The sequence below is a fragment of the Barbus barbus genome, assembly GCF_936440315.1.
Source record: "Barbus barbus genome assembly, chromosome: 33".
Classification (NCBI taxonomy): domain Eukaryota; kingdom Metazoa; phylum Chordata; class Actinopteri; order Cypriniformes; family Cyprinidae; genus Barbus; species Barbus barbus.
This window is the reverse complement of record NC_136761.1, coordinates 7,051,635-7,192,716: the sequence shown is the minus strand read 5'-3', so window position 1 is coordinate 7,192,716 and position 141,082 is coordinate 7,051,635. Positions and strand designations below refer to the sequence as shown.

General features: G+C 38.1%; 11 protein-coding genes across 35 annotated transcripts in view; 4 read left to right on the top strand and 7 right to left on the bottom strand.

Moving 5' to 3' along the window:
- LOC306853285 (C-terminal-binding protein 1-like) overlaps nt 1-13,720 on the top strand; it is a 22,617-nt gene extending 8,897 nt beyond the window's left edge. For 3 of the 4 annotated variants that reach the window (XM_079390571.1, XM_079390572.1, XM_079390573.1), the window contains 8 exons: nt 1,469-1,623; nt 1,710-1,854; nt 1,937-2,143; nt 5,211-5,425; nt 7,508-7,638; nt 7,781-7,908; nt 8,117-8,237; nt 9,733-13,322. In XM_079390571.1, coding sequence (XP_079246697.1) covers nt 1,469-1,623; nt 1,710-1,854; nt 1,937-2,143; nt 5,211-5,425; nt 7,508-7,638; nt 7,781-7,908; nt 8,117-8,237; nt 9,733-9,922 — 1,292 coding nt within the window. In that variant the 3' untranslated portion in view covers nt 9,923-13,322. Of the gene's footprint in view, nt 1-1,468; nt 1,624-1,709; nt 1,855-1,936; nt 2,144-5,210; nt 5,426-7,507; nt 7,639-7,780; nt 7,909-8,116; nt 8,238-9,732 lie in introns of all 4 variants that reach the window. The other variant, XM_079390570.1, reaches the window with a different exon arrangement.
- Nucleotides 13,721-20,596: 6,876 nt separating this feature from the next.
- LOC306853290 (spondin-2-like) lies at nt 20,597-42,147 on the top strand. The gene is made up of 6 exons (XM_079390588.1): nt 20,597-20,689; nt 26,691-26,919; nt 30,940-31,160; nt 38,326-38,517; nt 39,485-39,659; nt 40,764-42,147. Exons 2-6 carry the CDS (start codon nt 26,691-26,693, stop codon nt 40,949-40,951), a joined length of 1,005 nt encoding a protein of 334 aa, XP_079246714.1. The 5' UTR covers nt 20,597-20,689; the 3' UTR covers nt 40,952-42,147.
- Nucleotides 37,528-54,539, bottom strand: LOC306853294 (uncharacterized protein). Of its 7 annotated transcripts, none has more exons than XR_013782721.1 (8): nt 54,201-54,527; nt 53,503-53,599; nt 49,638-49,845; nt 49,149-49,247; nt 48,890-49,061; nt 46,210-46,840; nt 39,026-39,127; nt 37,528-38,071 (listed from the first exon to the last, which is right to left on the bottom strand). XR_013782721.1 is itself a non-coding variant. In XM_079390597.1 (5 exons), exons 1-4 carry the CDS (start codon nt 54,465-54,467, stop codon nt 39,043-39,045), a joined length of 657 nt encoding a protein of 218 aa, XP_079246723.1. In that variant the 5' UTR covers nt 54,468-54,511; the 3' UTR covers nt 37,528-38,071; nt 39,026-39,042. The 7 variants fall into 7 exon arrangements, 2 of the variants coding, with proteins under 2 accessions (XP_079246723.1, XP_079246722.1); XR_013782722.1 differs by having other exon boundaries at nt 48,890-48,999; XR_013782723.1 differs by lacking the exons at nt 37,528-38,071; nt 39,026-39,127 and having other exon boundaries at nt 45,866-46,840.
- A 1,613-nt stretch (nt 54,540-56,152) lies between these two features.
- On the bottom strand, nt 56,153-61,815 carry LOC306853292 (voltage-gated monoatomic cation channel TMEM109-like). 2 transcript variants are annotated; one of them, XM_079390590.1, is made up of 4 exons: nt 61,202-61,774; nt 60,539-60,598; nt 58,554-58,656; nt 56,154-56,787 (listed from the first exon to the last, which is right to left on the bottom strand). In XM_079390590.1, exons 1-4 carry the CDS (start codon nt 61,400-61,402, stop codon nt 56,429-56,431), a joined length of 723 nt encoding a protein of 240 aa, XP_079246716.1. In that variant the 5' UTR covers nt 61,403-61,774; the 3' UTR covers nt 56,154-56,428. The 2 variants fall into 2 exon arrangements, with proteins under 2 accessions (XP_079246717.1, XP_079246716.1); XM_079390591.1 differs by lacking the exon at nt 60,539-60,598 and having other exon boundaries at nt 56,153-56,787; nt 61,202-61,815.
- Nucleotides 61,816-62,821: 1,006 nt separating this feature from the next.
- On the bottom strand, nt 62,822-75,464 carry LOC306853284 (E3 ubiquitin-protein ligase BRE1A-like). 2 transcript variants are annotated; one of them, XM_079390569.1, is made up of 22 exons: nt 75,298-75,464; nt 74,813-74,976; nt 74,571-74,639; nt 73,737-73,835; nt 73,486-73,633; nt 73,032-73,217; nt 72,817-72,932; nt 72,595-72,741; nt 71,644-71,718; nt 70,996-71,115; nt 69,823-70,002; nt 69,519-69,654; nt 69,301-69,422; nt 69,065-69,221; nt 66,066-66,330; nt 65,842-65,959; nt 65,568-65,717; nt 65,272-65,484; nt 64,657-64,782; nt 64,382-64,522; nt 63,604-63,708; nt 62,822-63,517 (listed from the first exon to the last, which is right to left on the bottom strand). In XM_079390569.1, the coding sequence occupies exons 2-22, from the start codon at nt 74,972-74,974 to the stop codon at nt 63,341-63,343; spliced, it is 3,012 nt and encodes a 1,003-aa protein (XP_079246695.1). In that variant the 5' UTR covers nt 74,975-74,976; nt 75,298-75,464; the 3' UTR covers nt 62,822-63,340. The 2 variants fall into 2 exon arrangements, with proteins under 2 accessions (XP_079246695.1, XP_079246694.1); XM_079390568.1 differs by having other exon boundaries at nt 69,301-69,443; nt 75,298-75,425.
- Nucleotides 75,465-77,137: 1,673 nt separating this feature from the next.
- Nucleotides 77,138-80,917, top strand: LOC306853289 (fructose-bisphosphate aldolase B). Its single transcript, XM_079390587.1, has 9 exons — nt 77,138-77,490; nt 78,035-78,147; nt 78,390-78,601; nt 78,784-78,838; nt 79,462-79,622; nt 79,789-79,872; nt 79,959-80,133; nt 80,219-80,418; nt 80,595-80,917. The coding sequence occupies exons 2-9, from the start codon at nt 78,036-78,038 to the stop codon at nt 80,688-80,690; spliced, it is 1,095 nt and encodes a 364-aa protein (XP_079246713.1). The 5' UTR covers nt 77,138-77,490; nt 78,035; the 3' UTR covers nt 80,691-80,917.
- On the bottom strand, nt 80,637-82,596 carry LOC306853291 (L-asparaginase). Its single transcript, XM_079390589.1, has 7 exons — nt 82,504-82,596; nt 82,193-82,338; nt 82,021-82,116; nt 81,745-81,905; nt 81,588-81,671; nt 81,351-81,513; nt 80,637-81,198 (listed from the first exon to the last, which is right to left on the bottom strand). The coding sequence occupies exons 1-7, from the start codon at nt 82,508-82,510 to the stop codon at nt 81,103-81,105; spliced, it is 753 nt and encodes a 250-aa protein (XP_079246715.1). The 5' UTR covers nt 82,511-82,596; the 3' UTR covers nt 80,637-81,102.
- Nucleotides 82,597-82,990: 394 nt separating this feature from the next.
- Nucleotides 82,991-89,695, bottom strand: LOC306853288 (E3 ubiquitin-protein transferase MAEA-like). Of its 2 annotated transcripts, none has more exons than XM_079390585.1 (9): nt 89,523-89,695; nt 86,677-86,859; nt 86,385-86,588; nt 86,189-86,311; nt 85,917-85,993; nt 85,685-85,793; nt 85,403-85,536; nt 84,994-85,189; nt 82,991-84,866 (listed from the first exon to the last, which is right to left on the bottom strand). In XM_079390585.1, exons 1-9 carry the CDS (start codon nt 89,589-89,591, stop codon nt 84,771-84,773), a joined length of 1,191 nt encoding a protein of 396 aa, XP_079246711.1. In that variant the 5' UTR covers nt 89,592-89,695; the 3' UTR covers nt 82,991-84,770. The 2 variants fall into 2 exon arrangements, with proteins under 2 accessions (XP_079246711.1, XP_079246712.1); XM_079390586.1 differs by lacking the exon at nt 89,523-89,695 and adding an exon at nt 89,035-89,178 and having other exon boundaries at nt 83,205-84,866.
- Nucleotides 89,696-91,822: 2,127 nt separating this feature from the next.
- LOC306853286 (C-terminal-binding protein 1) lies at nt 91,823-115,873 on the top strand. 10 transcript variants are annotated; one of them, XM_079390583.1, is made up of 11 exons: nt 91,823-91,891; nt 91,986-92,097; nt 101,015-101,169; nt 105,722-105,866; nt 105,987-106,193; nt 107,590-107,804; nt 107,879-108,009; nt 109,055-109,182; nt 109,374-109,488; nt 112,761-112,813; nt 114,258-115,873. In XM_079390583.1, the coding sequence occupies exons 2-10, from the start codon at nt 92,094-92,096 to the stop codon at nt 112,780-112,782; spliced, it is 1,122 nt and encodes a 373-aa protein (XP_079246709.1). In that variant the 5' UTR covers nt 91,823-91,891; nt 91,986-92,093; the 3' UTR covers nt 112,783-112,813; nt 114,258-115,873. The 10 variants fall into 10 exon arrangements, with proteins under 10 accessions (XP_079246709.1, XP_079246704.1, XP_079246708.1 ...); XM_079390575.1 differs by having other exon boundaries at nt 91,853-91,891; nt 91,990-92,097; nt 114,258-115,441; XM_079390578.1 differs by lacking the exon at nt 112,761-112,813 and having other exon boundaries at nt 91,826-91,891.
- Nucleotides 115,874-116,875: 1,002 nt separating this feature from the next.
- On the bottom strand, nt 116,876-125,171 carry LOC306852910 (serine/threonine-protein phosphatase 2A 55 kDa regulatory subunit B gamma isoform-like; the record flags this gene model as incomplete). The annotated part of the gene is made up of 9 exons (XM_079390027.1): nt 116,876-117,923; nt 118,031-118,122; nt 120,830-120,999; nt 121,361-121,508; nt 122,311-122,508; nt 122,583-122,695; nt 122,788-122,929; nt 124,055-124,152; nt 125,051-125,171. 9 exons carry the CDS (start codon nt 125,169-125,171, stop codon nt 117,596-117,598), a joined length of 1,410 nt encoding a protein of 469 aa, XP_079246153.1. The 3' UTR covers nt 116,876-117,595.
- A 15,515-nt stretch (nt 125,172-140,686) lies between these two features.
- The window catches only part of LOC306853547 (uncharacterized protein), a 2,954-nt gene continuing 2,558 nt past the window's right edge, over nt 140,687-141,082 (bottom strand). For 2 of the 4 annotated variants that reach the window (XR_013782749.1, XR_013782750.1), the window contains exons 5-6: nt 141,036-141,082; nt 140,688-140,962 (exon numbers count right to left, since the gene is read on the bottom strand). The exon at nt 141,036-141,082 is cut by the window's right edge and continues 679 nt beyond it. The gene's annotated coding sequence lies outside the window, so the exon portion shown is untranslated. The other 2 variants (XM_079391044.1, XM_079391043.1) reach the window with 1 other exon arrangement.

Genomic DNA, 141,082 nt, shown 5'->3' with positions numbered 1-141,082 from the left:
ACTTCTAAATAAATACAACGACATAAGAGTGAGTAAATGAGAGAATTTTAATTATTTAAATCTTTCTATATCTGATGTATTAGACCAGAAGTGGGTAGTGATGGTTTAGTAGTAGGATGAAGACAAAGATAATTTAGCCTCCAGTCTGCTGAATGTAGGTCATTGAGTCATGTGAAGACTCCCTGCCCCCTTTCCTCGTCTCCTTCCCTCCTTCTGTCCCCTGCTCACACTTTCGTTTTTCAGTTTGAGGTGGGGGGGTTGGGGTGGACCCTGGAGTTATTAGCTGTTGTTTTGCCTCATAAGTAATGATCATAAAACAGTTTCCTGGAATTTGAGGCCACTAACATTCAAAATATTATGAAATTCTCTGTCTTTGCAATAGTTTGGCGTCAATTGATATGGCCTTTTGTTGATATAAATCATCTATTTAGTAGCAATGCTGGTAGTCTTGGTAGCCTCAATGTTTTTACAGAATAGTTGTTGAATGCAGTTTAACTGTTGGCCAGCATTGCTAAGAGGAAACTGAAAGGCCTGTAAAATCAGTCAACCGATCATACGTACCACCTAATCTGGTTTAATGAACCTTGAAGTGAGTCTTGGTTGCAGATGATGGCAGATGCATTTACATTTATGCATTTATCAGACGCTTTTATCCAAAGCGACTTACATTGTATTTACATTTTATCAGCTCTTGCTTTCCCTGGGAATCGAACCCATGACCTTGGCGTTGCTAGCGCCATGCTCTACTATTTGAGCTACAGGAAAGCAAGATGCTGCTGATGTTTATTAACCTAAGCCAAGCAGGTTTAAAATGTCTGCTTATGAGCTGGGTTTCCATCCAAAGTTGCGAGTTTAACTTTGAAATATTGCATAAAACATTTGCACCGTTTGCATCCAACAAGTCAAAGAGAACAAAATCGTAACTTCTTGGAAAACTAGCACTATATATAACTAAGAAAAGTAGGAGAAGCCACTGAATATAATGATTTTCATATATAATAAATTACTTGCGCCTCAGAGCGAGCAGACGAAACAAAATAAATGCGGTCATTGCTTTTGGAGGTGGATGCCTGTTGTTTGGGAACGCAGTCGTGTAATAGTTCTGGGAGGCAATTATACAGAAATACTTTGACAGACTTTGCTAGGCCATTTTATAATGACCATAACATTTCAGATGCTGTGGAACAAGATCGGACCGCTGGTCAGTCAAGTTATGCAATCCCATAGCGCAAAGTCACATGCGCATGGAGGAATTTACTCAGCAGATGTGTTTCCATCTCCCATTATTTGCTAAATCCACCTCAAGCAAGCGAAAAAACGTTTTTGCGAATTAAATGATTTTTATTTGAAATTTAATGGACTGCCTGTAATGAACACAATGTAGGGTGCCCAGAATTGTAGGCATTTGAACAATTTGAGTTCCCGTTACATGTAAGAAATAACTAAGGTTATTTTGGGTGTCCTGCAGGCATTCGACCACCCATCCTCAATGGCCCCATGCACCCTCGTCCTCTGGTGGCACTGCTGGATGGCCGGGACTGTACGGTGGAGATGCCCATCCTGAAGGACGTGGCCACCGTGGCCTTCTGTGATGCCCAGTCCACCCAGGAGATCCACGAGAAGGTAATGTCACAGGTTGTGGCCATATCTCAGGGCTTTATATAATGTGGTTCATAAGTTTTTAATCTGAGCATTTCATGCTGCTGCAGGTCTTAAATGAGGCTGTTGCAGCTTTGCTCTACCACACCATCACGCTCTCGCGAGACGACCTGGACAAGTTCAAAGGTCTTCGGGTCATTGTGAGGATTGGCAGTGGTTTTGACAATGTTGATATTAAAGCTGCAGCAGAGCTGGGTGAGTTTTGTTCCTGTGTTGTGAAATGATTGTTTGACTCTGTGAGTTTCAGTCAAACTGACTGGTTCTTTGTGTTAAACAGGTATAGCAGTGTGTAATGTGCCAGCCGCGTCTGTGGAGGAGACGGCAGACACCGCCATGTGTCTAATTCTGAATCTGTACCGCCGCGTCACCTGGATGCATCAGGCTCTGCGCGAGGGCACCCGTGCCTCCAGCGTGGAGCAGATCCGGGAGGTGGCCGGAGGCGCGGCACGTATTCGAGGGGAAACGTTGGGCATCATTGGACTGGGTGAGTCCTGATGCATTTTATTCAGGGCTCAAAGAATCAGTTCAGCTAAGGCGACAGCTGACAACAAATGTAACTTCTGTACCTATAACTAAAATATAAGTTGTACTGTTAAATAGGGGTGGGAATCGCAGGGTACCTCACAATACGATATAATCACGATACATGGCTCACGATAACGATAATATCACGATACAGCGATTCTGCAATAATCGATATATTGCTAGACAATCATATAATGATACATCGCCATATCTGTCTAACTATGAAAACTATATGCCTGTGAAAAGGTTAAGTGCAAGTTTTCTTTCTTTATTCAAGTCCAAACTGTTGGAAAACAGCAAAAAAAAGTTCTGTAAATCAATTTTAACCTAAGTAAATAAATAATTTTATTCTTGGACTTATTAAAAGCTTACACTTTTCTCTGTGTGTAAACCAACACATTTAACTGCTTATCAACTTTATATAAATACATTTCAAAATTTACCTTTCTCAACTTTTCCTCTCCTCTCATCATAAAAACGGAGCCCTGTATTAAAAAAGCCGTTCACATCACGTCTTTTGCGTGCTCCGGTTCGTTATTTCGAATGTAGCAAGCACACACTTCTGCGCCGCATTACGGCTCTGACAAGTTTTTGTTTCACCGTCCATGCCATAGGTGCGCACTGCCCTCAAACACTGCATAACGCGCACTTGTAATATCTGAGAGAGAGGGAGAGCATCCAGTTTTGTTCACATAAAACTGGACGCGCTTGCGGCGCTCTCTCTCACTAATATAGTGAGGGAAATCCACCTGCGATCCGAGCGGAGAGGCTACTCAAGGACTGAATATGTGCTCTGCAATAATAACATGATCGGTGCCTATGGTCCACACTGATAGCTGTTCTGGCACTTCCGGGGCAGTTTTTTTAGTTCTCGCCTCCATAAAATATAGCAGTAGAGCTAATACAGTGGCTGGAAATCTGTTTATCCTTCGGTTCCTCATGCTTCACCATCTTCATAGAAAACGCAGTTCATGGTTGCTCAGAGCGCTTCGGAAAGAAGGTGGAAAAGGCGTGGTCGTGATTTCCACGCATTTTTAGACACTGGGAGCAGGGAATTTAGAGCGCCTTATTATATTAATGAAAATATCATTATTTGACGCCAGATATCAATTGTCGTATCGCATGGAGAAGGATCACGATATATTGCCATATCGATCTATTGTCCCACCCTACTACTAAATATAAAACATGACACACTGCATCTTAATTTTAATTAAATAATAAAATTAACTAGATATTTGTTAAAAAAAAAAAAAAAAAAGACTTGAGCAAGACATAACAGGCAAAAAGGTTTTTTTTTTTTTTTCATGCACTGGTCAGTTTTGAAATTGTGAACTTTTTGGCTTTTCATAATGTGTGGTTTTTAGACTAGTTGTAATAAAATATCCAAAATGCACATTTAATTTTTTATATATATATTTAGTCTTTTTGCATCTGTAGATTGTTACAATACATATCTTTTAAAGAAAAAAAAACTTTTTTTTTTTTTTTTTTCAATGACGTTTTTCTCCTGTAAATCTCCACTTTAGTATCACTTACATCAAACTTTATAGTTTTATTCCTGTATATATTTTTATGAAGGGTTTGTTCTAGTGCTGTCAAATTGATTAATCGCATCAAAAATAAGTTTGTTTACATGATATATGTTTGTGTACTGTGTCTATTTATATGTAAATACACACACATGATATATTTAAAGGGGTCATCGGATGCAAAATTCACTTTCAGGTTGTTTGAACAAATGTGTGTTGGAAGTGTGTGCACACATCCATCCTATAATGATAAAAATCCCTATTTTAAAATCCTCTTTCTCAAATCAGGCTGTTCTGAGATTCCTGTCGGAATGACGTAGTTCTGCACAGGCCGCTCCAACGATAGTTGATTGACAAGACCGTCTTACCTTAGACCCGCCCTGAATGAGGGGAAGACAAGATGTCTCTGATTAAGCGATTGAAGCGTTTAGTTGTTGGATGTAATAATGAATAAAGCAGCCATCAGTTACTCCCGACATCTGAACCGCTGAAGATGCAGAGGATTAACGTTACTTTCACTTTGAAGTGAATGCGCTGATCCCCAATCTGCCTAAATGCGTTTATGTTCGCACGAATCATTCGTGATCCAGCTCTACAGAAGTGAGTATAAGGGTTTTTTTATGAATCTTTGCAAATCACCTTGCCTAATAATGTACTAGTTAGCCAGTTTCATGGCTAAAGTAAACCGTACTGGTCAGCAGAGCTCATTAGCATTTAAAGCAACATGGACTAAAAAACGGCTTCCTGAAAACACAGCTGATTTTGACAGGGTAAAGATGTTTTTTACTCTACCATTGAGACATTTTAACCAAAGTATGTTAGACTTTTCATTAAGACCCTAAAGAATCATATCAATTTTTGGAAAATGGGCATCCGATGACCCCTTTAAGAAGTGTGTGTGAGGTATATATGATTTATATTTTATATAATTATAAATATACACTATATTGCCAAAAGTATTGGGTCACCCCCTTCTAATGAACATGTTTGACTACTTTAGTAATTTCTATGAGTACAAATCTTAATGTTTAAGCATATAATGATATTCTACGGAATTGTGTGCTTATAATTTTGGCTCAAGGTCTGCATTTAAAGTCACACCAGAGGTGTTCAGCTGGGATCAGGACTTGGCTTTCTGCAGACCAGTCAAGTTCTTCCACACTGACTGAATCAATCATGTCTTTTTGAACCGTGTCTTATACACAGAGGCACTGTCATGTTAGAATAGAAAAGGGTCCTGTCCAAACTGTTGCTATAAAATTAGAAGCACACAATTCCCTAGAATATCATTATATGCTTAAACATTAAGATTTGTACTCCTAGAAATTACTAAAGTAGTCAAACATGTTCATTAGAAGGGGGTTTGTTTTTTCAAAATGAATCATCAGTGAGTCTTTTCTGAACCTCAATCTAATCTCAGGTTTTAACTAATTTGAGGTTAGTAATGTGGTCCAAACTGAGACTAAAATTATTTCTTATGATGGCTGTTTTTAGGACGTATTGGCCAAGCAGTTGCTCTGAGGGCAAAGGCCTTTGGGTTTGGAGTGATTTTCTATGACCCGTACCTGCCGGATGGGGTGGAGCGATCACTAGGACTCCAGCGCATGGCGACACTACAGGACCTGCTCATCCACTCGGACTGTGTGTCGCTACACTGCAGCCTAAACGAGCACAACCACCACCTCATCAACGACTTCACCATCAAACAGGTACAAACACAACACTTCTCATTAAACAGCACTGTTGGAGCTGTTCGCTTCTCTGACTGCTTTTGGTATGAACCCGGGTCTGTTTGACATCAGCGTTTGATTCATTTGCTTCATGTGAAAGCTGTTTTTTACTTGGGTTTACTCAACGGAACCGCACCATTGCTGGATTATGGTTCATGTGGACTCGCAGTTGGTATGATGACAATCCGGCCTGATTTTCAAAAGTAAACTGCCGATGCCATGTGCATTACACATTTATTTTCAAGATAAATGGAAAAAAGTTTATTCTGCACAACTACAACACGGAGAACAACACTCTGTCCTCCACAGATAAGGACTCGAAAGGGAGCAAATGGTGAAAAAGTGATGCAAACAGTGTCGTTGCTTATCTGCAGTTGCTGCTAGATAGAAAACCCACTGTAAAAAAAAGAGACCTGTGGTTTCAGGAGATCAGGGTTCCTATGCGGTTTGGAAAAGTATGGATTTTGATTTAAGTAAATTCCAGGTCTGGAAAAGTATGGGGGGAAAAAAAGAGTATGAAAAAATATTTGCATTTCCAGACTTTTGCCCCTATTTAGTTTATAATAGAAAATTCAGAATTTAATGAAAATAAATACAAGAAGTGTTTTCATGGCAGATGTTTAGTGATTCTTTAGTGATTGTCAAACAGTTCAATGTGCAGTTTTTAATTATGCAACATGCAGGTTATAAGCATTTTGGGTTTCTTCTCACAATATTTTTAGTACTGTATTACATAGCCTCAAGAACCTTTGCAAAATATAGAAACTTGTGCGCATAAGAAACCATTAAACTTGGCGTATAGGACAATGCACACTGAGCCACCTATTGTGCCATCAGCCCATTTTGTCATTGTTTCTTCGCCGCCACAGAGGATGTTAAATTGTACATTAGGCCTTGATATGAGAGGTACTACCATAAAGAGAGACACATTTTGAGCAAGGAAATCTCTATCAGTTCTTATACATCCATGCTCTTGTTTTATTCATAGTAAGATGGCTGTAATGCAGGTTATATAAAACTAGAAATTATAATGTGTAGGCGTGCAAAAAATGCTCATGCACACCTGAGTAGTTTCTTGAGGGCAGAAAAAAGTTTATTTTGTGCATCCTAAAGTGTGTGTGTGTGAGTGAGAGAAACCAAAAATGATTCAGACACAAGATATAATTTTTCATATATATTATATATATTTGTTTTTTTTTTTTTTTTTACTAGTGGGTGCAGGAGACTATCCCCCGGTTTCACAGACAAGTCTTAAGCCTAGACTAAGATGTAAATCTGAGCTCTTTCAACTGAAAGAAACTAGCAATGACTGATCTTAAAATATATCAGAGCCTTTGTTTTGTCTCAAGAAGCACACCAGTAATGTTTTTTCCAAAGCACGTTTATAAAAATGACTTAAATGTCCTAATTGAACTATGGCCTAATCCTGGCTTAGTCTAAACCCTGTCTGTGAAACCGGGCCTATTGTTAATTTATGTAAGTGAGAATAGCTAAATAAAGTAAACTCTGACATGTTATACCCAACAATTCTTCATACAGTGGACTACCAGTAAAATTTATAAAAATTTGGGACCAAAAGTTCAGACACTTTGACCTGACCATGTTTTGCTTAAGTGTTTTTTCTTTAATTGCTAATGCGACCTTTTTACACCAAAGAATGAACAAAAATAAGCATTGCTTGGTAGTTGGTTGACCTAAATTGGTATTATCTAATTGTGTACTTGGACTGAATAGCTGTTAAATTTAATTCATTCTATGTTGTCACTTTGAGAATCAATAAAAAAAACCCCGAGAAAATAAAAATATTTACAGATGACTGTACTATATACCAAATATAAAGCTGAAAATAATGCTGTATGAGGTTAGTGCTGTATTTATGTTACATATTGTCTGAAAATCTACTGAAAGTTTTGGATATTTGAGTCTGGAAAAGTATGGAATTTTGAAATGGAAAATGTATAGGAGTCCTGGGAGATTGATGTGGAAATGAACCAAGTGTGAAAACTCTAAGCGCGTTGAATTTGGCTTACTTTTAATATCTATCAATGCTTTTATTTGTAGATGCGTCAGGGTGCCTTCCTCGTGAACACGGCGCGTGGCGGTCTGGTGGATGAGAAGGCTCTGGCCCAGGCTCTGAAAGAGGGCAGAATACGGGGAGCAGCCCTGGACGTCCATGAGACAGAGCCCTTCAGGTGACACAAGTTTTCTGTTTGCTTTCATTATTATTCTGACATGTTACTGCTACAGTAATTTTCTAATCCACATTCAACAATTGGCCTGTTAAAGCCCTCACGCTTTTTTCTATCATGACACTAACTCCATTTTCTTCAACAGTTTCTCTCAGGGCCCATTGAAGGACGCCCCAAATCTTATCTGTACCCCACACACATCCTGGTACAGTGAACAGGCCTCCATTGAGGCCAGAGAGGAGGCGGCGCGGGAGGTGCGCAGGGCCATCACAGGTCAGAAAACACTGGGTGTTCATTATCAGCCTGTGCCTGCTGTGAATAAAAAGTGTCATTTTCTTAGCGTATTTGTCATTCTATGTAAGTGTTGCAAAGCATGCCAGAGTAATACAAAACATTAAAGTATTCATGTGCAGTTCTAATTAAACTGCAGCAAGTTTTTGCATAGGTACGAATGACACTGTGCTCTCTTGTGTCCATGCAGGTCGTATCCCAGACAGTCTGAAGAACTGCGTGAATAAGGAGTATTTGATGGCAGCCTCTCAGTGGCCGTCTATGGAGGCCACCACCGTTCACTCTGAACTCAACGGAGCTGCAGCCTATAGGTAACGACACCTCTATCCTACCGGCCATTAGTGCTTTTACTAGGGCTGGGAAAATAAATCAATGCATCGTGATTCTTTCTCAAGTCGATTCTGGGCTTAGTTTTGAACAGCAGATGGCACAGCATGCTGTAGAAACAGCCGTACTCTGCTTGTTTCCAAATCCTTACACTTGAACCTAAAATAATCATTCGAAAAGGTTGAAGTGAATTACAGTGGGCTGTGTTTCCATTTAAAGGGTTCGTTCACCCAAAAATGAAAATTAGCCTGTGATTTACTCTCCCTCAAAGCATCCTAGCTGTATGTCATTCAGACGAATCCAATCGGAGTTATATTTAAAATTGTCCTGGCCCCTCCAAGCCTGACAATGGGGTAAGCGGGTGCTTTTTGTCAACAGTCCATAAGACGTGAAATAAAGCGTGCGCATCCATAATAAAACGTTCCTCACACGGCTCTGGGGGAGGGGGGGGGGGTGTTGAATAAAGGCCTCCAGTAGCGAATCCATGCATTTTTGTAAGGAAAATATCCATATTTCAAACAAACACTTTTCTCTCACTTCCGGTATCTGTGGTATGCGGAAGCCATTCCGGCGGATGACGTAGGACGTCGGCATTGCGTGATTAGTGACCAACGCGGAGAGAGAGAACAAAACAAACGCCAGTCATGAATTAGAAGCACAAAACGAGGATTTGTAAGGAAAAATGGTGATTTATATAAAAGCCAAGAGGAGAATGGTTTTCCTTTGCTAAAGTTAGGACATTTTGCTTTCTTTGCTCCTATAAACAAACTCGTGAGACTAGCATATCTCAGAGGCGCACGCAACGCATACGTCCTACGTCATTCGCCCGGAACGACTACCTCATACGACAGGCACCGGAAGTGAGAGAAAAGTGTTTATTATGTTTGAAATGTGGATATTTTTCTTACAAAAACGGATGGATTCGCTACAGGAGGCCTTTATTCACCCCCTGGAGCCGTGTGAGGCACGTTTCATTACAGATGCACACACTTTTTCACGTCTTCTGGACTGTTGCCAAAAAGCACCCGCTTACTCCATTGAAAGGCTTGGAGTGGCTAGGACAATTTTTACTATAACTCCAATTGGATTTGTTTGAAAGAAGGTCACATACACCTAGGATGCTTTGAGGGTGAGTAAAACTCAGGCTAATTTTCATTTTTGGGTGAACTGAACTAACCCTTTAATCTCGTGTCATAGAAGCATTCTGAGCCGAGGTGAAATGCATGACTCAGCCGAGTGCACAAGTGCTCTTTCATCACTCTTCTTCATGAGCATTTGAGTGTACAGATAAATAGTAGATTAGAGCGCCATCTGCTGTTAAAATCTAAGCTCAGAATCGATTCCAGAGAGAATCGCGACGCATTCGGAAGATCTCAGTATCGATTTCTCTTATCGATTCTGTATCGATTTATCGTCGCAGCCCTAGCTTTTCCTGTATCTCAGCGTATTTGAGAGAGTGAAAACATGTCTCTGTCCTAGGTTCCCTGCAGGGCTGATTGGCGTAGCAGCGGGCGGGCTGCCTGGAGCCGGGGCAGGAGTGGAGGGCATTGGGGCTGGATCTCTGCCCCTGGCCCACGGCATCGCCCCGGTCTCACACCCGCCTCATACCCCCTCGCCCGGGCAGCCCTCCAAGGCCGAGGCGGACAGAGACATCCCTTCCGACCAATAGCATCCCAGCACATTCCATCTTTGCCCTGATCGATGCCCTTTCACCTCACCCGGGGGGGACTGATGCCCCTGCTTTCGACGTGACCTCGGGTCACCCCAGTCCAACAGAACACGTGTACAAACCCAGGAGTGAAACCCTGTACCCCGAACGTACCCCTCATTTCCACTCGCTGTCTCCTCTGTTGTTCACTTTGGCAGAAAGCAATAACTTCTCTCAAGGATTCAATAATTGGGTTGATACATACACTATTTCTAAGCAACAAAATCCCAGTTCCTTTGCTTTGTATCTACTCTGGACTAGTTGGAGTTTGTTTCCAAGTAGTGTTTCTTACATTTCTGTTCTTATCTGTTTTAACAGCGTGGAAATAAACGCATGGACCTTGTTTTCTTTCCTTCGTCCCCTGCCCGTCCTCTTCCTAGCATACATTTGTAAAACCTTCTCAACCTGTCCCATCTTAGCAAATGTTTGATCATCAAAACAAAGCAACAGCTGGCTAACGTCTTTGATTAAATTCAGCAGCCATCAGCAATTATTTCACAGCTGGTGTTCAATAACGGAGATCAAGGCTAATGGTTGTGGCCCGTGGCTAAGAGTAACAGTCCATGGGAAGAGCTCAGATGTTTCGCGTTCCTCTCACTCTCTCTTCATGTGGAAGGCATCTTCTAGACTTGTCCATCCTCTCTCTCTCTTTCTTTTTGTAGAAAACGAGCGAGCTTCACCCCCAGAGCTGTTGGGGGTTTGATCATGTGCTCCACTTTAGTCACAAGATTTACAGCGTCCGTAATGCCTGAGGTCTGCATAACAGTGTCATTGAAATCGCATACGTGAGATTCCATCATCTCGTGATGGCCGACTTGATTTATTTTGTGCGCTGCTTGCGAATGATGATGGGAGATTGCTCATAGGCCGCCAGCTTCATAAATGAGAATTTCAAACAAAGCCATATTCATATTGTATAGCATCTCTAATTTGAGACATATCTGCAAGATTTGACCTAAACCTACCCTCAAAAAAAACAAAAGATGCTCTTTTTACAATGTGTGCATACAACATTGACCTCCGCTTGACTCATACTGAGATCCACCATAGCTAAGCTGATAACATTGGCACCTTTTTTTGATTCGTAGCCGTTTGAAGAATATTTGCCTTGTTTTCCATATCTTCTCTCTGTCCTGGATTATCTCTTGCTGTACTTCCTCCTTGTGCCTCCTTTTTTCCGATTAGGCCTTCTCTGTGACACGGCGAGGCACGCTCGTCCACCATCAATTCCCATGAAATCACTGTGTAGCGCATCCGCCCGTCTGCCCTGTCCTTCCTCCTTCCCACAAGGCACTTAAACTCTTAACACACACTCAAACACATTTTCATACAGGCCTGACCAACTGAGCTTCATCCACCTTTTTTTGAGGAGGTCCTGGTGCTCTGGAGGCTGCAGTAGCGTTGAAGGCCAGCAGGTGGCGCCGACTCGCTTCCCCCTCAGGTTCACGGCTGATGAATTCATCCCCGCTCAGCCGACGCTTGCACAGAGAGCCTCTCGTGAAGGTTTAGTGGAAAATCAGACCTGTTGTGGGCCGCACCATCTGTCGACACACTTCCAGATACTCAGGATGGGCGAATTGAAGCAGGTCATATACCCTGAGCTTGCCATTTTCATGGGCGTCTTCTATGATATCAGCCTTCGTTTTCTCTGTTTCAGCATTTAGAGCACAGAAGATAAGGTGGAAAGAATGTAAAAGCTAGGTTAATGGAACGCTGGTTGCTTTCCGAAGAAGGTAGGAGTGTCTCGGGATAGCGTTCTGTCTGAAGAGAAAGGCCTTTCTAGTACCTCAGTAACAGATATTGAATGTATGCTCAACTTTCTCGCTTTGTACAGCTTTTTTAGATCATAGGTTCCTATTTCTGATGGGTGTGTATGCGTCTGCATGTATGTGACCGTGTGTGACTGCTTATCCAGTGCATCAGTTATTCACAAATGACAATAAATAGTTTTTTGTTGTCGTTTCGTTTCTTCCCCCAAGCATAGGATGTCTATTATATTGTTTCATTAGACGTAGTTTGAATCTCAGGCTTTAGGAAGTTCTCGATCTGTAATTTTCTGTATAAAGGAGCACAGTTTGACATCTTCATCGAGATGTATGCTAATAAACGGAGGAGGTTTGAAACTAGACGATTGAGGATGCTTTCTTGATAGCCGATGTTGTCGTAAGTGTCCCAGATCCTCATGGATTCATGCATGATAACGAGATGGTCGTACCTATCAGGCCCTTCCCCCTCGCTTCCCATTGGCCACGTTTTGATGTTGAATTTTGAGTGACGTGCAGCTTTTCCTAGACTGAAGTGATGCCCTTTATTCTCGTCAAGACTTTATAGCTGCTCTGTGAAGTTTCTCCGTACTACAGCGTTTTTCGAGTTTCTTCTAGCATTATCGTGGTGTTTCTTTGCCGTCAGCATCATCCAGCTTTGATATGAGATGTGCACTGTGTTAAAACCAAGAAATGAGACGTTTCGATCTAGTTTGTGTCATTCAGTGTTCAACATGTTGTATTGAAACATTTCAAGACGAGTCTCGTTTCATCCTTTCAGCCCCCTGCGGTCCCCTCGCTGCCTTAATGTCGTAGATTGCGGTGAATCTTTTTCCTTGACGAAACCCCCCTCACTCCCCACGACCGCTCCTCTTTCCCCCACAAACACACATGCAAGAGAGAGGAGGCTGTTTCTTTAGCCATATGTTGCTCTGTGTGCTTGATGCATATTTGTGGAGAACACAAATGGCTTTCACTTTGAGGTGTGAAATGCTCAGGCACTATGAAAGACCCTTTCAGGAGCCGCCGATGTGGTTAAATCTAGTCTGTGAAGGGAGGCTGGAGAGGACAGATATGGACTCGCAGCAGTCGGGTTCTCTCTCAGGGTTCTAATACACACACATCCTACAGCCGCCAGTTACACTCTTCCTCCATCCCAATGAAGGTCGTGTTGTAGGTCTCCAGAGCTCTCCTACACAGTCCATCTTTCAACAGTGAGTGTCCTGTGATATTTTTCCTTTCTATCGCTCTCTTCTCCTTACTTTTTGCGTATTTGTCGCACTGACACCTAACAAAAGAAGAATGAATGTTTTAATAGAACTGCGTGTAACGTTGAAGTTGGGAAATGTATTTTTACAACATGTGAACTTTTTATTCCTTTCTCTTACCTTCTTTTAGTTGTGAATTGATTTTTTTTTTCTCCCCATCACCAGACTGCAAAAAAATTAAAAACCACAAAAAAAAAAAAAAATCCTGTAACTAGGCTCTTAAGCTTTACTTTTGTTTTTGTTTACTTTTTTATTAGAAAACAATCATGTTTGTGATGGTAACCTCTGATGGTAAATTCCACAAGGTATTTTAATAAAATCCTAAAGATTAAACCCTTGGTCGCTCACTCTTTTATAACCTGAATTCAAGTTGAACTATAAAGTCAAGACATACACGACCATTCAAAAGTTTGAGAAATTAATACTTAAAGTCAATTTTATTTGGAAAGGATGCAGTAAATATATTTTTAATGTTTAAAAATGCATCTCAGTTTTCAACATTAATCAGAGATGTTTCTTGAGCAGCAGCTCGGCATATTAGACTGATTTCTGAAGGATCATGTGACGCTGAAGACTGGAGAAATGATGCTGAAAATTCAGCTTTGATCACAGGAATACGTTACGTTTGACTAGATGTTAAAATAATAAATTGTAGTAATATTTCACGGTATTACTTGTTAATATTTCTTGTTTTATTGTTAAATGCATCCCTGCTGAGCATAATACTTAATAATAAAAAATATATAAATGAAACTTTTGAATGGTAGTTTATTTTAAATGAACAGCAAGTACTTTCAAGTAAAAAAATTAAACCAATTTATCCATCAGGAATTGTTTGGATGGTGAAAAGTGATGTCATATACCAGAATAATGTGTGTGAGTTTGCTAAAACGGTGTGTAAACCTGCAGAGACTTTATGCATCTAATATTTTTGATGAAATATTACAAAGATGGGTAGTAATACACGCTGATAGAAGAATCGTACACGGTATACCAGAAACATGAATTAAGTCATGTCAGTTTGAGTTGAACTCTAACAATGTTCTGTTGCCAGGTTTATTTTAAATGTTGGTGTGAGTTTAGCCAAGCGCTCATAACACGAGTTTTCCAGACTTGCTCTTCAGGTGTTAGCGGTTTTGTTCATACAACATCTTTGGCTGTAGGGAAAAGAAAAGCACAGTTTGAGGTGATTAAAGGGAGGAAAGTATTTAGTAGTGTATTTTTAGCAGGGTTCTCCCTCAGAATGTGTCCTGATGGTTGTTTATCAGCTCATGTCCCCAGGTGCTGATGCTGCCAATCAGGTTAATGAGGTGTTCAGGGCATATACCCCCTACCTCTGCTAGCTGAAATTGTTACCAAATGTCTCTGAGGAACTCCTCCTGCCACACATTAAGTCCTGTTGTTATCTGTGAAGGACGGGAAAGCCCTTTTATGCATAAATGAGTTATGTAGTATGTTAAATAGTGTTTTTTTTTTTTAGTGTGGCGCCTGTTGTTCGTGGCATTTCAGTTTATGTTGAAAGCTGAAGTTTAGGAGTGTAGGTTAACCATAAAGGTTTGGCAGTAAACATTCTTTATGTCTTGTAAATAAAGGAAACTTGTCTAAATGGGCTGTCTTGGAAAAACAGTGTAGCTTTAAAATATATATTTATATATATATAAAAATGGCTTTCTCTGTATAGTTGAGTCAAATGGTGTTGTAAGTTTCTAGATGTTTTATGATGTTTGGATGATAAAGTCAGTAAAGTGAAGAAACAAAGAAATCGAGTTTCACTGCAGTGATTCACCATTATGTCTGAAGTCCCATAAGGATTGCGCAACAGTGATGTTTACAAAGTTGTTGAACCTTTAAAGCCTGTTGATTTAATTTAGCAAATTCCTTTGTTTTTGATGTTTATTAACCTGAAACAGTCTTTCAATTTTAAAACGGCCTTTTTATATGCATAACAAGCACCACATAGTTTCAAAGTGTCTTACCTCTTCATATTTTTCCATGTTCATCAATAAAGTTTCACATAATAAAGTGGATTTTATTACATGCTTTGAAAATGTCCAGTTATTGCACACATTTGCTAATTAAGTTGAAGGAATAGTTCACCCCAAAATAAAACTTGGTGATTATGTACTCGCCTCAGGCCGTCCAAGATATAGATTTGTTTCTTCATCTAAATAGATTTGGAGAAATTTAGCATTAAGTCACTTGCTCACCAATGGAGCCTCTGTTGTGAATGGGTGCCGTCAGAATAAAGTCCAAACAGCTGATAAAAACATCAAGGAATCATTTATGACGAGCCGTTGAAAACGCTCTTGTGTAATTTTTTCTGCATCTCATCCAACGCCTCTGTTGCTAAATCTAAAATGTCATTTTTTTTAGCCCTAATAACAGAGGCTTGAGCTGTTAATAGCAGACTTAATGCAGTTAAGACGAGAGGGCGATTACGTGTGTGTGAATTACCTGAGACTGCGTTTCTCTCAACAGTGTTTGGCAGCAGCTTCTCTACAAATAGCCGAAACTGTAAGTTTATTTGTTTTAAGAACAACCCAGTTATTACCTTGATGGTGCAGAACGACATGGCGCTTTTAAGTTGAATTATAATTAATCAAATTGTCAGAGCAGTGCTAAAACCCGTTTCTGTGCCTGCGCATGCTTCTGTGTCTGTATTGCATTTGTAAGAGAGAGTGTAGGAGAAAGAGAATCTTGCTTTGCGTACAAAATAAAACGTATTTATTAGCTTGGTCTTTGTGTGGTTTGATGTAGGCTGTGAGGACGTTTGAAATAACTGAAATCAATTGGCGAAGTGATAAGACTTGCCTAGAACTACTACTGAAAATAGCTGCACACATTAGAACATTCATCGACCAATCAGATTCAAGAATTCAACAGCTGTAGTATAAGCAAAGCCATTGGATGGCACGGCCCTACAACCTTTAGCCAAAAAAGCATAGCGGCTAATGCTGCAGTGCAGGGAAGGAGACTTAATGGATGTCAATGGCTTCACTACTTTTTTTTTTAGGAAACGGCCTATCATTTAATGAATCGACATGCACATAATCAATCATATTCAACATGTTTTACACTAAACAATATTTTGGATTAAACTATTTTTAATTTACACCAAAAAAATTCAGTTTTATAAGAGAAGTCATAAGCTTTTTGCGACAAGTGGGATTCGGTTTACGGCACGTCTCACTCATTCCTATGGTATCATTAAATGGCGATTGAGTGTCCTACAACTCTGATTGATGTCAAGGCTTTAATATGATTGGTTATCAAGGTACGTGATCCAAGTTACACTTTGTCCAATAGTAAGTAATGCAGACCCTCTCATCTCGAGGGGCGGACTTATAAAAATAAGCGAGGTAAGCATTGAACAATGTAGCCGATCACAGATATATTGGTTAATTTCTTGAATGCAATGACCAGAAGTTTTGAGTTAGAATCCACTCACCGCTCAAAATGCCGAGTTTGTGGAGTTGTGCAAAGTCGGGAATCCTCTCATTATAACAAAGTGTAGATACGATGTAAATGAGAGATTCATTGTGCAGTGAAGAGAGCTTATTAATGGAACGTCGAGAGATCGCAATGAGCTGAAGTGAGTGACAGCCTTTAGTGATTATATGAGGGAGCGCACTTCGTGTGCAATCTAGGCTGTATATTACCGTCCGTCTCAGAACAGAGATATTCACCTCAGTAAAGAAAGTATACACAAAATAAACTATGAGAGCGAGCAAAATAGGCGTAAAAGAGCACATAGTTGTGTTGGGGCCCCATCCCTGGAATTTGCTTAGGGCCCCCAAATCACTAAATCCACCCCTGCTCATCTCCCAATAGTAAGACAATCTCTGATATAATCCACAAGTAACCCTCACGACTCCAGTCCATCAATTATTGCCTTGTGAAAAGTTGCATGTTTGTAACAAACTAATCCCTGAGCTAGACATTTAAAACTGTTGCTATACTGGCCATTTTAGTAAGTTTGTTTTTCATTTCATAAGCAAATTTGCTTGTCCTCATTCATCGCAATTGCATTTTAATGGGTTACATAAAATCTTATTTCTTAAAATGACCTGAAAAAAATGCCGTTACCCATGTTTTTCCCCACATTAACCTTAATTTCAGTGGAATTTAAGTGGAAACTTCTATTCTGTGATGCAGTAAGTGTGTGTTTGAGCGTCAGTGACCCAGAGTCCGATTACAGACGAGATGCTGTATCGTATGTCTGCTCTGCACGTCCAGATGAGAAGGTGACCATGTATTATGTCTAAAACCGTTTCCCTCAGACAAGACGTAAAAGTAGGTTCCAATGTTTATGGGAGTCGCTCAGCAGAGAATGACTGTTTATGCTGCACTCTGTCCCCATGTAAATGTTTTTTCTGCAGATGATCGTTTCAGAGTCATTGCCAGTTTATTTGACATGGCTTCAACGCATCTCCACTTAATCCCACAAAATGACGTCATGCGTCCCGCGTCCCACTGACAAGTTGGCAGGGAAAAAGTGAGCTGTTGAAGTAGACAGCTGCGCTTGAAATACTGAGCTGAAAGGACCTTTTTGGATACTAAATTCATTTTATTGTGCTTAGATTAATTTACCTTGCGTCACTCTTTACCCAAAATGCCCCAAAATCAATAAAATATTTGGATTGCAAAACTTTATATTGGCTGTTTTGTAACCCCAATTATTCAAAATGAACAAGTCGATAAATACAAATAGACCTATTGAGAAATCTTAGCATACTAGTGAAATATTGGCAAATAGATCAAGTTTTAGCTGCGTTGGGAAGCACTTTGCAACAATTGTGGCAATGCTACACGCTGTTAAGTTTCTGGTACATTCTTGGTCTCATCGGCTCTTTTTCATCAGCCTGTCCATTGGAAGATTTATTAAAGGCTTTTGTTCAAGAGAGGTTCACTTTAGGGTCAGTGTGCTCAAGAGTGTATATAACACTCATTGAGACAGAAACCGATCACTTTCTGGGGTCCGATCCCATCTGCGTCAATGCAAACGAATCGCCGTTGAGTCTGGCCTCTGATGAAGTGATGACTACCTTCGCCTGACGCAGTAAACATTACCAAATTTGATGAATAGTTGCTTTTACATTGGACTTTTTCTGTAAATGCCAACCTTGGTTTATAGTGACTGGTAAAACCTCTTGGCTTTCAGCTGTATTAATGCTAGTGTCTTTTCTTGACGGGCAAATCAGTGACAAATGTCTCTTATATTGGACTGACGTGAGCTCTCACTGGGACTGACTGCTTTCTAAGCAGATAATTCCCAATGTCATTCACTTCAATGAGTGTGTTATGAAAACCATTCCTTCCTGTGCTGAGGCCTCTTGTGTGAGCGTGTGAGCTGCTGTAGATCAGCAACAAGCGACAGAAACACTCAGAACACCTTTGCAAATCCAGCGATGCTCTGGCATTGTGCTGGTAGGTTTTGCAGGGTGCTGGATGGGCTGACCTACAAGGAAACACGATGCATTAAGAGCCGGGGGTGAAAACTTTTTGAATTTGAAGATCAAGGTAAATTGTACTTCATTTGTCTTCCAGGAAACATGCAAGTATCTTCTTTCGCGTCAGAAGGGCAGTACTAAATGGAAAAATATGATATTTCAACAAAATAAGAAAAATTTGGACATCTTCATCCTGTTCAAAAGTTTTCACCCCCCGGCTCTTAATGCATCGTGTTTCCTTCAGGAGCATCAGTGAATGTTTGAACCTTTTTTAATTGTTGTGTTTGAGTCCCTCAATCATCCTCAGCGTGAAAAGGTGGATCTCAAAATCATACAGTTACTGCTGGAAAGGGTTCAAATATGCAAAAGATGCTGGAAAACTGAAGATTCTGCAGGACCTGGAGGATTTTTCTGAAGAACAGTGCTCAGTTTAACTGTTCAAAACAAACAAGGGACTCATGAACAACCATCACAAAACAAAAAAACAGTCGTAGATCATCCAGGTAACCACACACAGTATTAAGAACCAAGGGTTCCAAAACTTTTGAATGTGGTTATTTTAATAATTTCAGCTATTTTTTTGTCTTGTGGACTATATGTAAACATCTTTTATGGAAAATATCTTACTCAGGACAGTACTAAATAAAAAATAACATGCATTTTGTATGATCTCTCTTATTTCGGTAAAATTATCCACATTTTCACAGATTCTGCAAGGGGTTCCCAAACTTTCGCATGCCACTGTATAAACTGAAGTAGTGGAAGGTGTTAGATACGGTACTTCTGTCCAACGGTTGTCCTGCCAAATTCTAACTCCAGGGTACCAGTAATGTCCATGCCATTTTAGCATTTCTGTGTGTAAAAGGTTAGGATTTTGTATTTGTCAGCTTTCATATTTTGATCCACTGCAAGTCAAAGCAATGCATTAAAATATGAAGTCAATTAGAAGTCATTTTTAGGCTTATTTCCACACTGGTGCTATTGAAACAGCTCAGTTTATATGTGCATCCTGACATAGCAATAATTGTTTAACCAATGGCGTGAGTTTTGGGTGGAGCTTTCTGTTTGTCTGATCAATGACGAATGGAGGAAGTATTAGGGAAACCTGTTTAGAAACGGTTGTTTGATGGATAAAAGCACACAAATCTTGAATCATTATTTCCTTGCTATTAAGTCAGCTTTAAAATGACTTTTAAAGTGGAAAAATTTGGTCAAAAACACATTTACACACAAACTGATGATCAACTTTCAGAAGTTCATTTTTTTTTTTTTTTTTTTTTTTTTAGTTCAACTGTCATGTAATGGAGCGCAAAGGATTGTGGGATAGGCAGTGAAGAATACATCTATGCTGCCTTCAAAAATCGATTGGATGAAGGCATCTCAGTAGACAGGATGTGACACGATCACTGGTGATGCTGCCCCCCCATATATGAATAATTTATTTCCACAGTATGTGAAGCTCTGAAGGTTTTGTGTGTAATATCGACGCAGTTATATATAGTATGAATTTGTGCAATATTAAGTTTTCAGATTCTCTCTGGAAGTGTTAGGTCATACAGATACTTTATAAATACTGTGAATTTGGACATGCTCTTTTCACATATCATTTTTCGCATACTAGTAGAGAAGTATGCATATTTGAATGCATCTGATGACTGTTTTCAGACTGGTTTCCCAAACACTCCTCCTCCTTTACCATTGGTAAAACAAACAGAGAGCCCCGGCCCAAACTCACGCCATTGGCTGAGTTGTTCCTGTGTCAGTCTGGCTGCATAAACAAAGAGAAATGTTTACACATTTCAGGAGAAGCGACCTACAAATGGCTTGCTTGTATTACAAAGTTAAGCAGGGGCAGGAGAAAGTGCTTTCACATGAAACCGTTCTGTTTGTAACTGCGAGCTTAAGGGATGTCATGAAGATAATAGATATAACATTGATGAATTTCCCAGCAACATACAGAAATTCATGGCTCAAAAAATATGAGTTCATTTTTATGGTTTGAGTTATTCATATGAACACATCAACTTCCATTTACACAGTCTGTGATCTCACAGGAGAAGAAAAGAGGTAAAAGGAGAGGACAGGAAAAAGAGCTAGACTGAAAGTGTGTGTGTACCCATACATGGAGAGGTGGGGGTGGTGAATGGGAGGAGAGAGAGGAGGGGAAAGAGAGCATGAAAGTGAGGTGTCTTGATCTCTGGTGCACATCTCCACGAACCCTGTCCTGCTGTCTACCATCACAGCAAGGTAAGAGTGAGCTGTTCACGTGTGTGCGTGTGTCCTGTGCTCGTGCCGGCTGCTGTGGCAAAGGTTAAGACAAGGGTTGCTTTTCTGCTTCTCCACTTTCCTGCTGTGCCTCTTTACCACAACCTTCCCACACTCCTCTTCTGCAGGTTTGACGTCTCTTTGACGAACAATGCTGCCGTGCTTAAGTATTTTAACAAATGTGCTACTCTTAACAGTTATTTAACTATTTTCCCCCTATTCTCATTCATTTCTTACTCTAAACTCTGCCCGTGTGGTTTTTGCGACTGAAATGCAAGATTCCTGACCTCTTCCTGAAGTACGAGCTCACTGCGGCTTCATAATTGCTCTCCCTGTAAGTTTAAGCTTAAGTGGCAAAAAAGCCGCAAGCTCTTTTCTTTGGCACTTTTCTGTCTCCCCTGGTTTTATTGTGTCTCGTTCGTGCTAGGAGCAGAGATTTGCTGTCTGTTGGATGTTTGAGAAATGTGTGTCTTTTGAAACTGCGCTGAAGAGGGCAAACAGACGGAGGTTTGCTTTAGGTCAGTCTCATGCAGCATCTGCAACCACTGGCAAGTGCAGGGCAGCAGAAATGCATCCCACAATCTGCCAGAACTTTGTACAAGGTTTGATCTAATTTCACAGTCCAAGACAGAGATAATGTGGAAAACGTGGGAATTTGCATCTGCACGCGTGCAAAATATCAGCGCAGATGGGAGATCAAAATATTTATAAAGTTTTAATAGTCAGCGGATGATGTTTGGGAATGATGACTCCACTGGATAGATGAAGCATTGATTCCTCAATGCTTCACAGGGTCTCCCACGAACAAACAGATCTGTTTGTATTGAGGACGACAAACATTGAGCAATTGTAGCACGTATGCCTGATGCTTATGTTACAGTTACTTTCAAACAAAAAATCCAATAAGCCTCAGTAAAACAGCCAGATTACCTTTTCTGGTAAACGCTACATCTGCACGTCCAACAGCTTTCAACAGCTTTTTTGGGTCCCGTTCACACATCAGCACCATCCGTGCTGTTAAAACTCTGATGTCATTTGGTGGAAATGGCTTTTAAACAGCTACGCCACAAATCTGCAATCTCAAACTGTTCCAGAATCTGTTGATCAATTCCTCCTACCCAGATGGAGAAAAGCTCTTTTGTTTCAATGTTTGTACAATTTGACACTTTCTTTCTAAAATGTAATGGTTTTCATGTGGTGCGACCAACATGCATGAAAAAACAAAAGGTATAACGGGAAATGATGTCATGGAGATGACCCCTGCAGACCCTTGTGAGTGAGCCAAGGTCAATAATTCTCTTAAAATATCTGATTATTTAACCTTTTTTTATGAGAGGGAAAGATTAGTTCAGGCTGTAAATGTCATGTAAAAGACTTGATATTTATGAATAAGTAATTCATATAAAAAGGATTCAAATGTGTAAATTCACAGTTAACTGCTTATTACTCCTATTAATATAACTTTTTACCTAATGGTTACACCACATGACATGTGTAGAGTCGTTAATGTAAGACACCAGGTGAATGTGGTTGAAATCGACATAACTTCCCGAGTTGATTAATCACAGTATATTTGGACAGTTGTTTTGTTTTACAAGTTTTCTTTTAATGTTCTGTTTAAATATGCAATTGAGGCATTATCTAATTAAATATGCAGATATTTGCATACCTTTCCAGAACATAAATCACAACACTGGATAGAGGTTCAAATCTCTCATTTCATTTTGTTGATGTATTAGAGATTTTGAGAAGTCTGAAAATACTGTCAACAGCCAGAAAGAAAATTTACATGTTTTTAGAAATATTATCTTGTATAAACCCAGGCAAATTATATATTAAAAAAAAAAAAAAACTCTATAAAACCTTCAGAATATAGATGGGAATAAAGTGGTATAGTTTGGTGTGTAAGTTCTGCTGAAGTGGAGGTTACTGGCTCATTGCAGGAGAAAAAATACTAATTTTGGGAAAACTTTAAAGACATGTGTTGTAACTAAAACTGTTTATGTTGGATGTTTTCTTCCCACAAGCCTCAAAGAAGTCAAGTAATGGGGAAAAAAAGTCCAAAAATCCTAAAATTGGCCAATGCATGAAATATATTCTCTTGACTTAAATTTAAAATTTTCTTGAAAATAAGTTTCCAAAACCATCTGAAACCAACATAAAAGCATATTGTAAATACTTTTTTTTTCTTTGTTTTAAATGTCAGAGCTCCTCACTCGTAAATACTCAAACCATTAATGTAATGGGTTTTGTTCACAAATAGCATCAATATGAAACTTTTCCAGCAATGTTACGCTGGAAAAATGCCAAGGCTCATTTGCCGGCATTTCTAGTCACACACCATTCACCTCTAAAGGGAAAAATGCAGTTGGAAAAGGTTGCATGTGTGAAAGTGCTGTGACACTTCAGAGTTTCCAAAAGATGCAGAAACTTGATCTGTCAAAAAAAGCAGAAAGAGACTGTGAGTTCTGAAGAAAAGGAAAGGAACCCACAAAAGGAGTGCACGTTCAGTCCTTGCTCGTAACATTTTATCCATGTCCCATTGAACCTGCGGTCTAGCCGGCTTTAAAACAAGGAGCGTTTAGCTGCTTTCTCACTCCAGAACTATGTCCATTAGACATGAGGTCATTTCTGGTGACGCAAGACCTCTCTCCTCATGGATCCTAATATATCTGCTCATCATGAGCACTATTATAACCCAGTCCACTGCTTTTCCTCAATAACATCAGAGACACTCTCTCATATATATATGGGCTACCGGTCCAACCTAAACCTACATTAATGACTCCAAACTTTAACAGGCAAGCATAAAAATACCAGAAGCGGGGACATGGTGAGCCTGTGTCTTTGATCTGCTGGTCTGTCATATGATTGTGGCTCGTTATAAATTATGGGGATACAGTGGACGGGCCAGAGCAATAGTCTGAGCCTGCGGTGCTGAACTTCTGCCCTTTGTCACTTCGCCTCTTTATTAAGAGGCAGTGACAGACGGTGCAGATCCCAGTCTCATGCAGTCACGCTCTAAACCTTCTGCCGGGGTCTAAGCTGGTCTTGTGTAATACGCTCCACATTCAATCACAGGCTATGAGGGATGAAAATAACTCCGTCACACAACCCTGCTGTGTTATTTTAATTTAGTTGGAAATAAACGGCAAGCCTGGTTGTTGTGATAAGGGGGTCGGCTGGGATGGGACTGTGGGGTTCTTGGTAAATCTGTGCCGTGGTGATATTGAGTTCATCATGCCTTCAGCATCTGTTAATTATGTTTTATTTAAAGCATCTAAAGTGTAACGTTTTATTAAACTGGCTTTGCAGACTGTCTGGCTTTGAAGGGATATAGTTCACACAAAAATTTACTCACCCTCATGTTGTTCCACAATAAGTCTGACTAACTTTCATGAAACACACACGAGATCTTTAATGTTTACTAATTTTAATTCAGTGAATATAAAAGTGGGATGGAGGCTTTCAGGTTTACCGAATCACAAAAAAAGATCCATAAAATCTCATGTTCATGAATTCATGAATTTTAAAGTTTCCATGTTTCATAATTTTACTTTTATTACCACTTTTCTTTAACCCTTTGCCTAAAGCACCGTGTTTAAGTTCTTGTCTCTTTAAAGCCCAGCTTTCTGAAAAGCCAGTTCTGCTCTGATTGGTCAGCAGGCCCAGTATGTTGTGATGTAACAACTTTAACACGAGTCTTCATGAGCATCTGTAAACAGTATTATATGATAACTATGGCTTAGATAGAAAACCTCCATACAAGGTTTTCTCCCTCAAGGCGGAAAAAAATAAAATTAAAATAAAGAATTAAATGTCCTCAACATAATCGGTGCATGTCAAGATAGGTCACACCAGGTTCAATGTCAATGACATCCATTGTCAACTGGTTTATGCATGTCACAAGTTCGCCAAACCTGGTGCAGCACATCTTGCTCATCCGTATTGATAGTTTTGTGTCTCTTTGGAAATTAACACATTCACAGTATACAAAGAAGTGGTCAAACATGTATTTTTTTTTTTTTTTGCAGAAGCATATATACACGTTTCAAACGAAATGACCTGAGTAAATGATGATTGACTTCATTTTTGGATGACCTGTCCATTAAAAGTGAAAATGAATATTTGCTGTTAATTTACTCACGCTCAGGCCATTCAAGATATAGGTGACTTTTCTTCAGTATAACAGTAAAGAAGATTTTTAGCTGAAACCACGGTGCTTGGTGATTCATGAAACGCATGTCAATGGCTAAAGTCACTTTGAGAGTGAAAAAAGCAGATACAAAAACATAATTAATACCAGAGGCTCCTGATGATATAGGCCTTTGTTACAACAAGTACAGTCATCCAGGATAAGCAAATGTATCAATTTCATAAACTATGCAATACAGATGTAAATAATTTGCTAAAACCAAGCCACCTTCTGCACAGGCATCTTCCCTCTCTGTTGACGATGGTGTCAGATCACTGTGGAACGCCAAATGTGCCATAATTCACCCTTAACCAGACGGCTGGTGTCCAGAAAACGCCTGTTTTTATGGCGTTTTAGAGGGGTTAATTTTAATATTAGAGAGAATGCAGTTTTTTATGCCATCTTTGTCAGATGGAGTGCCGTAACTTACAGCGTGTTATGGATGGCCAAACGTTTTGGATTGCATCAATAAATGCCGATATTAATGGAACTCCTGCTGTGTAAATGCCGTAATTTATTCTGTCTGTACTACAAAACGCTGTATATTGCTGCGTTTTTTCACCTAAAATATGCTGTAAAAACAGGACACCAGGCATTTGGTTAATGGCAAATTAATGCTGTGTTCCAGTGCACACCTGCCCTTTGAACACAAGGCTTTCCAGATGTAATGGGAAAAGAATGGGGCTGAATGGGAAAGTTATCAATGGGTCTGTCCAGTAACTAATGATGAACGCGTAGTTTGCAGAAAAACATTTCAGTTGCTCACGGTGAACTGTGACTTAAAGGGACAGTTCACCCAAAAATAAATTGTCATCGTTTACACACCCACAAGATGTTCCAAACCTGCAATATTTTCTTTCTTTTGTTGAACATAAAAGAAAATACTTTGAAAAATGTGGGTAACCAAAGAGTTTCTGGTCGCCAATGACTCTGATAATATATATATATATATATATATATATATATATATATATATATATTATTTTTTTTTTTTTTTTTTTTTACGTTACTGAGGAACAGCAGCTGTTTAGTTAACCACATAAGTATCTTCTTTTGTGTTCAGAAGAAAAAAGAACTTTATGCAGGTTTAGAACAACCTAGGTACATTATGACAGAATTTTCATATTTTTAAAGTGACAGACACATCTGTACTTAAAGGTGTGTATATATATATATATATATATATATATATATATATGTTTTATAAAAAATTGGTTAGTCTGTTAATATAATATTCCATACATTATCAGAGCTTGGTAGACATATCGTCGCTAATTAATTTTGTGTTTTTCTATCCGCTTTTTGGAATCTCAAGTGACGATAGCAATTGGGTTGCATTTTATGAATCTCACCAAAGATTCAGCAATAAATAATTTTTAGTGTTCTACTAAAGAAAAAAAGTCACCTACATCTCAGATGACCTGAGAGTAAATTAATAGAAATGTTTTCATATTTGGGTGAACTATTCTCATATGCTCATAAGGGTTTCTTTGTAATATCAGTTGGTGAGTGTCTTTGAATGCACTCTTGTCGGAGCAAGCTGCAAATCTCAGATGCTTCCCTTGACGGTGGATTAAGGTGTTAGGAACCAAAGTTATGTAATTTCCTCTTGCAATACATATTTGCTGCATGAGTGGATCAGAGTTACTGTAGGACAAGAAACTGAAATGGCAATTTCTATAATTTCTACATAGCCGTTTCACTGATATTAACAATACAAAAGGAAACAAACTGTTTTCCCTCAGCTTGGGTAATGACTTTTCCTGCTCTTTTTTTTCCCTGACACAGATGATGCCATCAGAGGTCTTTGTTCCTGGTTGGCTGCAGCAGCTGCTGGTTGTGCTGCTCAGGTTTGCGCTGTCCTGCGCAGCTCCAGTGAACCTGACCAATGGGACGGAGTGCAGCGCTCGAGGACCCGCCTCTTACATCCTGGTGTTCACCGGCCACTGGAGCCCACAGACCTTCCCCAAACAGTATCCATTATTCCGACCACCTGCGCAGTGGTCCAAACTCATGGGTAAGACTCCTGATGATACGAGGTGTCGGGCTGACAAGCCAAACATAGATTGCTAGAAGCTGAACATCTTGTTCTCTGAGGTTGACCACCGGCAGTGTTTTGGGAAGGTTACTTTGGGAATGTAATAGGTTACAAATTACAAATTACCCTATCAAAATGTAATGAGTAAAGTAACTATTTCAATTACTTTATTAAAGTAACTGATTACATTTGATTATTTTTCTAATGTTTTCAACTGTTAATCATTTTAAAACACGTAAAACCAGGAAGGGTTAACCTTACAGTATCAACACTGATCACTGTCAGACTTTCAAAATCCTTCTTCACTTGAATTAAGATTATAATAATTACATTTTAATGCATTTAACATTAAAATTGCTTTGAGATCATTCTGAGGTTATATAGATTTAAAACCATAAGAATTAGTTTAGTAGCTATGATGCTGTTTTTGAAATCAAACTTTTGCATAGATATGACAGGAAACACCGGTGTAACACTTTATTTTAAGGTGTCCTTTTGCATGTTACATGTACTTACTATTATAATAACAATAAATGATGCCTAATTACATGCAAGTAACCCTAAGCATATAGTAAGCACATGTAGTTAATTAATATTACTCAGTACTTAAATATATTAAATAAAACAGTTATTGAATAAGCATGAATCCTATTCTGTGTCTTAAACTCCTGAAACATTGGTTTAGAGAGCAAACATTGGTATATTTTAGAGAGCAATCACTGCAATTTATGAAAGAAATCAATTAAGTCTGTATTTGGGTGTGTGTGAAAATAATTCAGATGCAACCCCCTTTGTAATCGTTAACATTTTTATAAGTAACTGCAATTTAATTACACATTTTTTCTCTGTAACTGATTACGGTTACATTTATTTTGTAATTAAATTACGTAATTTAGTTACATGTAACTAGTTACTTCCCAGCACTGACCGCCGGCGATGGCTCCACGTGTGTTAGAGATGAGATTGTTTAAATTTCCTCACCATATGTCAGGACGCTAAGTACTCACAGCTGGCCTGTTAACCGTGAGATTTGCCCCGACAACCCTCCAAACATACACGCAATACCTGCCACACCACGGGAGCGGGGCAGTCTAATGAGGAAAGCAGAAGGTTGAGGTTGAGGAGTAATAGCCGTTGCCAGATGACATGGGCTGCCCTGCAGGTTTGCCCTGTCCTTTAATAGTCCTTCCATAAATACACAACGCATGCAGCGGCCATCGACTTTAATGCGATCACTGTGTGCTGGCTTTTTCTGAGGACGTGCTTTTTGGGTGTCACCGATATACCAGCCATCACATGCCACCGCACGCGAGCAGCAGACGTGGACGGCCTCAGCCAAAACATTTACAACCCAGAGACCCTCAAAGTTCAGGCTGTGGATTTGGAGCGCTGAGATGATGTCTGTGCGGTTTCTCCTGCCTCCTGGATGGCTTTCCGGCCCTCTCTTTATCCATTTATCACTGTTGTATCGCAATTATGTTCAGAAACCGCACATTTTTGTATGTAATCAAAAGGTTGTGCCGTACATATGAACTCCACATATGAAGGATGAGACTATTAGGGGAAAGACGGAGATAGAGAGATAAAAGCACTGGAGACGGTTGCGGTTTGTGGTTTAGCTGATTGAGGTCAGGTCTCTTCAGTTTTTCTGTCCACATTTGGGCCAGACGTGTAGCATGGAGAGACTAGACGTGTCAGCGTGCCAAACATGCTGCCTGCCTTCCTGTCATTCTCACTTTTCTTTTTCTCTCATTCTCCTGCACTCTCGCTCCCAGCTTCGGGTCTGCCAGACCAAAATGGTTTGTAGTTATGAAGAACACAGTGGGACGTTTAAGAGAAGCTGAAATCATTTCAGAAACATCATCTTAGCTCCTTCCTCTTTCAAACCTCTGTTGTGATATCAAGAGCTAATAAGTGAATTATCAAACTAGGCACGTTTTGTATTGAAACACAAATTCTGTCTGTATTTAAAGGATTAGTTCATTTCCAGAATAAACATTTCTTTGATAATTTACTCAACCAATGTTTGAAGCCCTTTGAAGCTACACTGAAACAGCAATTTGGACCTTCAACCCGTTGGCTCCCACTGGAGAAAAATCCTGGAATGTTTTACTCAAAAACCTTACTTTCTTTTCGCCTGAAGAAAGAAAGACATGAACATCTTGGATGACATGGGGGTGAGTAAATGATCAGGAAATTTTTATTCTGGAAGTGAACTTATCCTTATGTCGTTCCAAACATGCTGTTTTCTGTGGGAACACAGAAGTAGATTATAGATGATTTTTTTTTTTAGATGGACGTGTTTGACCTTGAGTCTTTTGCAGCGTCTCTTGCACACGGAAAAACACTGCTCAAGTTAAAAGAAGTTTCTAGACCTTGCGGTTTTTCATTAGATAAAGTTCACAGAACAGTTTTTATCCATTACGCTGTTTCTATGGTTTTTCTGTTTAAACGCACTAGATGGATGTGTTTTACCATTAAGCTTGCATTGCTCATCTTTGTAGCATCTCTAGATTTTTTTATGTTCTGTTGCATTTTTGAACACAAAAACTGTGAATGGCCCCCTATGCAGCTCTTTCAGCACAGAGGCACTTTACAGACTAGTTACATTTATGCATTTACCAGACACTTCTATCCAAAGCAACTTAAAAAAGTGAACAAAAGCAATTCATCAAAAATTTGCTAAATAAAGTTGTCAAAGAAATTGAGGCAAGCATCAGTATTGCTTCTGCTTGTACCTACAGTGAGACTCGGTGTTGGGAAACTTTATAGCAACATTCTAGTAACCAATCAAACCACCTTCGCAATGGTGTAGCAACACCCATAACTGCTTCTTACAATCTCTCATATCAAGCTGGCAAGTTTTACACGGGCAAGAAAATGTAAAAATCTGAAAATGTAACTGTAGTCTGGTTACACATGTCATTCTGGTTTATGAGAGCTGTTGAACAGATTCCTATTAAAGAATAGAATGTCACTTTTGGAAAAGTAGTTTAGTCATAAGGTATGATCATATTGGCAAATGTTGTCAAAAAGGTCCATTGTCTATTGTCAATAGTGTAGCGATAGATGAAGCACAGTTCGCTCACTTTCAAACTGAGCAACTTTCTGTTGGTCAGTGCTGTGAATCTGAGCAAAAATCTGTAAGCCAACTGCACAGATTACTATCAAACTGAATGGATTTCACCCATGAAATTTCACTGAGCAACAGTAAATATGACTGCGGTTATAATGTGCTTGAATATGTATTCAGTTATGGACAGAGATGATAGTTTTTGCTACGAATCACAGAAAGGTAGATGCAAAGCAAAAGGAACCTGAAAACAGTGTTTCACCAATTTATTACTTAATGTAAGATTTAAGTTTGAAAAGCTCCCTTTGGTTGGCATGGATGTTTAGCATTTAAAAAGCCATGTGACAGTGAGTTTGCATAACAGTTCGTGATTGTGGTCTTGATGTCTGTTTGTATACTTAACTGTGATTGGTCTTTTTTCTGTGCACATATTTAACTACTACTTTTTTTTTTTTAATTGCAATTAACTGAAAATATAATGTGCTGAGTTTTCATGACAAAGGCAAAGCGGCTCTGACACGACAATTCATTGACACAGAACCCAAAATTAAAATGTAAATTTACCTAAAACCTTAACACATGAAAGTCTACTTTAATATATTGCATAACAGTCTGTCACCCCTGAACTTTAGGTGCACACTAGTAGGTCTGGTTTTTCTTACTGAAGATTTCGTTTTTAGGTGTTTATTCTCTTGGCATTTGGGGCTTCTGTACCACAGCTCGAGGTGTGTAGAACACACAGAAGGTGGCAGAGCTGTATTTGTGAAATCTGATGAGCAATAAAAATTCATGGAGTGGTAGTAATGTTCAACAGGCCAGTGCAGAACCTGCCCGAGAAATCACGAGGCCTGAAAACATGAGCAGTTTAAATGTTTTCCCTTCCCGAGTTTAGCCTTCACTCATTGGCTGCTTTTACTTCTGTGCAGCCGTGACCCATAATGAGCAGTACCGGCTGTGGCAGGAGGGTGCACTGGCGAGCGATGGCATGAAGAGCTTTGCTGAGCAGGGACTCACAGTGGATCTGGTGAAGGATGCGAAGGAGGCGAGGAAGAGGCGAGAGGTGGGGTCCATGTACCGCACAGCCGGGATCCCCTCAGGCATCGGCCACAGCTCCACAGAGCTGCTCCTGACGCCCAGAACCCCGCTGGTAAGATGAACATAGCCACTAAACAAAACGGCCCATTGTTTTATTCCCAAGTAGACTGCTGCAGTGATGATGTATTTTTGTAGGCAAACCCAGAAGTCAGCATCACCTTTAGAAAAAAAAGATTTTTCTATTGGCTGTTGGATTATTGCAGAAAATAAGCTCTAGTTTGTTTTTACACTCTTTGTTCATCAAGATAATCTTCACCAATAAACACGACTTTTATGAATTTTGAACCCTCAACACAATCAACTACACCACGGTCGCAAGACTTCAAAAACACCAAGTAAACTTCCAAAAAACTCTCTGGTCTTTCAAGGAAAAGGTTTGAGTTGGAATACTATGCGAGAGCATCACACAATGAGGCTGTGAAATTGATGAAAAAAGGCATTTAATGTCCCCAACAACCTACATTTTATTTTATACTAAGTCTAGTTCAAATCTAACATATTTACTGACATATCACTTGAGACTTATTGGTATAAAAATGTAATAAATAATTTAGAGTAGGCTACTACTTGTGCACAATGCACATTTCTTAATATTAAGCCTAAAATGTGTTTTAATATCACTATTGATGAGGATTGTATGACCGTTGAATAATATTGGTCTTTAAATCCAAGATATTTAAAGTGTAGTTCCACTTTAGCACAATCAAATATACTTCAGGATATCTTTAATTGTGCAGAAGTAGTGCTGGGGTCCAACTAAAGTACAAAAGCAGACTTCAAGTTTACTATACCAAAAATACAATTGCAGGGTGTTTTTAAGTACATAAATATGTAAATGTATTTGTAGTATACTTGGCATGAAAAAATGTATTTCATATACATTTAAGAGTATTTTTTCTCTAGGGTTAGCAACAGACTTTTTCAAGGCAAGTAAAAGCATAGAATACAATAGAATAGAATAAAACATGAAAATAACTTGAGCTTGTGTTAACCACAGACCTTATTTCAGATATTTAACCGAAAACCCATTAAAAAAACCTATTGATTTCAGGATGATTGAACTAGGTGCACTAAAATGCTTACTCGTTTCTAGGTTTTGGCCTAAAAAACCCCATTGGGTATGCCAATTCATGCATTAATGAAAGATCTTAGATGATAGAGTAAAACCGTATCAGTATAACTAAAGATTGGTTTCCTTTATCCAGTAGAAAAGTAGGTAAATCTGCTCGTCAATGATATGCTGACTTTACATTGGAATTGAAATGAAAACAGTTCTTTAGAAATAATGATTTTCTGGATGGCAAGTAAGAAGGGAAATTCCCCAAAGACATTTCCCATTCCTCGGTTTGGACTGTTTAGTTTCAGACATTTTCATTGCACAACGGTAAAGTCATCAAATTAATAGAGCATAAAACGACCTGAATAAAGACTAGGCCATGGTAAGCTTTTTCCTCCGAAGGGTCCATTTCATAGAAGAATTCATGGCAAAACGGAAGTAGCGATTAATCTTTTCGAATGTATTGTGACGTACATCCGAAAGTAATGGAGTTAACACTTTATTTTAAGGACCAGTTCTCTCTATTAACTAGCATGCAGATTACTAGCATATTGGCTGCTTTTTAGTACTTATAAAGCACACCTTATTATGCATGTTTTATGACCATATTTTAGTTCCTTAAATCCTACCTCATACCTAAACTTGACAACTACCTTACTCACCATTAAGAAGTGAGAATTGGACCTTAAAATAAAGTATGATTGATGTGGGACATGTTTCAAGTCAAGTCACCTTTATTTAGCGCTTTTAAGCGTCAAAGCACTGAACAGTATCAAATTGGAGGATAGAGTGTCAGTAATGTATAATAATAAGATTAAACATTCAATTTTCAGTTAAAGGCATTTCATTATTGAATTCAGTGATGTCATTGTCTATCTCAGTTTAGTTTAAATAGTATCTGTGAAATCAAATTGACGATAATCGCTAGAAATTAAGTGTCCCCAACTGAGCAAGCCGAGGTGAGAGTGGCAAGGAACCAAAGCTCCCTCTGTGACAGAATAGAGAAATAAACCTTCGGAGAAACCAGGCTCAGGCGGGGGGCCAGTTCTCCTCTGGACAGGATATTATTGTTTATTTATTAGTAGTATTATGTAGTTCGGTATTTTATTATATTTTTAGTTATTTGTTTTATTTGAAGTTTTATTGTATTTTAAGTTGAGGTCTTCACTGGGGATATGTCCCCGAGGCTCATCCAGGTGTCCGGCCTCCGCCGACGATCAGGGCCACATACATCATCTCCTGGTGCCGATCCACCATCTGATCCGGACACGGACTGAGAAACAGAATAGAAACAGACAAATATGGTTGTCTAATTAATGCAGCCTAACAATCCTTTAATGGATTTGAATAATAGACGTGTATTAGTGTGTTATGTGTAAGCCAGGTTAAAGAAATGTGTCTTTAATCTAGATTTAAATGACAGAGTGTGTCTGCCTCCCGAACAGTATTAGGTAGGGTTTGGGTGCTAAATAGGAAAATGATCTGCCGCCCGCAGTAGATTTTGATATTCTAGCTATTATCAAATGGCCAGAGTTTTGAGAACGCAGCGGACGTGGAGGACTATAATGTGATAAGAGCTCGCCCAGGTACTGAGGAGCTAAGCCATTCAGGGTTTCATAAGTAATTAACAAGATTTTAAAATGTTTGATGGGGAGCCAATGCAGTGTTGACAGAACCGGGCTAATATGGTCATACTTCCTGGTTCTATTAAGGACTCTAGCTGCTGCATTTTGGACCAACTGTAGTTTGTTGATCAAGCGTGCAGAACAACCACCCAGTAAAGCATTACAATAGTCTAACCTTGAGGTCATAAACGCATTAATTAATATTTCTGCATTTGACGTTGAGAGCATAGGTCGCAATTTAGATATGTTTTTGAGATGGAAAAACGCAGTTTTACAGATGCTAGAAACATGGCTTTCAAATGAAAGATTGCTATCAAACAACACACCTTCCTAACTGCTGAAGAATTGACACTCCAGGAGGTAAACATTTGTTTAAAAAAATGAAGCATATGTGCACAAATGAATTATAACATGCATTCAGAAAGTATTGCTTTAATGATACAATATACTGATATATTGCACAAAGAGAGACTTCACCAGTCTCCAAAACCACATCCAGAGTCCCAGGACCTCCAGACCACAACCCTCACTCCCTCCCTTCCGGCTCCTGTGCTGTGTTTCCTGCACCCACCAGATCTGCAGATAGGGAGAGGCTGGAACCTTCTCAGTTTCTGGAATATTTATTTTCCTTTTAGCCACAAGTCAGTTGGTTATAGGGTCTAAAGGCAGCGCTGGTGCTGCTGGTGACCTACATATATTTTTTGCCAAAGTCTGGAATGCAAAGGAGACCTATTAAAAACGGCAACTACCCTCAGATGCGCCTGGCATTCACTCCTGCTGGTACTTAACCACAGCATGGCGGGATGTCTGCTGTGGCGCTGCTGTTTTTAGATCCGCATGGCAGTGAGGTACGACTGGGAGTATGAATGTGGCCTTGGGATGAGACTGTGAGGTTTAATTTGGCTGTGTATGTGTGTGTGTGAGCGTCTGTTCACTTATTATTGATGGTCTGATTGCTTAGGCCTTAGAATTAAACATTTATAGTATTAAACACTGGTGAGTAAGTTGTTCTGCACCTTTGTGCCACAGACATGAATTATGTCTCAAGTTATGTGGTTTACTGATGAGAAATGAACTTTACTAAATGATCAGACTTAAAAATCCCATAAATGTACACTGAAGAAGCAATATAAAAATGCTGCTGCAGTTTGTTATAACCAGTGTTGGGGAAAGTTACTTTTAAATGTAATGCATTACAATATTGCGTTACTCCCTAAAAAAGTAACTAATTACTTTTTATGGAAAGTAATGCGTTACATTATTTTTGAGTTACTTTTTAAATATATGCGGGGCTTGCTTGTTTGTTTTTAATATAAAAAACTTTTTACAAATGTAAAAGCGCTTTCACAACAGAAGTGAAATGAATACGGATAAGACTGAAGGAAATGTGAATTCATGTCTGTAGAGGATGCAAGTCAAACAAATTGCATGAATATAACGCAGGAGAAGTTCAACACTATTTAGAAATAACAAAACTGAAACACAAATGTGGATCATCGAAGGTCAGTAGCAAACACTAGTTAATAAAATGGGATTAAATACATAAATTATATTTTTGCAGGTTTGTATAATGTTCTGAGTTTGCATTTGACTGTTTTGATTGATTTTGATGAATACTGAATCTGTTTTTGTGCAGGTGAGATGCGTTAATGCATGTTAATATTTAGTCTAGAACTACAGTAACATCATGTTCACATGACGCCTTTGCGTTGTGGACATGCATTGATGGTCCCAGGAAGAACCTTTAACATCCATTGAAACTCCTGATTTTTCACAACATGGCAACACGAGAGCTGTCAGTCAATACATGGGAAACAAAGTAACTGGCGTTACTTATTTGAAAAAGTAACTCGGATATTTCCTTCTAAATTAAAATGTAATGCGTCACTTTACTAGTTACTTAAAGTAATCTGATTACTTGTTACTTCTAATGCGATAACTTAAATATCCAACTTAGCTAACTTAACTAAACTTGTCATTTTAAGTAAAGCATTAACACTTGCTTTTTAAGTTGACCCAAAAGCAACTGAAAATGCTTTTTTGACATGGTTTAAAATCAGAAAACTGTAGAAACCGCATTAGCAATGTAATAAAAACACTGCACAACTCGTGTGTTCGTTAGAAAATGTAAAGTTTCAGTCTATTTCTTGTTTATCTCCTAAATAACATTTTTACCACAGGATTGTGGGTTTAAAGGCGTCTCAGTAGACAAGATGTTACACAAACACTGCATTAAACCTGCCTTGATGCCTTCTTACCTCTGTATACTGCCTGTGAAAGCAGCATTTATCATCCTTCTGTCATTTTCCAAGAAACTACCTAAATATACTGTTGGGCTACAGCTGACATTGTTTTTTAGAGATCTTAATTAAACACACTGCAGACACGGTCAAATTTCAGATTCCCGCAAATGCATGGCCAACATCCTCAAATCAACAGGAAAATAAGTAAATCAGAGACAGCAAAACGCTGCCCAAAATCAAGGTTCTTTTGCATTTAATAAGATCCAGACAGCAGCAGCGATGTGGATTTCTACAAAGAGTGAGCCATGCAAGAAACCACAGTACGTTCCAGCTGTGCATGCAGACAGACAGAGGAATATATGAGTTGTGTATTATTTTTCCTGACACACTATTCTGGCAAATCAGGGCATTGGTTTGGCAATTATGTGTTAGTGTGACTTTGTGCCCTGAAGAGAGATTGAGTTCTATTAGCACAGGGCCGGAACAGACAGCAGAGGGATGAGGCACCGCTCGCCTCACGCCAGAGAAATTTATATAGCAGGAGGTATTCCTGGAAAAGCCACAGAATGAGAAGAGACGTAGGAGAGATGTGAGGGAGAGACAAGAGTAAATCCAGTCTGGAGAAAAGTCAGCTGTAGACTGGATGTTGACAGAAGGTACCAAATATGGAGGCAAAGTGCAGACTACAAATATATCTGTTCGGCTTTTAATGTTTGGAAAGAGACAAAACTAATAAGCAGGACATTTCATAAAATCTCATTTTCTCTACATTTAATCTGAATACTGTCTGAGAAAAACAGTTTAGGTTTTTAAAGGGCTTTTGACACCATTTAACCCAGGGTTATTGCTGCTGTAAACCCTGCTTTTAAACCCAGGTAACGATACACAAAAAACAAATGGTGCTATATAGCACTAAAAGTGGTTCTTTGGCTCGTAATCATAATCACTTTTGGTGCTGTATAGTACCAAATCTTGGTGTTTCAGTGGTTCTTCAGCGGTTCTTTGGCATGACTGAGGGGCTATATAGCACCACTGCCGTACAAAGAACCTGTTAAGGTTCTTTACGAGCCAAATAACCTCTGTTGGTGCTGTTTAGCACCATTTTTGTTGAAGAAATACAATGCAATATGGCACCTCTTATAGTTATATACATGGTACCATTTGACAAAGGTGCTGTATATAACTACCAAAAGTAGTTCCCCTATGATTACGAGCCAAGAACCACTTTTAGTGCTATATAGCACCATTTTTTTCTGAGCGAGTGAGAGTTGCATGCTTAATAACCGACAGCCAAACGTGTCTCATATTCACATGCTTTGGACAGTGACCGAGACAACGAACAGTTATTTCTGCATTTGAGGGAAAAAATTCAAATGGTGACACACAGTGTGAGAAATGCAGTGAAGAGACTGTTTTATTCTCACCTTTATAGTCTGAATAGACCATTCGGGAAAAACTTGATAGTACAGTCTGAAAAAGATAATACAAGGATATACAACACTGGAGTCTTTATTTAAACAGTTCCAGCACTGCATGCGTTTAGTCTAATCAATCTCACTGACACCGCAAATATGAATGTTAAGCTTGGGTTTAGGAATATATATTGTGAAACATCAGTTTATAAATAAACAGGAATAAATTTTAACCCTTGGTAAATTATAACCCAGGGTTAACTAATTAAGGGAGGGAATAACCCCACATGGTATATAAATGATTCATTCAATCAAAGTGTGAAAAGCCCTAAAGCTCCCTTTTGACCTGGGCTAGTAAGCTACTATCCAGAACACACTAGCTGTGTTTGCACTTACATTTTGTTCATAAAATTTGAACACGTGATTTCTTTTTTTGTAGGGAGGTTTTATGTGAACTCAAGCAGACAGGATCTGTTAGGATTTATTGTATGTCTGATGAATCATCTTTGGCTGAATATCAGGCTTGTGCTGGTCCTAAAATAGGTGATGTCGCTCCATGGCTCGTTTCTCTCTGCGACTGTGTGGTGTGGCTGTTCCCTCATCCTGCTCTGACCCAAGGGCTCTTCCTGAATGAGGTCATAGTCAAAAAGGAAACGTTCATCACAATTTAGAGAAAAAAAACCAGATGGTCTAACCTAACATACACAGGAAGGAGTGGGAAAAACTGGAAATGGCAACAAAGAAAAGTTACAGATGTGAATTATGAAGCCAATTATGTTAGCAGAGCATGCTGGAAAAAGCAAGTTCATTGCCATTGGGTAAATCAGCGTTGATGAGGTCTGTGTGTGTGTGACTGATCATGTTGTGTTTTCTCTCACAGCTGTCTCTGATAGTGAAAGTGATCCCTAGTCCTGACTGGTTTGTGGGGGTGCATAGTCTGAACCTGTGTGAGGGTGGGCAATGGAAACAGGAAGTGACCTTTGACTTGCACCCATTTGATGCTGGCACAGATAGCGGCTTCACTTTCTCCTCACCAAACTTTCCAACAACACCCCCAGAAAATATCACCATGGTAAGATACGCTTCCCATGATTCAGCTATACAGGTTTGGGGTTTGTAAGATTTTTTTTTAAAAAGAAGAAATTAATGATTAATTTTATTCAGCAAGGACACAATAAATTGATCACAAGTGATTGTCAAGACATTTTTTGTGTTTAGCATATTATAATGATCATGTGACTGAAGACTGAAAATTCAGCCATGCTCACAGGAATAAATTACATTCTAAAAGAGATTAAAATAGAAAAGTATATATTACAAATATCTTACAGACTCTAAACCTTTTAATTAGAGAGTACATTATCCACAGTGAGAGACCCATTCAAATGTTGCTTGTTCACTTAAATTTATATGATTATAGAAGGTTCTGGCATTTTGACCAATGCATTTTCATGGCTTTACCTTTTGTTCATGGTGACTGGATAAGGTTCCCTAATCTAAAGTGTTACCAGTGTATTCACTATAGACATTTCCATGACTTTTAAAAGGATAGTTTACCCAAAAATAAATGTTTTACTCACCCTCGTGTTCTTTCAAGTCAATATGGAACACAAAAGGAGAAATTCTGAAGAATGTTCACACTGCTCTCTTCCATATAATGATAGAGGATGGGGGACCAGGAGCTGTCAAGCACAAAATAGACAAAAAAAGCATCATATAAACATAATACAAGCGGTCCATATGATAAGGAAGAAAAGTCATTATTCAGCCAAAGTCATTGTAGGTTGGACATTCCGCTATAAAGAACTAACTTTGTGTTTTAAGTAATAACATGGGTTTCCAAAAGTAAAGTAAATGATGAATTATAATTTTATAATTTCCCAGACATTTACAGGTTTTCCATGACCATGGGAGTCCTGATTCAGGAAATGGTTTACATATGAATTTCATATATTTTACATTTAGAAATCAATGTCTTACATTTTGGCAGATGCAAATCACCACTCTGCTGCATCAATATCTGTTTTATTCTCATTCAGATCACCTCTCAGAAGCCAAACCACCCGGCAAATTCCTTCTATTACCCTCGGCTAACCGAACTCCCGCCTCTGGCCACCATTTGGGTGAAGCGACAGGGCCGCACACACGTCCGTCAACAGAACCGAGTGTCTAATCACATCCTGCCTGACACAAACAAACCCAACAGATTCTCAGGTAGGATCTGCATACATGTTTTACTCATTCAATCGCAAAGCATTCTCTCTTGATCGTAATCCTCAATTTTCATTTGGCTGGTAAATCCAAAAAAGCAGTGTTACATGCTTCTTGGTTTCTTTGGCATTGTGCACGATTTCACACGTTGCACTGTTTTTTTGAGGAAAGTAAACAGTTGGTACTTGATGAACCCTAATGCACACCACATGTGGTAAACACTTTTTATTGCTTCCACAAAAATTTAAGCATGTGTTGTTCCACTAACTTGCAGTTCTTTGCATTTATTACTACAATTTCCAGGACACGTTGCTAGTATCACACATAAATTTGGACTTTCAAACTGAATGCAAAGGAGTCATTCTATAATTTAGAGTACATTAAATATAGATGCATTTAAAAATATATATATAAACAATATGCTTTCATCTATTGGTTTTAGTTTATATATTTTATAAGTGTAACTTATCTGCTAGTTGCTATCTTAGATTAACCTCAAATTTGAATATTTATTTAAATTACAATCATAAAAAATATTGCAAACCATAACTATAGTTGACAGGCAATTAATATACTCCTTGACAACAGGTCATTTGAGATAAAATGTAGAAAAAAATGAAAAGGGCATTCCCCATAAATATTTCAACATGAGTAAAATGAAATATTTGAAAGAAAACGAAATCTCAACTCTTTCTAAGGTTTAGACTAGAAATAAATGTAAAACAGATACAATAGACTTTAACATTTTTATTTATTATTTTAAACTCCATTCAAAACTGAAAAACCGGGAGCAATGAGTTCGATTGTAGTATAAATTCTCTTAATGGATAAAATATTAATATATTTTATTTTAAAATATAATTATCAATGGACATGAACTGTATACTCTAAATTCTAAAATGACCCACTAACCTACTAAAAAATACACATTTGTTCAATTATTTGGGATATCTGAGCCACTCGGCCTTACAGTCCAAGTACTCCAGTGGTCTGTTTTTCGTTAATTGACCAAGCATAAACATGCACATAAACATAATCTTTTGACAGATTGCTTCCAGACAGCTTTTTTGGCTAGCAATCCCCTCATGACTATTGTATGTGTTGCAGAAACGCCGCTGGACTGCGAGGTGTCGATGTGGTCGTCCTGGGGCCTGTGTCTAAGGCCGTGCTCTCGGGGCGGCCTGCGCCATCGTACCCGTTACATCCTGCTCAAACCCGCCAACAGCGGCACGCCGTGCCCCGAGCTGGAGGAGCAGGAAGAGTGCACGCCGCACAACTGCCTGGCGTATCAGTGATGCTGGTCACACCGCTGGCATAGACACTTTGACGCTGTCCAAGCGGAGAGCCGAGTTTATCCTCATGCCAATGCTGAGTCACTGCCGCAGAATGTGGGAGAGCCGCCCGGCTGGACGTCCAGTGAGCTGCATTGGCTCCTCTCCTGACTGGAAAAGAACGGCTCGTATTCTGTTAGAGACTTTGATTATGGGTGCTGTATTCGCAGTAATCTCAGTGTATCTTTGCGTAATGGCACACTATTTTGCCAATATAGATTTGTGGAATAGAAGACTTGACTACATGAATTAGCATAAACCCTTCCACTTGATCTCACAACAATAGCAACTGTTTTGAGTTGGGTTTGAGTGATTTGACACATGGTGCGGTAGTTGGCTGTAGAGGTCAACTAGTAGTCCATTAGTAGTAAAGCAACACTTGAAGACACCCTAGCTCCTGTCTCATACAGGCCTAATTATGTCCAAAATGCAGTATGCATACAGTTTACAATATTATCTTGTGAGGAATCACACAAAACTAACTGTCATATGTCATTTATCAAATAAGGGTCCGTTTAGATTGCCGGTCTTTTTTTTTGTTTTTTTTGAAAGGGTCAATTATGCTTGGCAATTTGATCAAAAATACAGTAAAAACACTAATATTGTTTTATTTGAATAGCCTATATTCTGAAATGTAATTTATTCCTGATACAAATATTTTCAGCATAATTGTTGTCACATGATGCTTCAGAAATCATAATAATATGCTGATTTGCTGCTCAAGAAACATTACTTATCAATATCGGACACAGTTGTGCTGCTTAATGTTTTTGATTCTCTAGCATTCATTTTAAATAGAAATGTATTGTAATATTATAAATGTCCCTATTGTCACTTTTTATCAGTGTAATGCATCCTTGCTTAAAGAATTAATTAGTTTTCTTATTTACCCCAACCTTTTAATTATAATGCTTTCCACAAAAATATTAAGCAACACAACAGTTTTCAGTAATGATGCTGAAAATTCAGCTTTTCCGTCACAGGAATAATTTACATTTTATAATATTTCACAATATTACTGCTTTGATTGTCTTATTGATTAAATAAATGCAAAATAGAGAGCAAAATACTTCTAAAAATCATAATTCCAGACTTTTGACCAGTAGTGAATATGTTGTATTTTATGTTTCTTCTAATAATAAACAATGAAATTCTCTATTAAATCATCTCCTCCTCATTTAGATTTTTTGGTAGGATTTTACAATCTTATTAGTAGTAATAAATGACCTGAAACATCCTGCTGGATAACATGAATAATCTGGTTTTGTTAACTTCATACAGCTAAACTTTTCACTGTTATGCTGATCATATAATGTGGTACTAAATGAGAAATGAATGGCAAATAGGAGCGTTTTATCCAGTGCTGAACTCGAATTCAGGTTCTATAATTAGATCTATGTCCCACGTTTACACTGTGTGGTTGATTTCCCTTCAGGTGATGTACTAAATAAAAAGGGTTATAATAATATCACATGGCACATAGATTAATAATCTATTCAGAGACAACTCACAGCTGGTGCGGATGAGAACACAAACTCGTTTAAAAACATTAGCTGCTCTTATAAACACGATTGATGATCGACCATGAACTTTGCCAGAGTGACAATAGTTTCAAGAACGAAGGCACCTTATAAACCAGTGCCCAGCTGTTCACATCCAGTTCAGTTCTGTCGATGGTGCTGCTTAGAAATACAAATTAATCTGCTGAAATTGTTTGGTTCTGTACAGTAAACAAACTGTCTAAATGGTGCTATATGGTGTAAACTTTATTGCCAGCATCCCCTTGTAATTATTTAGGCCTTTTCTGTGACGCAGATGACCATTTAGTCCTATGGTTATGAGGAACAGCAGGAAATGCCCCCTCAAAATCCAGACTGAATTTAATATTTTGTATTATTTTAACGTTAGGGAAAAATTTAATTCAAGTATATTTCGCAGGATGTTTTGGGCCAAAGAACCAGCCTGTAAAGTAGGTATTTTCTGAAGTTGAGAAACATTAATTTTCATGATGAAAGCGATGTCTTGCGCCCTCATGTGGCTGTGAGAAAACAACCACTTCTCTCCCTCCACAAATCCACCAAAGCTCAGGGTGAGCAGGTGCAGCAGAGGAGGAGGAGCAGGACACTGATGCAAACCACTGGAATACTTCCAGGCTAGCCTCAAGTCTTTCAAAGGACAACAGACAATAATGAGGAAATCAGTTCAAGTTGGTGAGCTTGATTTGAAAGAAGCATATCAGGTGGCTCTTAGAATTGCTCGGTGTAAAAAAGCAGCAAATAGCAGATTGTCTAATATTGCCTGCTGATGTGCAAAACAATGTTTGGGAATGACGACCAGTGTTGGGGAAAGTTACTTTTAAAAGTAATGCGTTACATAATTGCGCTACTTAGTTACTTTTTATGGAACGTAGTGTTGTTACTTTTGCGTTACTTTTTAAATATGAGCAGGGCTTGATTGTTTTTAATTCAAGTTCTACTTCTAGCAAATGTAAAAGCCCTTTCAGACCAAAAAGTGTAATGAATAAACCTCAGGCTGAAGGAAAAGTAAATTCACATCTGTACAGTAGAACGCAGGAGAAGAAGGTTCAACACTCTTCAGCAATAAAAAAAAACAATGAAGCACAATTGTTAGTTTATCTAAAGTCATTTTTGCTTATTAGTATGGTTGAACTGGATCATCAAAGGTCAGCAGCAAAGACAATGGTTTTAATTATTGCAGGTTTGTGTCATATTCTGAGTTCTGAATGAATTTAATTCATTTTGATTAATACTAAATTTGTTTTGTTTTTTGTGACTGGGATGAATTAATGCACATTCACATTTAGTCTAGAACTACAGTAACATGTTCACACACAACGCCTCTGTACTTCCGATTTCTCCCAATATGCGGACAGGAGACTTGCCAGTAAATAAATGGGAAAACAAAGTAACTGGCGTTACTTTTTTGAAGAAGTAAAAAGTAATGTTACTTGAAAAAAGTAATCTGATTACGTAACTCGCATTACTTGTAATTCGTTACCCCCAACACTGATGAAAAAACTGAAGCTAGAGGCCTTTGCATTACAGCTGGATGAGGCTACAGATGTCTCAAAGGATGCGCAGCTTTTGGCATTTGTACGCTTTGCAGATGGAAATGAAGCTTTGCAGCTGCTAATTTTATTAAGAGGAGTGCTTTGCAAACGCGCCTGCTCGCTTCTCTGTGTGCTGCAGCGGGAGAACAACACACAAGGATGCTGCTCGATCATTCTGAGGTGCGTTGGCTTTCTCGTGGATCAGGATTGTCGCGTGTGTTTGAGTTCTGCGCATCTATTCACATGTTTTTACTTAAACATTGCACAGAGCTGGCTGCAAAGTTCAGTGACAATACATGGCTCATCTATGCAGGGCCACAATGCACATGCCATTCAGCTTTAAGACAAGATAGATGGTTTACGGAAGAAAATGAAAAGATGGAGAGAACGAGTCAAGGAGGGAATTTGTTCCATGTTTCCATCTGTGGATGACCTGGGTGATTCTGCAGCGCTTTCGCCTCAAGTAACAGATTCAATTAGAGGCACTCGAGGGGAAGTTTGGAAAGTACTTTTCTGAAGCTGAGTCCTAGCGAAAGGACAAGACATGGATAGTTTCCATTTAAAGACAATGCATCGGATGGATCAAATTTGACAGTGACAGAGCAAGATCAACTGATTGATTTAAGCACTGACAGTACATAGAGAAACATATACGAGACAACCCCTCTCGTCCAGTTCTGGATCCTGCCAGAAACTTCCCTCAACTGGCAATAAAGGCCACGATGAGCATTTTGCCTTTTGCCACAACCAATCTTTGTGAAAGTGCATTCCCCTCCCTCTCCTACCTGAAAAGCAAATATCGTGCAAAACTGCAGCCTGAGTCTGACATGCTTCTCTGCCTAGCAACATCGATATCCCCCAGAATAGAGACAGCCTTTGTGTAATTCACCAGGGTCAGTCATCTCATTTTTAAAGGTCAGGTACTCTAAATATAATTACCCACCTGACAGTAAAATTAAAGTTGAAGTTCATGTAATTGTATGATAGTCCATACCTCAGCCTTGTAAGTAGGCTCTGCTCTCTCTGTCATTTCATTTACAAGATCTTAGATTCATGTACAACAGAGTACAGATATTTCAATAGACAGAGCGAGCTAAACCCTTATTTGAGAAACTACTTCCATCTGACCATCATAAAAGCAATCTTTCTTCTAACCTGACCATACCAGTCCAGTTCCTCTAGAGGAGACTTTGATAGTCATGGCCAATCAAGGCTGCCGTTTACCATGATAACCAACCGTTATCCATACAGGAGCGATATAATAGTCTGCATCAAGCCCGGCTTCTCAGATGTAAGAAAGTCATTACAACAAAGAACAACAATTGCCATTCTTAACCCTTCGCCGGCGATACGAACTCGGTTTTTTTAAGATAAGTACAAAAGACACTAAAAATGCTCTGTTGATTTTGGTCACACAAATAAGTGTTATACATCAATCGAAACTGTTAAGTGTCTACTATTTTTTGAGTACACTCACGATTACAACAAAACTTTGTGGTTTTGGGGAAAAAAGAAAACAAACAGGGTGCGCTGTCTGTCTTCTTCTCCGCGATATATTTATAGTAACGCGTCACTAAAATTAAGTGTAACTCAGCAAATACTCAACACAGAAACATGAGAGTTATATCTATAGAAAGCCTAAAGTGTCTGCTTTCAACTGAAGTAAGTGTTGTCGAAAACAAACGTTCTGTGATAAAGTAATCAGTATGAAACCGACACGATGTTCAGTCTGTCCAGTCTAACTCATTATTTCTAATGTGATCCCGCCCCCTCGTGTTCACATGTAAATAACCACGTGACACGTGTTAATCATGCAAAACAGAGAAAACAGCAGCTTTATAAATAATGGCCTTATGGATAATGCAGGAATCTCTCAGTTTCGAAAGCATGTGTGAAGTTGAAGGAAATAATCAGAAATTTCTCTCATTTTTCTGCATAGAATGCTGCCGTTTTATTCCTGGTTGCCTAAAGAGCGACCCGGAGCAGAGGGTTCATCTGGAGGAGATGCTCTCCCATGACTGGTTCAAGTTAAGTCTAAGACAAGCTAAAATTATTTGTTTGTTTGTCTTTTTGGTTTGATCAGAATTCCTGCAGCAACTGTTATATAGTCAATCCATATACACTACACAGATGTCAAGATGTATTTTTATACCTTATTTAGTATTTGTGTGTAATTTGTATAATTTCTAATTGTGTTTCAGGTCCTGTAGGTTGTGCGAAGATGGTCAGTCTTGTGTCTGGAGGACAGCTCCATCTCTCCAGCTTTAGCGTCTTGTGGGGCTGGCAGGCCTCAGTTGTATCTGATCCAAAGGTTCCTGCCACAGGCAAATGGGTCGCAAAGAAATCAGGGCCGCTTCAGAAAACAATGTGAATGCTGCCCTAAATGCTGCTGCTCCAAAACCTGCTGAGGTCAGAGTCACAGGCACCACAGAAGTCACTCCACAGGGTACCTTTCCAGAGCTTCTTGTCCCGGCCTGAAGGTTCCTGCTGCTGTTGCACCCCCAGAAGAGGTTTCTGACATGACTGACAGCCGTCCTGTCCAATACAAAGGTTCCTCTCATGATGGGACAGAACAGCAAAGAAGTTCCAGTCAAGGTCATCCCAGTGTTTGCGGTCGTAGCCTCAGCCAGAGCTGGTGTTCAAAGCTGCTTCAGTCCCAGAGCTCCTCTCTCAACCTCCCTGCTCCCAGAGGATCCTGCTAAAGCCGCTCTGGTCCAAGAGGATCCTCTCACAGCCCCAGTGTTTCCTTTCACTGCTGTGATTCCTCCATAAGCACATCACACCTGTGAGCCACAATAAAAAAAGATTGTGAAAATTCACAAAAATGTGTTAAGAAAATCTGGAAATAATAACCATTCCTATGTTTTAGTTCTAGAGAGATTAAGCCTCTCATTTTAGCAATTCTTTATCACTTTGAATGTTGACTTGAATAATTAACTCTCCAAATAAGTATGACCAGGTAAGTAATATCTCAAATAGGCGTTACACAATGCTTTAAGTCCAGCTTGTCAGTATGTTCAGCAGTATACCTTAATCAGTTGAGAGAAGGTCTGCCTCCCCCTAATTATCATCGGCACCCTTCACCAGACTCCCGTCAGTGACAGCAGTGGGTGTGAGGCACAGTTGCCAAGTCTGCGTATTATATGCGACTTTGGGCTTCTTTTTTTCGTAAAGTTGCGGGAAAAAAATCCCTGGTCGTGGGTTGCGGTTTTTTGGGCTTATTTGATGAATAAAAACGTTTCAAAACATCCCACTCTCTGGTTTTTCCACAAATCGCACCCTGGTTGTAGCAAAGACTAGAATACCCAAGACGTGTCACTCATATAAGTTTTGAAAGGGGAAAATATGACCTCCGTGAAGTTGGCACCCCATAAAAATAAATAATCACCAAAACTATGCCATTTGTTTGTGCTGGTCTGTGCTGGTTCGGTGTTCGAGATATTAAACATTCTTTTTTTGACCGTGTGACATCACTCTCCACCCCATGCCGTCCAAATCGCTCCAAACCAGCGCAGTTCGTGGAGAGTGACGTCACTGCCCATAATTGTTTTTGTTATTTCTAAGAAGGGGAAATATATTTGACGTTCATTTCAACAGCACAAATCAGCACAAATGAATGACACCAGTTTTGTGCGATTTAGACGAACTGGGGTGGAGAGTGACGTCACAGCTCCCAAAAATATTTTGTTATATCTAAGGAAGGAAAATAGATACCGTGTTTGTTTTAACGGCACAAACCCAGCACAAACGAACTGCGCTGGTTTGGAGCGATTTGGACGGCATGGGGTGGAGAGTGACGTCACACGGTCAAAAAAAGAATGTTTAATATCTCGAACACCGAACCAGCACAAACGCTCGTTTTTGCGGCACAAATCAGTACAAACGTAGCACAAACGAATGACATAGTTTTAGTGATTATTTATTTTTATGGGGTACCAACTTCACGGAGGTGAAAATATGGCCGCTCTATCGAACGAAGCCCCACCTTCTGAGCAAAAGAGCCAATCGTTAATCGATAAAGTCAGCGCATCACTGCAGCTGCACCTAGGACTGCGCATGCGCACTGGCTGGTCTCGCCTGAGAAATAAGCATTTTATAACGTTGTTTGAGCAAAATACACAACATTTATGATGCAATTGTTATCAGATTTCATTGGTGACTTCAAATATGAAATTTAATCGTAAGCTTGTCGACCAGTTTTGAAGAATTTGATGTTTCCCAATTCAAAGAGATAGGAGCTGCACTTGCATGCCCGAGAGGCGTTTCAAAGATGGCTGCGAGTGACATGACTTGCCTTAAAGAGACTTTGGTTGTAGGAGGTTAGTTAGGTAGGTTTGTGATAAAAGTGCAGAATAAGTGTCATGTTATTAACCAGGCTATAAATGACACAGCAGAGTAGGACTGAAGATAGTTAAAACTGTATGACTGCAAAACCATAATTAAAAATTTAAACATTTGAAATACATTGTGTGTTATTACATTACACAACATTTATATTAGAGTAAATTAGCAACACTACAGAGTAAGATATGCCGCAGCAAACGGGATGAGGAGGAGAAGAATTATAGTTGTTATTTACGGTTGAACCACTGATGTCACATGGACTATTTTAATCGAGGTCCATGCTAAGTTTCTGGGTCTGGGATCATTTCTGTTGTGTTGCTGTCTATGGAGGGTAAGAATACTCTCTAATGAACTATCCCTTTAAGCAAGATTGTCACATTGTACAACATTTTAATCCAATGTTTGCAGACATTTCAGAATGCATACATTTTGGTTTGTATGACTAAATGAAACTGAAAGTCATTATTTTTCACGCAAAATTCACAAACCTGTTGAATCAGCTCTCATGTCACCATCCAAGACAACAGCATTTCCAGAATGCCTTTGCCCTCTCCAACATTGTATTTTGTTCAGACCTCCAGTGGCACAAGTCTGTTGGCTGGATAAAGACCTTTTGATGATTAAAAAATGTCCTGGGACAAATACATTCCAGACAGAGAGCTGACAGGAGATGGAAGATATCACATAAAATTAGCAGAAATAACTTTAAAAATTCCCATTTATAGATCATTTTAACAACAGACAAACCTTGTGGATCTGTATGCAAGATGCTCCACTGAAGGCTACTGCCGCCGACAAATGCAGATTTCCAGCTGGTGTATTTCAGATGAATGGCTGGCTGTTCCACTGTGTTTTGTGGAGGCAGTGTGAACAGACCTATGCAAAATTTAAACAATAAAATCTTTATGGACAACATCAAATAAATGATAAAAAAAAAAGTGTTTGTACCAATTTGTCAGTGCTACATTCATCATCACCTGTGCGATAGATACAAATGTCCCATTTACAAATGTGTCAACTGCACAGGTTTGGTACAATGTTGGACATTTCTGAAATAGCTGTAGCAAATTGTCTTCATATACCATGTATTTCCTGGCTTTGTAGAGCGGTTGGTAAACCCTGGACAAACAGATAATAGCTTGCCAAGTCTAATGAGGGATCTTTTTTGATAATCTCCGACCTCCCCTAGAAGCCCTGACATCTACCCTGTGTATACATATGTAAAACGAGACTTACTTTTCACTGCCTTCTTGAGTGGTATCAGACTCATAGGTGACATTTGACAATTGCTTTGAGGTGCATGTTGAGCTGTCATTGATTGTGGTGTCTTCAATTTGTTGCCTTTTAATTGGTGTTGATCTGAAACACGGAGGTTCAAGACTTGTGCCAACGCTCTCGGAACAAGAGATGCCAACAGAGTGTCCAAAAGGCTTCACTTGAATCGCTAAAATTTAACACGCATATGACAATCAAACCCATGAAACAACACAAGAAAACCATTCCCAGCTAATGTAATTAAAGGGGTGGCTGATTGTGATTTCACTTTTTTAACGTTAGTTAGTGTGTAATGTTGCTGTTTGAGCATAAACCATATCTGCAAATTTACGACACTAAAAGTTCAATGCAAACAGAGATATTGTCTTTTAAAATTGTCAGTTTAAAGGGTTTGTTCACCCCAAAATGAAAATTATGTCATTAATTACTCACCCTCATGTCGTTCCAGGGCTCGCAAAATTTCTAAATCCCTGGTAGCCCTTCAGGCAGGTACTCCTCAGATCTTGGCAGCCCGAAAATTAATTTAACTAGCCCAAATAAAATAAAGACTATAAATGTCAAAAACATTTTGAATACACAAATATCAGCGAATATCAAGGAAAGAGTTTTGTTTTACTATTTACAAGGTATCTGCAGAATTCTTAAAAATCTATTTAAGGCAATTTGAAAAATTATTTCTTAGACAGTTTTAAATACATTAAATGGTATAAGGCCTTAAACTCTTCAGTTTAGTTGTATCAAATTTAAGGACCCGTGGGAGCAATGTTCCCTCTCATTCTTTTTCTTGCTGAGCAAAACTTCTCTATTGGGCGGACACTTCGGGCACCTGAGCAAAAGCATTCTTTATACCAGACCTGTACAGCATGCACACAAGAAGTGTGTAACTTTTAACTTTAATGTGTTATTTATATTTGATTTGATCCTTGATGTAACTAAATGATGTACATTTTAGGTTAAAGAGAAAACATGTTTACTGTACAATACACTGCAGTTTGGATCAATAAAGTTTTTTAAAGAAGTTTCTTATGCTCATCAAGGCTGTATCTATTTGATAAAAAATACTGAATATTATTTCACAAAATAATATTGTGAAATATTGCAATTTAAAATAAATGTTTTGTATTTTAATATACTTTAAAATGTAATTAATTCCTGTGAAGCAAAGCAGTATTTTCAGAGTCACATGATCCTTTAGGAGTCATTATAATACGCTGATTTATAATCAATGTTGGAAACAGTTGTACTGCTTTTTTATTTTATTTATTATACTGTATTTTTTGGGACCTGTGATATTTAAAAAAAATAAAAAGTTAAAAAGAACAGCTTTAGTCAAAATAGAGATTTTGTTACAATATAAACCATTCAAAAGTTTGGGGTCAGACATTTTTATTACTTTAATACTACTTTAAAAAAGTTCAAAGAAAGTTAAATAAACTTTATTCAGCAAGGATGTGTTAAATGGATAAAATAGATAGTAAAGACTTCTATTGTTAGAAAATATTTCTCTTTTGAATAAATGCTGTTCTTTTAAACTTTTTATTAATCAAAGAATCAAAGAAAAAAGATTCACAGGTTCCAGAAAAATATTGATCAGCAGAACAGTTTGAACACTGATAATAAATCAGCATATTATTATGATTTCTGAAGGATCATGGGACACTGAAGACTGGAGTAATGATGCTGAAATTCAGCTTTGATCACAGGAATAAATGCTATTTTAAAGTATAGGTATTAAAATAGGAAACCAATATTAGAAATTGCAATAATATTTCACTATATCACAGTTTTTTCAGTATTTTTGAAATGAATACAGCCTTGATGAGCAAGAGACTCAAAGTCAAAGACTCAAAAATAAGGTCAATTATTTATCAGGTTTATAATATAGCCCTTCGCTACGAGAATACTGGTGACATCACAAACCTTGAAAATTACATTAAACCTGCCCCCAGGAACATGCAACAAAGGGGGCAAGGCCATGTTGCACTGCTTTAGAGAAGAAGAGTTGTTGCCTTGCCGTCAAAACTAGGGGTGCACGAAAAATTATATTCATACATGAATCGCGATTCGGTCTTCTAACGATTCTAATGGATTCACAAGTTTCAAAATCAATGTTCTAAATCAGTGCTTCTTAATCCCGTTCCTCACGTCCCCCTGCTCCGCATCGCTCTCTCGCACCCGATTCAGATCAGCTCTATCAATGAACTGTGTTCCACACGTATACTTTGTCTAGACAGAGATTTTTTTCACACAAGAAGCGTTGAACATGGACGCACACGCGGTTGCCATGGTAGCGAGCAATACTTGCTGGAAAACACTTCTTGCTGTTTCAAAAATACTACACCGCATTCATGTATTCTGCTGTATTAAAGCTTTAATCAGGATAAAACCGTATATTAGAAGTTAACATAAGCAGTAGCATTTACAAATAACAATGTATCAAAGTATGAGACAATAACAAAACAAAAAAAAACATACAGCCATTCTTTACAATATAACGCCGGAGCGCCACGGTTGTGGATAGGCTTGCTGCGATAGACGGTGCTGGCAGTGATACCGGTGTTAAGCCGCAACACCGGTTACGCCACTTGCCCTCACAGTCATTTAGATTTTTTTATATATAGTAATAAAAATAATTTAGTCCAGTTAGAGAACAGACACTACAATTAAAACTGAACGCGGCTGCTCAATGCATCACACCGAATGAATGACAGTCGCGCATCACAGATCAGATTTCATTTATCACCTGAGGAGAGAGAGTCGAGCTGACTGACAAGAGTGAGGTGAAAAAGACAAGACGATGGCGGAAGAGTTTCAAAACTAAATGTAAAAGCGCCTGTTTTAAAAATATTTGGATTTTGATAAGCCTGCTGACCTGCTATTTATCGAAGATGATATTGGATTTTTTAACATTCGTTTCTCATTTATTTGGATCCACGGTATTTGCTGATTTTTAAATTTAAACACTGTGATTTTTTCCCCATTATTTTACATCAAGGTGTATGCAGTCCTCCAAACTTCCTTAATCGTTTTGCTAATAAACGTTCTTCGTTATAATTAGGTGTTTCTTTTGTATACCTATTTCAAATTTATAAGTTATTTTATATTAGGTATATAGCATGGTGTATTTTTATTCGTTTTGTTAAGTTATACGTTGTAGCTATTTTGTTGTTGTTGCTTGAATTGAATTCAAGGATTGAATTCAAGCAATTGATGCCGAATTGCCGCTAATTCAAAAGTGAAAGTAAAATGCGCACGGTGCTTTTACAAGCTATTTAAGCAAAGGAAAGTGGGAAAATTCAAACAAACTAAAAACAAGCAACTGCTTGATGCCGAATTGCCGCTAATTTGAAAGTGAAAGTAAAACACGCGCGGAGCTTTTACAAGTTATTTAAAACCGAAGGAAAGCGAGAAAAAGTAATTATTGTTATACATTGTGACAAAAATAACACCGTATTGATGTGCACATGCCCAGTAGCACCATACGTATCCCTTCTAGCCTTAACCTTCTAGCCTTAACCGAGCACCACTGAGGTGAGGGCCGTGATGTTTCTGGACTGCACTAGGCGTTTGAGCCAATCACAACACACTGGCCCAGCTAACCAATCTGAGCCCATTGCGTATTTCTGAGGGAAAGGCTTCATAAAATCAGGAAATCATCAGAGCGTTTATAAGAGAATGGACAGAGAATTGTGTGAAAAATAATGCGTTTTTAAAAAAAACGAAGCATTAACACGTTACACTGTACCCCATAAACACAATCAAGCCTAGAAAAAAAAGTGTCAACCACCCCTTTAAGATAAACATAGATAGTAGACTATAACTTTACCTTTACTCCGTCTTTTCAGCTTGTGTGTTATTGTTTGGATCGACACGCTCTTCAGATATGGTGCATCACACTGACATGCCACATCTCTTGTTAGGGGCTGTATAACAAGAATTGCATCACAGTATGACATGGGTGCAATGCAAAAATATATCATTGTACAGGACTGCCAACTTTTGAATGAACCCGAGTATGAATTATTCCTAAGGGGACTGTCTTTCTTGAGACTTCTGAAGCTGAAACACTGATTGATTGATTATACATTTCCATAAGCTGTACTGTATTCTTCAACATGCCTTCTGATGTTCAATCATTTGTATGTTCATGATATAAATCCTTGAGTCTCAGCACTAGTCAAAGTGCTTTTGTGTTCACTTTTCTTTGCTGTCGTTACATAGCTTGTTGTTATTTAATGTTCTTATGTGAATTCATACCATTTTCTCAGAGTAAATGTTTTTTAAGACCACATATTAAGTTCTATTGATTTATAGCCTACATTTGATGCATGGTGTTCACTACAGTGGATAGATATGTAACTCTCACAATAAAATATATGTACAAAAGTGGCATGATTTTCAGTTGTTTAAAAATAAATATTACTTTGTGATTTAAGAATTAATGCATGAAAGGGTTCATTTATAGAATTTCTGCTGGCGGCCATGTGTTATGTTTAACAGCTGAAGAAGCGTGGTTTCACTTACCTTCAAACTTTGTGAGGAACCAACGGTGTAGACTGATGGGACAGCCGTATCTGTTAATGACAGATATTTCACAAAACCCATTTCGTGTTGTGTCCAATTCTTGAAGCATTCGCGCGTGAAGTGCTGCGAGCACAACCGCGACCTCTCTGATATCCCACCTTCCTCGAAGTGCAAAAAACCGAGCCATCGTGACCGCAACCAGGGTATTTTGGGGATTGGGAAAAGGGTTTCGGGAGAACTACAACCTAAAACGCACCTCCTCGCCATTTCTGTTTGTTAACTCACGCGGTTTTTCCTTCGCACGCACTGTCAAAGCTCTCAGGAGGGGCGTGGTTTATCCTCAAGCCCAAACCGTCCAACTGACGTCATCAGAGAAGGCAGAGGAGGTGCATTTTCAAATTTGGATACATTTTTTTGTGGATTGACTTGCACAGAAAGAGCATTCTAAAAAATAGATAGTTTAGAACACTGGCTGGTTGCTAATAAATTGATTTTGGTTTAGAATGTTTTAGAATGATTTAGAATGCTTGTTAACAAATGTAGCAAAATATGTACTTTAAAGTCTTTTTGTGACATTATTACAGTGCACTTAAGTGTGTTAAGTTTACTCTTTTTAGGTACACTTATAGGACATTTCAATTCATTAAATGTATGTTATTTTAAGATATACTTTTAAGATTTAAGTAAACTACATGAGCACATTCAGTACAGAGCACAACTATATCTAATACAGTTTGTCTAATAACAGATGAGGTTGGAGTACATTAATATACATACAGACTTTATTAAAGAATTTGCTGATTTACTATCTGAGTTAGTGCTGGCCGCAGATAAAGTCCTAATTGTTGGTGATTTTAATATCCATGTTGATAATGAAAAAGATTCGTTGGGATCAGCATTTATAGACATTCTAAACTCTATTGGTGTTAAACAACCCGAGTATGAATTATTCCTAAGGGGACTGTCTTTCTTGAGACTTCTGAAGCTGAAACACTGATTGATTGATTATACATTTCCATAAGCTGTACTGTATACTTCACGTCCGCTGCGATCTCAATACTCTGGCCATTTGATAATACCTAGAATATCAAAATCAACTGCTGGCGGGAGATCGTTTTCCTATTTAGCGCCCAAACTTTGGAACAATCTTCCTAACGCTGTTCGGGAAGCAAACACACTCTGCCAGTTTAAATCTAGATTAAAGACCCATCTCTTTAACCTGGATTACATATATACACTATTGCATTTCTATAATTCAAATCCGTTAAAGGATTGTTAGACTGCATTAATTAGGTCAACCGGAACCGGGAACACTTCTCAAAACACCTGATGTACTTGTTACATTGTTAGAAGAATGATATACGCTAATATTAGTCTGTTTCTTTCTTATTCCGAGGTCACCATAGCCACCCGGATCCAGTCCGTAGCCAGATCAGATGGTGGATCAGCACCTAGAGATGACCTCTACAGCCCTGAACATCAGCAGAGACCAGGACAACTAGATGAGCCCCAGAGACAGATCCCAGTGAAGACCCTGTCTCCTAGACGACCATCGGGACAAGACCACAGGAACCAGATGAGTCCTTTGCACAATCTGACTCTGCTTTATCTTAGACTTAAACTGCTGATTTTGTCTGGCCAGAGGAGAATGACACTATTTCGACACACTATTTCCCCGTCTAAATACTGTAAAGCTGATATAAAGCCACCCTACTTTATATCAAGCTGATGTAAAGCTGCTTTGACACAATTTGCATTGTTAAAAGTGCTATACAAAATAATAGTGACATATATGTCTAGTCCAGTCAGTGTATTTCCATACACACATATCTATGTTTCCTTAATCACTGTTTTCATCCTGTTGTTTTGTATTGTTACTGTTATTGCAAGTGTGAGCAGCTGAACTTAAATCGTGTTCATGCAATGACAGTCACAAAAAAACAGGCAACATGAAACAATCAAGGAAAACTTTAATGGTAGCACATTAAAATTCACAGAGTTGTAGGATGAAGTTTTTTCTTCTTGCTTTACATTTTATTGAAAACAATATGGGAGTAGTCTCCGTGGCCCAATGAATTATGAAATATATTCAAAACAAGAAAGAACTGGCACAATCAGATATAAATACTCCTAAGGCTGTTGTGAGTTGCATAAAACACTTCAGATGTTACCCCTGAGTCCTCATCTCCCAGTTATCATGAGTCCGTATCCTTGTTTTGAGCTGCTCGTTACTGTTTTTTCTTCTTTTCCAGGCCTTTGACTTGTCCCTCCAGTCTGCCGATTCGGCTTTCTAGATTGCCTCCTGTCCCACCGCCGCTGCTCGTAGCGACTCCAAACACAGCACAGATGAGCACTAGTAGAGTCAGTCTCATTGTAGTGATTTCAGTGGGGGCGGCGGGGTCACCGACGATCCGCACAAACAGCCACAGCACTACGACCACTTTAATCAGCCAAAACGTTCGCCTTACTAGCCCCACGGTGACTCGCAGCAGCAAGGACAGGAGCCAGTATCCAATCAGAGCCAGCAAAGCCCACTTGGTCACAGCAGACACGCCCTCGGCAGTGAAATGAGGCACTGATATCGACTCTTTGAATATGACACAGACAGAAAGAAAAAGAACAGATGTTAATTGGGTGTAGCAGTTTCTAAGGTGTTTAAAGTGGTTGCTAAAGGGAGGGGTTGGTTATTGTTTTGGGTGGTTCTTGGCTAGGGTGCAAGTCTATTGCATTTTTTGCCCCATTTTATCATCTGCTGTATAAAAATTAAAGTTAGTTCACCCAAAAATGTAAATTAGCCCATGACTTACTCACCCTCAAGGCATCTTAGGTGTTTATGACTTTCTTCTTTGAGACGAATCCAATCGGAGTTATATTAAATAAAGGTCATGGCTCTTTCAAACTTTATAAATGGCAGTAGGCGGGTGTTTTTTCTTTAAACAGTCCAAAAGAAGTGCAATAAAGCACATCCATCCATAATAAACAGTGCCTCACACGGCTCCAGGCAGTGAATAAAGGCCTCCTGTGGCGAATCCATGCTTTTTTGTAAGAAAACTATCCATATTTAAAATATTCATATTTATCCATATATATATATATATTTTAAATAACTCCAATTGGATTCGTCTGAAAGAAGAAAGTCATATACACCCAGGATGTCTTGAGGGTGAGTAAAGTGAACTAACCCTTTAAAACCTGAACAGAATGATATAGCAACATCCACACCAACAAAACGTAATGTTATGTTTATGATTAGCTTAAAATGCTCAATCTCTTTAAAGTCAAATGGGTTATGATTTGCTTTGAATATCTGTGTCTCAATTCAGAGGCTGCATCCTTCGAAGGGTGGATTCAAAGACCTGATATGTCACAGGGGCTGTCCCAATTCGAAGGCTCCTTCAAACACAACCTTGAAATGCGTCCTACAACTGATGGATCCTTCACACCCCAGACCATCCCAAGATTCACTGCACGCTGGTGATGGCAGCATTTTTTTTTTTTTTTTACAGAAAATTACACTTTAAAATGTAAGTATTGGGTTTCAACTTTTTAATGATAATGTTACCAAAAAACTAAAAAAACTAAAAATGTTGACATTTCTTACAAAGATGCCATTTTATAGATAGTTCATGCTATTTATTATGTACATAAATGGACCAAGGTGAACATATTTAGACAGGTTGTTAACCAAGACTTTAAAAAAAGTACAGTAAAATTCTCTTATGAAAATAACCATGGTTTTACTACAGAGAATACCATGGTTGTTGTAGTTAAACATTATTAACCATGGTTTTGCTACACTAACAATAGTTTAACCATGGTATTTCTAGTAAAACTGTGGTTATACAAATGATAATCAATCAACCAAAAAAACACACATGGTTACTGCACTTTTACTATAATAAAACCATGGCTAATTTTTGTAAACGTTACTACAACGATATAATTTATGTGTTGTTATTGTTAAAGCGGTGAACTTCCCTAATCTCATAGATTAAAACGATTATTAAAACTTTAGAGTTATATTTATCGTCACTGGTGTGAAGAGGCTTTTAGATTTGGGGTTTAGGATCCACTAATATACTGATGAGTGCTAGAACTGCATGTTCTGTATATGGGCCCATATGTTTCTGAGATGAAATTCTCCTAATACTGTTGTTTGGACATTCCACACATGCTAAGCCACACAGTCATTTATGTCAGCATTACGAGGCCCACAGGCTGCAGTAACAGTAAGCTTGAGCTCGGCAAAAAATGGGAACCCTTCATGTGGCTTTACACTGCATTCATATTTAAGTTAAACTTTTTTAAGATTTTAGATTTAGATCTAGACACCTAGAGACGACCTTTACTCACCGTTGACTCCTGTAGCTCTGAGAATCTCCGATACATACACAGCAATGACATTCAGTCCACTGGCAGCCCCTTCAGCAACAAACTTCAGCAACATTTCGACAAACTAAAGAAAAAAATGAAGAAAAAGAGAAGTAGATTCCAGAACCTGTCTATGTAGTGCACATTGTTTTTCTTCCAGAGGGCAGTCTTTATCTGAACTCAACTCATAGATCACTGGCCATAGCTGATCATTAACTGACTGACAGAATGACACAATGCACATCTGATTTAATTATAGCAATGTTTCGGGGTTCAAATGCCGTTGGTTGCAAAAATCGTGCTTTCATTAATGCACTAACAATGTATATCTATACAGGGCACAACACTGTAACATAACAGTTAGGTATTTAGTAAGTGGACTCACAGACAGCAAGGAAAAAATTAATAAATTATAAAATGCAATTATATGATCATACATAGCAAAAAAGTAAAAAATAAAAATAGGTATATCAGTTTTTAAAAGGGCGGAATAAACATTTCCTTTGTCTTTTGATCGAAGAAAAAGTGAAACGTTTTTTTCTAGATATTTCTGATATTTTAACAAAACTGCTTCACAATTAATATTTTTCTGAGAAATATTTTTTTTTTTTGGCAAACTGCTAATATTAGGACATTTGTACCACCCTGACATTTTTTTCCTTTATACTCCCCCCAAAAAATATAATAATTCAATTAAAAGTTATATCATAAAAGTCATTGTGTACAAATTGCACTTTTAATGTATTTTTGGAATGATTAAAAATGAGTGTCATGTTACTGACTCTAATACAATATTTGTCTCAGTTTATTACACGTTAGGCTGGTAAATCACATTTCCACTGTTGCTTTTACATTTAAAGTAGTTACACTTCAGTTTAGCCAATATCAAATTAATCATGTTGTACGGAGCCCCGCACATGACATGCAAGAAAAAATTTAATAAATCGTCCACATGATTTACTAATTCGTTCCTCGACGTGTGCACGATTTAGCAAATCGAGGGAAGGAATTAGTAAATCGTGCACATGATTTAGCCTACTATTTGTTTTCCTGCATGTCATGTGTGGGGCTCCGTAATTTTGAATAATGTTGGGTATATGCATTTCCTTGTAATAATAGTCAGTTTTAATGTGGTAGCCTACTTCATTATTCATCTCTTGATTTTTACTATAAAATCTGGGTTCTGAAGCAGAACAGTTTAGAACAGCTTAAGACAACAAAGTGGACAACTCAAATAATGGCTCAAATAACACATTATTGTATGGAACAATCAATGTAAGACGTCTGAGATGTGCATTTCACATTCCTTCCAGGATAGTGCATAAAACATGATTTTTTACATGAGTTGAAATTACTTTCTGAAAAAAAAGCATGCAAGTTACACAGAGCTATACTTGTACTGAACCTGAAACATTATTTTTAAAGAGTGAGAACATTTCAGGTGACTTGAGATCAAGATTGATTTGTGAACATTCAAATATTGTATTGTGTAAGAGCACATCACAACACAAATAGAGCTATGTGTGTGTGTGTGTGTGTGTGTGTGTGTGTGTGTGCAAGCAAAGCTGCCAGAATGACAGCTGGGCATCCAGCTTAACTTTACCACTCACAGCATGCACAGCTATCACACATACATTACTTGTGATCAAAGACTCTGAGACACCCTCTATGGAAGAAGGTCACCTTATTTGGCGACGGACGGACACAAACAAGCAGAAACAGTGTGCATGACTTCATAAAGGAAGTCAATAAGAAGATAATCACTATACAAAGCAGCATTGTTTGCCATTCTGGGCGTGAGCCACTAAGCACTTGCACACCTGTTCTGGCATTTTTCCACAGTAGCAGTTGTCGCTTTCACACAGACAGTAACACACAAGGATGAGCTTGTGCGTGTCAAAACAAGTGCACAAATCAGTCTGTGTGACTGCTCTGACATGAGCTCTGACACTTTTACTGGTTCTTACCATTGCAACAGAATAGATGTTCTCTGGGCCAAACACTGAGTCAAGGTACAACACAGCATTCTGGGTCAAAGAGAGGCGAGGGGCGGTTGGGTGAGGGGACGTGAGCAGAGGAAATTAGGCCAAAGGATGAGTGGAGGAGAGGAAAGGGTTAAAAGAGGGGCAACAAGATTAACAAGGGGCAACATGAGAGAGGGATAAAAGTGGGGAGAGAAATGTGAATAGCACATACCACAATAAGCATTCATTAGGGAATAAGAGAATTAAAGGTGCAGTAATCAGAGTATTTATAAAAGTAAACCATCATGAACGAGATCTCTTCAAAATCTCAATTGTTTCGTCTAGATGTCTTTGTTTTGCATGAAGTCTCATGCTTCTCAGATGTTTCTCCTCTAGAGTTTCAGTGTCCCAGTTCTGCAATCATGATTTCAATATCAACTCATTAGATTTTATTTATACTCAGCAAACCTTGCATTTTTGTGTTTTCCTTAGGAGAAACATCTGAGGCAAAGTTGATACTTCAATGAAAAATAATCAAGTCCTCTGTTAAATAAGCAAACTATGGAAGAGCAACCTCAATGGGATATTTGTGAACAAATATGAGCAATATATTCCTGTGGGAAGTGAAAAATGAGATAATTTCACAAATAACAACAAAATTATTACCTCAATGCAAATCTCAATCACATGGGTGCCAACAATAGACTCCACGTATTTTCTCAACCCGTCCAGAGGCTCCAGAATAACAGAGCCCAAATCATAAGAGCCTTCAGCAAACCCATGACACAAGACCGACCGAAACAGCACCAAAAACACAAAGAAAAGCAGCTTTCCCGAACTTCTCGAGGCAACGTTGTGAACAGACATCCTTAATAAGTTCAGGCTTGTCGATAAACAATAAAGCAAACAAAAACCCAACTGAACAAATACGCTGAGCTCCTCATATAGAGGCTAAAACTAAAATTAAGTTCTCAAAGACAGTCGCTTCGAGCACGCGCGCTTGCCAAGGACACTTAAAAATAGCGCCTATACTGTATATGGTATCGTGCAACAAAGCGGCAAGTCGATAAAGATAAAATAAGATACAGTTTAATTTAGAAATAATCTAAAGCAAAAAAAATTTAGCTTTTTAAAAGTCTATTTTTTGCGTTTATTGAGCGAGTATCCGAGCTTCATCCAGTTTGTGAGGATCTGTGGATGTTAAAGGTGTCTGAGGAGCTCCGGGCTGCCCAATGGAGGAAAGTTTGGAAACGGCTGTTTGACTAAAGACATAAGGTTATGCCTCCGCCTCCTGTGCTGCTGGGACGACGCCCGAGGTGCATCTGCACGCCGGGACATGTGCTTCTTACTGAGCTTCCTTTAGCAGACACACAGACTTACTGAAGACCAAACATGAGGATATACATTAACTTTAGTGAGTTAAAAGCCTATATTAAAATGCATTGCACAACATTATCACACTCACACAATTATTAGATTTGGTAACACTTAATGTTCTTATTGTTTGGGTAAGTTAGGCCTACTCTAAAAAGTAATTAATTATCTTTAACATGTAATTGGATTACTGCACTTATACTGTCTCTTAAAAAAGTAGGCCTATTGTATTGCATCTTACTACTTATACTTTTGGTAACACTATTTTACAGTGTCCTTGTTACACCTTACATGTACTTACTATTATCATAGCAATAAATCATGCATAATTCCATGCAAGCCTAATCCTAACCATATAATAAGTACATGTAGTTAATTAATATTACTCAGTACTAAAGTGTAACTTTACTTTCTAAATTCTATATCAACCTAATCTGAATAATACATGGATTGACATGTAACTGCTCTTTTAATTCATTAAAATAAATTAAATAAAAAGTAGCATAAATTATTTAAAGGGTAAGGCTAGACTTAAAAACATACATTTTAAATTTAACTTAGATTTTGTTAAATACACTATTGTTTTATATAGAATTGTTCTATTAATGCAATTAGATCAGAAGTAACTAATTAAATTGCAGAAAAATGAAGTGTAATCCCTTACTTTTTCATTACACCCAACATTGGTAATAATTAGCATGCAACTAACCCCAAGTAAAACCTAACCCCTAAGTTTGTTAATTATTAACATGTTGCAGGTTTAACCCCCACATGGGCTGATTTATAAACTATCACCATTGCATAAAATGCTTAATCTAACATAAATCCAGAAGAATATACTATAAAAAATTGTTTGAGCATCAGCTAAATAACATAGTGTCAACTTAAATAAAGCATAAAGAAACGGTTAATACATTTCAATATTTTAATGGATTTCAATAAAGCAGTTGCACAACCATCACTACAGGCAGTCAAAAAAAAGTAGACAGTACAAAAATTACAATACCAGCTGTTCAGCAAACTGAACGCAAATGAGCTACTGCCTGGTCGACTAGGCAGTTTGTTTGCAATGACAGGTCTCCCCTATGTTGGTGGGTTCACATTGGCTCTGGGTTGTAAATGTAAAGTTGAGGTGGAATGGGAGATCTGGTCGAGGCGGTATTAACTTAAAGATGTCAGCGAACATTCAGGATACTCCTGGAAGCAAGAAGCAGCATTTGTTGTGAGAAATGTTGGCTAGGACAACCCTGCGGAATGTGACCAGGTTAGTTCTGCTGGAACATCTACTGAACACTTTGGATGTTTTTGAAGAGAAAAACAAGTGGAATGTTAAACTGTTGATGTTCACCCAACGTTACAGGATGAACTCCACCCTGTGAACAATGTTGAGCAACTGGACCAAACAGATGCAGATACCGTGAATCACAAGTCTCATCCGATGTAGATGCGATGGAAATCGTTGGCACCAAATGCGGCATTGCACTTTGGGCACTTTCTCTGACGGGTGTCGTAGCGCGTCTTCACGCACTCAAAACAGAAAACGTGGAAGCACTTTGTCAAAACAGCGTCCTTTACACGTGAATTGCAGCATGGACACGTCAACCGGGCCTGTGAAACAAAACAAAAAGATCCTTCAAAAGACATGAACACAAAACTCTTTCTGTAACTCCATACAACTGGACAACATAAATGACCTTGTAGTCATTTATTTCTTCATTCAGGATCTCATCTCCATTTCGGATGTTCTCCGCAGGCTTCTTGGCCTTCTCCATCTTCCTGCGTAGTTTGGATATGTCCTCCTATGAGGTAAAAGAAGCATCAGGTTAAACAAAAATTGCACAAAATAGCCATTTTTACTCCACATTCACAAAGTATATCACGTTCTATTGACAGATGACCAACAGTATGTAGTTCAACATCATTAAACCCCTGATTAAACTGCCTTCATATTTGCTGAATCAAATCCAATATTTGCTTCTTACTAATTTTGGGGTCACTTATTACAAAATACGATACATTTTGTAACATTTTTGTCATTTGTAAGGTGAAGAGGTCTTGTATTACGCCTTAATCACCAGGAAAACTGCCACAAAGACATGATTTTTATCTTCCTTTGAGCCAGGTTCCAAGTATTTGTTCAATTCTCAGATGATTTTAATATGTATGAAGGATATGATTTATGCCTAATCTTGATTTTGACCTTTTCCCCATTCCTTTGCATATTGTAAGCATATGTAATGATACAATTGGAATACTTATTTATCATTAAAGCCAAAACATTCAACATCTGACTACTTTTTTTGATAAGTGCATTAAAGCTGATACAAACATACATTCATATAGATAGATATTAGATATCTTTGACCCTAGTATCCTCAAATTATGCAATATTAGGTCAAATCAGCATCTTTGTTTTTTTCCCTTCAAAATGCTGGGCTGTTACACATGACATGTTCATCATCATGTACGCACCTGTGCACGTCGGGCATTGAAAGACTCCTTTTCTCGAGAAATGCTGTTCTCAATCACCTCCTCTCTGACCGCACTCAACCTCTGCTGCACCCCCTCCAGCTGAGTGCGCATCTCCTCCGAGAGCAGCACCGACTCCTGCGCCTACAACAGAATTAAGACAGAGAGAATTAAGAGTTTTTTTTCAACTGCTACTTTCCCCCACATAGTATTTCTGTTATTGCAAATACACAAATTGCATATATTTGAGTTCATCTGCAACTGGTATGTGGTTGTACCTTGCGTTTATTCATCTCTAAAGCCTGTGTGCGGAGCCCCAGCTCCCTCTCCGCAGCGCTGATGGTGCCCTGCAGGAGGCGCTCTTTCTCCTCTAGCTTCCGAACCACCTGCAGCTGCGCGTCCACCTAAGAGAACGAGAAAAATCACATCTTATGTACTGTTCAGTTGCAAATGTGGAGAACAGGAACCAAAGCATATGTGGAGGATTTCAGTCTTATGCTGTATACTAAAGTTTAAGTTTGGTAAATTAGGACCTGCAAAGTCATACAGCAAAAAGATAACCGTGGATGTAAACGTCACATTTCCCTCCTGGATGAAAATCAGACATTGATATTCATTAGCAGAGCTTATATCCAAATGACAAAGTGCTGATGGAAACTATATGGAGGAAATGGTAATTACACTCATGAGGGGTAATTTAAAATAAATTAAATCTCTTTGAGAAATGTATATGCATACATGTAAAAAAAACCTTACCATTAAAAAAAAAAAAAAGAAAAACCTATGCAACTTCCCAGAACAATTGTGCAATCTGAAGATCATAAAAACAAATCACCGTAATCCAAACGATTCACTCAAAGATGACAACACCACAAAACTCCGAGCCCACCCACCTGTGTTTTGAGCGTGAGCAACTGGTCAGCGAGCTCCTCTTTCTCTTCCTTGAGGAGTTTATGGATCTGGTTGGATTTGATGCGTTCGCTCATGAGTTTGAAGTTGGCGTCATCTTTCTCTCTGAGCTGCTGCATCAGACGAATGTTCTGCTCCTGCATGTCCTCAAACGCCTGGCCAGTAACATCCATCTCGCTCAGCAAAGCATCTTCCTCCTGAGAGACAGAGAGAAAGTGACCAACTGAGAATTTTCCAGCAGAATGTTTATCATTTATTACTCAGTACATCACAGATCTACCTGCTTAGCAAGAGAGACTTTCTTATTGAGTATATCGATCTGCTCCTCCACCGAGCGGATCTTTCTCAGGGCCTCTTCATCAGCCATCTTCTTCCCTTCCCTCCTCTCCCTCTCCTCCAGCTCTCGCACCCGCTGACGGAGCTCCTCGGCCTGCACAAACACACACAATATGAGAATAAACAGTTTGTGGCTGAAATACTTCGATAAATGATTCATCCATTGATAATTTCTTCATTTAATCTGATATGTTGTGCGAGCTCTATATGGTGTCCACCTCTGACTTTGCCTTCTTCTCCGCAGCCATCAGTTGTACTTTATCTCTCTGTTCTTTCGGTGCAGAGCGGTACATATCCAACAACAGCTTCATCTCCCTCTGGGACTCTTGGGCTTTCCTGTATCATAATCACATCATTACTATCAGCTTCCTTATTGTCGTTATTAGCACTTCCCACAGTCATTTTCACCATTATAATCAACATATCAATCAGAATAACTTACTTTAGGTCCACCCGCACTATTTTCAGCTGATCCATCTCCTTGCGTTTGGGTCCTCCAATCACAGCGCAGCGTTCAGCTGCTAGGTCTTCTGATTGGCTGCTGCTGGCTTTCTCCCTCTCTTCTTTCACTGCTACGCCTCCAGTACTCCCACGAGTCACCCTCTCTCTTTCTCTCTGGTCCTTCTCTTTCTCCTTGTCCTTTTCTTTCTCCTCCTCTTTCACGATGGTCTCTGTGTCTGTACCTGGTTCAGTCTTTACTGTTACACCTGAAGACAAAATAATTATGTAAATTCTTAAAATAAAAGAAAAAGATAAATCCAACTATAACATCTCTACAATGTAAAACAATATAGCGCATGTCATTAAAGCAGCACCACACGGGGGAAAAAAAAAAAAACGGACATTGCTTATTTTTTGAAAACATAAAGGAGGATATTTTTACAGATATGAAAATATTCAGCCATTTTCTAAAGATGCCTTGAGAATGATTAGGGCAATTTTGCTAAGTAGTGCATTTGCACAGAAAATAAAAATCGTTAAATTAGTTTGTCAAAGGCATTTTCGAACCCGGGTCAATCACGTCAAAAATGACTACGGCACATTTCGCCACTGGAGCTGTTGTTACACAATTGTTTTTTGTAGTGTTGACTACCCCAATCACACGTTGGTGGGTGGAGTTAATGTAAATAGCCTCTGCCAACAAGGCAGGCTAATCGCACTTAATGTAAATAGACACTCCAGTAAATGAGGAATATATTGCAATAGAATTATATTTAATAGAAAGTAACAAATTCTGCCTGATTTTACACTGTAAAATCACAATACTAATATTTCCATCTTAATTTCTTTATTTTCAAACATTAAAACCATCAATCTTTTATTTTGGCAGTTCGAGTGATTTTTCTTCATCTTTAAAAACAATAGAAACCCATCACAGAAATTTTTAAATACCATTATAAACCATTAGCTTTTTCCAGTAAAACCATTACAAAATTCCTTTTTGTAGTGTGTTTTGGGCATTTTTCCAATAGGATTTAACATCCCACCAATAGAATCCATCACATACCAGTAGACACCATTATAGTTTCCATTAAAACCAATACAATTCCTTTAAACCATTAAACCATTAAATCCATTACATTTTCTATTGTGTTTTGGGCAGGGGTCTATTGTTTTTATTATGACATCATAGACAGCGGGAGATCTATTAAGCTGCATTCACGCACGGATCTCTTTTGAAATATAAGAAGTAATGTGGTTTGTCCTGTCCGTTTAATCCCTTAAGATATAACTGGCTGTGTTAACATTAATTTTGTGTCATAAAACCATTTTGAGACGCAAATACATTAAACCACGGAGTCGCGCACAGCCGGATGCACGAGCAGTCTTCACAAATAAATTGAAAGCAGCCTTCTGTTAGTGAGGTTCATATTTTAAACATATAAGTCCACTAAACATTCCAAACCACATAAATGATGACTTCGTAGAGCATTTGTAAGGAAAATACCGACGGGCGAGACCACAGTGCCTCACCAAACTGTAAAACTGGCAGCACATGTGAGACCATGGACCACAAAACCAGTCATAAGGGTCAATTTTTCGAAAATTGAGATATTTATTCAGCTTTCTGCTGATGTATAAAAGCTTTCCATTGTTATGATAGGACAATATTTGACCGAGATACAACTATTTGAAAATCTGGAACCTGAGGGTGCAAAAAAAAATTAAATAAATAAAAATATTGAGAAAATCACCTTTAAAGTTGCCCAAATGAAGTTCTTAGCAATGTCTATTAATAATAAAAAATTAAGGTTTGATATATTTACAGTAGGCAATTTATTAAATATCTTCATGGAACATGATCTTTACTTAATGTCCTAATGATTTTTGGTATAAAAGAAAAATCGATAATTTTGACCCATACAATGTATTTTTGGCTACTGCTACAAATATACCCCAGCGACTTCAGACTGGTTTTGTGGTCCAGGGTCACATATACAGTGGTGTGAAAAAGTTTTGGCCCCCTTCCTGATTTTTTTTATTTTATTGCATGTTTGTCACACTTTAATGTTTCAGATCATCAAACAAATTTACAGGCCCACATGGCCCTGTGTGAAAAAGTGTTTGCCCCATGAATTCAGCTGTCTACCAAAAAATCCTGAAGGACAATGTCCGGCCATCTGTTCGTGACCTCAAGCTGAAGCGAACTTGGGTTCTGCAGCAGGACAATGATCCAAAACACACCAGCAAATCCACCTCTGAATGGCTGAAGAAAAACAAAAGGAAGACTTTGGAGTGGCCTAGTCAAAGTCCTGACCTGAATCCTATTGAGATGCTGTGGCATGACCTTAAAAAGGCGGTTCATGCTCGAAAACTCTCCAATGTGGCTGAATTACAACAATTCTGCCAAGATGAGTGGGCCAAAATTCCTCCACAGCGCTGTAACAGACTCATTGCAAGTTATCACAAACACTTGATTGCAGTTGTTGCTGCTAAGGGTGGCCCAACCAGTTATTAGGTTTAGGGACAAGCACTTTTTCACACAGAGCCATGTGGGTTTGGATTTTGTTTTCCCTTCATAAAAAAAAACCCTTCATTTAAAAACTGCATGTTGTGTTTACTTGTGTTATCTTTGATTAATATTTAAATTTGTTTGATGATCTGAAACATTAAAGTGTGACAAACATGCAAAAAAATCAGCAAGGGGGCCAACACTTTTTCGCACCACTGTACCTACTAAATTAAAGCCTTTGCTATCTGACCACTGCATTAAGCCACATCAAGATATAGATTATATTTTTGACATATCGTCCAGCCCAACGTGATTACAATGGTCCACCATGTGAAAATCTTAGTTTGACAGTTTAGAAAAGTAACAAACCTCTTCTGACCAAGCTGCACTATTTGAATTACCCATATCCGTAACACAAATGGTGCAGTACAAAATGAACAATGTTAATACCTTGGCAAACACCATCAGGTAAAGTTAAGAGTGTGTACCAGTGGTGCTGGGTGTGGCGGAGCCGCTATCTGACTCGGTCTTCATAGTAACGTCACCCGTCGGGGCAGGTGTGTGTGGGGAGGCGGTCTCTTCCTTCACATCTATCTCTGTGCTGGACTGTGATTGGATAGCAGCATTACCTTTGGCAGCACGCAGCTATAAGAGAGGACAGAAACTTCAGAAACTACTTATTTTTTAACAAAACATATTAGAGTCAGTAAGTTTGTGCTCTAACCTGGTTGAGCTCTTGCTGAGCCTCTCTCAGTCTGAGTTTATATTTAACCACCTCTCCCTTCAGCTGCTGGTTATGATTCTGCAGTGTACTAATCAAATGTCTCATCTCACGGTTTATTGGGCCTGAGAAGAAACCAGAGAGTACTACAGAGTCACTCAAACAGCTGATCTGAGCAAAAAGAGACCAAAACCATTATAAAGAGAGCAAAGTAATTTTACCTGCTTGTTCATTAGCAGCTAATGTCTGCTCAAATTCGATCCTGAGCATCTCATACTCCTTGCGCACCTGTGCTAATGTGTCTTCCAACTGAATCACTTCAGTACGGACCTTACGCTGCAAGGACACCTCGTCATTCTGAAATAAACACACAGAAATGATCATCTGACTCATGCTTTAATAATAATAACATCCACAGATTGTGACCCATCACTTAAAGTGTACAACCAACCAACCTCTGTATATGAGCCTGCATCATCTAACATCACTGAATTCACTGTTTATTCACATTATCACTCCATGTACCTCCATGTGGTCCAGCTGGCGCAGGCGGGCGGTCCTGGTCGTGTTGAGTCGAGATTTGGTCTCGTCCAGCTGAGATTTCAGCACTAGTGATTCATTATAGAGCACAGAGAACTGAGACTGAAGACAGCGATACTCTGCGCTCTCTCTGGCCACCTCCTCAGCCCTGGACAACAGCTCCACCTGACAGAGACAACAATGCATGTCTTATTAGTGAATCTGAATGATTCGAACAGCATTATTCATATCAAGTGCACTACCGTTCAAACGTTTGGGGTCAGTATGATTTTTATCACCAAGAACTCTCTTACAACTACATTATTTGAGCAAATATACAATAAAAACAGTAATATTGTGAAATACTATTACATTTTAAAATAACTGTTTTCTATCCGAATACATTCTTAAACTGTAATTTATTCCGGTGATGCAAAGCTATACTTTCAGCATCATTACTCCAGTCTTCAGTGTCACATGATGCTTCAGAAATCACTCTAATATGCAGATTTGAAGAAACATTTGAAGCATTGGAGAAACTTATAAATCAATATTGAAAAAAGTTGTGCTACTTAATATCTCATTTTTTTCAGGATTCATTGATGAATAGAAAGTTCAAATGAATAGGATTTATTTGAAAATGTACAAACATTTATAATGTTACAAAATATTTCTATCACTTTTGATCAATTTAAGGCATCATTTCAAATAAATATATTCATTCTAAAAATAAATAAATAATCTCTAGGGCTGCCCCCTAATAGTCGACCAGAAGAGGCTTGGTCGACCACAATTTATTAGTCGCAGAAGAAAAATGGCACGCAGTCTGTGACGGACAGATCGTTAACGCCTAGTCTATGGTAATACAGCACATCGGGCAGGACATCCAAACGTTCGCCTATCATTCATCAGGAAGCTGCAGAAAATTTGACTGATACTAAAGTGTTTTACTCTGTTCCAGAGTGTCTGTGTCTTCAAGTGTTAGCGGATAAGGAGCTTTCTTTCAAGGACAAGATATGAAAGTGTGGGGTTTGTAATTTTCCACTCTGAAGAGCTGAACAGTTGACTGCCTCTGAACATCAGATTTAATCTGGTATTTCCTGAACAGGAGGCAATACTCACGATAAACACAAGATGGATCTAACAAGTTAATGGTGTATGTGGTCTCGAGGGCTTTACCTTCATGTTATTGTTCTCCTGGTAAACCGTCTGCAGGTCCTGCTGGAGCTTCTGGAGCTCACTGAGCCGATTCTCCGCCAGCTCCCTGTTCTCCTCCAACTCACTGTTCATCTCCTCAAACTAACGAGAGACGAGAAAGGATGGTGTATTATGCATCAATGTTAAGACATTGTATAGGTACCCTTATATGACAAGCAAAACACTTTAAACAACAAAACATTCTATAACAAAATCATTTTGCCAAGGCTCTACCAATGTCAACAATATACAGGTGCATCTCAAAAAATTAGTATACCGTGAAAAAGTTATTTATTTATTGACAGAAATTCAAGAAGGATGCACTAAATTGTTTGTAAGAGAGGACAGATGGAGGACTGTGTTTTTAATCAAATAAATGAAGGTTTGGTGAGCTTAAGAGACTTCCTTCAAAAACATAAAAAAATCTTAAAGACCCCAAACTTTTGAATGAGAGAGTACATTTTCTAAAGCTGCACTAAATGATGCACCTGCTTGAAGACTAAACAAACCCAGTGCTCAACTGAAGGATTCTACAGTGTGCAAATAGCTGTTTGCTTCACGTTAACAATGAGATTCATTCACACCAAGTGCAAATATTAACACTAAATGTGCATATGATTGGTCATTTACCTTTCTTTTGTTAATCGTGATGGTTCCACATACACTGCTTGCTTCGCCATACACCTTATAACCTTTACTGGTTACCTGTTATGATGGAAGAGCACAATATCAGATATGACACACTGTAAAACAATAAATATACTATATCTTGGGTTTACTATTACAAATAAATTCACCCTCAAGAGCATCTTAATATATCGCAGTGGCTTTTGCAAAAATCCATTGTCATTTGCTATAGATTAACTGACATTAAATTCATTCAATTAAAGTCTGTATTATCCATAACAGTAGACTAAATAGCTGTTTGGCTATTTCTTATGGTTATTATTGGCTCACATAATGCCAGCAGAAAAGGAAAGCCTGGGATGAAAGCTGACAATGATTTTTGTTCTTCGGAATAACATGCAGAAATCAATTGTGTGTATTAAAGTCATGATGTAATGGAAGTAGGCCTTTTCTTCTGTATTGAGACATATATCTGAGTGAACCAGACTCTTGGAAACACTGCTTTACATCGACCAATCGGACCAATCACCGCAGATTAGCGTCACGGCAAAGGAGGGGTTTGGAAAAATGAATCGTTGAGCGAATAAGGTAAAAATAAATGCATATTATAAGAAAATGAAAGTGTGTTTTGACCTTGCATGCATGTCAACCTGTTGTTGGGGACTCCCAAAAAAATAACCTTTCATAACCCATAATAGGGGCACTTTAACACTGATTTTAAAAGAGTCGTGAACTGAGAAACCAAAATTCCCTTGATCTTTTGAAGGCCAGCAAAAAACAGCAGGACAGAAAATAGCCTATTACTTCTAAATTATGTTTTTTGGATGTAAAATCATAAGTGGACCTCAGAGAACAGTACAAAATAAAAAGCAAAGGCAAGTCATGACCACTTTAAGATGCTAAACAGGGTCTATTATGATTTCACGTTGACTTTGCAGGGCAAAAACCACTTACTCTTTCCAGCACCTCTACAAGGTGTGCGTTGAGCCGATTCTCTCTCCGTCTGATTTTCTCCATGTCCCACTGCAGCTCCTCAATGAGAACCTGCAGCTCACTGATCCTGTTATCAGCACGATTCGCAGCACGGCCCAGAGGACGAGACTAAACACACATACATAGTGAGCACTCAATATGACACGGTTACCAGATAAACATGTCAACAAATCAACCACCAACCTCGCTGGTCATGTGACTATGCTTCTGCTGGAGGCTGTCGGTCAGCTGGCGGAGATGTTCATTCTCACTGATCAGGAGGGTGTTGAGGCGGCCAGCGACATCCCAGAGACTGCCATCTAGAGGAAGTCACAAGAATATGCACATTAGACGCTGAATGAACAGCAAGTTAAAACGTGATTCGTTTTTTAGTTTATTTGATGGATTGTTTGTCTCACCTGTTCCAGACTCCACATCTTTCTTTAGTTGGTCTACCGTGTTCTTCAGGTTCGCGTAGATTTCTACCACACGTCTGGCCTGTTTGCAGCTGGACTCCAATCGCTCCTGCAGCTCAGCGTCTATCTCTTCACTGCTGCTGCTGGCCAACATGGCAAGAAAAGAGCTTACTCCCTCCCCCTGTTGACCTGTATCAAACATTAGTATGATCATCAAGTAGCTGCATCTCAATTTGCACATTGTTAATGTTACTGCTGCTGCGATTATTATCATATATAGTTGCATTCAATTTGCACGTTACTGTACTGTTATTTTTGCACAAATAACAAAATATTCTGTTATTTTGCAAGTTAATATTGTACACTTGCACATACAGATGTACTTCTATATCTACATAGTTTATCTTTTCACTTCTGCTGCATTGTTTTATTTGATTTTTATCATGTTTGTGTGTACCTCTGTCTTTTGCTCTCTCCTGATTCGAGTCTCCATCCGGTTCTGGTGTTCCAGGTGTTAAGCTCCGCCCTTCAGGAGGTTGGCTTTCCACAGGCTCGCTCCCTGATTGGTCATAGCGACGCACAATTAACTGCACATTTTCATCGAACTGGAAGAGAAAGGTGGAATAAAAATCGAGATTAAAAATGGTTGCATTTGAGAGAAATTAAACTTCAAATTATATAGACAGTAAATAAAAAATAAAATATTACCTGGTTCCAGTATCTATTTAGAATCAACAAACTCGCATCATCTGTCGCCTGACGAGTCTCCAACCTCTCAACTCTCTCTCTCAGTTCATCCTCAATCACCTACAGCAACACAACAACAGTTTGCATGTATACATGTATTAATGTGCCCGTTTCACTGATTCCTGCAACATTTTTCAGTGGAAAATCACCCTTTGTGACCCAAATGTGACCCTGGACCACAAAACCAGTCTTGAGTGTAAATTTTTCGAAATTGAGATTTATACATCATCTGAATAAATAAGCTTTCCATTGATGTTTGGTTTGTTAGGATCGGACAATATTTGGCTGAGATATATAACTATTTGAAAATCTGGAATCCGAGGGTGCAAAATAATCAAAATATCAAGTAAATCGCCTTTAAAGTTGTCCAAATGCATATTACTAATCAAAAATTAAGTTTTGATATATTTACGGTAAGAAACTGACAAAATATCTTCATGGAACATCATCTTTACTTAATATCCTAATGATTTTTGGCATAACGATAATTTTGACCCATACAATGTATTTTTGGCTATTGCTACAAATATATTTTAAAACATAATTTATTTTTGTGATGCTACAGCTGAATTTTCAGCATCATTACTCCAGTCTTCAGTGTCATATATTCTTTCAGAAATCCTTCTAATATGCTGCTAAAGAAAGATTTCTTATTACCAATGTTAAAAAACAAACAAACAAACAGTTGTTTCAGGATTCTTTGATTAACAGAAATTTCAAAAGATTCAAAAGCATTTATTTAAAATAGAAATCTTTTGTAACACCACACATAAATATAAAGGTCTGTATCTGTACCTGTCTTTGATCGAGGGACACTCCCAACTTCTTGTTTTTGATCTGCAGAGCTTTAATATCTTGTTCTTCCTGCAAGAACGAAATACAGCGATAAGGGACCAGATTCAGAAATCAGTTTTAAGATCCACAATTCATAAATGATTGCAACACATTCATATAGCAGAGGGATTCAAACGGCTCAGGACAAAAAAAACATTGGGGCAACACAAAGAAACAGACAAAGACCCCAGAAAGCATCTCACCTGGTTGGACCCTCCTCCCAGTTTGATGACTGTTTCTACAGCAGTGCTTCCTCCAGATCCAGTGCTCATACCCTCTCCGTCCTCACCGCCCTTCTTCTTCTCTGGAGGAGCGCAGAGGGTGGCAGAGCTGCTGGGGTCACTGGGGCGCTTCTGACCTGACATCACTGTGGAACAGACACAATCACAGTCAATACACAACCACAAATCATCACAAAGGAGTATAAAGTGCCAAGACCTGAGATGTGCTACAATAAATCGCCTTTACACAGTCGATACAGAGCAGAGAAACTCCCTGAGAATCCAGAAATCAGGGACAATTCCTTAAGTTATGCTTTAAAACAGGTTTAGGTTTACATTTAGTCATTTAGCACAACATAGACCTACGAAAACACTGATATCTGACGCCTCTCCGCGCTCAAAACTCGCTGTGCGTTGTTTAATAACGCTTTAACTATGTAGGATTTGCACTTGTGTTAAATTCTTACCTAATTTTGATTTCTATTGACTGTGAAATGGTTTTGAGGATGTAGCTGTTGCGCTTCATCCAGCAGCCGAACCTCCACCGGAAACACAGCGCTGCTTCTCTTCTGCTGCCGATGCTGCCTCCGGAACTGCAGCGCCGCCCCTCGGCGGAAGGACTGATTACAGCGCTGCAACTCCGAGAAACAACACAACTTTTTTTATTGCGTTAATTTAGAGGATTAATTTAGCATGAGATATTCAAGAAAATCAGTTATTTTTGTAGCCTAAATAAATGCTGTATTCATCATCGTTCTACCCAGTACTATCAAATAATCTAAATCTAATATTTATCACAGTTTCCACAAAAAAAATTAAATAAAATTAAAAATGAAGCATAACGTATGTTCAACATCAAAACCACATATTAGAATGATTTCTGAAGGATCATGCGACACTAATGATGCTGAAAATGTAGGCCTCTATATATATTTTGGTTATGGAATAGATAAGTTTAAAATGTAACACTAGTTAAAGCATATAATTTATACAAATTATAAATAAATCTACAAATGTATTTGTTATTGTAAATAACTGAAAGAAGTGTGTTAACTGTTTACTACAGCAGCCTTTTCTTTATGTATTCATGTATGTGTGTGTGTGTGTGTGCTGGTTTGATCTACATTATGAAACCAAAAATGGCTTTACGATGTAAGAAAATCTTACTTCACTGAGACTGTCCCTGTAATTCAAACGAAATTCGAAACATTTATTGAAAATGTAAACATTATTTGGACTTTGAGCATGGATTTGATACTCTTGCCTTTGAATACAGAGTTCACGTTGTGAAACCCCCTGATTTTTGTTCTCTTGGTTCAAAGTGTCTGTGCATCAGTGCATGTCTTTGTCTTCATCATGCAGCAAGTTTATCAGTGGCCTGACTGTTCAAACCCATTCCTCAGACCACGTCTTGTCTCGCTGCCAAAATGATTTTATCGACTGCTGTTGATGTAATTCTCCCCACCAGCACTCACTTTCTGTGTTTGAGACGGATGTCAATGGGGGGGGGGGGGGTTATGCTAGAGTGAAGTAAAGCCACAACTTACACAACAGTGTTCAGTTCATCTTTTTTCCCCTGACAAAATCAATATAATACAGTATTTCTATCTGCTGAATGTAAGCTTTTCCAAGCTTTATAAAGCATGAATTGTGTGCACACAGTACAAACAAAACAAAGGATCTCAGGTGCGTAGAACAAAAATAAGAAAGTTTTTGGTCCAATAGGTAGCTGCATTTGTCCGCACACTGCATAAAAACGGACCAAAAGAGGTCTACCCAAAATCCAATTTGTTTTTCATATGCAAAAGTGACAAAGTGTTTTAAAAACAGACCAGAGAGCAGACGTTTCAGGCAGCCCATGCTTTCTTCAGTGCTTCAGTGCCCCTTTCTTCAGAGCATTGAACAAACCATATTCCAAGCTTGCCTGCTGCACTGGGGACATCACATGCAAATTATGAAAATAATTATAGGTGAAGAGTTAATTTGCAAAAACAGATAACTTCGTTTTTTTTCAAAAATCATGTTTTTCATTGTGCATTCCAATTAATCTCAATCAAACTGCAGTTGGGTTATTATGATTAGGTCAAAACTAACACAACGAAACAATAAAAACAAAAAAGTTATCTGTTTTCGCAAATAAACTGTTCATTTGATTGTTGGATTTTATATCAGCGGGGTTGAGGCATCAAAACTGAGCTGTAACTAAGCTGTTTTATGGACGGTAACTGTAATATTATTAGTAATCAGTTACACTACTAGTTACTGCAAAAAGTAATATTATTACCTGAAAATCAACTCTTATCTCACATCTCAAGTTTCCAGCCCTGTGCTCCACACTTGATTCATTGCTTTCCAAAGATTTTGATAGCCTAACTCATTTTAAATATGTGTAACACTAAGGCCAGGGATGGCTGTATTATGGACGTTTTGGAGTTAAAACCCTTCCAAAGTCCACATAAGCAGATATTCTCCCACACCCGTCCATTATCCCAGCCAATGGCGTCCCTGGAGGCAGAGCACGCCCGGTCGCATCACTTTAGTCCAGCATCTGCGCGCGGATAAATACCGACCCCCTCGAATCCCTCGGTCCCGATTCACTAAAACCCACCGAGGCCACTTCAGCTGTAGTTTATAGTGCTACTCGCCTTCAGACCAGTCAAGTAAGTATGGTTTTTAAAGTTTTAAACGTAGAACTGAATTCATAAACTGCAGATGTGTCAATGCAATGATTTAGCTAAATATTCAGGTTCTGCTCTTTAATGCAAGTTATAAATCACTGTAAGAATATTCCAAAGATTTCTTTAAAATGTCAGAACTGGCTTGGTTGTATGTTGGTTTGACAGTGCATTTGGCAAATTATCTACGGATGAATGCAGGCACTGTATTTAGCAGTTTTTATATACGTAAAGCATTTGCGAAACAAGGAGGAAATCTTTCATAAATACAGAGTGTATAAAAGACACTTAACGATATTGCACAAATGTGTGAAACGTTTTGCACATATTTGCAAGGAAAACTGCAAAATCCTTAAATTTAGCAGATGACTGAACCCTGGACTTGTTTGTTCAGTGGGAGGAGCCAGTGTGTTTCTCTGGACTAAAGTTCAACAGTCAGGGCAAATATTTACATATAGCAGTGAATAACCCAGTGATGCGAATTTTGATGCAGATTTTGCAAATAAATTTTCTTCTGCTCTTTTCCCAGCATGACACATCAGTTTCCAGCTCTCTCCACGGAGCAGAAGAAGGAGCTTGCCACCATTGCCCAGCGCATTGTGGCTACTGGAAAAGGCATTTTGGCCGCAGATGAGTCCACAGGTAAGAAAGTGTGGTGTTTTGCATGGAATAATTACCAACTATATGCATATATGAATTGATCAACAGTAAGCAATACAAATACTTAAGATGTTGCTGAATAGGTACTAATTATTTTTTAACAGTGTTGTCTTATTTTATGTCCTCTAACAGCTTTATGATTGTATTGTATTATATTGTATTTTTGAAGACGTCATGGTAAGCTTGCATTCCAGATGTTCTTAGATGTGTGTTTCATGTTTTAGGCACCATGGCAAAGCGTTTTCAGAAGATAAATGTGGAGAACAGTGAAGAGAACCGTCGCAGCTTTCGCGACATCCTCTTCTCCGTAGACAATTCAGTCTCTGAATATATTGGTGGTGTCATCTTTTTCCATGAAACACTGTACCAGAAATCAGCCCAGGGAGTTCAGTTTCCAAAAGTCATCAAGGATAAGGGCATCGTAGTTGGTATCAAGGTGAGGTTTAGGTGCACTCTTGAAGATTTTTTCTATAACATAGAATAACCCATAGATAACCAAAGCACTGCTTGAATACTGTAGAAGCCTTCTTTCTTTCTGCATACAAGCACATGGTCCTTTCCCTAGTTTTGCCACGTAATGTTATAAATAAAAGTATTGATTGTGCTTTCTGCCTGAAGGTGGACAAAGGCACAGCAGGACTGGGTGGTACAGATGGAGAGACAACCACACAGGGTACATTTTTACTTAAAGGGTTAGTTCTTCCAAAAATGAAAATTCTGTCATTAATTACTCACCCTCATGTCATTGGAAACCCGTAAGACCTTTGTTCATTTTCGGAACACAAATTAAGATATTTTTGATGAAATCTGAGTGCTCTCTGATCCTGCATATACGGCAATGTAACCAAAATGTTCCCAGACCCAGAAATGTAGCAAGGACATCGGTAAAACTGTCCATGTGACATCAGCGGCTCAACTTCAATTTTGCGAAGCTATGAGAATAATTTTTGGGGGCAAAGAAAACAAACAAAAAAACTATTCAACAATTCTTCCATTTTCTGCCATTTTGGGGAGTACTACGATGCATACGCATGTTTTCCCCTGAATGTAATCAGCATTGTCTACGTTCAGGAAAAAGTGCAGAGCTCTCAGACTTTATCAAAAATATCTTAATTTGTGTCCTGAAGATGAACAGAGGCCTTACAGGTTTGGATTGACATGGGGGTGAGTAACTGATGACAGAATTGTAATTTTTGGGTGAAATATCCCTTTAAATGCATCCTAACATGACAGTAATCTGTCCTGACTTGTATCCATTTTAAAGGAAGCTATTTTTGCTTGATCCATTTCACTCAGGATTGGACGGTCTGTCTGAACGCTGTGCCCAATACAAGAAGGATGGTTGTGACTTCGCCAAGTGGCGTTGTGTACTTAAGATCTCTGACAGCTGCCCCTCTGCTCTTGCAATTGCTGAAAACGCAAATGTTCTTGCCAGATATGCCAGCATTTGCCAACAGGTATGTCTATCAGAATGTGCCTGGTTTATGAGATTCTATTTATTTTCCATAAACAGTCTTTTATATGACTCTAAACAATTGATAGCATGCCAGTAATTTGTTTATTCTTCTTCTCAAACTGTCCACAAGATCCTTTTTTCTCATGAACTCTTCCTTTTTCCTGTAGAATGGCCTGGTGCCTATTGTAGAGCCTGAGATCCTCCCAGACGGAGATCATGATCTGCAACGGTGCCAGTATGCCACTGAGAAGGTAAGATTCTTCCCAGTATAACCAATAAAAGAAGAGCAAAGCCAAATTATCCATCAAAAATAATTGGCAACCAATTGCATCCAAAGGTCCTAGCGGCTGTGTACAAGGCTCTCTCTGACCACCATGTGTATCTGGAGGGAACTCTGCTCAAACCAAACATGGTAACCGCTGGACAGTCCTGTACCAAGAAGTACACCCCTCAGGAGGTTGCCATGGCAACAGTTACTGCTCTCAGACGCACCGTGCCAGCTGCTGTACCGGGTAAGACAGTCCTCCACTGGTCCTCAGAGGATGGTGTCCATTTGAGTGCTCTTCAAGCGTTCAACATCTCTCTTCTGGTTCTCAGGCATCTGCTTCCTCTCTGGTGGTCAAAGTGAGGAGGAGGCCTCTCTGAATCTGAACGCCATGAACCAGCTTCCTCTGCACAGACCCTGGAAGCTGAGCTTCTCTTATGGCCGTGCTCTTCAGGCCTCTGCTCTTGCTGCATGGAAGGGACAAGCAGCAAACAAGAAGGCTGCACAGGATGCCTTCGTCACACGTGCCAAGGTAATCAATGACGTTATGATTCAAGCTAAAAATACTACATGCGGGCAATCAAGTCACAACTATAGTGCAACTTTTCAAAACTTCTAAATTATATTGTGCTTTACTGTGTTGTCAGTTTATAGGCCTACTATATCAGCTGAAGCTGCATATATTGATGTTTTTTCCCCCCCCTTCAGATCAATAGTCTTGCATCAAAAGGTGAATACAAACCCTCAGGTCAGGCTGACCAAGCATCTACAAAGTCCCTCTTTACTGCCAGCTATGTCTACTAAACTCAACAACAAACGACAGCAACTTGTGCTGGACAGTACAAAATTTACATGCAAAGGATATTGAAGATGACATGACAACATGTGTGCACGTGTTAATTGTACAAATTAAATATGTTCATGCAGTTCTGCCAAGAATGACTCAACTAGACTCTGGATTAGTTTAACTTTTCATGCATATGCACCAACTTATGCTTTTCATTTTGAAATAAATGATAAAATGCCTGCTTTATTTGAGTTGATGTCTTGTGTAAACATTAGGAGGAGAGTCAGCCATTCACAGCGCTTAGACTAGCACTTTACTAAGAATTAACTTGTTTGTCAATGGATAAAACTTGAAAGTGATGTGCTTTTGTATCTGATATCAGCTGGTTCGCTTGACTAAGTCCTACACAGCAAGGTGCTAAAGGGTGAGTTACAAAGAGTAAAGTTGATTGAAGAGCACCAAAATGTCATGAAGATTTTTCTGTCTTGCTTCATCTTCTGCTGTCCTTCCCCACATATTCCTATTCTGATAGGGAAAAGAAAAACAATACATGTTACACGTTGCCAGTTATGGGTTATTAAACATTCAACGTGTTAATGCAATCAATCAGAACAATAAAAAGCAGAATATGTTTTCATAATGAACAATATGATGACAAAAATCTGCTTTTATTATACCTCTGGGGTGGCGCCATATTCAAGAAGTTTGGACACCGTGTTCTTGTCCCTCTTCTCCACTGCTGCATGCAAAGCGGTCTGTCCATTATAATCACCCTGGTTCATGTTTGCACCAGCTAAGTACCATGCTTGCAAAAGCTGACAGTCTTTAGTCAGAACCGCCCTAAATGAAAGAAGACAGTTGAATGCAAATGTCTACAACAGACTGATAAATTCATTTTAGTTAGAAACACTGACTTGATGAGTTCCATGCCAACTCGCACAGGATGTAGACTCACTGTGGCTCCTTCCACTATCAAAATCTTGATCACGTCAAAGTGCCTGACATGTAAGACAATGGTGTAAAAATAAATTATACATATTCCAATAATTAAATCTGTTCAAAATCACTTACTTGTTTCTTATGGCAAGATGCAGAGGCGTGCAACCAAAGCGGTTGATCAACTGGCATGCTGCTCCAACAGACAGTAAATATTTAACCATATCAGTTCTACCCTTTTCACAAGCTCTATGCATGACGGTGTTGCCATCATAATCTCCAGCATTTATATCCATCTGAAGAAAAGATGAGGTATTTAAAGCATGGATTAGAAATTATATAACCGGCCACATGAAAGAGTAGAAAAATAGTCAAATGCACTCTACATCTAATATGCATGATCGTTCATACTGTGACAAGAATCTCTTGCAAAGACAGCAAGTCGTTGTTGTCTATGCATCTGCAGGCGAATGAGGGCAGCAACAAGGCTGCAATTGCACTGACATCCTGGGGGAAAAAAAATCACATTTGACCACTTCAATCAATAAAATAATAATAGAGGCTGCCAAACTTGTAAGCTCACTTCAAAGGTCTTGTATTTGAGCCAGCCGAGACTGAGCACCTGGCCCACGACGCTGAGGAACTGCCGGTTTCGAGTTTTAGCACCCAGTTTGGTTAACGGGAGAAACAACGGGTCGTATGGTTCCTCTCGTTTCTCGTTTGTCTCATCTGTGAATGTACAGTTATACATCAAGGTAAGTTTAAGATTGAAAAGTACTTGAATACAATGCCATCATTACTTTTAAATACATTATAATTACAGGCTAATTTATAGGCCTGGCAAAATGGTCATATACGTTGAAATGTGAGATTTGATTGTATTTTTTTACTTACAGTACATTTTGAAGATTTTTTATGCTGTAAAGCGGTGCTGAAGTGTGATGACCGACCGTTAAAATTACCTCAAAGTTCCCGCTCCCGACGCGCTTGTTTATCTGCGCATGCGCACCAGCGAAGATGTTATTGCTTTAAAAATTATTAAATAATCTTGTATTATGAAAATAAAAGCAATAGGGGTCTAGAATTTGTTAACCTTTTTATTTTATTAGCAAAATTTCACATAAACAAAAAAATATTAATTTATCTCCAATGTTAAATTTGTTTTGTTCTGACTTTTATATAAGACTGTTAAAAAACAAAAAGTCTGTGAAATGTTTAAAATACTACGATACACTCTTCAATCCCCCTGGTGCTTTAATATCCCTATTCGTTAAAATTGAATGTGAGCTATGCTTTTATATTTTGTATTGTTATTATATTTTATATATGAATGTTACCCTTTTCTGCAAAAAAAAAAAAAAAGTTGAATATAGTAATTTTTCGAATCAATTATTTTAATTATCAGACAAGTTATCTTACAATATGCCTGTAAAACTACAACCTAGGAGGTAAAAAATATATATGTTGCACACTAGGCTACTGCTACAATATTTCATAAATAATAGTAGTGTTTCACTTTCACTTAAATGTTAATTTGTAAGAAATTAGTTTTCCTCCAGTGTAAGTTCACATGTGTGTTTCAGGCAATGACAATACATAATCAAATCAATCTTTATTGGCAATTGGACATGAACAACCCATCTACCCTACCAAAATACACATGCATGCGTAGTTTCTAAGCAAATCTTTCCACAATTACAATTAAACACATACTTGGAGAATCATTTCCAACAGGAACGGATGTTGGTGTACTTTAAAGTGAACCTATAAGACCAGAGGGCCTTTCACTCATACCTGCTGTTGATCCTGTGAAACCTGAGACTTTCTAGAGATGTGTGCATGGGGAACATTAACAAAATGTACTTTTAACAATTTCCTGCTTTGAAAATTGTGCTCAAAACGACTCTACAGATTACTTACAATGAATTTGGAAATTCTAATAATGTAAGACTTATGTAAAACTAGTCTATATATATATATATATATATATATATATATATATATATATGATAGAGCCATATTAATCCATTTTGCAGCAGAAGAAAACTCACACAAGACATTTACATCACAAAATGAGGGCATCAAGGCTGAAAAATTACAAATTTTAACAATGGAGGCCAGGAAAAAAACCAACAAAAACTCCTCCAGTCCATGTAATAAAACTGTGCGAGATTTGAATCTACCCTGAGATCCAAAACAAAAACTGCTTTAAGTTTGCTATTTAACCTTTAGTCACAAAACAGCACTAAATGCAGCATGACCTTATTAATTACAATATATGATATTGTTTATATAACACGACGTACCATTAGTAAAAAAAAAAAAATGCTCCAGATTTAGGCATATCCATCAAAATTCAATCTTGCATATTTGTCCTAAAGGGACTTTGGTCATACACAGAATGTTTTATTTGATGAATGATGCTGAAGTCCGTAGTAAGTCAGTATATTTACTGTTGAAGTGTAAACTAATGTGATTTTTTTAACACCAGCCTGACACCGCCATGTCTTTCTAAGTCTGTACATCCACAGACTTTGGATAAAGAGCAGTATTGCTATAAATGCTACAATTTTTTTTTTACATGTTGCCTCGAACTCAGGATGTCAGTCAAAAAATATCCCATTAACATAAATGCAAGTTGTCACAGATTTCACAGGTGCAAAAGCAAGGCATCGGAGAGTGTTCTCTACAACTACCTACACACAATCTATCTAAAAAATAATGACCTAAATGGGTTCCCTTGTTCAAAAAACCAACAATGAATAATTAATTGTTAACACACTACAAGGCAGAAGCTCCTTTGAGATTGATATGGAGTCGTGTTGGTTTGTTTTACACTACTGAAAAGAAACCAGTTAAATAAATGCCAAACTATCAACCCTTTTAAAAACATTAACAAAAAAGAAATCCCTCGTCACAATAGTCCGTTTAGCGACTCCATTGTGATTTTGAACAATCAGTTCAGTGAAGGTCTTGCAGGCCGGTTGAGGGCCTGAGATTCACTAGCAATCTTGCTGAGATTCAACCTGAGGGTTGAGATTCACTTGCATGGAACAAGGGCTGAAGGATTGACGCCCTTTGACAAATGGTGTCAATGTGAAATTCGCCCGGCCTACAATGGCGCCGCAACTTAACGTCCCAAAACTTAGGTGGAGCTCCCATCACATTATGTAAACCTTCTCAGCCTGGGAAAAGTTGAAAACCTCTTTGGTCCTGGGGCATACCACCTTGTCATCTTGACGAATGGACAAGAGAGACTGAAAATCAGAGGCAAGGGAATGTTAATCACTATATATACACAGGAAATATATAGAATTTCAAATGGCGTACACTAGTACACTAAAGTACTGAAGAGCAGAACACAAAACTAGCTTCAAAACTCACATTGTATCCATAAACATAGCCATTAGGCAGCATCAAGGGTGGGTTGTTCTCATTCATGACCTCGCCAGAGATTTTGCACACCAGCCTTGAGTTTGCACAATGGGCCATGGGAAGAGGTTGAGCCAATTTGTTCAGTGCCTTACTGCAGACAGGGCAGTCTGGGTTTTTGGAAGTGCCATCTTCTTTGTAACACTGCCTGTAAACTTGGAATTAAGGGTAACAACTACTCAACGACTTGATTTAAGAACCACTAACAGTCATTTAAAATAATGACCCTTGTTTCCATTGTCACTGTATGTTGAAATCGCCCAATAATAATTACTCAAAATCCTGAGTTTCATAAATGATCTGCTGGACATGCAAACTGAAAACCCTAAGGATGGTGAATGTTCTTTTGCAGAGAGGATACGGGGTTTTGATGGCAGACAGCCCTGCCTGCAGGGTAATGGTAAACACAGAGTTGTTCCCCAGCTGGTGTAATCTGTAGTTGTCATATCTGAACTGCTGGATCAGCATTTTCCAGCGAGCTGGATCCAAAAGATCCTGGGAGGAAAGACAAGAAATGTTACGGACTACTGAACTCGTACCTGCTACGATGGCATATTCAGAAACAATTAATGATCAATATCAAAACAGTTCCTTGGAGTGGTAGACACATTTCAGATAATATACAAACAGAAATGCAAATTACCTTATACGGTGAAATGTGCGTGTCTGAGGGAAACGCCAGCATGCCCATCACTTGCCGTACCTCGTCCAACTGCCCTCCTTCTGCTTGGCTGAAGTGTTTGCGTGCATGTCTAAAGCACATTCATTTTGATTTAATAACACCAACTATGGATTGTTTAACAATAAATTCAAGTAATTCAGAGAAACTTGGTATGGCAGTCATGTCATGCATTAAAAAAAAACCCATCTCATACCTTACTGCGTCCATCCGTTTGTTTTGTCGAATGAGTTCAATAAATTCCTGGATCCTTAAACTGAACTCCAAACAGCTCTGGAAACAGGGACATATTTCAACATAACTGAATAAACTTTACCTTTTAAATTGCATCGTTTTCAGGCAATGACAAAATGAAAGCCAATGAAAACCCAGACTGCAAGAAATATAACCACAACGTGGCTCCATAATGACAGTTAAAGCACAAGCACATATTTGAAAACAGCAAGTGAGAGAAACCCAGCATCTTACTTTCATTTTCCGTAAGCGAGACTTGTTATCATGGCACCAAGCCAGACAGGTAGCCGTTTCCTGACGCTCGAGAGATTCTTCAACTTCTTTTGCAGTAAGAAACATTTCTATGTTGACCAAATCCTACAAAGACAAAACAACAGATGAGAAACAGCGCAAGCATCTTACTCGCTCCACAGAAAAAGTGGAGACGCACCTCAATCCCGCTTTGTCTGGCCAGCTTGACTGCGGTGTTGTAGTAGCCACAGCGTAGTAAGTGCTCCACCATCATGCGGTCCATGCGCTTCTTCTTCCAAACATTAACACTGGCTGGCTGATCACTGCTATGTTCCTTCAGGTGCTCTATGCGCCGCTTACATAACTTGGCGCTCTCATCTTCTGCTTGGATAGACTCAGCTGCCTATCAGATACGAAACCATTTCACTCTTTAGCGTAAATGGTACAAATGCGGTAAAATTGAATCTATTCAACATGATGCCTTAGCATACCTTTCTCTTGAGGGCGCTGAGCTTCTCAACCACTCCATCCAGGAGAGAGACTACGGTATCCACCACTGGAAAGCTACTGAGCGTTTTCTCCAGCTCCGCCACCACCATAGTCACGTGACTGGTCTCCCGGTCTATATTCTTTTGAGCTGCTCGGAAGCGCTTGTTCAAGGTTTCATAAGGAACCTGTTGAGATAAACCACTGCATTTCATTAGCAGGCACAGTTTTGGTAAGCTCAGTAATATCATTCTTCATGGTGTGGGTTCACGAAGCACTTCATCCATCATTACATTCTCTCGTCAGGGAATCATTACTGATAGTTCACCCAAAAATAAAAATTCTGTCATTTACTCCCTCTCATGTCGTTTCCAAACTCCTAAGGCTTTTGTTCATCTTTCTGAAGAGACATGATCGTGTTAAATGAGCTAAATGATCAGCTATCAGACGATGTAGAAATCTCAATTTTGAAAAATTGACATTTATGACTGGTTTTGTGGTCCAGGGTCACATATGTGCATTAATCAATGTTTATATGCGAATACAAGCCTGAATCAAATCTGTTAATCATATGAAGTGATTATGACTCTTCAGAAGACTTGGCTTAAACAACTCGATTCATATGGATTACTTTTACCATATCTTTTGGTAATTTTCAGTGCATGAAAGTTCTCATTGTGTTGACTTTCAGTGGATGGACAAAAAAATGATATATTAATATTAAAAAATATCTTCTTTTGTGTTTCGAAGATGAACAAAAGTCTCGAGTCGACAAGGAATGACAAGACGGTTAGTAAATAACAGCAGAATTGTAATTTTTCTGTGTACTATACCTTTAAGTGATGAGTATAAATGAAAAAGTAACTTAAGTCACTATTTCAATATCATTCTAACACTCCATCAATTTACTGCTATGCCATTGTGCTGATATGCTGCAGTATTGTTGCCTTCTATTTGATTGTGTATTGACTATAGAGTACTGATGCATATTTCTTACAATTATTAATCACTTTTGTGATTATACTCTGTTTGGCATATTATCCTCATGAATGTCCTGTGATACAAGCGTTTAAATGTCCAGTGGATGTCCTCAGTAAGCAAATATTCTTGACAAAAAAGCTCCCAATTAGTTTTTATCTTCCACATGGCACAAGTAAATAAAGTATGACATTAGTACAGTAAGTAGTTAGTTCCAGATGTCTAACAATGGTGCACTTTGTTCTTCTTTCAGCTGTCCATTTGAGAGAAAAGGTCATAAAGGTGGACATGATCATTAGGCCAGGATGAGTGGCTGTACTGTGGAAGAGGCAGAGATGCATAAACCTTCAATCTTATCTCTCAGCATCTGCCAGTTTATTTTGATCAGGCCATCTGTCACCTTGCAACCAGGGCAGATAAGTACTATCAACATTTGCAATGCTCTATTCATGTACAGATGTTTTAGAGTAGATAAACACCCTACATCAGTCAATGCTATTATTGCGGCTTTAACCTTTGTTGGATTACAAGGTGCAACCTAATTTGGCAGCGAGAAGTGAAAGGTCCTCAATGCGAGCCAGAATGTATGCAAACGATTGAAAACAGCACTGATGCATAAATGAGCAGTCAACTAAGACAAACAAAATCATACATAATATTTCTTTCCAATTTTAAGATATTGACTTCTTTCTTTATCAAACAATTGAAGATACACTACCGCCTATACACAAATTAAACTTACAAATGTTAAAACCTGACTGTCAAAAACAAAAATGACAGCTACTCAATTTGCTTGTAGAAATAAATGCCAATTTTAATGATTTATGACTCTCTAAAATATTACAAGAACCAGTGCCTTCCAAAAAAAAAAAACTGGCCCATACATTTAAATTTTATTCATAATCCCATAATTACTTAAGATGTTGCACAAGCAGAATATAGTGACTAGTTCATATGTTTAGATCATGATGCAATGATCAAGAAGGTACTGGAAATCACTCTCAATGCTGCAAGACAAGCTCAGATGCAACATGCCCTTGACACAGCAGTGAAGACCATATATTATTGACATTCAGTGTGCGTGTACATAAACAGGCGTCGTTTTACAGGAGATGCATGAGCTAATCGGGTTACAAAGCATTCAACTCATCACCAAACAGTCAAAGCAATCGATTCACGTGAGTATTCATCCAAATCGACGCTATCAATCGGGAAAAACCTGTGACGCAGAGCACAAAGGTGCTGTATGCCAACCATTAAATAATAAGCCCCTCATCTGAGCTATAAACGTGCTAACAGCTGCCACTGATCAACACAACATGATGCAATATGATCCTAATATGGTGCATAAATCGCATGCATACCGAGGTCTGGTCACCACTCACATGTGTTTATCCAGACACACGAAAATCATGCTGTCTGGATCATCGCCTCAGACGACAGCGTCGCAATCAAACGCATAAGTTACACGATTATAAAGTAACGTTAGATGTAAATCCGACACGATTCGTGTTACTATCCGTTAAACTGCATTACTCGCTGGTTAGACTAGTGGACAAACCTGTGATGGGATAAAACAGCGCCTAATGAAATAATACTGTGGTGACAGGCATCAGACTGACTCTCATTTATAAACCCGTCCATATATAACTGTACAGCCGATGTCGACAGTTTGCGATCACCTCGGAAAGATCTGTTTGTGTGGGACTTGTTTTGCTAAGTTAGCTAGCTCCTAGAGCTAACCAGTTACCTGTCTATAAATACAGTCACATACTATCCATCTGATCGATCGCTTCTGTTAGACGGTTATATAACGCGGACGGGATCTGTTCGACTGCACGTTTAGGGTATGGTGAAGAAAGGCTTGACAGACCTTTAAAGTTGGGTATTCTTGCACCTTTAGGGCCATAGAGAGTTGAGCTGCTGTCTCCTGCACCGCCATCTTACTTTAGGAAACTGAGGAGCGTTTGTTCGTCTTCTTCTCGGCTTTGGTCCTCGTGCGGCAGTGAGGCTCGAGCGCTCGATACTGCCTCCTCGTGTAACGGTGCGGTACAGAATCGCCACAAAACTTGTTTTTGCTTGAAATTATACAATCTTTAAATTAAAAACAACTGCTAATGCAACATGTATGAAGCATTTTCGTGATTCAAATGCCCTTCATTTAATTTTTTTTTTTTTGCATATTTACCAGTTTTGGTTTGAACATTGGTCATTTGCTCCCTTTATTTATTTGTTTGTTTGCTTATATATTTATTTTTGTAAAATGGTATTTTGTGCTATCATCCACATAACATAAGTGCAATACAGTAACAGCATATAATGTATTTTATATTATTCAGGTTCTAAATCAACACGCCATGGGAAGTCCTTAATGTTTTCTTATATTGATATTGTTTATTTCTTACTCTTTAACAGTTCATCAGGCTCTTAATGATTTAATCTATGACAGAATATTTGAAGATATTTTGAAGGTCACTCATCATTAGAAGTCATTTTATACATGGCTCTCCATTCTGTACTTGCTCTTATGAAAATGTACCATAGTTCTTAAAGGGTTACTCCACCCCAAAATGAAAATTTCGTCATTAATCATTTACCCCCATGTCGTTCCAAACCTGTAATAGCCTCGTTCGTCTTCAGAACACAATTTAAGATATTTTGGATGAAAACCGGGAGACTGTCCCATTTACTGCCAAGTAAATAACACTGTCAAGGCCCAGAAAAGTATGAAAAGCATCATCAAAATAGTCCATCTGCCATCAGCGGCTCAATCTGAATGTTATGAAGAGACGAGAATGCGAGAATGGTTGTACTTGCTCATTTTGGTTATTGGGGTTACCCCCCATTTCCCGACACAACTATGCCCCTGGATACTCCACCAAAAAAATGGGAATTGTCTCTTCATTTACTCCATCTCTGTGAGTGCATATAATGCAAGGGGATAATAACTTTAAAAGCTGATGCTTCAAAATTCATGCAAAGTGATCAGGACGGTAATCTATTTGACCCCCAGTGGATCTTCTGAAGAAAAACTAGGTGTGTGTGTGAAACAAATACTATATGCTTGACTTGCTTTATATGCACTCGCAGACACGGGTTATTTTTTCTTAAAACATTTGTGTTCATCTGAAGAAAGAAGGTCATATACATATGTATCTCCCTTTAAATATCCATCTTAGCACTTTTTGGGTGCAGTATCCCTTTAAATATTTCTTATAGTGTAAGATTGTGGTCTCAGATGACCAAGTAGATGATGGCACCAAATGATTAAATGCAATAAAACTCGCCAGAAGTGTGTGTATGAACCTACTGAGCAGCTTTCAAGATAAAGCATTGGCTGTGATTTTTAAGATTTGACAGTGCTGACAAGACACACAAGTAGCCTAGTATTATAAACAGGTGTATTTGAAATTTAATATTTATTCGATCATATATAAAGTATTAAAAAAGGCCTCTAACACTAGCTTTCTCTTATCTTTTTCTATTCTTTTTATTTATGATTTAATTCGCAAATCCTTGCTACGTTTACTGCATTAGGCTAACTGAGACTTGTCATACTTGCATATTATTGCTCTTTTGTTGATTTTAATTGCTTCCACTGGCCTAAATTGTTAGTTGCTTCGGATAAAAGCGTCTGCTAAATGACTAAATGTAATGTAAATTTATAGTTCGCCCAAAATAAATTAATTTAGACCTACTCGTCCCCAAGTTTTTTCTTCTGCTGAACACAAAAGAATATGAAAAATGTGAAGAATGTATTTTCTGGTCTCTATTGATTTCTATTTTTTATAGAAGTCAATGGGACCAGTTTGATGACCCACTTCTGAAAGATATATTCTTGAGAGCACTATCCCATTAATAATGTCTTTATCAATAGAATATTATAAGCTTCAGTAAAATATAAATTTTATAAACTAATGGAGGGTGTGGGTCGTGTTTTGCCTGTCTCAAGAATCACAGATTTCAGGACGATTCGCTATTTTAGGCTATAAAAAGTAATTTTTCCCTCCCTAACCATCACCCCACATCTCGCTCACATTTCTGCTTCCTGGACCCTCCCCCACCCTTCTGCGTCCGCATGAGCAGTGAGCTTTGATATGATTGGCTCTCTAAGAAGCGTAGCCTGCGCTGATTGGCTGCCTCGCCGGTCACACGGCTCTGATTGGTCACGTTCTCGTTGCATGTTTTACCCGAATCCCGGGCACATTCAGGGACTTTAGCCTTCAAAGCGGGTGATGCAAGGTTTGTGATTGTTTTGCTTTTCTCTTTAAGCTTAGTAGAGGCCAAACCGCGCTGATAGAGCCCTGTTTTCACTTGCTCTTTTTATTTCTGTCAGGCAGATGAAGGCGCCTGTGGAGGGCTTCGGAGGGGCTGGCTTTCTTAGCTAACACACTTGCATTTAAGGGCACTTAGTTGTCAACACTGTGGCAGAATTCGGGTTACTATGAGTAAGTCACAGTCACTTGATATTATAAATTCATCCGTTATACCTGTATTTTATACCTACAAATTTTCAATTGTAATAAATTCTTAAATGTTTGGTTATGAAAAAAAATCCTCAGTATTCATGGGCAATCTGAAGTGTAGTATAAATAACCTTAATACACTTTTAGTGTTTAGGTAAAAATATCTATGCAAAATAGGAAGTGCTTTCACTGTTTTTAATCATTCTGGTATACCATACTATTTTATTAAGTCTTGTGGTGGTACAAATGATTTTTTAATTTTTTAAATTTCAAATATTCCATGAATTAAAAAAAAAAACACTATAGTTCTGGAGGAAATCTGGCATGTTTCACCAGATGTCAACTTCCTCAATGTATTGTCACCTTACCTAGTAGGTGTCTAGTTACTCTAATCTACCTTCATTGTTAGTCAGCTGTCTGATATTCATGTTCATTTACTCTGTTTACTGTAGTGTCTGTTTGGCATGTAGTTGAGCAGAACGTGGAGTGCTTTCACAGGATGCTGCTGAATGTTGTCTGTTGTTGAGAACATGGTGGACTGGAATCAAAGACTCTTAGACAGAGCACAATCTTGATTGAATCACTGCCTGTTCTCTGGTATCCACCATCTAGATTTTCCTTAGATACAATCTGATAATGGACTTTGATCTAATGATGGACTGTTAGGTCTCAGCGGGTGTTTTAGTGAAAATTTCTCCCCGTTTGCAGCCAAGTTTAATATGATGCGTTGAATTTATTTAGGGAAATGTTATCCGTGCACCCTCTTCCCTTCAAGATAGGCGATGTGAGGGAGTTCACCCATTCGCCACGCTGCAGTGTGTGTGTGTGTGTGTGTGCTGGCAGGGAGGTGTTAGCAGCAGTGTGTGTCTGAGGCAGTGTAATCTTTCTCAGGGGCATCTTTCTTATGCTCTTTGCCTCTCCCCACTTCTATTTTTCCCTCTTTCATTGTCTTTTTCAATGGGTTTTTGAGGTTTCCACCGGTTCCAGTTGTGATATTCATCATAGATTGTGTCCTCTGACAGCCTCTTTTCCCAGCTGTCCTCTTACCGTGGCTCAGAATTGATTTGACTGGTGGATGTGCGGTCTGGTGTTGAGATGGTTTTCACCTTGTTATGTCCTTGCGCTGTTTTACAAGGAGGAAATATGCCTGGTTGGTTTTAAGATATATTCCTATTAGGATTTTGCAGTAGCCAAATTGAGCAGCTCTTTATGTAAGTTAGTTCAAGACGATTTTGACTTGCTTAATCACATGAAAGGAGGCTTTAGGGAACAAGTTGTACCGCAAGTTTGTGTGGTGTGGCGAGTATTGTTATTACAGATTTGAGGGTGTGTTATAACTCGTTATTTAGCATTTTCTGTCGTCTGGTGTCTGGAATGTTATATTGAGTAATAAAACTAGTTACTTTAGGTTAAATGATTAGGTGAACGCTAGTCAAACCTGACTTTTCCATTAATCTTCCTTTTGGATCAATGCATGAGCGGCCGTTTTATGGCACAGGCGTGATTAGCCAGCTTATTCAATGTGGCCGAAGCGCTTGGATCACATACGTGACGCATACTGTGTGCTTCACTTGCCAAAACCAGCATTCCCCTGAGGTCCTGACCAGCGCTAATGAATTCACAAAGAATGGGGCTCTTCTGCTTGAGTGCCAATCCATCTGACTTCTCCACTGGAGCGCACACACGCAAGATACAGTATGTCTACAGTGTTCCCAGCCTGGCTTGTTATTCACATACTGTAGTAGAGGTCTGGCAGATAGCAGAAATGTAGTACAGTACGTCACTCAACATACAGTATGTAGCCTTCAGCCTTTAGATGTAATGTGAGTTAACCTACAAATGCTTTATGAAAACTCAGCGATTCATTAAATAAATGAGAATAGGATTTAAATGGTATGTTTTAACAGTTGATGTTAGCGATGGAAATCTTTAGGCACCTCAAGATCTGGTATGATTTTTTTTCTTATCTATTTAATGAGTTTACTGACTTTGAGTCCATTTGAAAATCATTACAAATGAATAATACATCAAAACAATTGTATGTTAAAGGGATAGTTCACCCAAATATGTCAATTCTGCCGTCATTCCAAACCTATATGCATTTCTTTCTTCGGCTGAACACAAAAGAAGATATTATGAAGAAAAACTGATGTATATCGCGATTAATCGCATCCAAAATAAAAGTTTGTTTACATAATATGTGTGTGTACTGTTTATATTTATTATACATATAAATACAAACACATGCATGTATATATTTAAGAAAATAATGTTTATATATTAAATGTTTTTATATATAATATAAATTATATGAATAAAAATATATACTGTATGTGTGTGCTTTTATATTTACATAATAAATTATGTGAACAAAACTTTTATTTTGGATGCGATTAATTGTTTGACAGCACTACCTTCATAGCATTTTTCCATAATATTTATCTAATATGTGGTTGTACACTGTGACAAACGGTAGAGATTCAGCTGTACCGTTTATTCTGCGATTTATGTGTGGTGTAATTAATAATTAATTCCCACACTGTCACGGTGCACACACGAGGGAGGAACCAGGAACACGCAGACGAGGATATAAACTCAAATAATAGTCTTTACTTAACATCAAGGCAGGGCAAGACAAGGCAAGACACAGACATCAACAGGAACACCGGGGAGTAACGAGTAGACCAGACGAAATCTAACTAAACAGACAGGACTAATATACACCGGTAAATCATAGCTAACGAGACAAACACAGCTGAACAGAATGAACTACTAATGACATGACAGGAAACAAACCAAATATGGACACAAGGGGCAGGAACACATGACACACACAACAGTTCCCTGGCACACACTGAGCAGAAAACAATTGTGCAAAATAGCCAGCTGTTTCCAGTGTAGACAGCTTTGTTGGTTTTAATGGGAGTGGTGTAGTTTTGAGGAGCTGTGCCTCACATTTCCAGAGTAATGATGATGCAATGGTTGGTTACAGTTGCCGAGCTGCTCCATGACTTGTTGCAATAGTTCAGAATTCAGCAGATCAATATGAGTGCATATATTTACAACAGCCTCCAACACCACTCATTTAGTCCGAATGTGTTACTGTTTTGGGGTCGACTAAAGTGTTTATGTAAAGCTGTTTTTTTTTTTTTTTTTTGCACAATGCCAGAATTACCCTTGAGTTGTTATGAATAATACCGTAGTATCTGAAATATGAATATTTTTAATATAGTTATTACTACATGTAAATACTGTACATTTTGAGATTGAATTTCCAATAAATAGCTATCGTGATACAGTCATTGCACGCACTCCTAAAGACTTAAGCTTGATACGTGTAAAATGAGACTAATGTTAATTCAGAAATCATACTAATATGCTGATTTGCAGCTCAAGAATCATTTCTTATTATCATCAGTGCTGAACACAATTGTGCGGCTTAATATTTGTGTATTCTTTGATAAATAGAAAGTTTATTTGAAATGGAAATTCAATTGTAATTTGAACAATTAATGTGTCCTTGTTGAATAAAAGCATTAATTTCTTAAAAAAAAAAATTTACCCTGAACTTTTGAACAGTAAGTCCCATTAACAAACATTCAAGCACCTCACTTCTGCTTTTAAGCCTCCAAAATGTCTCAGCTTTCATGGCAAGTTCACTGTAGTAAATGCAGCCTAGTTTTTGTTTGTTTTGCATCCTGCAGCATGTAGATGGTGTGAATAGATCTTAAGCTGTACTGATAGCGTAACATCCTTTGACAAATTGTATTTGAGCACATTTGCACAAGACTGGATCACGGTTTACGTGACCTGTGTCAACGGATGCTTTTAATTGTGCATCTATCTAAATGAATCAGCTGAATTAGCCAGTCACGGATGAATGCTGCAGGAGTAAAAGACACTAAACAGTTTCTGTTCTACCACTGGAAGCAAATAACTCATTAAGCCAAAGGCCAAAATGACTTGAAGACGTGAGAAAAGTAGTGAAATGGTTTCGAATTGAAATGTTCACACATTTGTGCTGACTTTGAATTAACGTTTTGTCTATTTTAACAGAGAGTGGCCTGTGTGTGCGGCCCCCCCTGTTTGTACTTATTTTTGGAGACGTCTCTGAGCTGCCCGTCAGGACTGTAGGATTCAGTAATTGGTTTTCTGAGAGCGAAATAACCCAGAACCGTCACTGTCAGAGGCGTTTAATTAACTCTCCCTCAACATGAGCATTCATCTACAGTGGGAAGTGACCAAAAAAAACACCCAGTTTGTTTGTTGCTTAATAATTTGCAGTCTTTTTAGCTGTATTTTTCTCTTTCCAGTCTATCATGAATTTTTTATAACAGGAAACGCACAGCTAGATTTCCTTCCCCCTTTTTTCTTTTGCAATTTTCCATGATCTTTTTTCTTTTTGCCCCCTCTCAGGAAACAAAAGATCAATTTTGTGAGAGCACAGGCTCCACCCCATTCCTCTTCAGTCTTTCTTGTAGCCACCTCGCACTCGTTTCTCTCTCTCTAGCTGGTTTGCTTGCTCGCTCTCCCACTCCCATAAATGCAGTGACACTTGCATTCTGTGTGTGCATGCGTGTTTGTCCGAGTGAGAGTCGAAATAGAAAGTGAGGGAGCTGGGGGGTAGAGAGGGAGTTAGAGAGAAAGAGAAAGACAAGGAGGGGTGGGAGCCAGCGTGAGCGAGTGTGTGTGCTTAACCTAGCTACTCACAGAAAAGAAGGAATAAGAAAATTGAAGTAGCCGCCATATGCTGAGGATTTTGGTGAATGCCTTGCTGAGGAGACACGCTCGTTTTTCCGGCGGATCCTAAGAGATGGGAAGCTCACATTTGCTGAACAAAGGCTTGCCATTAGGTAAACGTTTACCTTTCCTTCTGCATGGGGCCACACGTGAAAGTGTTGTACGGATATCTGCGGATATTTGAGCGTTCGCTCGGCTGTCGTACAGTATTCTGGCTTCCCCTCCCCCTCTTCCTTTCCTCCTCCCCTCCTCTCTGCTCCGCTTTTCCCTCTTTCCTATTATCTTTCATCTGAACCATTCATCCACGCACAATTGCTTGCTTTCTGCTTTCTCTCTCCCGTGCGAAGACAGCATTCGTCCGAGAGCAGGGGCTACAGACCTCTGATGGCTCGCTTTATTAACTGCATTCATTTTCTGAGCTCCAAAGATAAAAAAAAACACACACTATCCACTCTGGAAAATTTGAGGGGTTGGCAAGGACATGACTCTCTCTCTCCTATGGCCCTCCCTCACATTGTGCAGTGGAAATGTGGCTTCCAGTTCCGGCCTTGACTTACTTCCTAATTTCAGTCTCTTCGAAGGAAATTCTCATTCTAGAAGAGTCCAAAAGCAGGAATACTTAGCCGTAGGAAGATCAGGGTGTTTCAGGATTTCGTGGAAATAGTTACGGCATTCTGTTAATGGGCAACTATTTAATATCTTAAAATGAACATGTATAAGATATTTCTGATGCGATGGACCCAAAAAGTACATTTTCATTGTCATATTTTTAGGAGGAGCTCGACTAGTGAAAGTTAAAATCCCTATGAATGTCATTACAGTGTTCAAGTGACTCCCTTTCCACCTTTTTTGAAAAATCCCAAGTGCACATTTCCAGGAAATCTGGGTTGAGAACAATGCATTGGCTTTGAACGAATCACAAAAAACAAGACGCTGTGACGAGCAAAAGCGTGTCATTAAAAAACAGGTTTTGTTCTTGTCGCACGGTGAACGTGAGGCTGGGATTTGAAATTGGCTTTCATTTTCGCCAGAAGACAACAAAGGGGGGATGTCAGCTTGAATTATCGCCCGTGGGCAGTCGAGGTCTTTAGACGCCGTGTGTGACGGACCCTGTTGGTTCTTGTTGCTATGAACTAGCTAATTCAAACAGATCCAGCTCACCCTCGGGGCAGGGCAATATGAACAGAGCGCCGAGGGATTTTGACAGAACGGTGTGGTGCGAGAAACTACAATGTGTTTTTTTCCAAAGCAGGCGTCTTGATTTGCCTAGCTGTGGTCTTACATGCAAAGACGGAGCAAAACAGTGCTTTTTCTTGATTGTAGCATTTGATCCCAGAGCTGCGTGCTTGGATGCGTCTATTACATGTTGTTGGCAGTTTGTCCTAATCAGAAAAAAAGAGATAACAGTGGCTTTGTTACAAGATAACCGGATCCTGCTGGGATGGTTTAGATGTCACTAACACATAATTTACGGTTGTAAAAGTTCACCTTCATTACAAATGGAGAAAACAGCTGGTTCTGTGTGGGAACGGATGCGTGAAAGCCAGGGATCTCTTCACAGAGGTAAAGAGCTCTTGTTTGTGCATAAACATGTGTATTTTGTGTGTGTGTGTGAAAGACTATCCTGAGAGCAGGGTGGGTGGTGCTGATAGAGGTGGGTGTGTCTGTGTCTTATGGGCATGATTACACCATGTCTGCACTTGCCAGGCTGTATAGGGTAAACTTGGGAGAGGTCGCAGGTGCACATATTGTACCTTTGTTATTATATCATTAACAAATAGCTAAGTATTTTTACCTAAATATTTGCACCTGAAAGATACTGATTTAGTTTGAATGATCTAAGAGGTGTTTTTTTTTTTTTTGGGGGGGGGGGGGGGGGGGGGTATATAAAATGTAACCAAATTTAATATATACACTAGTCAACATTCGAAGTGGATCAAAACCTTTTATCAAAGTTGTGCTAAAACCTGAAACCAAATTGCATTCTTGTCGTAGGACAACTTCAAATATATATATATACAGTAGTGGATACACACACACACACATCTATATCTATATCAATCTATCTGTATGTATGTATGTGTATATATATAAATGTTTATACACACACACACACACAATTATCTATATCTATCTATCTATCTGTATGTATGTATGTGTGTATGTATGTATACACATACATACATACAGATAGATATAGATACACACACACACACACACACACTACTGTTCAAAGGATTGGGGTTAGTAAGATTTTTGAAAGAAATGAATACTTTTCAGCAAGGTTGCATTAAATTGATTAAAGTCACAGTAAGGACAATGTTATAATATAATATAATGTTAAAAATGCTGTTCTTTAGACATTTCTATTCATCTTAGAATTCTGAAAAAATGTATCACGGCTGTCATAAAAATAATAAGCAGCACAACTGTTTTCAACATGAATAATAATCAGAAATGTTTCTTGTGCAGCAAATAAGATATAGAATGATTTCTGAAGATTCATGTGACACTGAAGATAATTTGCATCACAAGAATAAATTACATTTAAAATAGCAAAATAGAAAACATTTATTTTACATTGTAATAATATTTCACAATATTACTGTTTTTACTGTATTTTTGATCAAATAAGTGTAGCTCCAGTGAACATAAGACACTTTTTTCAGATACATTACAAAAATCTTTCTGAACTTTTGAACGGTAGTTTACACATATACTTGGACTTTCCATTGACAAGTCCGTTGGTAGATGGTTTTTTATTGACGCTAGGCAGAATGCCAACTTCTGCTACTCAGCCAAGCAGCGCGCTTATCTCCAATGTCAATACAGCGCAACAGTCACTGCCCACCTTTTCTGCAGCCTTGGTTCCGGAAGTGTTTTTCCCATTCATTTTCTCAATAGTTTCTCAATAAACCAACCAGCTCTTGAGATGAATCAACATTACAAACACTGACTGAAAGCAAAAAATATGTGAAAATCAGAAACAAAGGCAAGGCTGTGTACTGAATGTTTTTGTAAGTGAATGAACTGCAGTCTCACAAAACACTGAAAATGCTGTAATTGGGGAATTCCTTATAATTTGTTATTTTTTTGTTTCTTATAAAACTAGTTAATTATTGATAATATACAATACAATATATTTAATTTTAGATTTATTCCAAAATATTTCAATATACCAATAAATACAGTAAGTAGTTTGAGAGTGCAGTCGGCTACAATACTCACAGTGATTTATGGAAGCGGGCTGCCACTGATAAGCCCTTTGAAGTGTTTTTTTTGGTAACAGCAACATATTTTGGTCTTCAGTAGGAGTTTGGCTTGAAGTTGATTAGCTTGACCAACATATATTGGGTTATCGCTATGAATTGATAATTTAAGTCTGAAAATGTTGGTAGTCTTAGATCAGTAAATGTCGAGTATCTTAAACAGCAAAGTTTGAGGCACTGACAAAAAATCAGACCCGCAGAAGAAGCCCCACAGGTGTTCTTAACTTTATTATTACACATCATCTGTGTTACATCAGCTGCGGTTACGTTAAGATCATTCATTCATTGTTTTCTCCTTTATCTGTGTATTTCATCATGAGGCCATCAGTCCTCTTACAAAGGGATTGATATCAAGAGTCTGGCTGATTATATATTTACACGCAGTCTAGTTATCGTATAAGTTATCGCAGTTGTGTTATCATATAACCATTTGGCAATATGTTACTGACTAGTAATTGACAAGTTGACATCATCAGTCTTCATAACACTCAATGAATATTTATTTGTAAGAAAGGTCTTGATATCAATTAAAATAACAGCATTAGTCCGTGTGATGTGTCTTTTATGAGTGGTTATAAAACCCACAACTGCTTTTTGTTTTACTGTAACAGCAGTTGCATAAACATTTCTAATATTGAGCAATAAATCCAGGAAACAAGTGACTGCTAATACACACTGTTGACTTTTTCTGTGTTTTCTGAGTCATTCTATAATAGCTTGGCATTCAATGTCTGTGTGTGTCCTTGAGCCAAATCTAGTATTGGGTTTCATCATTTGGAAGTAGTCTTACAATAACAGTGAATTCCCTTTACCTATGCAGACAAAATGACGTTTACAGTCAACGCTCACAAGATCAAGATGTGTAACGTGTGATTTCTGTCTCTCTGCAGGCATCAGGCCTCCCATAATGAATGGCCCCATGCACCCTCGTCCTCTGGTGGCGCTGCTGGATGGCCGGGACTGTACGGTGGAGATGCCCATCCTGAAGGACGTGGCCACCGTGGCCTTCTGTGATGCCCAGTCCACCCAGGAGATCCACGAGAAGGTATCTAGCCCTTAATGTCGCTTGCTCTTTTGCTACGGTAGCACTTTTAATTTTCGTTGTTGGGTTATTCTTGTTTTAAATTGCTTTGGATAAAGCATCGGCTAAATAAATGTAAATTTCACAGTTCAAAACGAAGCCATAAATGTTCAAATGTAACTTTCTCCACCTTTCTGTTGGCTTAACCGTGTGGGCAGAGAAAAATAACATAAACCAATAATATCTCAACCTACTTTTTCACCAATCCAGTCTAGATGAATAAAACAAATTCATGCTCATTAATTCCCACTATTTCACTAATTAATATGTCGCGCCACAGAAGTAAAATGCATTGTGAGTGCTGTTCATGTGTGTAGTGGTGTTTTTTCACCACAGGTTCATACAGATTAATATATCATGTAATATATATGTTGGAGTATGGTTCTACAATATATCATAGATCCCACTGGCTCGACATGATGGAGCCTCCTTGGCTTTGTTACATTGAAAAAGTACTTAATCTCACAGGCTAAAAAAGTAGATCGCACAATGGGCTAATATTTATGAGGATGTGAGCATTTTTCCCACAAATGAGTAGAATGATTCATTAGATGATTTCACTGGGTAGCGTGATGAAATCTCACAGCCATCCTTCCCGCTGTACTTCATGTGATTTATTTATTTCATTCTCAATCTCAGTTGCTCGCAGCTATTGATCAATCATTTTCCTTAGCATTTGTTAAAGCTAGATGGGCGGAATCAGATCTGTCATGTTCTGAGGTTTCATTGTGAAAAAACTCATTTCTCTTTGTCAGTTGTTAAGAATAATGTGTGACATGTTTCTCAGCAATGAACTTTATCTGACTCTAGTGTCATATGGTCAAAAATAAACCATACAATGGCATTTATAATCTATCGAATCTAATATATGCAGATAGAAACGTTCATTTAAAGAGGTCATATGATGTGATTTCAAGTTTTCCTTTTTCCTTTCTCTTTGGAGTGTTTGAAGCTGTTTGTGCATAGATAAGATCCCTGAAGTTGCAAAGACTACGGTCTCAAAACCAAAGAGATATTCTTTATAAAAGTTAAGACTTGACCACGCCCTCCTAAAACGGCTCATTTAAACACGCCCCCCTCAATATCTACGTCACGGTGTGGGAAGATTTGCAAAACACCACCCAAATGTTCACGCAATGAAAGAAGGTGGAACTATTATTGTCGCTGTAGTGTTGTTGCTGCCGCCGGCGCCGTGTCCTGGAGACGCTGTGTTTCATTGTGAAAGCGAAAGTACTTTGTTTGGGCTTCCAAAAGAGGACACAACTAGAAATCAGTGGTTAAGTTGTATTTACAACACTGTTCCAGAACAGTTCAACCCAAATATTAGCGTGTGTGCAGCGCATTTTACAGAGGACTATTTCCTGAACCTGGAAGAGTAGCCTACAATGCTGGCGTGCTCAAAGGCTGTTTCTATAAAGTGGGGCAATTACAACTTTGCAAGGACAGTCTGGTGCTTCTGACTCACAGCCTGTAAGTATGTTGTCATATTTAAAGAATTTGCCACTGATGATTCAAACGTGAGTTTTGAGCTGTGTACAGTGGTGCTTGTTGTTTGTCGTTTCTCCGGTCACAAATGCAGACATGGTATGAATGAATGATGATGAACAGTAAGTCATTGTAATCAGTAATTATGTCCCCACTGGATGCAACAAATACCTCGTTTATAATGGGTTTTATTGTTTTTGTGTAATCATGCCGGGACACGAATCACAATACGGTAAGGGGCGTAACATTTCCGTCTCTCGCTTGAGGTATTCGGCCAATCACAACACACTGGATAGCTGGCCAATCAGAGCACGCCTCGCTTCTCAGAACGATGAGATTAATGAAACAAAATAATGTTATTTTTAGCAACATCATATGGCCGCTTTAAAATAGTATTTCACAAAATTACTGTTTTTTATATATATATATATATATATATATAATTTTACTAGTATTTCACAGATTATTGATTGATTTATTTATTTGATTAAGTAAATGCAGCTTGGTGAGAATAAGAGACTTTCAAAAACATTTACAAATTTTATCAAGACTTTTAAACGGTAGTGTATGTTAGTACATTTTTGTTTATAGTTAGAATACATTTCATATTTATAACTATACTATTATTCATTGTTAATTCATGTTTGTTCATAAGACATTAGGTAATGTTAATTTATACAACTTCGAATGTGAAAATGTATTAGTTTATGTAGAAATGAACATTAACCTAGATTAATATATGCTGTAAAATGTTGTTCGTTGTTGCATCAAGAAATGGTAATGTATAGAACCTCATTGTAAAAATAGAAATTTCTATGTACAAATTATATGTAATAGAAAATGTAGTTAAGAATACTTTGTAATCAAGCATAGACGATTACAATTTCAGTTAGAAGAAATATATCCGGTATTATTTACTTGCAATATGCCAAATCTGAAGGATACAATACAATAAATAAATAAAATGCTAATTTTGGCTAGTAGTGGGAAAAAAGCACTATTGACCCATACAAGTGTATGTGGATCAAATACAACTGGCTGGAAAAAGAGCAAGTGCACCGTTTGATGAAAGTTGATTTTCTGCTGTCAGTATTATCTAGAGTAACTGTTTTCTTTTTCACTCTACCCATGAACCTAAATTAAACTCATTTGCTCCATTCATTCACCTGGCTACACACGAAAGACCAGCCATAGCAGGCCACCATAAATCATTCACTCTGTCTCAACACAACTCGTTTAATTCCATTTGCTCGCTCTCGATGCATTCGTGCTCGTTCAGACCGTGGCCGGGGCCTGCACATTTTTTCTGCTGATTTGTCGATTGCTGTTGGCATGTTTTGTGTGGTTCTGGGTGGCTGCCAGGTTGATTCTCAAAGAACACTCCCCAGGCCTGCACAGACAGATGGCACTCCCTTTCTGCCCCTTCCCACAAACCTACAAAGAGCCTCCGCATTTGACTGCTTTAACCGGCTGCTGTTGAATGCACAGAAACTATACAGAGAAAACAGCTTCTGATTAGATAGAAAATCAATCGTCTGTCTGGGGGAGAAATTATTAGCGGATGATAAAGTGACGAGTCTGTCTACTAAAAATGGCTGTAAAAATCTCTTTCATTCTGTTGCAGCTCATAAACAACACTGATTACGTAATGCAGTGATTCTTCTGGATGGGTGTCAAACCAAATGATGTTTTTCATCATCAACCACAGATATAATGTGATAAATCGGTTTATGCTGTGTATTACTCCAGATCTTGATGGTTTATTCGATTATGCCAAGTGTTTTCAAGTAAACCGATTAATCATCATGAACCCTTTGGTAGTGAAGTTGTTGTTTTTGGTCATCAGCAGAAAACTAAATATGCTGAGTCATATTAACAGCAGATCATGTTGAAGACTTTTAGTGTTTGTCATAATACTTTCCTCTAAAGCGTTTTCCTCTACCTCAGGATTTTCTAATCAGATTAACGATTTTAAAACATGATCCCGGAGTGCATAATTAGCTGATGATAATAAGACACATCCCCACATTCTCATTGCCAGGGTTATTATCGTTTTTATTATCGTCATTTCAGCTAGTTGCCAAAGTAACATTTCTCAGTTAGCTTACATTTGAAGTAAAATTGTTAAAACTAAAAAGTAAATATTAATAATTCTATATAGACATTGTTTAAAAAAAAAGAAAATAATAAAAATGGCAAAAAGGACAACAATATTACTATCAAAATATACATCTATCTAATTAAATCATAAATTCTTTCTGAACTGTGTGCCAATAAAAATGCAAACAGACACATAATGCAACCTATAATATACGTTTTTTTACGCCTATTACGCCTTTTTAATTTTGGGGTCAAATATAGCCTAGGCATGTTTGACGGGGTGAGAGTCGCCCATTAAATGTGTGATCAGATCTTTAAATGTGGCAGCTGAATGATCTTCATGTCTGAGTGTGTGTTTTTGAAATCTTTTGTAATGATCTCAATTCAATTGGCTTAATGTCTACTCATATGGCCGTGTAGTAGAACCTGGAATCCTGAAATTAATTTCATTGCAGCTTCCTGAAGGGTGAAATTGGTCCAGCCTGTCATGCTGTGCATATTAATACTATATTATGAAATAATAATAATGAAATAACTGTGAGCATTTGAATATTTTAATAAATATATAATAGAGAGAAAATGAATTTTAAGGACATATATTATTTATGTTGTGGCCATGAATTAGGAATTCATTACCATGACTCATGTTCCCTCATTTTAGTTAAATTGTTGTTTTAGTAAATTGTGGGCATATTGTACTAATTTGTTCTCTCCAGGGAATGGATTAGTACAACATGTTCATGATTTACTAAAACGAGGGAACTAATTACTATGTTGGGGGAACAAATTCTTAATTCAAGGCCATGATAAATATCTTTTTGTCCTCATGTCATGTGCGAGGCTCCCTGTACTTTCTCTCAGTTTAAGAGCTGTTCTACTTGTGACTGTCTTCTTTGCACAGACTGACTGTAGTTTGTGTCCACTCTCTCAGGTGTTAAATGAAGCAGTGGGTGCTCTCATGTACCACACCATCACCCTGATGAGGGAGGACCTGGAAAAGTTCAAAGCACTTCGTATAATTGTCCGCATTGGGAGCGGCTTTGATAATATCGACATAAAGTCTGCTGGAGACTTAGGTAATGGTTAAGAAGGTTTTCTATTACATCCCACACATTGCACGACTGTGTGTGTGTGTGTGTGTGTGTGTGTGTGTTTGCTGTATGAAGGGTCTGACCGTAACCTGTCTTCATCCTCAGGAATAGCAGTCTGCAACATGCCAGCAGCTTCAGTAGAGGAGACCGCAGACTCCACCATGTGTCACATCCTAAACCTGTACCGACGCACCACCTGGCTGCACCAGGCTCTCCGGGAGGGCACACGGGTCCAGAGCGTGGAACAGATCCGGGAGGTCGCGTCTGGGGCGGCCCGGATCAGAGGAGAGACACTGGGGATCATTGGCCTAGGTGTGTTGTCTCGCATAACCAGACATTTGACTCTCGACATGAAGGCTGATCCATATTCTGGCCAAGAACCGCCCACTTAGACAGAAAGAGATCCTCAGAACGAAATATAAAGTAACCAGCGGCTGTTTGTTTTGATGTCCTGTTTAGGGGTGAGTAAATCTAAATACACTGGTTCAGACAGGAAAAAATAAATAAATTTAATTCTATTTATGGAGCCACCAGTGGCTATGAAGATACTCGAGAGGAAACTATTGTGTGTAGACTATGTGTTCTGCATTTCTGTAATCATTACAGAATTCATCGCTCAGCAATAAGGATTTTGTTTCTGCTGGTCTGTGGACTTCTGCAGACACTGACATTTATATTTGTTTATTTACTTATTTATGAAGAATGAATTTTTATTTTTAGCCATGTATTTTTTTTCAGTATGTGTATATATCGATGTATATATCTTCACAATGAAAAAAAATATATATATACACAAAGAAAAAAATATATTGTTCATATAGTTTTTTTCTTCACAAAAAATATATATCAGTAAGATTTTTTTAAAGAAACACATACTTCAATTAAACAAAAGTAAATTAATTCAAGTAGAGATATCCATTAAAGAATATGTCAAACAATTCTAAAGAATATTTCAGAATTGTTTGACATATTCTTTAATGAATATATCTATTTGAATATCTATCTGTCTATCTATTGAAAAAAAATATATATATCACAGGTTCATTAAAATATTAAGAAGTACAACTGATAATAATCATTTCAACATTTATTATAATAAGAAATGTTTCTTGAGAAGCAAATCAGCATATTATTATGATTTCTGAAGGATCATGTGACACTGAAGACTGGAGTAATGATGCTGATAATTCAGCTTTGATCACAGGAAGAAATTATATTTTCAAATAGAAAACAGTTATTTTAAATTGTAATTACATTTCATAATATTATTGTTGTTACTGTATTTCAAGTGAAACAAATGCAGTCTTGTTGAGCATTCTGTCAAAAACATGAAAAAAGTCTTCCTGAGCTCAAACTATTACACAGAAGAAATAAGACTATATAAATAATACATCTATAATATAACTCAATTAATTCCTAAACACTCTTGTGCTTGAAATTCAAAACAAAACAAAACAAAACAAAGCACTAGGCTTGTAAGGACTAGTGTAATATTGGTAATAGTGTAAAATTGGGACCTTTTAAATACATTTTGTTTCCCCAGGCTGTAGGAAAAGTAACAATAACTACACACATTTTAATGAAACCTTTTTTTTTTTTGTAGAGTTGTCATTTTGTCATGGCATGACAGTGACAGCCATTGCACTGAACTAATGTAATACAAAAAAAGACTTTTCATTCATGGCTGAAGTGATATGTCTGCTCTCAGGGCGTGTTGGACAGGCGGTGGCGCTGAGGGCCAAAGCCTTCGGCTTCAACGTGATCTTCTACGACCCGTACCTGTCTGACGGGATGGAGCGAGCCCTGGGGCTGCAGAGAGTCAACACCCTACAGGACCTGCTCTTCCACAGCGACTGCGTCAGCTTACACTGCAGCCTCAACGAGCACAACCACCATCTCATCAACGACTTCACCATCAAACAGGTGATCACAAGCTCAAGAGCATGCATGCGCTGGAGCCACAACTGTGTATCATCATTACTGTCTGTTGATCACAGATGCGTCAGGGCGCCTTCCTCGTGAACACGGCGCGTGGCGGTCTGGTGGATGAGAAGGCTCTGGCCCAGGCTCTGAAAGAGGGCAGAATACGGGGAGCAGCCCTGGACGTCCATGAGACAGAGCCCTTCAGGTGAATAACAGCAACATGCGATGTTTAAGAATCGTGTTGTATTGACATATAGATGGATTGCTTGCTCCAAACCACATTTCTGTTCCACACCCTGCCTCTATCGTGTTTTTAACGTTGTTATTTGGCTTCAAACCCCATAAAACATGCGTCTGTTTGCTACGAGTATTTGCAAAGAATGCGAGCTGTTTCCCAAATGCAGTTTCAGGAGACAAGCAGCAATAAGAAATGATGCCATAAATAGTGGTTCACTTTTAAATATGAGGTTAAATTGCTCTCATACCAATTGTGAAAGCCAGTGTTATTTTAGTATTGTAGTATGTATATATATATTTATTTTTTTATCAATATTTTCTATATATTTTTTTCAGTTTTCATTGTAATTTCAGTTGAATTTCTAGTAATTTTTTTGTGCTTTTGTGATTTTTATTAGTGTTTTTTTTTTTAAAATAATACTATTTATCTTTAATTTCAGTTTTAGTTTTGTTTTACTTAATTTCAGTGCTTCAGCTTATTTTAATAATAATATTTATATATTTTTTTATTTCAGATTTATTTCAAATAACGAAAAATGTTTTAAGTAGTTTTAGATTCAGTTAACAATTAGGTCTAAAATACGATTAAATTTACAATATGTGCCGATTAATTAATCTTAATTATTCTAGGGATAAACAATATTGGATTTTTGAATTTTTTGCCGATACCGATATATTTCCTTTTGTTGAGAAACAACGTCATGTCTCTCCTGTGCAGTGATTATAAACAATGTTTTGTTTTGTTTTTTTGATTAGTTTTTGACAAAAACTTAGAATTAAATAAACAATAATGAAGTTATTTTATAATGAGAATACATTGAAAGTCTTGAAAATAACTATAAATCAACTTTTTTTATCAAATATTTAGCTATTTATTATTTTTCAGACAGATGCAGTGGTAACCTTAGCATTTTGGTTTGAAGATTTAACATTTGTAGATGATCTAAAGCTAAAGAGGTCATTCTCACCCAATGAGCGTGTCAGACTCTTATACAGCTGTATGTTTGTGTCAGTTTCAGCCAAGGTCCTCTTAAAGATGCGCCCAACCTGATCTGCACCCCTCACGCGGCGTGGTACAGCGAGCAGGCCTCCATTGAGATGCGTGAGGAGGCGGCGCGGGAGATCCGTCGGGCTATTACCGGTACGTCAGCACACAACGCTATCAGTAACACACTCTGTACTGCATTTGTCAAATGATTCGAGAGTGCTGGGTGTCTGACCTCTTTCATCAGCCGTGTGAAATCCTTGTTCTTTAATTGCAGCTCCTCAGGCTTGATTTGCTGTGATCAATGACTCAGGGTTTGCTGTAATGAAGCTGTTTTCCTCCTCCAGGTCGCATTCCAGACAGCCTCAAGAACTGCGTCAACAAAGAGTTCCTCACACAGACCACGCACTGGGCCGGCATGGACCCGGCTGTTGTTCATCCAGAACTCAATGGAGCCTACAGGTACAACAAACTACTGAATAATTCATTCATCGTAACTGAATTCATATTCATATCTGTATCCTACATTCATAACATTCGTAACTGAATGAAGGATACAGGTGGTGCTATTGTTTTGTATTTTTGTATTTTTTGTATTGTATTTTTTTTTATCAGGACTTCTAAGTAAAAGAATAATTCAGGAGCCCCTCACTGCAGAACAAATATTCAGGGGGCGGGGCTGGATTCACATCTAGGGGGTGGAGATTGGTAGGTTTAGGGGTGGAGATGGGTGGGTTTAGGGATCAGGGGGTTGAGACGGGTAGGTTTAGGGGTGGAGATGGGTGGGTTTAGGGATCAGGGGGTGGAGACGGGTAGGTTTAGGGGTGGAGATGGGTGGGTTTAGGGATCAGGGGGTGGAGACGGGTAGGTTTAGGGGTGGAGATGGGTGGGTTTAGGGATCAGGGGGTTGAGACGGGTAGGTTTAGGTATATGTAAAGTGGGAGGAGTTGGATCTGGATCCAACCTCGCCCCCTGGATCTTGTGTTCTGCAGTGAGGACCATCTCGAATAATCCACAAATGGCCATGTGAGATTACTTTTACTATGGTTAAAATCAATACTTTGGATTTCTCAATACATGTTCCTGGTCTTATTGCATGTTATTAGAAAATTCTTCTACCCTTTCTTCAATAAATGTCATAACTTGTAAAGTCTCTGAAATGCCTATGCCATGCGTGTTGGGAAAATAATTTGTTCATTTACCGATAAGGGTTCATTGCCCATTACGATATCTAGAGTGCAGAGTGGACAGTAGCCAGTATTAATTATATGTACTGTAATGTATATTAGGGGTGTAACGGTACACATATTTTTGGTATTGTTACTTTTGAAATGAAACAAAATCTCACCTTTCAAATTACGTCCATTTTTTCGGGAAATTTAAACATTAAATTGACGCTCTTTCCTGTGGCGTGACAGATCGCTGTTTTACGCCTCAAACGGCAGCGCAGAGCGCGATCATCCCTACTTCTTTACTACTAGTTTTAATGTGAAATAAACATGAATGAACATCTCACGCCTCATGTAATCGCACAAGCATTTCATTTACCTCAGGCAAGTCATCAGTGTCCACAGCTTGTTAGTTTACTAGAGAAATTAAGTCTAGAGAAGAGAATTTTGAGAAATATTAGACTCTACATTCATTATATTTATCTTTACCTGTTAGTGATGTCTTAATTATTGTGTGTTTAAATAAATCTGTTATAAAACAAGTTACGACAGCCATTGTGTAATTGAATATACAGTCAGGTCCATAAATATTGGGACATCGACACAATTCTAACATTTTTGGCTCTATACACCACCACAATGGATTTCAAATGAAACGAACAAGATGTGCTTTAACTGCAGACTGTCAGCTTTAATTTGAGGGTATTTACATCCAAATCAGGTGAACGGTGTAGGAATTACAACAGTTTGCATATGTGCCTCCCACTTGTTAAGGGACCAAAAGTAATGGGACAATTGGCTTCTCAGCTGTTCCATGGCCAGGTGTGTGTTATTCCCTCATTATCCCAATTACAATGAGCAGATAAAAGGTCCAGAGTTCATTTCAAGTGTGCTATTTGCATTTGGGATCTGTTGCTGTCAACTGTCAAGATGAGATCCAAAGAGCTGTCACTATCAGTGAAGCAAGTCATCATTAGGCTGAAAAAACAAAACAAACCCATCAGAGAGATAGCAAAAACATTAGGCGTGGCCAAAACAACTGTTTGGAACATTCTTAAAAAGAAGGAACGCACCGGTGAGCTCAGCAACACCAAAAGACCCGGAAGACCACGGAAAACAACTGTGGTGGATGACCAAAGAATTCTTTCCCTGGTGAAGAAAACACCCTTCACAACAGTTGGCCAGATCAAGAACACTCTCCAGGAGGTAGGTGTATGTGTGTCAAAGTCAACCATCAAGAGAAGACTTCACCAGAGTGAATACAGAGGGTTCACCACAAGATGTAAACCATTGGTGAGCCTCAAAAACAGGAAGGCCAGATTAGAGTTTGCCAAACGACATCTAAAAAAGCCTTCACAGTTCTGGAACAACATCCTATGGACAGATGAGACCAAGATCAACTTGTACCAGAGTGATGGGAAGAGAAGAGTATGGAGAAGGAAAGGAACTGCTCATGATCCTAAGCATACCACCTCATCAGTGAAGCATGGTGGTGGTAGTGTCATGGCGTGGGCATGTATGGCTGCCAGTGGAACTGGTTCTCTTGTATTTATTGATGATGTGACTGCTGACAAAAGCAGCAGGATGAATTCTGAAGTGTTTCGGGCAATATTATCTGCTCATATTCAGCCAAATGCTTCAGAACTCACTGGACGGCGCTTCACAGTGCAGATGGACAATGACCCAAAGCATACTGCAAAAGCAACCAAAGAGTTTTTGAAGGGAAAGAAGTGGACTGTTATGCAATGGCCAAGTCAATCACCTGACCTGAATCCGATTGAGCATGCATTTCACTTGCTGAAGACAAAACTGAAGGGAAAATGCCCCAATAATAAGCAGGAACTGAAGACGGTTGCAGTAGAGGCCTGGCAGAGCATCACCAGGGATGAAACCCAGCGTCTGGTGATGTCTATGCGTTCCAGACTTCAGGCTGTAATTGACTGCAAAGGATTTGCAACCAAGTATTAAAAAGTGAAAGTTTGATTTATGATTATTATTCTGTCCCATTACTTTTGGTCCCTTAACAAGTGGGAGGCACATATGCAAACTGTTGTAATTCCTACACCGTTCACCTGATTTGGATGTAAATACCCTCAAATTAAAGCTGACAGTCTGCAGTTAAAGCACATTGAAATCCATTGTGGTGGTGTATAGAGCCAAAAATGTTAGAATTGTGTCGATGTCCCAATATTTATGGACCTGACTGTATTTCAACAGCAAATAGAAATGTTATAATTTAGAAGTTAATTTAAAAATTGCATTATGTGAAATTTATGTTTGTATACAATTTGAGTGTTGATTGTTTTATATATATATATATATATATATATATATATATATATATATATATATATATATATATATAAATAGTAATTAAATTTAAGTTTGGGCTCTGTTGTTAATTGTACCCTTGTAGTAATGTAAAAGAGCTCCCTATAGTTTAGAGCATAAGCTGAGGTAGATTTTTATCCCTAGGAAAATTTCAATTATAATTCAATTTATTTAAAGTAAGAGCAATTTGTTCAGTAAACCACTGTTTAATAAAAAAAGCAATTTTATGTTTAGTTTTTTCCCCCTGCTGTACTGAAATCATACCGAACAGTGACGTCAAAACCGAGGTACGTACCGAACCGTCGTATTTGTGTACCGTTACACCCCTACTGTATATAATAAATAATAATAGAGTAGAATAATAATAATTTAGAAATTGAAAACAGAAATTGATATCTACTGACAAAGTAATTCATTTCTAAAACAGACACACAGGACATTTAAAGGCGTCCCCTTTTTTTGAAATTTGATTCAATTATGATTACTGGATAAGTAATGAAATAGTTTATGATTCAGACTGATTCACTAATGAATCATTCAGACCAGTATGTGAATCTGTTCGACTGATTAATTGAAAAGAACCAATTCAAGTGAACAATTTGCTCATGAATCAATACGACTATATAACTATTATAGAGTCTAGAGCAGGGGTTCTCAACCCTGGGCCTGGAGGTCTTTGCTCTTTGCCTTTGCTCCAACCTTGATCAAACTCACCTGCCTGTAGCTTACTAGTAATCCTGAACAGCTTAATTAGCTGGTTCAGGTATGTTTGAGTAGGGTTGGAGCTAAAATTTGCAGGACAGTGGCCCTCGAGGACCAGGATTGAGAAAGTGTGGTCTAGAGCATAACTATAATGCATATTCACGATTGAAATGTTTGAAATATTAATTACTTTTACCTGGTTTTATAGAAGAATTTTTTTCCATTCCACAGTAAAATCACTGTGACATACGGCTTATAAAAGACACACACACACACACACAATAAAATGTTAATATTCAAATAAAATATAATAAACATATATATATATATATATAATGTATTTATAATAATAATAGAAAATTCTTATAGTAATACAGTAATGTTTAGTTATATGGTTCATTAGCTTAACTGTTGGGTGTTTACGCTTAGTGTGCAAGTTGCTGTATTAATATTCACGCTCAGAAGTTTGCGGTAAAGTTTTTTAATATTTATGTTTTTGAAAGACATCTCTTATGCTCACCAAGTCTGCAGTTATTTAATCCGAAATACCGTAAACACATTAAAATTGTGAAATATTATGACGCATTTGAATAACTGTGGTCTTTTAAAATATATTTTAAAAATACAATTTATTCCTGCGTTGTTAAAGCTAATTTTTTGGGTTCTTTACTGAACAGAAATTTCAAAAGCACTTATATGAAACAGGAATGTTTGAAAATGAAACATGGTTTTACTGTCACTGTTGATCAATTTAATGCATCCTTGCTGAATAAAAGTATAAAAAAATAAATTAAAAAAAAGTACTGACCTCAAAAATTTTAAAACAAGATAATAGAATATGATGCATCACATCATATGTGTGATATATTTAAGCGTGGCTCATCCAATCAGATTGTAGAGCTGGAAGTAACCCTCCATTTATAATCCAACCTTATTGCAATCCACGATTTAATGGAGACTTTAACAGAGTGGCTTTACTGTAGGGGCCATTGCTGTGCTGCAGGTGTTAATATTCTTCCCCTTCCTCAGGTACCCCCCAAGCGTAGTGAGCCTGACTTCAGGGGGTCTGCCTCCACCAGTGGAGGGCATCATGCCAAGCACCGTGCCCATCACCCACAGCCTGCCCACCGCAGCCCACCCTCCACACGCCCCATCACCCGGCCAAACCGGCAAAGCCGAACCCGATAGAGAGCAGCACCCCAATGAACAGTTGTAGCCCCCTCTCCAAAGACTCTCTGTACCACTATAGAACTCTCCTGGTCCTTCTTTACCCCAAAGAAGAGGAGCGGAACAAGCCACTAAAAACAACCACGACACCGAAGTAGCCAACTCTTTGACTGAAGGTGGTGGACTGCGCTCTTTGAAGTACCTAGTGGGAAAAAAACAACAACAAAAAAGAGAAAATCTTGTGGAGTTCAAACTTCTCCCTGATGCAAAATCCTGCTGTTTTAGATTGTAGTCTGTCCAAGTGCAGTGGGCGAACTTTTATCTGTTATTTTGTCTGTCTAATGGATTTCATTGTTAAAACAACAGTAGCTATTACATGAATGTAACCTGTTTGTGTACAGTTTTTAGGACATGATCAATGGTTTGTAGACGAGAAAAAATAACTGAAACAGCATTAAGGGATGCATCTCACCACCTGATTATAGATACGATATCAAAAAGCATATTAGTTTCGCTCGTTTGATTTTAAAAGCCCCGAAAGAGGTGGGATTTGCACACCCTCTCAGGAAAATTAATCCCCCCCCCTCCCTTCCTTTTAAATTAAACCACATAGTGCATTGTTTTTTTGTACCCATTTGTCTTTTGTAGTCCAAATTCAGTACAGTACTTTAAAGAACTACACTCAGTGTGTTTTTATTTTTGGAGCATGTATTACTTTATGTGTCAAAGGTTAAAAAGAAAACAGAAAAGTTCAGTTTTTGAACAAAAAGAAAAAAAACATTTTGTCTTGTGCAAAGCTGGCGTAATGCTTGCCTGTTTGTGTGTGACTTGATTGTACCGTGTTTTTCAAGGATGCCGGGATAGTTGCAGCTCTCCATCGCCTACATAGTTTCCTTCCTGGTAAAGTGGTAGGCTAGCAATATACATACTATATATACTATGAGATATTAATATTTTTTGTTAAACAGAATCCAAAAAGAAATGTTTGTGACTGTATGCATTTGTATGAATTATTTTAAATGAAATAAAAGTCCGAGTTAAACGACACGGCAGCGATTCTGTGAGTTGCTCTCATGCCAGGACAACAGAAATAGTGCAGGTTCAGGTTTCCTTTGTATTTGAACCCATTTCATGATATAAACACAATCACTGCGAGCGTCCTCTTGTGGACGTTACTTCTGTAAGATGCAGATCAAAAGGTACCAACAGGGCATCATGCTGAAAATACTTCATACAGGGGAACTGGGATTTTACCTCAAAGCTGTGATCGAGCTCGCTCTGAAGAATTTGTATTAAAGGATTCATTCACACAAACGTTATTTCCTCACCCTCATGTTGTTCAAAAAACCCATGTGAAAATGGGAGGAATTTTGAAGTCAGCTACAAAAAGGTTTTATTTAATAAAAAAAATGTATATATAGTGCTGACAAATCGATTCATCGTGATTAATCGCATCCAAAATAAAAGTTTGTTTGCATAATATATGAGTGTGTACTGTGTATATTTATTATGTATATAAATACACACACGTATATATATTTAAGAAATATTTACGTGTGTATATATATAGATGAATATAAATGTATATTACATATATTTCTTAAATATATACATGTATGTGTGTGTATTTATATACATAATAAATATACACAGTACACAGACATGTAAACAAACTGCACTAATATATATATATATAAATATATAAATGATGAATCGTGATTAAATCGCATCCAAAATAAAAGTTTTTGTTTACATGTGTGTACTGTGTATATTTATATATATATATATATATATATATATATATATATATATATATAAATACACACATATACAGTATATAGTTTTATGTATACAGTAAATATTTCCATGTATTATATTTATATATACACAATTTATATTATATTTAATATATAAACTTAACATTTTTCTCAAATATATACATGCATGTGTGCGTGTACACACACACACACATACATATATATATATATATATATAATAATTTGTAGTAATTGTAGGTTACCCATTTTTTAGTGTAGCGAGTAACAATAATTTAGATTTAGGATTTAGAAAGTAGAATTTTCATGCCGACTTCAAATTTTGGACGAAATTTTAATCACTTCGCAATTTGCCACCATTTAAGTGCACAGAAACAATTCCTGCCCTATATTTTGTTCGATTGACCAACTGACATCACGATATGGAAAAAGGATCTGTCGCGACTTCCAATGCAAATTTAAGTTCACAGAAAATGTTCTCCTTCCATTATAGAATTAAAATCCTTAATATTGGCACTTATTGGGTTTGACATCATCAACGACAAACTATATTACACCTTGCCTGTCTCATAACCGTTTTATACTGAAGATACTGTATGTTTACATCATGTGGAAAAGAGCAGCATGAACATTCCTCTAAATTTCTCTTTTTGTGTTCCACAATAGATTCGTAACATGAGGGTGGGAAATTCTTTTTTCATTTTTGGTTGATCTACTTCTTTAACACACAAGATAAAATCATCAAACCAGTGCACTAGCTAGCAAGCGCCTGTAAGTATGTGGTCAGAAGCGTTGAACTGGACACACTCAGCTCTTTACACACTGAGGTGGGGGTGGTGATGACTCAGCATTGAAACTGATCCCTGCACATGCTGTTTTTGCTCCAGCAATGTCTCTCAGCAGACCTCCATAATTCCTGCATCCTGTCCTCTGCTTGTTCTGGATTTCGTTTTGGTGCGTTTTGCCATTGAACATAAGAAGAGGCCTTAGAGAGTCCCTGAGCGGTTTGTCAAACTAAAGAAAACGGAAGAAAACTAGAGCCTGAGAAGAACGAACGGACACTTAATTCTACACAAGCACTGCAGAGCATTATAAAGCATCTGATTCGTTCACAATCACCATTGTTAAATAAGCCCTGTCCAACAGCTTTGTAAACATGCATGTGCGATCTGAATGTATCAGGGTAGCTTAACATTATCTAACCCCAGTGTTCATACTGCATGCCATGCAATAGAATCTGAGCGATACATTCTCATTCAGGACCACAGTTCTTGTCCGCATTATTCAATTTTGAGGGTTATATGTGTTCATAATAGTTCATGAGATTGTTGTGATGCTGGCGACACTGAATCCAAATGGGAAATGTGATCATGAAGGGCAAGAAATGAACTGAATTCAGTGTGTGGGAGGGTTTGGTTGCGTCTGCTACTTTGGAGGCGCACTCTGTATTTCCGGCGTGTTGTGATGTCCGTTGGGCGTCAGTCGGTCCTGAAAAATGTACAGGTTGTTGCTGGCTGCGATGGCAATGATGTTTTCTTTGGGATGCCAGGCGGTATGGAGGATTTTCTTCCTGAAGTCCAGACTGTCCACGCTGACATCCGTCTCTTTCCGTTTCTTGCCCACGCACACCCGGCGCGGCTGCAGGACCGCCCGCCGCTTGCACATCTCCCGACTGGCCTCCAGAGTCACGTCGCGCAGACTCGCCCGGTCAAACATTCGGAAGTAGTTGTTGTAAGCGCCTGTCATGATCACGCTGCAGAGGAAGAGAGGGATTGAGAGGGAACAGATGCAGAGCAGCTGGAGCCGCTCAGGTTATGTTTCAAAGGTCAAAGGTGATGTTTTGAGGGAGACTGGCCTCACCTGTCTGTTCCGTTCCAGGCACATTCAAACTTGTCAAAAATACAATCGCTTTCATACAAAGAGCACAATTTGGTTCGCAAGTAGTCATGGACCTAAAAACACATGCAAACATGAGACAGACAGAGCAAGAGCATTCTGAACAAAACCATTAGAGTTAAGGTTAGTCACATTTAGTACATGACACATGCAGTCAAGCTTTATATATAACCGTATAAGGGGAATGTTGCTTGTTGTAGCTGTAAAAACTGTACTTTTCCTGCTTTCCAATAGAGAATGAAAGGCATTTATAAGATTTTGCCTTTTTGTCCAACCACATCAAGATCCTGTTACATTTCATCAAAGAAATGTACTGTGGCTGCCCTCACTATTGCCTGAAGATTTGCTTAGATTTATTTATATTGTACAGTCCTCCATTATTAAAAACGTATACATTATATTATATATTATGTGTATGTATATATACACACACACACACACACACACATATATACATACAGATATACAGTCATGGCCAAAAATATCGGCACCCTTGGTAAATATATGACCAGAGGAGGCTGTGAAAATTAATCTGCATTGTTAATCCTTTTGATCTTTTATTAAAAAAAAAAAAAAAAAAAAAAAAAAAAAAAAAAATCTAACCTTCCATTGGATAAGAATTTAAAATGGGGGGAAATATCATTATGAAATAATTGTTTTTCTCAAATACACGTTGGACACAATTATTGGCATCCCTAGAAATAGAGTAAAATATCTCTGAAGTATATTCCCATTCATATTCACAGTTTTGAGCACTCCAGGGTGATTATGAACATGAAATTATTCAGCCATGGCTTCCTGTTTCACAGAAATATAAATAGGAGGGAAAACAAATCCCAATTCCTTTAATCATCCATCACAATGAGAAAAAACAAAGAATATATTTCTGATGTGCAGCAAAAGATAACTGAGCTTCACAAATTAGTGAAGTGGCTTTAAGAAAAGAGCTAGAGCAGTGAAAATTCCCATTTCCACCATCATGGCAATAATTAAGAATTTCCAATCAACAGAAAATGTAATGAAACTGCCTGGAAGAGGACGTGTGTCTATATCGTCCTAATGCACGGTGAGAAGGAGAGTTTGAGTGGCTAAAGACTGTTCAAGGACCACAGCTGGAGAATTGTAGAAAATAGTTGAGTCTCATGGTCAGAAAGCCTTAAAAAAAAACAAATTGTCAAACAGCCCCTACATCACCACATGTTGTTCGGGAGGATTTCAAGAACAAAAACAAATCTCCAGCATATTCAGTTATCAGACACGACTGGCACTTCAAATGGGACTGGCTTCTATGGTCAGATGAAACTAAAAAAATGAGCTTTTTAGCAGCAAACACTCAAGATGGGTTTGGTGAACACAGGGATAAAAAGTACCCCATGTGTACAATGAAATATACTGCTGTATTTGTGATGTTGTGGACCTATATTTCTGCTGGAGGTCCTGGACATCTTGTTTAGACACATGGCATCATGGATTCTATCAAATACCAACAGATAAAAAAATCAATAAGTGACTGACTCTGTTAGAAATCTTATAATGGGCCATGTTTGGATCTTCCAACCGTACAATAATCCAAACACAAACCTCAAAAACAACACAAAAATGGGTCACTGAGCACAAAACCAAGCTTCTGCTGGCCATTCCAGTCCTTTGACCTGAACTCTGTAGAAAATGAGTGAGGTGAACTGAAGAGAAGAAGCACCGTCATGGAGCTGGGAATCTGAAGGATCTGGAGTGATTCTGGATGAAGGAATGGTCTCTGATCTCTTGTCAGGTGTTCTCTAAATGTTCTCCTATAATGCCTGATGAGGTTAGAGGTGTTAAACTGGCAAATGGAGGTTTCAAAAAGTATTGAATAAAAGGGTGCCGTTAATTGTGGCCAATGTGTATTAGAGAAAAACATTTATTTCATAATGATATTTCCTCCCATTTTAAATTCTTATTCTCCAATGAAAGCTTAGATTTTTGTGATGTTTTTAAATAAAAGATCAAAAGGATTAACAATGCAGATTAATTTTCACAGCCTTCTTTGATCATATTTACCAAGGGTGCCGATATTTTTGGCCATGACTATTTATTTTAGTATAATTTATATAATATTATAGTATTTAATATTTTACTTTTAATATTTAGCTGTTATTTTTTCATTTTATTTTAAGTTTTAGTAGTTTGTAATTTTTATTTTTATATATTTGTGAGTATTTTTATTGTTATAATTCCTATTTAGCTTTAATTTATTTTAAGTTTACTTGTAGTCATTTTAGTACTTTAAACTTATTTTGAAGTTAGTTTCTCATTTAATATTTAGATTTATTTTTTATTTTAAATTCATTTAACAATTATTTTTGATAATTATCAAAAGTAAATAAAAATATATATTTTAATGATATATTTTTAAATAATAATGTATTCTTAATAGAAGGCAGAAACTTTAAACTATTTTCCACATTTTTATAATTTATATTAGCTATAGTGCAATATTTATATAAAAATCCATTTAATGTTGCAAACAACATTTTATCTTCATAATATCACACCTATTTCCATTTGAACAGGAATGAGTCTCAGAATTAAGAACCACTGTGGTACCACCATGGTACCATCATTGTGGATGTACAATAAACACAGTATTGCAATGGTACTTTTTCTTATTTTGTGTTAGTGAAGCCAAACCAGCTTCATATGCACTGAGAACCTTGCATATTTTCTCACTGAAACACTGTGTGAGTTTGTGTATATGTGTGAAAGAGTGAGTAGGTGAGAGACCTGGTATGTTTCCACTGGTTTATTTTCCATGTTGAGGTCCCAGACTTTAACGGTGAGGTAATCTCTAGTGAGCAGGTAGCGGCCGCTATGACTGAACTTCACATCTGACACTGAGGAAACGATCTCTGAGAAGAACGATCGGCGGGATGGATCCACTGCTTCTTCAAACACTAATGGAGTTTGCACATATACACATGGTATTACAATATAACACTTTAAACTATTAGGACATTAATACTATAACAAGTGAACCACCTTGCATTAAATACTGACAATGGCAAATTGGGTTTCAAATCTGAAAGTTTAAGAGACATTTTATTTAACCTAAACCCAGATTTTTGAGAAGGCTTGTAATGTGAGTGTTTTAGTGGATATGACATCCTGGATCAACATCCTTTTAAGTCTTGGAACAGCACTGAGTTCAGAGGTAAGATAATGGTTATGGTTGACAGGAATGTTGTTGCAAGACCAACAAAGTATGTTCATCCAGGAAAATGTCCTGCTTGGAGGTATCTTGTATGCATGGCTCACGTTTGGCATGTTGGTCACAGAGCGCTTGGGCTCTCATGTCGCAGAGGCGTGTGGTTCCTGTGCTGCTGCTGAAGGCCAGCAGGTGGCAGTGGTGAGGGTGAAACTCGGCCACCGTGATCACCTCACTGAGGTCCTCCATGTTTTCTGGCTTCAAATCAACAATATCTGAGAGAAATTCACTGAGGAAACCCAACACGCTGAGGTTTTATATCCACTTATTCGCAAAATTTTTGAAGGCCAGTTCACAGAAAGGATGATAACTACAACAGGGAAGTCCACACCACAACTATAACAATAACAACAGAGACAATATATCGTTATATCGATATCGTTTTTCAGAATGATAAAAACATCAACACGCAATCAGAATCTATTCAACCCTTAAGGGCCTTTACTAAGTATGGAAGCCTGTTGCAGCCACTGAATAAAAAATAAAACAAGGTAATTATGACTCACAATTTCGCAAGTTTACGTCTAAGATTTGCGATATACAAACTGACAAATGTAAGTTATAAAGTCAGAATTATGTGATATAAACTCACAACTGAGAAAATTTTTTTAACCTGCACAGCACTTACCCGCTGGTCTCTGCTACACTCACCCCCCTAAAACTCACTCCCATCCGGGTCACGGCACCAATGTCGCGGTCCTACTCGCCCCGCGACGAGCGGGATTCGATTTGCGGTCTCCGGCGTGGGAGGCGGGCGCTCTAACAAGGAGGCTAAAGGCCACAGCCTCTAGCATCAGTCGCTAGTGTGCCACTTGAGGTCGGGGAGTGAGGTTTTACCTGCACAGCACTTACCCGCTGGCCTCTGCTACATTAACAAAATTCTTTCTTCTACATTTCTTCTGAAAAGATGTTTGGTGCCCAACAACACGTTAGAAACTGCATTTTTTTCGTGATGAACACAATTATAAACCCCGTATCTGTTGGTATAGTTCTGTCTTACAGTACGATGCACAAGGATACTGAAGCTGCGGTCAGTGATGTTGAGATGCCACAGGTTAATTCTCAGGTCGTCGGCGGACAGGTACGTCTCAGTGTCGCTGTTGACACTGATGGAGTTGATGTGATATGCATGTGCGTTAGCAAAAACACGCCGTGGGGATGCCTCCACCAGGAGATCCATCGGCCGCAGAACAGGGACCTGGACAATGCAGTAACTCACATCAGGAAACAAGTACAAACAGAGAGGAAAACAGAAGCAGAAACGCTACACACCTGTAGAGTGGTGATTGTAGAGAGGTCCTTCAGTCTGCCCTCCTCATCTCTCAGATTATAGCCTTCTGCTCGCTTATCTCTCTCACTCACCTTCCACAGCTTTATGGTCTTGTCTGGAAAGAAATACAAAAAGTATTATATTCGTAAAGAAACAGTACTGTGTTTTGGCTTTGAGTGATATGTTAGCAAGGGTTTTAGCTCTTACCATTGGTGGCGAGGAGGAAGTGGGCAGGGTTATGCAGAGGCAGCCAGCGGATCTTATTGATTTTCTCCTCAATCTCCAAACTTTTCAGATAATCAAACTCAGGCTCATGACTCTGAAATGTGCTATAAACATTATATTCACCCTAAAAGAAAGAGGTAAGGGGACAAGAAACCAGAAAAAAAGTGACATTGTTTGCATGAATGAATTAATGGACTTTTCACATTTCCAGAAAAGTGGAAGTTACAGTATCATAGATATGAAGTAAACTTCTATAGTGGTGAATGGAAACTACAACAGATATTATTTTTGCATTCCCATTTGCTCCAATAGAGAGGTCAGAAGAGGGAAAGATATCAAATTTGCTGTCACTCCCTCAGCTGTCAGTAGAAACACTCATGCTGCAGCTTTTATGTAATTTAATTTGAAAGGCAATATAATATAGTTTTATAAATGCAATATTTTGAAGAATGAAAATATACCAAATTTGTCAAGATTCACAATGTTAATAACTGTGGAAAAGCATCATCACAAAAGGGTCCATGATTAGTTTTTTCTTAATTCTGCTGCTTACTTCCTGTACTGAGTAAATATTAAAATAATAGGTTAAACTAGGTAAATAGTATAACATTTAAAATATTATTTATTATAATAAATGTAATTTATACATAAATATAAAAGATCATCTAAAATAAAAAATAAAACAATTTAATTATAAAAGGCCCAATTCTAAATCAAAGCATTGCGGTTCTGTGCACTTTTAGGTCATCTGTGTGCAAAAAGTTAACAAAACAAACATAAGATATGCACATTTAACATTTACCGGGTCTCATTGTAAAAACATGAGGGGAATAAATTTAGGTGGAAATCATTCATAAAACCATTCTTACACAAACTGTCAAAAGTGACAATATATGTAAGGATGACTTTACGAGTGATTTAACCAGGCTTTCATTCTGCTCTTGTATATCCATCTTCTGGGGGAAAAACTGTTATTTTGCACTGAGGGGTATTTAGAAAGTTTTGTCCAATAAAATGTTCTCTAGAATGAGAATGTCTCCTCATTGTATTATAAATACCACCTGCCTCCAACTCACAACAGCAAGAAAATAATGGTGTTACTGATGTAAACTGGAAGTTACTGACCGAAAAAAGGAAAAGAAAGAGAACAAACAAAAATGCTTCAGTGTGCTACTCCAGCTTCCTGTTTCAATAATAAGTTTGTGAAAAAGGGAACATAAAAAATGTGATTGCCAGAGATTTGTCTGACCTGTGGTTCTCTCTGAAAGATGACAACTCTCCCACCCTTATCACCCGTGGCCAAGAACTCTCCGGTCTGGTTGAACTCCACCGTAGAGATGACATCCGCTGGATCGCAGACAAGAATGAAAAATATATATTTTTTTGTTTTGGTAAAATCCTGCACATGCCTCTATTTATTGTTTAAGATCAGATGTGCTTTACATTGCTTTGCCAAAGTAAACTAACGTAATATTTGTATTTGAACATAGATCCAAAAACAGCATAAATGCCAAGGTGCACGTTCACTTTTCTTTGTGAACACAAATACAGAGGTCAAAGAGTTTGTCTAGTGTCTAGTTACATCACTGGTCAAAAGTTTGGACATTTCATTTTTTTATTATGACTAATTTTTACATGGTAAAATAATGGAAAATTCAACAAAATTATGAATTAGCACAAAAAAAAAATGGAAATGATGTATTAATCAAAAATGTTAAATCAGAATGATCATAATTTGACTCATCATTCAGCTCTGTACACCAGGGTTATTATAGTTAAATCAAACTAATGGCAAAAAATAAATACATATGTTGCTAATGAAGCATTTCTCATTTTCATATAGTTCAACTTTATGCACTAAAATTACGAATAACAAAACTGAAATAAAAATAACAAAACCTAACAAAAATGACAAAAAATGAAATTAAATGAAAAGGAAAATATAAAAAATAATTCCAATTGTTAAAAACTTTAATAGTCTCTGATATTAAAATAACACTGCTTGCTTGCTCTCTCACAAAATGTCATGAGGTGCATCTTGGGATGGTTGTAAACAGTATTGAACTAGTTCCCACTTGTTGACTGCTTCATATAAAGATGCTTATTGTCTAGAAAAGTATTTCAAGCATTTCAGCAAAGCCTTACAAGAAACAAATTCAGTCAAGTGTGTCCAAACTTTTGACTGGCAGTGTAGCTACAGTGAGCATTTGTAGCATGTGAGTGTGTGTGTGTGTGTGTGTGTTACCCTCTGTGTACTCTGGCTCCAAGGCTGCAAGATCGGAACAGAGAACCGGGCTCAGCATTCTGGGACGGAACCAAGGGTGGGGCTGCAGCTCTACCAATCCTGCAAAGAGGCGGAGTCTCATGATGAGCCTTAAAATCTGAGTGGAAGGGTTACAATATGCTACTGTTTTGATGTCTGCCAAAGAGACTCTCTCCTCTGCTGGAATGATTCCAGATGCTGATATTCAAACATGCAGGTCACATGAGCGCCAGTAGAGATAAACCACAACCATCCAGATCTACAGTATAGTCCTGATGTGTTGAAATGGGCCTAGATGTGAGATTAGTGGATCTAATCCTGTTCTACATCAATATAAACATCAGATTATCAGGGGGGGGAAAAAATCCCAGATCGGCCACATATGCATATAAACATCTCTATCTGGTCAACAAGCCATTAAAGAGGATCACAAAGAACATTTATGCATGCAAACATTCAGACAGAATGAACGAAAAGGACAAATCAAATGAAAAACAAGACATACTTATAAAAACACTCTTTTACCTTCTATCACATTGCTCTGCTAACAATCCTGGTTCAGTTGCTGATATATTCATTCAGTTGCATTGCTGTGTTGGTTTGTACAAAAGGTGTCTGTGAAGGTGGGTGTTTGTTTGATGGATGAGCAACACATCATCCATTTTTCAGCCATCAGCATAAAGGTCTGCTGCAAAGCGTCATGGGGTTTATGAGCAGTAAGTCCACACGAAGAGGCTGATGATATAAACTCCTCAGAAAAACGCTGAAGAAAAAGCAGAATCTCGTGGCTCAGCAGGGATGCATCTACACTCTTCCTGTCAATTCATTCCTGTTGGGTTTTTCTGAAATCAGAGGTAAACACATGACAGCTGGACTTGTGCGTAGGCATACTGATGTTTGTGCAAAAGAATGAGGGAGGGGTAAAATTCTGTCTGTTCTGCTGCATAGTCTCCTCCTCCCAAGCATATCACAGAGAGGGAGACACAGAGATGCTGAGTGACGCGCTCTCGTCCAATCATTTCACTGGCCAGCGAGTTGTGGCCAATGGGAGAGCAGCTCAGCATTACATTGAGCAGCAACCCCCCACTCCAGCCTCATACTGATACAGCTACAAGAGCGGTTGCCTGGTAACCGCATCTGTCTGTAAGAGCAGAGCACGAGTCGGGGAGAAAACATGAGGCATTGCAATGATTACATAAAGATGTGAGAAACCTATTCTGTAAAACAGACAGAATAGACTTAAAATAACTGCTTTTAGGTTCTTTTGTTTGACAGATTTTACCAAAACCAACTTAAATGGAAGAAATAAATTTAATTTCTTAGTAATAATACTGTCACATTTAATGTCCATTGATGATGAGGATAGGCGAAGTTTCAAATTAGTAGCATGATTTAATAAAAAGCAAACTCTTGTAATCTAATAAGATTAAAACGCAAGTGCACGCTATGCACAACCAATAACGGACAATGAACTGAAGAAACTGAGGAAATAAATACAGGGTGGTAAAAAGGGACAGGTGAGACTCTAATCAATTAAACAATGAGACAATGAATGACTAAGCCAACCAAGGAAACAGAAACTAAACACACTTGACCTGAACACAGGCAAAACGAATATCAAAATGAAGGTCCACGGACACATACACAGATTTTGTGACAGAAATTACAGTTCAGGAGGTTGGTGGAGCAGAGGCAGAGCCCTACATCCCTCCCCTGGTCTGCCTCTGCTCCACCAATCCAGGAGGAGGAAAAGGAGAAGGGGACAGGACTGGAGCAGGGTACCAAGGTGGAGCAGTAAGGGTTGGAAACTACCATGGCGGAGCAGCCTTAGAAGCAAACCACCACAGCAGAGCAGATGGAGGAAAGAACTTGATGGTGGGAGGAACCACGGAGGAAGCGATGGCAGGATGAAGCCAGGCAAAGTTTCAAGGTAGTAGTTTATTAAGCAGAATATAATCAAATAAAGAATATCAAAATAAAGGTCCATTCACAGAGGTCCAGACACAGAGATTTGTGACAAATTTAAAAATAATTTAATTTTTTAATGACTAAACATTGAAACTTCTTTTTTTATTAGCTTATTTCATTTTCTGATTTTAAAGTCACCATTGTAACGTAATAAAACTTAATATTAATATGTAATTTAAAGAAATAGTTTAATTTAGCTCAAAGGGAATCATTTATGATTGTATAGGGGTTTGAACAGCATCACTGTTACGGCGATTCACTGAACGAGCCGTATAACAAACTCTGCACTGGATATTAAAATCCAAAATATAGTGAAAACACTATTAAATGGCGTAGTAACAAGATCGGCAGATTAAGACATTAACTTATGAGCACAAAACACAAGATACTTCTCTTTTCAATATAAATAAGATTTTATTTATACAAACCTAAGACAAACTAATCTAACACATGAACACAAGCATTCACATGTTGCAGAAAGAGAGAAAGTGAGGAAAGGATGAGTTTAAGAGAATGGAAATATGATATCCCAAGTTTACAGCAATATGTTCAATTGCATAGACCTTAACAAACATCAATCACTTATTTAACCCTCGGTTTGAGTTTCTCAATGAGGCTAAAATTTATATTAACTGCACCTGATTCAGTTAGAATCTGGAGGTACTTGCTTGCTTGCTTTGGGGATTTAAGGGAATCCCTTTTGTCGTCTTCCTTGCAGGAAAGGGGGTTCCCTGAAGTGACTGATTGGTTGAGAGTTCAGTAGTCTTTGAAGGGACGTCTTGGGCGTTGGCTGAGGATGCGGAGTTGGTCTGGTCGAAGTTTGAAGCGAGTGTAGTCGGAGCTGGACTTTGCAGCAAACTTACATTAGAACACAAAACTCCACGGAAAGAAAAGAAACTAAAGTAAAAGAATGGAAATTAAAGGAGGTAATGAGACTACGTTGTTTTCCTTCTCATTATGGTAGCAGCTGGCGGGTGGGCCAGAGCACGCTCAAAGAGCAGCACGCGGTGGCAAAAGAGAAGAAGAGGAGAAGGGTGACGAAGAGAGTAAGAGAGTGACTAAGAGAGAGTTTGATGGTGTCCTGAGTTTTTAAACTCGGCTTTCAGACCGTCCCATCTGGACGTCTTGACCAATTAGATACCGTCCTTGCTTGGGGAGTTGCTCTGTTCCTCCACCAGGTCAATAAATCAACGTTATCTGTTCAGTCAGAGGTCCGAACTTTACAGGCTCTTGCAAAGTATACTTTTGAACATGATTTCTATAACAAGACTATGATACATTTGACAAAGAATTGATTGGAAGAAACATTTAAAGCATGAATTTTCAAACTCATACATACCAAACATGAATATTAATCCTTCAGCTATTCAAAAATGATTAAAAAGACATACATAATATTTGATTAAAACATGATAGTCAAATATGTGGGTTACAAACATAATATGGGGTTCTGCGTAGAAATGTCCTTTTAGGATGATTTTATGTGCATATGAAAAAGAAAGTCTTTGTGTAGTTCTATGGAGAACGAAGGCGTGTTCTTTAGACAAAGGAATTCAAGTCTGTTTTGTCTTGTATGGGGGAAGACCCGCCCAAGAAAGTCTGTAGCTCGTGATTTTCTATGGTATCCATAGATGTGACCATCAGTCTTGATTACTTGCAACAAATTTGACAGTCTCCTTCCTGAATTGGCTTTATCAATAAGTGTTCTTTTGTCTCAAGGTTGTAAGCTATTCTGTGAAAGAGGCTTGCTGGTTAGTTTGCTTCAGACTAGTTGGAGCTAGGATTTGGACAGATTTATGACATTGCACTGTTACAACTTTGAGGCCCCTCGTTGTGTAATCTCAGCTTCTCATGTTTCAATGTTCTGATGGAATCTTAACTTTGTCTGATTCGGTCTCTGATATCTTACACCATGAAACTGCACCATTATTTCAGGAACCACAAAGTGGAGAGAGTAAATTAATTTATTGCTGATGCAGTGATGGATTTCTCATGCTTTTTATAGGTCTTTCTTTTCCAATATCCTGTCACTCAGTGGATTTTTGTAAAACATTTGTTGGTAAACAGTGCTTTTCATCATCTAAATAAAAAAACAATAAGAAAATTTTGTAATAATTAAATTAACTATACAGTAATATAAACAAATTACTTTAGCCAATGCTGTACTAAGTTTTCTACAACTATAGGGTATGCTACAATACACTAGTTTACTATAGTAAAAACTAAAGTATACTACAGTATTGATTACAGTTTATCAGTTCACTATTCAGTTAATACTACAGTATGCTGTAGCATTCACAAAGTGTTATAAATACTATAATATACAGTATGGTTCAAAAACACTATAGTATTTACTAAATTACTATAGTATTTTTTCATGTGACTGTTGTTGTATTGTTATGGATTGACAATAATAACAATTGTTATTGTTTTTTCAAGCATTCAATAAAAAAAAAAAAATCAGTAAAGAGATGAATGTTAGAGAGTAAAATATCAAAATCTGTGACTATTTTAATTGGATATTGAAAATACTCAAAAGAAATTATATTCACTGAACAAAAATAAAGTATAATCATTGAACAGAAAGCAAAACCAACCAACCAACAAACAAACAAACAGCCAAACGCTGTTTGTGGATACCATTTAAATGATTGAGAATTGCAGTAAACAGCATTGTATGTCACCCTTTTTTATAATAGCCTACAGCAATAAAAAAAAAAAAAAAAAAAAAAAATGAATGTTTGATTGCAAATATGAAGATTAGCGTCTTCTCCATTGAAATAATTGTAATTAATTTAAACTGTGCTGTGCCATATTTTTGAGTCTCAGACATGTTTACACTCTCTAGCTGGAGGAGGGGAGCAGTCTCTTTTCACGCAGATGCACATTCTGTTCTGGATTAAAGTGGAAATAAGAAGATCCGAGAGAAGAGCAACATCAACGTTAGGTAACGCATGCCGTTTCTCAATATTATATTCATTTGCTCAGATTTTCCCCCTTTACATACAGTGGTAGTTGTAAAGCTTGGGCGTTGAGGCAGAGAAACTAGACATGTGAGGTACAACACTCTTCTAGCCCATGTATCTTTTATAATGCGAAATAACGGTCCCTGTAAATGAGCTACTTAATTATTCGTGTCGTTTGGTCAATTCTGCGAGACAATCTTTGATTCAGATTCGATTTGAACTGTTTTGGAAGCAAAAATATAAACAAAATAAGGTGCAAATATGATCAGATACATTTACACTAAATATACAGTGAATATAAAAAATTTACAAAAAAAAAAAAAATTGCTTATTTTATTGTTGGCAAAAGAAGACCTTAAATGTCACAGAGCTTCGAGTCTTTTTGTAATCCCTTTATATAATATGCAAAGTGAGCATAGTGATAAGTTAAAACCACATGTAAACGAATTATGACTGTGTTATAAGCTTGCATTAGAAGCCATCGTGACTCTCGAGCACCAAGCAGAAGATGATATTCTCCATGTGTTTAAAGATGCCAGAAGCCACTGATGTGATGATAACCACGTCATTTTACCAACAACAGTATGAAGTCTCCAGGTTCCTGAAGATCAAGCCACTGGCTTTGGGGATAAAACAAACTGGTCACGTTCTGTGTTGGTGTTTGGTCATTCTTATTTTCCTGTTTGGTCCTTTGTTTCCATTATCATCACGTTTAAGTCCTCATTTATCTCTGTATTAAAAACACTGTTTTCTCAGTTATTGTGTTTGTTTGTAAAGTCTTCTCCTTAATCTTTGATATTTTTGGAAAATAAACCAAGCTGCATTTAGATCCACATCTCTTCTTCTGGCCTCGCCTGTGTTCAGTGTGTATGAATTAACAGGCATTATAGCTTATGTTTTTGTATTGCAGATTTTGGAAATATTGATAGCCTTATTGGGACTCGGTTTGATAATCTGGAATGAGAGTTTTCGTTATTTGGTCACCAATCATTGTAAGTCAATCATTCAGTACAACATTTTTCAGTGAACAAATACTGATTTCTGTTCCGTTTTTATTCTGCAGTTCATCATAACTGGAGCTATAACAGTCTCGGCTGCACACACACACAAACCGTTTCTGGTTAGTGTCAACTTTACTGTCTTGAGAAGCAGCAATAGGTTTAAGAATACAAACATTATAGGGGAATTTTATTCATTTGTTTTTGTATTTGTAGGTCAAAACCTCACAAATGATCAGCTATGTAAACCTTGCAGTAGTTACCTTCTCCCTCCGAGGTCACATTTACGGTCTGGTAAGGGTTTACACTGCCTACAGTATGTGTGTGTATGTCTAGTAGGGCTGGGTATTGACATTTCAATTCAGTTTTGATTCACAAGCTTGGTACTACTATAGTATAGAAGGTTAAAGGAAACCGATTTTATTTATGATTGATTATAACTTTATTATTAGAAAAGCTAATTTAAGTGTTTGTATACTAACCTTATAAAGAACAACATTGTTTCTACTCCAATTCGTTTTTTCAAAGTACAAACATTTAAATCGTGGTTGTCATTCCAAACATGCATTAAGTATTGATGAACAGTAGAATAGTGCATATATTTATAAAAATGCTCCTCTCCAGAGTAGCCAAGTCTTTTCCAGCGGAGTAGTTTATGAAAATAGTTTTTTCTGAGGTAATCATTGTGATATTGTTTACAAGCTGTTTATTCATTTTGTTCCGCAATTGAAACACTGATTGAGCATAGGGCTGTGCAGGTGTGTGTGTAATATATATATATATATATATATATATATATATATATGTGCGTGCGTGTTGTAACGGTGGTGCCACCCCTGGCTTTCTACCAGATTAATTTAAGTTCGGGCGCCAGACAAGGATAAAACTGTCAATTTTTTTTCCTCCGGATAGCACAGAATTAAAAACCACCGATTACAAAAGATGCAGTCAGGGAGACAATGAAGCACATCAGACCAAGAACCCAGTTCATGTTCAAAAGTGTACATTTAATTCCTTGGACAATGAATTTTGCCAGAGAATGACAAAAAAAAAATAAAAAAAAATAAAGAAAACTGCTTATGAGAGTGAAAAATATGTAACTGTACGTGCGGTGCAAAAAGTCATGTCATGTATGGCGTTTGCGTTTGGGGTGAGTGCATGGGATTTGTACCACGTTTTCCTGGACTTCGTCTTCGCTCGAAATTCCCGGATTTTCTGGAGAGCTACCTTTTGTTTGCGCAATATCCCAGAACGATCACTGTGGCGTCAAACCCACGGAAGCACAAACCCGAGCCGGCAGCTGGACCAGAGATACGGCATGTAACCGTAACAGACACTCATACTCCGGCTTCGTTGTCAGCTTCAGGTAATCAAACCACCTGTTCCGTTCACTGCTACTTGTCTCCACTTTTCGATCTCCGTAGCAGAACGAATTCACTCGTGCATCGGCAGATCACAGCAAAGGCCACACAGCCACCCACAGTCTCTCATGCCGCCTCTCATAACGAGCCACGCGCTCACATCAGGTGCGCTGGAAACGCACTCGCACCACCTCTGCTGTCGTCACATCCCTTCGTCACTTCTCCATTTCCCTTTTAAACAGTCAATGTCAATTTGCTGTCAAGACAACCAGTTAATGAGTGGCTACACATTAAGTTTCGCCACAGTGTGTTTGTGTGTGTGTGTATACACTGTATATTGTGACACTGATAGTCTACAACAGTTTAACAGTGTCTAATCTGTCTTTCAAACTGGCAACTGGTTTTTGATTCATATATTTTAGTTCATAATCACTGTATGTCTGTTAATTTATGGAGCGATTTTTGTGCCAATATTTATCAAACAAATCCAGTGTTTTGCAAATAAAACACTGGATCCATTTCAATATAGGCAGCTTTACTACAAATACCATGGTATTTATTTAGTAAAGCCATGGCTAATTTTCATAATGTTTAGATTATATTTTGGTACATTTACATAGCTGAATCACAATAAAGATCACCTGAACTTAAACTAGTTTGATTATAGTAGCCTATTTGTATAATTAGATTAGCCTACTCCTTTCAGTAGGTTGTCTGTGTGTAGTTTTATACTTGTTTAAACTTTTACTGCAGAGGTAGCCTACAACATTTCTCTCCACTGTAGGCTATGTTTCAACATATATACAAGAAAGACAATAAATCTTACTTGACCTAACATAAAAATAAAATTAAAAATGCTTTAATTTTTGGTACACAATATTGTCGCTATCCATTTGCATTTTAGTATTACATTGTGACACGATATATTGTTCCCTGCATTGTTTTGAATGTTGAACAATTGTATCAATATATATCAATATATATGTGTATATATATGTATATTCTATATCCCGCGATCCAACAGAGGATAAGAGGTGCGGAGAATGGATCAGTTTTTATAGGGAAAGACTAGTTAAATGTTTAGCCATGTCACTCCTGATTTTTGAACTAATCAATCATGTTAACAACTTTACAGCACTTGTTGTGAATTTCACTGACACTGTAGTAGGGTCGCTTTGTGAAAACATCTAAATGGTTCATTATAGATCTAGTAAGACAGAAACTCACCTGTTCCCCACTCATATTGGTCTGAAAAGGTAAAGAGGTGTTTCAGGTCTCGGGAGACTAGCGTAAATTGACCAACAGCGCCATCTGCTGTTTTGGAAAAGAAAGTTGCTCAATTGCACTCGTGTGAGAAAATCTGCCCGCACTCGTGTGAGGAAATCAGCCTGTCGCATTTGTGAGAAAATCAAGCCAAGTTTCCTCATAAAAAGGCAAATGAGTCTCACAGTTGTAACACACAATACATATATTTGTGAATACCTCTGCATTTTCTCTCAAACAGTTTTGTATTTGAAAATCACTTTGCGTTTGTTTGAAAGTCGAGTTTTTCTTTGCAAAGCAGATTGTGTTTATTTGCAAAACACTGGATTTGTTTGATAAATATTGGCACAAAAATCGCTCCATATGTGTCCTTCTATGTCCTTGTTGCCGGTGATATTCTGATCTTCATCTTCTCTCTTGCTGTTGCCGTAACCTTCTGTTCCTGTTGCTGCAGACCAAAGGTAAACATTATCAAAACATTAAAACATTCGGTCCCGCTTTATATTAGGTGGCCTTAACTACTATGTACTTAAATTTAAATGAATCATTTGATGCAATGCATTTATTGTGTACATACATGTTCTTACATCGTACTTATATTTTTAAAAATACCTATATGTAGTTATCTGTAATTAATTTCTGTAATTACATTTATAATTACACTGTTGACCCATCCCTTACACCGTAACCCACCCTTAAACCCATACCACCAAACCTGTCCCTAACCTTATATCCCATCTCAATGGCAGCAAAAGTGTTGCAATACAATTTGACCACAATAAGTACATTGTACTTAGTTTTTGATGTAAGTACATAGTATTTAAGGCCACCTAACATAAAGTGTGACCAAACATTCTTCTCAAAAAAAAGAAAAGAAAAAGAAAAATCAGATGAAATCATTTGTATAACAAACATCATGTTGGTTCTCTCTCAGTCAACCCCTGTCACGGTCAGCTATGTGACCACAGATTTGCATGTCAACCAGATCATGCAGATGGGCCAGCCGGACCCCTCTGCAGGGGCCCAGCCTGTTAGTTCAGTCATGTACGTGCTGCCAGCAGCACACAGCTCAGTCCCACCTGCGCCTCTGCCAAATTACGGTCACGTCCCCAATGCATACAGTCCAGTACCAACTACACCTCCATCCAACTATGACAAAGTCTCAGATGCACTGCCACCAAACTACGGTCCAGTCCCAAGTGCACCTCCAACAGCATATGAGGTAATTATGAGCATTTTTGAGTAAGTGTAGGCCGACTAAATCAGAAAATATATTTAAAAACCATTAATACACATCTAAATCCTATAATAATCTCAACCTTCAATTAGCCTATATTTGCTGACCTGCTGTAATTGCTGTGAAAAATCTACTCTGTGGGTCTGATTAGCAGCTCTATTATTTAGTTAAGAACACAGCTATAAAATCGATGAAAAATGTTAGCATACTGTAACTAAATGATACATTAGATGAGTATCTGATTGCATAGGACAGCCATTCACGCTAATTTATTTAAAAAAGTATTCTTCTCACAACTGTTATAGTGTTTTATGAATGCATTTGTGCAAATCTTCTCTCTCCATTTAATAATTAACCAAAGCCTAACAAATTTAAATAAGCAAGGACTTCTTTATGGTGTGGAAGCTTGTTTCCACCACAGAAAAAAAAGGTAATTGTGAGATAAAAAGACTTTTATATTTTGCAATTCAGACTTTTTTTGTGAGTATATATGAATAGTGAGAAATTTATCTCGCAATTGGGAGTTTATATCTCAATTCGGACTTCACAACTCGGTTCTGACTATTTTTTTCTCAGAATTGTTAGATAAAATGCAATTATGAGTTCATATAGATACAGAAGCGTGGGATAAAGAGTCGCATTTACCTTTTTAATGTTTGATTCCATGGCATATGGAGATGAGCTTCCATATCACTGTGAGGACTAACACAGAAACAAATATAATCAATAATTCAAAAGCTAAATATGCAGACAACAGTGAAAGCGTCAGAGAACTATAGTTCTCCACTTAGGATGAGATTTTGTTAGGTTTCATGTCAGTCAGATGGACCGTGCGGTTGGACATGACAAAGGATAATATTTGAAGGCTTTCTATCATCTGAAATGTTCAAAATGTCTGCGTCGCCTTTTGGCCTTCACTAGTTCATTTTAAACAGTCTTGCGATGTTACATGATTTTTTAAATATAGAATAATTCAATGTGATTTCTAGTTATCCTAATGAAAGAAGTACCAAAACTTTGTTTAAAATGTTGTTGCTGTATAGATGTGGATTACATGAATAAAAAAGATGCTACCAGCCACCAAAAAAGCATGAATGAAAGGTCATACCACTTTCCTTGTTCATGAGGGCATTATAATAAGAGAAGAAAGCCTGAAATTCAGCAGGACGATAGGCAAGCACCTCGAAGACATTGGGCAAAAACCCTCCCTGGTGAACAATATCTATTAGCAGTGACACACATTTCTTTATATTTTGTGTTTAATAGAAGAGAATGAAAGCCATATGGGTTTGAAATGAGTAAATGATGACAGATTTTTAATTTTAGGGTGAACTAACATAGATGTTATGCCAAAAATTGAGTGTTTACTATTGTCCTTTTGCATTACCGACACACTGTTTTCCTATTTGATACTGTAACCAAGGGTCTGAGAGTAATGCAATTTCAATTCTCTGTATGTATGTGCTGTACATGTGGAAGAATTGACAATAAAGCTGACTTGACTTGACTTGACTTGACTTGACTAAAGCTGCTTTTGACACAATTAGTATTATTAAAATCGCTATATAAATAAATGTGACTTGACTTGACTTCAACTCCACAATATCAAATGGCAGGTTCTTCTTATTTGGCACTGGAGACTGGCTGATTTTATATATTTTCATACTAATAAACTTGAAGTCCTTTTCCAAGTTTTAACAGTTACAGAGGAATAAATAAATGTGTTTATGATTACAATGCAGTGATTTTAAGCATTTACAGAAAGATGGAGCACGAGCATATAGGTTTTACATTCATTTACTGCCACCTTCAGTTTTTCTCAGGCCCGGTTCCACCCTGGCTCCACACATAACAGCCAATCGCAAAATTGTTGTGATATTCATTTGAGGTTCATATATTATTTTCGTTTTCGTTTTCTTACCGCCCAGGGAGCTGCTATCAATATGCGCGGAATTGAAATCCTTTTGAACGAGCGTGCCTTTCACTTTCGATTTGGTGATCACGCGTACAGTGCTCTTGTGTAAAGGCATCTTACAAGATCAGATATTTGTCAATGAGCTAAGAATCTGTTGATGCATGGTCTTGTCAGTCTCAGTGGTGAAGTGCAGGGTATATTCAGTATACGGCGTATCAGTCGGCTTTGCGTAGCCTATACCTACTTCTAAATACCCTCTGATGCGCATTCAGTAGTGTGTCGAATTAGCCAAAACCATGACAGTCCACCACATGAGTTGCTAAACAAATCGTCTGTGAATAAATGCAAATATTCCCTAAAAGCACAGAGTAAAGACAGTGATGCGGTCAGGACATGCCGGCTTCCCTTTAAATATGATTGATGAATGCGCCCGCGCCCGCTTTGTCCCGAGAGTGACAGAGATGCCTCCTCTTCAACTTCGAATGAAGACATCAAACATAGGAATATGCACAATTCTGGATAAATTGATCACTTTTTTTTTCCCAAATAGAGATCATATTCTCCTATGATTCTGAATAGAGAACTAAATAAATAGCTTGTAATTTACTAGAGGTTCTGACAAAATGTTAATTGCTGCAGTCTTTTTAAAATTAGAATAATTTATTGCAAAATTTGCACCTCTGTTGTGGCTAAATGGCCCATTTTGGGGTGAATTAGATGCAAGTCTTAAATGTCACTGTTTATAATATAAGGCGTTCATCCTTTCACTTAAAAAAAAAAAAAATAGGGGCATACAAAGAGTAGCCTATACCCAGTTCTCCAGGCACCACTACACCACTGCTCCTTACTCTCCACTCGTGATCAGTCAAATCGGACTGCAACAAGACTTGTGTTGGATGCAGGGTTGTCAAGTCCGAGTTTTTTTTCTTTTCCTACTGAATTGGGCTACTTTTAAACAGCTGCCGTGGGTTGATTTTTCCCCTGTGGGTTAAAGGCTTGAAATATTGAATCTATAGGGCCTAAATTAAATTTCACTGAAATGCTTGTATTGAAATATTTATGATTCTACCATAAAAATATTCTGGATGTTAAGTTTTGTGAAGGAGGGCCACTGGTAGGAAGCCTTTGAGTGTTTATGAAGCATAACAGCATGACAGTGACTGTAAAATATGTATTTTAGGAATGAGTTTTGATATTTGGGACTACTTTGTGCTGCTTTTCACTGGCTGTTGGGCTAGTTTTGTCACCTGGCAACCCTGTTGTAGAGTAGATGCGTTCAGTTTAGAATTGTAGTGTACATTTTCCAACTGAAGCTTTTTATATTTATAAAAATACAACCCAGAATATAAACCCAATGCGTTTCACATAAAGTTTTGCATTCATACTCGGGGCTAATCTACTTGCCTAAATAAGGTATGCAGTATCAAGGTGCATAATTTGATCTTTTAATATCACTGTTTTAATACATTAAGGCAGTATAAGTGTTTTTCACATTAAACGTTTTAATGTCCTGTTGATTGAAATATTGCGGCTTGGAAACAGATGGAAAATTGACTACAAATGTAGCTAGTAGTGGTAAAGTTTAGGTATAATTTCCTAGTCATCCATTTGTTTTGCATATATTCTTTAACCATAGATCGTAAGACTATGGTTAAAGCGGATTTGTTACACGTGTGAATAAATAAATATTATGTTATGTCAATGTATAAAAATTCACTTTATAAACTATATGTAAACACCTATTTTGCCACTTTTCCCTAGACCATATTAGTATATTCTGGTAATGGCGATTGGATGGACCAGCACCAGCCTGGACTGTCCTTGCCCCTGGTTTGACTATGTTCACATTTGGCACATTTTCTAACATAAAATACATTTATAAGTGATTTAATAATAATTAATCATGATTGAGTGTCCAAGAAACACCCAGTTACATATGGCCTACTCAAATGAACTGTTAAAGAAACGGTATCACATATTCAGTTAACAGCAATCATGATGTTCTGTATATATATATCTGTGACAACCTGTGGTTTCATGGCCATATTACAGCATGTTGATATTCAGACTAGCATTCTTTGGTCATGTATAGGATATGATTGTGATTGACAGGATAATGTTGCAGCCCTCAACATTCTGCAACTCCATAGGAACGCGTTCTCTTTGTTGTTAAGCAACTCTTCAGGAAAATCTTGATTCGCTGCTTTGAGAATGAAAGAATGATCCATTGAAACTTGGTTTCTAGACAGTCAGTAAACTTTGGCTGACAAGAAAGAGAAGACGTGCAAAGACAAGATACTCTCTTTATTTTCAAAGATGCCAAAACCCGCTGATATGATGCCAACCGTGCCAGTATACCAGCAACAGCAGTATGACATCTCCAGGTTCCTGAAGATCAAGCCATTGGCTTTGGGGGTAAAAACACACTGTTCCACATCAAGAGAAGTATTCAGAAGAAACAGGCACTATGTCTTATATTTTTGTCTCGCAGATTTTGGAACTATTGCTAGCCTTATTGGGACTCTGTTTGACAATCTGGAATGTTTGTTTTTCTCTTCTCTGGGCACCAATCAGCGTAAGTCCATCATTTTAATATCAGAACAATATTATACAGCGAACAAATACTGAATTCTGTTCCGTTTCTGTTCTACAGTTCATTTTAACTGGAGTATTAACAGTCTCGGCAGCAAGCACATGTAAACCACGTCTGGTTAGTGTCAGTTTTAAAACATGTGTAATAATTTAGCTTAAGGGGAACTTTATGGGTTTTATTTTAAACCAGATCTTCTGTACTATAGGTCAAATCCTCACAAATGCTCAGCTATTTCAATGCGGCAGCAGCTGCTCTGTCTCTCCACTTTCACTTTTATTACACTTGGGTAAGTGGTTGCTTTGAAACTCACACATGTACAAAATATATATGTCTAGATTAAAATAATCTCTTGTTTTACCAGACTTTGATGAAAGTGCTTATATATTGTGATGCAGATAGTCTACAACAATGTGACATAACCCATCCTCTATTGTTTCGATCTGGCAACCGGTTTTTCATTCATATTTTAGTTCATAATCACTGTGTGTCTATTATTTTATCAGGGTGTGACCTGCTTTCTCCTTATGGCCTGTGATACTCTCATCTTCATCTTTTCTGTCACTGTTGCTTTAACCTCCTCTTCCTGTTGCTGCAAAGCAAAGGTAAGCATCATCAAGAGCTTAAAATCTTCTCATCTTGAAATAATGAATCACATAGTTGTGTAACAAATATGTTGGTTTTCTCTCAGTCAAGACATGTCGAGATCAGTTACATGGACGCAGATTTGCCTGTCAACCATATTGTGTACATGGGCCAGCCGGACCCCTCTGCAGTGGTACAGTCCATTAATTCAGTCATGTACGTGCTGCCAGCAGCACACGGCTCAGTCCCACTTTCGCCTCTGCCAAATTACAGTCCAGTACCAACTATACCTCCACCAGCCTACGACCAGGTCTCAGCTGCACCTCCACCACACTACGGTCCAGTCCCGAGTGCTCCTCCACCAGCATATGAGGTAATTTTTGAGTATCTAGGAAATCTATTTATAATGGCTCATACAAATGAAAATCCTATAAATAATCTCCATCTTCAATCATAATTATTTGCTAACGTGCTGTAATTGTTGTACTGCACAGCTTTGATACACTGTGTTTTGTTATTGCAGTTTGAAGATTTACAGACCAGAAGATGAACCTGATCTCAGTTAGTGTTTACACATTGGATTACGGCAAATGGAAAACCAAAAGACATTTTTTATAAATAGATGTGTATATAATTTATAAATAATTATAATATTACAATAAAGCAAATAAACTATTTTTGAAAACCAAATTTGTGAATGCATGTTGTAAAGGAATTTTGTCACAATTTTTTTTTTCTCAAAATATTTAATGGTAATTTTAACACACGTACATATTAACAATGCCATTTTTTTTCTTTCCAAGTCAACAAACCCTCAGTAGACATCATGGAAATATCACTGGATAGATTCAGCCCAGTATTTACAGACTAACATAATTATAATCTCTTGAAAACACTAACAGTTTTCACTTTTTATATTTAAGTTCGGCTGCAGGCAAATGTGATGTTTCCAGCTCATGACAACAGAAATCATTTCAAATACAGCATGGCCTGTTTAAAAATATTTCAGACCTATTGAAACCCATAACAGTTAAACAGTAATGTAATGAGTCCAAAGCACTGCGTTAACACTTCATCTCAGCGCTGATGCAAATGGGTTTAGATGGTAAAAATAATTCTCAAAAGGTTTGT

Bases quoted from the DNA above. Each gene is read 5' to 3' on its own strand.
- LOC306853290 (XM_079390588.1), top strand. From the start codon at position 26,691: ATGATGCCATCAGAGGTCTTTGTTCCTGGTTGGCTGCAGCAGCTGCTG. The intron at 26,920-30,939 runs GTAAGACTCCTG...ACTTCTGTGCAG, and splicing joins GCAGTGGTCCAAACTCATGG to CCGTGACCCATAATGAGCAG. The intron at 38,518-39,484 runs GTAAGATACGCT...ATTCTCATTCAG, and splicing joins CCCCAGAAAATATCACCATG to ATCACCTCTCAGAAGCCAAA.
- LOC306853294 (XM_079390596.1), bottom strand. From the start codon at position 54,467: ATGGCGAGGAGGTGCGTTTTAGGTTGTAGTTCTCCCGAAACCCTTTTC. The intron at 49,846-53,502 runs GTAAAGTTATAG...GTTAAATTTTAG, and splicing joins GCTGAAAAGACGGAGTAAAG to CGATTCAAGTGAAGCCTTTT. The intron at 49,278-49,637 runs GTAAGTCTCGTT...AATTTTGCATAG, and splicing joins ACTCAAGAAGGCAGTGAAAA to GTCTGTTCACACTGCCTCCA.
- LOC306853292 (XM_079390590.1), bottom strand. From the start codon at position 61,402: ATGTCTGTTCACAACGTTGCCTCGAGAAGTTCGGGAAAGCTGCTTTTC. The intron at 60,599-61,201 runs GTAATAATTTTG...TCTTTGACCCAG, and splicing joins TGATTGAGATTTGCATTGAG to AATGCTGTGTTGTACCTTGA. The intron at 56,788-58,553 runs GTGAGTAAAGGT...TCATATTCAAAG, and splicing joins CAGAGCTACAGGAGTCAACG to AGTCGATATCAGTGCCTCAT.
- LOC306853284 (XM_079390568.1), bottom strand. From the start codon at position 74,974: ATGTCAGGTCAGAAGCGCCCCAGTGACCCCAGCAGCTCTGCCACCCTC. The intron at 73,836-74,570 runs GTACAGATACAG...GTGTTGCTGTAG, and splicing joins TGTCCCTCGATCAAAGACAG to GTGATTGAGGATGAACTGAG. The intron at 64,783-65,271 runs GTGGGTGGGCTC...TCGTTCTCTTAG, and splicing joins TGCTCACGCTCAAAACACAG to GTGGACGCGCAGCTGCAGGT.
- LOC306853289 (XM_079390587.1), top strand. From the start codon at position 78,036: ATGACACATCAGTTTCCAGCTCTCTCCACGGAGCAGAAGAAGGAGCTT. The intron at 78,148-78,389 runs GTAAGAAAGTGT...TTCATGTTTTAG, and splicing joins GGCCGCAGATGAGTCCACAG to GCACCATGGCAAAGCGTTTT. The intron at 79,873-79,958 runs GTAAGATTCTTC...TTGCATCCAAAG, and splicing joins GCCAGTATGCCACTGAGAAG to GTCCTAGCGGCTGTGTACAA.
- LOC306853291 (XM_079390589.1), bottom strand. The intron at 81,906-82,020 runs GTATGAACGATC...TCTTTTCTTCAG, and splicing joins TGCAAGAGATTCTTGTCACA to ATGGATATAAATGCTGGAGA. The intron at 81,514-81,587 runs GTCAGTGTTTCT...TCTTTCATTTAG, and splicing joins GTTGGCATGGAACTCATCAA to GGCGGTTCTGACTAAAGACT.
- LOC306853288 (XM_079390585.1), bottom strand. From the start codon at position 89,591: ATGGCGGTGCAGGAGACAGCAGCTCAACTCTCTATGGCCCTAAAGGTG. The intron at 85,537-85,684 runs GTAATTTGCATT...CTTTCCTCCCAG, and splicing joins CGCACATTTCACCGTATAAG to GATCTTTTGGATCCAGCTCG. The intron at 85,190-85,402 runs GTATCCTCTCTG...CCAAGTTTACAG, and splicing joins CTGTCTGCCATCAAAACCCC to GCAGTGTTACAAAGAAGATG.
- LOC306853286 (XM_079390574.1), top strand. From the start codon at position 98,355: ATGGAGAAAACAGCTGGTTCTGTGTGGGAACGGATGCGTGAAAGCCAG. The intron at 108,010-109,054 runs GTGAATAACAGC...TGTTTGTGTCAG, and splicing joins CATGAGACAGAGCCCTTCAG to TTTCAGCCAAGGTCCTCTTA. The intron at 109,489-114,257 runs GTACAACAAACT...CCCCTTCCTCAG, and splicing joins GAACTCAATGGAGCCTACAG to GTACCCCCCAAGCGTAGTGA.